Source organism: Lactuca serriola, chromosome 2 (assembly GCF_051521515.1).
Source record: "Lactuca serriola cultivar US96UC23 chromosome 2, Lser_US96UC23_V15, whole genome shotgun sequence".
In the NCBI taxonomy this organism is placed as follows: Eukaryota; Viridiplantae; Streptophyta; class Magnoliopsida; order Asterales; family Asteraceae; genus Lactuca; species Lactuca serriola.
Window position 1 is genome coordinate 103,818,321 of NC_136409.1, and position 144,179 is coordinate 103,962,499.

A 144,179-nucleotide genomic window follows, 5' to 3' on the forward strand; every position below is an offset into this window, starting at 1 on the left:
GTATACGTTGTGAAAGATAACTTTGATTAAAATCTTGTAAAACCTTTATAAAGTAGTTTAAAGTGAGTTTTAAATAAAGCAGTATAAATAAGAGTCTTGAAACAAACGAAAAACCTTTTTGAAAACCATTATAATGTCCTACTCGGTAAAACAGTATACAGTGTGGTAAAATCTTGTGCATGCGAGTTATCAATCACATGTGATTGATATGATAACTGGCATGTTTAACTTGTATTCCCCCCTATAAAACATGTGAAAACATTTAAAAGGTTCATTCAGGGGTATGAACTCACCTGGTGTAAGTAGGTCCGACGAAGGTGTCGTTTGGGCATTCGGTGTCACGTAAGGACTCAAACACACACAATGACCTATTTAATATATGATAACATATCTTCACATACAATTAGTATATTTAATACTAATTAAACAAGTATACGCGCTCAAAGGAGCGGAAAACACTTTGGTTAAGTGTTTGGGGTGTCCCGGGTAGTGTCTAAAGGTGTGTATGGCTTAGGAATGGAGTTTACTATCCGAGAGTAAACTCCCAAAGCTATGTTTGCGGCCCAGGGACTACTCACCATGAGTTTACGGCCGTAAACTCATGGTGAGGGGTTCTAGTGTGTTTTAAGGCTTCTAACTTGTTCATGGAATTATTCTAGGTCCAAAACTATATAGTATGAGTGAGTTTAAGGTCTTTAAGGGCATTAAAATGGAGTTTACGGCCCATGGACAACTCCTAAGGGAGTTTACGGCCGTAAACTCTTATTCTTTGAGTTCATTGAAGTTTCAAGCCCCTAATACCTTGCTAGTAATTTATAATGATAGTCTAAGGCCATTTGGGGGGTAAAAACTAACATTTTGGCTTGGTTTGGGGAGTTTACGGCCTTGACACATGTCTGGGTCGTAAACTCCTTTTAATCCTCCAAATCCTTATGTTTAAATGATCTAAACCCAAGAGGATAAGCCCCTAATTTATGTATGAAGTCCAAGGGTGGTTTGGGAGTGTTTTTGGGGCTTTTTGCAAGGTTTAGAGGTGTTTACGGCCTTGGCATATGCCTGGGCCGTAAACTCCATTTTACACCCTAAATCCTTGTGATTTAATGTTTAAACACTCCTAGGCTAATCCCTTCATTTATTTCCAAGCCTTTAGGGACATTTTGGGGTCATTTTGGCCTCATTTAAGGTGTTTACGGCCTAAGGAGGAGCTTAGGCCGTAAACTCCATTCTAACAGCTTCTAAGTCCGATTTTTGGGCTATAAATACAAATCATAATGTTTAGAATAAGCTAGGGTAAGCGGACTTACGATTTGGAAGCGTTTGGTTGCGGATTCGGAGCGAAAACGAGTCTAGAGAGAGAGTATAGAGAGAGAGAGGGTAAAAAGTCTCCAAATGGAGTTTACTCCCCTTTATATATGGGTGGGAGTTGGAGCTCAGTGGAATTCTACCCAATATTGCCGTTAAACGGGGCTTTTGGTCGCGCCCGATTTAATGGTCGTAATAATAAAAACTAACTTTTCCAATTAAATGGAAATATGTATTATGTGTTTTTATTTCCTTTTATCACGAATTAACGGCATATTAAATGTAAACAAATGGAATGTTTATTAAATTGACAAACTCTAATTAACGGAACTTTTATAAACTGGAATATTCCGTTAACAGTAACGGGGAAATGTAACGGAACAACTTGGGTTGTCACAGATTGAGTCTTGAAACAAAGTACGAACTCATATATAAAAGCCTAGATGCAAATTCATTCTGAAAAAATGTTATTGTTGGCATTAACGACATATTTAATTAGTTTCCATAAAAAGAGAATTATAATTATGGATATCATATAATATACATATAATTATGGAAATCATTTAATATCTATAATTATTTAATTAAATAATTATTTAATTTACTAAATTTCTATTGGTGTATTCTAGCACACAATAAATATAACCTAGCCCTATATATATATATATATATATATATATATATATATATATATATATATATATATATATATATATATATATATTCCACTCAAAGTCACTTATCAATGCATCATTTAATACTGTATTTTATATCTCAACTGTACTCACTAAAAGTATAATGCTTTGCTATACATCTTATTTACTTTGTCTATTTACTCAAATAGAAATAAAGTACTACATTTCTTATTTCTCCACTTAATGTCTCGTATGACATTAGATAGTTATAATTATAAATTAAAGCATTTACTCAACTCATATGATAATAATAAATAAAAATTCAGATATTATACTCTACTATGAACATACCCAATAATTATCACATATCTATGATAACAATTATTTAAATAAAGATAAGGTTACTCACTTTGTTAGTTACTGAAGACTAACTATTATTCTGGCCTCCGCTTTAACACTGCTTTCAAATAATCACTTGTCTAACCCTATTTAAACAGTATATCAAGTTCATTAGAACTTGTCTAATCTCATCACTATATCCACTATAATGACCAATTATCTGATAACTAACTAGAATCGGTAACCATTTGTCACCAAGCTAGTCATGTTTTTAAATACAATCACCTAACGGCTTAACCCCGCAAGCCGTTAACTCAATCGACAAATCTTGGAAAAATAGAGTATTTAACCTAAAATGACCATATTAACATTTAAGAAATCACAGGGTTCGTAATAGCATCATATCATGAAATACCGTAACACACACTCGAGTTTATCAACCCTTTATGAAATATCATAATAACGTACTTATGTAATAACAGGATAAAAGATACCTCATATAATCCCGTAACAAACCCTTGCATCCCTCGTACTCTCGTATATTGCTCTGATTATAAGCCTACAGGAACACCTCTCGATCTATTCCCCCGACCACATGTTCCAAAATTTCTAAAATGTCGGAAATGGCTCATATTTATATGATGGACGCGTCGCACCATGGTGATGAGGAGAATTCGGTCTTTGCCACGTGTTTATTGCCTAAGTACATGTCGTTCTATAATCGTTACATGTCCTCGTGACTTACTACCTTTCCATGTCGTGGTGAGGACTACACTATGCGACAAAGAGTCTCCATTGATCGTTTGAATTTGACTTTCGTTAAAATAGCAAAATACTTTCATCGCAATTTCGAACGAACATAACTTCCTCATATGAACCCCTTTTTGATAAACTTTATATCCACATAATCATCTCAGAGTGAACTATAACTTTCTTTTACTAACTATTATTCATTATCATTCGTTAACAACTATTATAAAAATAGGTGTCATAGTACACCTTTACCAACTGTTGATTCAGTTGTTCACGAGTTAATTGCTAAAGAAACTCGTACAAAGTCACATGTTAACAAATCTAATTCTGCTACTACTCTAGGTGTCTTTGATGTTCCTCAACGACCTTAGAACTCTAATCAAAATTGTCATAGAGTTGTATCTGATGAGCGTGACTTCTACAAAAAGAAAAACTTTTGGAAATATTTGGGCTCCTTGCTATTGAGCAAGGTAAATCAGTTGTAACAACAAATTAGACCATCTGCACAGTTTCAACCTCCACAACAAAATTGACCTTCTGGACAGTTTTCACCACACCATCTTTTATACCTTTTTGTCTAACATAGTTCATTATTGTCATTTCACCTTCAGTAGAGCCTGAAACTATTGTTATATCGCCATCAACTTTGGATCCTCGGGTTGCTGAAAAGTTCAGACAGTTCCTTGCCTCCAATCCTACTACCATGGTAGCATCCACATCTCACTTACATTTATCAACATCTAATACTTCATGTATTCCTTCATCATTATGGATATCAAATTCTAGTGCATCTCAACATATGTCACCACATTTTTCATCTTTTATTTCGTTATCTTCTGGTTCGCCTGTTTTTGTTATGCCTACTACTGTTACACCTATGTCAGTAGAAGATGTTGGGTTTTTTTTATTCCTTATATATCTTTGACTGATGTCTATTATATTTCCACGCTTTCATGCCTCAGTCAATCAGATGTGTAAGTATGGCTAGTGGGTCTTCTTCTTTGATTCACTATGTTGTGTACAAGATCAACAATCTCAAATGGTGATTGGGATTGGCCGTAGACTTGGGGGGCTTTATGTTTTAGAGCAACTACTAGTGCTTAATGTTGTAGCTTCTAGTGTTGATTTTTCATCTTTTTGTTTAAATAAATCATCCTCAGAATTTTATCTTTAGCATTCTTGTCTAGGTCATGTGTTTGCATCTCATTTATAGTTTTTATCTTTTACTAGTATGTTAGGTCTTTTTAACAGTCATGATATTTTTTATTGGTGTGTTTGTAAACTACGAAAATTTTATGCTCTTCTATTTAATAAAAGTGTCACCAATTTTTTTGCTCCTTTTGATCTTGTACATTTTGATGTGTGGGGTCCCTCATCGATTTCCTTTAAAGGAGGATCCTTTTACTATGTTTCCTTTATAAATGATTACATTCGTTATATGTGGGTTTATCTTATGAAGCGTATATCTAATTTTCTTCACAATATATAGCCAATTTAGAGTTCATGTTAAGACTCAACACTCTGCTTTCATAAAATGCATCCATTGTGATTGAGAGTGTAATATACTTTAAATGGTTTTACTCAATTACTTGAATATGATGGTACTATGCACGAATTATCACGTATAGATACCCTTAGCAATGTTGTATTATATAAAGAAAACATTGTCACCTTGTTGAAATTGCACCATTCTTGCTTTATCCACTTAGGTGCTTAGTATCTTTAGGGGAGAATTTGTTCTTACTGCTACATATGTCCTTAATTTCATTCCCACTGCACACAATTATGGGATGTCTCCCTATGAAAAAATGTATGGAAAACTTCTTGATTATTCTTTATATCATGTATTTATGTGTACATGTTTCTTACAACCTCACGTTGAGCGAACCAAGTGGTCTCCAAAATCTACTCTATGTTTGTTCATGGGATATGGTATTGGTAAAAAAGGATATTGATATTACGACCTGACAAGTCAAAATTTGTATATTTCTCGACATGTCACATTTTTGGAACACGTTCCTTTCCATAACATTACTATTCAGTCACACAACGTGACTTAGTCGGAAGTTCAGGCTATTGATCCAGTTAGCTTTAACAATGATGATGTTTCTTCTAATGCTTCTGCTACTTCAGATATCCTTCCAAATTCTTATCACACACCCGCTATTGTTTAGGATACCCTACTTGCTTAGGATCCCCATCATACTCAAGATCCCCCACCATCAAGACGTACTCGTACTCAAACGTCCACCAAGCTTCTAGAATTTATATACTTCTTTTACTCGACAACCTTTTCCTCCTTTATTGGGAATATACCTCGTCTCTATAAACCAACATCCTATAAAGAGGCCGTCTCTAACCCTCTTTGGCAAAACGCTATGGTTAAGGAACATACATTTGTTTATCAAATTCATACATTGGATTTGGTTCTGCTCCCACTTGCAAAACACATAACTAGTTGTAGTTGAGTATATAAGATCAAAACGAGGTATGATGCGTGTATTGAATGTCATAAAGGAAAAATTGTTGCAAAAGGACACTTGCAAGAATATGGTATGGATTATGAAGATACTTTTGATCTAGATGAAAAAAATGACAACTCTTTGCACTCTAATTGTTGTTTCTTCTATTCGATAGTGGAAGATCTATTAGATGAATGTCAAGAATGCAGTTTTGAATGGTGATCTTCATCAAGAGTTATACATGTCTGCTCCACAAGGTATTACTCACCGTCCAGGTGAAGTTTGTCGGCTTCGGAAAGCATTGTATGGTTTAAAACAAGCCCTCGTGCTTGGTTTGAGAAATTTTCTACAATAATTACTTCCCTTGGTTTTCAATCTCGTTGTCATGATGTTGCTTTGTTTCATAGATGTACAATTTCATGTCAGATCCTTCTTTCCTTCTATGTTGATGATATGATTATTACTAGCGATGATCATGATGGTATAGAGTCCTTGAATTGTGATTTGGCTAACCATTTTGATATGAAATACTTGAGATTACTATGTTATTTCTTGGTGATTGGAGTTGCACAATCTCCAAAAGGTTATCTTTTATCTCAGATGAAGTATATCTCGGATTTGTTTAAACACACACGACTTTCGGATAGCAAAACAACTAATACCTGTCTAAAGTGTAATGCAAGTATTCTCTAACTAACGATTTTCCTTTCTCATATCCGAGTCTTTATCATACCATTGTTGGGATTTTTGTCTATCTTACCATCATTAGACCAAATATTGTTCATGCAGTTCATGTGGTTAGCTACTTTTTCACTACTCCTTCCATGGTTCATTGGGGAGTTATTCTTCGTATTTTGAGATATCTTCTGGTACTCAGTTTCGCAGTGTGGTGTTTTTTTCCAATTCATATCTTGAGTTGCATGCCTATAGTGATGGTGAATGGGATAACAATGTTTATGATTATAAGTCTACTACTTGGTATTGTATGTTTCTTGGAGATTCATTGATTTCATGGAATTGTAAGAAACAAGATGTTGTGTCTCGATCTTCTACAAAAACTGAGTATCTAGCTATAGTGTTGCTACTTGCGGGATTGTGTGGCTGCGATGGTTTCTTGCAGACATGGGTATCCATATTTCTTAGCCAACCCTGAGAGTGAGGTAATGATTGTTAAAAATTATGTGTTTCATGAGCGTACAAAACATATTGAGAAAGATTTTCATTTCACTCATCACCACTTTCAGCTTGGGACTATTTTTCTTCCTTATGTTCCATCCATATTACAGATTGTTGATATATTTACAAAAGCCTTGACTGTTCATCGGTTTCTTTTTTTGTTTGACAAAATATCAATGCTTATTGTTGTCGTATTATGAGTTTGAGGGAGATGTTGTTAGCCTAATAAATCTATTAGGCATTTTTTTGGTTTGGCCCCTTTAGTTTTTTTAGCTAGGTTTAACCTAATTAAACTTTCCTATTTATATAGTATTTTCATTTCATTGTAATTTGACTACTTATTTCAATAAATAAACCCTAATAATATTTTGTTTATAGTTTACATTGATTTTGATTATTTACAATCAATTTATAATCATTTGTTTAATTAGTCAAAATTTAATATATTTTATAGAATCTTGTTTAAATTGAAACTTCTTGAATTCGAATAACAATGAAGAAGATGCCAAGGTAGAAAGTAGAAACACATGAAGTAGATGGTTAAAGATAAGCCTGAAAATGCTTTGTTAAATTCGTGGTTGTCAAAATCGCGATCCTGATACGATCGTACGATCCTACGATCCTAGGTATGAAAAACAATCTGGATCGTAAAAGGATCGTATTTGGGGTAGGATCGTAAGATCGTAGATAGGATCGTAGGATCGAGATCCGATCCGATCCTACCTTCCTTTGATTTTTTTATTTTTATTTATTTATTTATTTTTTTTGCAAATGAAATTTTTTTACCATTTTATGTCTTTTACCCTTTACCAATTTATCATTTATCATTTGTATTGTGACTTATGACTAATATTTTGAAGTTTTTATAACTTTTGAACAAAAAATTGATTGTTTGAAATATTTTTCATGATTAAAAATTATAAATTAAAATTCTATTTTATTTTGTGGGATCTTACAATCCCGATCTTACAAACCCAAAAACGATCCTATATAGGATCTCGATCTTGATAACCTTGGTTAAATTAGAAGTTTTAGGAACCAAAAGTGCAAGAAGACATTGTTTTAGGGTCACCCTGCAAAATATCATACATATGTACCGAATCAAAACTTTTCAAATAATACATGGAGAAAATTTTAAATTTGGACAATATTTATTTTATACCAAAGACAGCGGCTACTTTTGGGTATTAATAAAAATAGTTTTACGTACTACCGGTTAAACAATTGGCTTTTAGTTTTGAAATAGAGACACTTTCCATATTTCAACGCCTCGAATTTGTATATAAATTAACATATGCGATACCCATCATACCACACGATATACAGTTATAGTCTTATAGACCCTCAATTCCATCTGAAATCAACATAACATAGAGAAAGAGAGATGTATGATGACAGTGAGAGAAAGTGTCACCCTCTGTTACAAGGTGAGAGAGATGAATACTACAAAAACGGAAGCTTTTCTTCATCAGAAATGGCGACTCTGAGCAGCATATGTGACGTCATCGTGCAACCACTCCCGTTGAATTCTCTTGATGATCATGGCAACAAAGTGGAAGAAAGCATCCGTTCATTCGCGACTGCTTCTGGTTCTCTATACCCGATACCTAATAAGGTAACATCAACCTAACTCTTCAACATATCATCAAATTCGATTCCCTTTGTTTTTTTTTAATCAAATTGAAATTGATCAAAGTGATGGAATTGGAAACAGGTAGTTCATCTTTTGAAGACGAAGGCGTTTCTTGAAGCAATGATGGTGGTGAAATTGGTGTTAACACTTCTTTCCACAAGACTGGGTACCCTTTTACTTTCTGGAACTCTTTGTCTTTCTCATAAATGGCCATACGTACACAACTTCTCAGAAATTCCGCTAGACAAGAGGGAGAAGATTGTTCAGAAATGGTTTGAGCATAGGTTTCTAACGCCTATCAGACTCGGATTCGTGTTCATCAAGACACTCTGCCTTTTGGTCTTCTTCACTCAGGTGATCTCTTCTTCCTTTTTCTGTTTTGTTAATTGTTTTCTTGTTAATCCCAGATTTTAAAAGTAGATAATTCTTATCGTAATCTTGCAAAACAGATACATAGTACATACTTTTAATGCAAAACAATATGAGATAAGTATGACCCACATATTTGATGGGTCAAAATCAATAATTTGGAGTATGAAAAGACTGTCTAAGTTGTTTTTAATTAGATTAAGTTTTTTGCTATAAAATACGTACACAACTAGTACCTTGAACAATTATGATTTTATTTCAATACACGGCAAGAGAATTGTTAAAATTCCATACGATACTCCAAGGACCACTTTCGTTGTCATCTTCATCAATACCCTAAGCATTCGTAGAGGCCTTGTCAACATGTAAACGAAAATATAAAACATCATTTGATCAAGATTTATATAAAATGGTTATTCTTCAAACAAGAGTTGGCCTACACCAGCTACAGGTAAGAATAAATTGGGTACATAAATAATATCTATACTTAAAACACACCGTTTAAGTCTAATTATTGATATGTAACAAAAATTTAGTAAAGATTTAACATTTTCAAATAGTTTCTTCACTTCGAAAAGGAATTAGCATATGATTTTTCATCTAACATGATATATTCTTGAAATTTCTTAACAGGTTGGTAAGAAAGCAGATAATCCTGCATGGGAAGCCATCGGCTACCACGTAGACATTAACGAAGAACACCCAAAAAAGGAGCAAAACAAGCGCCCTTTGCAGAAAGGAATGGTGGAGATCATGAAAGAAACCGATCAAACCCTCGTGCATTCTCTCCTTCAAAAAGGCCTGGATGTGACCGAAGAACTTAAAGAGAACATTTGCAAAATAAAATGCGATGTTGTAATTATTGGCTCTGGTTGTGGTGGTGGCGTTGCAGCTGCCATACTTGCAAAATCCGGGAAGAAAGTCGTGGTTCTTGAAAAAGGAAACTACTTTACTCAAAAAGATTATTCAAAACTGGAAGGACCTTCTTTGGATCAACTCTATGAATCAGGAGGAATACTTCCTACACTCGATGGGAAAGTAATGATCCAAGCTGGATCAACAGTTGGAGGTGGTTCAGCCGTGAATTGGTCAGCTTGCATTAAGACACCACAATCCTTGCGAAAAGAATGGGCTGAAGAACACAACATTAAGTTATACGAGAGCCATGAGTACACTTCTGCAATGAACAAAGTGTGTGAAAGAATCGGTGTTACTGAAAAATGCACAAAAGAAGGGTTCCAGAATCAAGTTCTTCGTAAAGGGTGTCAGAATCTTGGCCTAAAAGTCGATTCTGTCCCACAAAACGCATCAGAGAATCATCACTGTGGGACTTGTTGTTATGGCTGTAGATCAGGAGACAAAAAGGGAACCGACTCGACTTGGTTGGTTGACGCAGTCGATCATGGAGCTGTGATCATAACCGGATGTAAAGCCAAGAAATTTATGCTAACAAGAAACCAAAACGGGAAGAAAAGAAGAAAGAAATGTTTAGGAGTAATTGCTCAAGTTTTAAACGATAAAATCTTGAAAAGATTACACATCGAGGCAAAGGTGACAATTTCTGCATGTGGGTCTCTTTTAACGCCGCCTCTAATGATATCAAGTGGTCTGAAAAACCCTAATATTGGCAAGAATCTTCATCTCCATCCTGTTGCAATGGCATGGGGATACTTTCCAGAAGGTGAAACCGATCTTACTGGAAAAAGCTACGAAGGGGGGATACTGACATCTGTTCATAAACCAGGGTCCGAAGAGACATACATCTTGGAAGTCCCAGCTTTAGGGCCCGGATGTTTCGCTGGTTTAACTCCATGGGTTTCAGGGCAAGACTTAAAGGAAAGGATGCTGAAATACTCTCGAACAGCTCATGTGTTTTCATTGGTGAAAGACCGTGGATCCGGTGAAGTGACGTCAGCAGGAAGAATAAGTTATAAATTTAGCAAATTCGACAATGAAAACATCAAGAAAGGTTTGAGACAAGCGTTAAGGGTGTTGATTGCAGCTGGGGCTGTTGAAGTGGGTACCCAAAGAAGCGATGGACAGAGATTGAAATGCAAAGGGACAAGTGAAGAGGAGATCGAGGAGTTCTTGGAGACAGTAGATGCTGTACCTGGTCCGATGTCAATGGTGAAAGATTGGAATATTTATTGTTCGGCTCATCAAATGGGGAGTTGCAGAATGGGGAAAAGTGAGAAGGAAGGTGCAGTGGATGAGAATGGGGAGAGCTGGGAAGCGGAGGGACTTTATGTTTGTGATGCGAGTATTCTACCGAGTGCTGTTGGTGTGAATCCCATGATCACAATCCAATCAACTGCTTATTGTCTTGCGGAAAGAATTGCAGATATCTTTAGATAAATGGATGCATGAAGTCGATTAATGGAAGTGATTAAAAAAAATGGTTATTTACCTCATTGTATAATGGGCATTAGCATTTTAGCTAATGTATTCATACAATGTTTAGTATTACCTAGGGTGAAATGACCATTATACAGTTTGGTGTATATGAAGTAATTGGTTCATGATCATAAAAACATGCTAGAAAATTACCCAAGGTCTTGATATAATGTATAAACCTATCTTGATGACATGTCCAGTTTTCCCTAATGTGAGCTCCACATGCCATTCATTAATGGTGGAAGTGAACAAGCGCTAACGTCATGGACTAGTGATGCAGCAAATGAAAACTACAAGGACCAGCCATGTCAGAAGTTAAATAGTAGGACCAAATGTGTGAATTTGAGCAAACCACAAGGATCTGAAATTTACTCTTAATTTTATAAAGCAGTTTTAGTATTTTAAAAGAAATTTTTTTTGAAATATAAATCTCCCTTGAAAGGTTTAAATTTAATTAAAAAAGACAAAACTGTACAAATGGTCCCTGTGGTTAACACAAAATTGACACTTTAGTCCAAAAAAGTTTGGACTAGCACCAGAAGTCCAAACTTTTCATTTTGTTGCGATTTTAGTCCATTTTGCTTTGAACTTTTTTATAATGACGATTTGGCCCTTGTTTTTTTTATTAATTTAAATATTTTTATGATTGAAAAAAAATAAAAAAACAAATTAAAAAGATCTCTCTCTCTCTCATCGTCTTCTTCATTCTATCTTTTTCCTCTAACTCAAACCACAAACACTGTTCACATACAGATACACACTGAAATTTAAAAAAAAAAAACACATAATTGTGGATCGATACATATAAATCAAACTCATACTCTCTAAAATTAAAAAAAAATAACAAACAATCGATCTGAAGTTTAAAAATTTAGAACCACAAACTTTGTTAACCCCTTTCTTCTCTTATATCATTTGCGTGTTTGCTTTCCCTCCTTCCATCTCGTGAATCGCAGTTAAACCTTTTCCTATCTAAGATCGATCATATCTCTTAAGGATCCTCGTATTTCCTTTAATTAAGGTGCATATGTGTAAATTATAGCTAGAATGTGTTGGTGGTTCCAATTCACGTAAAAAATCAGAAATCAAACAAGCACTCGTTCATGATGAAATCAAAGACATATCCATACCTAATTAAATCAATGGAGGAAATCGCCTAGCCTTGTTCTCCACCACGACACCACCAGAAAACCACAAATGGGAGCACTCGATTAAATTCCCCCCGGGAATCTACGACCATCGGAGTTCACCGAATCTAGGGTTTGTTCGTCACCAGAGCTAGGGTTTTCTAGAGTTCGTTTAGGCGGCGGCGGCTCGGCTATCTCCGACGAGGACATCCATCGGGGTTCATATCATCATAATGGAGACGCTGATGAAGTTGGTGGCCCGATCTCTGTTTGTGAAGGGGACCAATATCGGAGGAGAGGGATAGTCGATTTTGCAAGATCTGACCATCTCCGTAGATCCAATAGGCGATTTCTTCTAGAAGCAGTATGTGCAAATGATGGCTGAATGCAAAGGTTTCTTGAATAAATGGTGGCCAAAGGAGGAAGCAAATTGTGGGAGGAGGCGACTATTTGTTAGAGGCAAAGGGATGTTTTTTGAAACTGTACAGAGAGAGAGAGAGAGAGAGAGAGAGAGAGAGAGAGAGAGAGAGAGAGAGAGAGAGAGAGAGAGAGAGAGAGAGAGAGAGAGAGAGAGAGAGAGAGAGAGAGAGAGAGGAATTTTATTTTTGTATTATTTTTAATTGTTTTTAATAAATGTAATAAAAGAAAAATAAAAAATAAAATAATAATGGGCAAATTCGTCATTATAAAAAGTTTCAAAATTTTTGGACCAAACTTGCAAGAAAATGAAAAGTTTGGACCTCTGGTGCTAGTCCAAACCTTTTTGGACCAAAGTGGCAATTTTGAGCTAACCACAGGGACCATTTGTGCAGTTTAGTCATTAAAAAACTACGATCCTAGCTAAATTTAATCATTTAGCTAAAAAATGGTTACTAGTCAACGTTAACGAAGGTTTTGTCGCTATCGTGAACTTGTTTCCAACGATCGACAAGTCAATACAGAATAACGTAAGATTCTTGTTACAATATTTAAACAAAATCCTATCCTTAAATTCTAGGTTCATATGATGAACAAGATTTGAAGATCAGTTTCTTTTCTTTTTCCTAACGATCTTTTAGGATGAGTTATGAGATTTGATTCATCTTCTAATTTATAGATGGCGTTTGTACTTTTGATATAACAAATATAAAGGAGAACAAGTTGGTTAACATGGAGGTTCCTAATCATTAACGAGACTAGAACGTAAAACCACATAGTTCAATATTTTAATAAAACTGATAGAAACTAAAAAAATCAAAATACTAATTGTGGGTTTGGATCAGGTCAAAATGTAGCAAAACAATTCCTACAATTGTACTCAACGATGTCTTATATTTTGATATATTTTCACACTTATAGCAAAATTATTGAAATCGTCCCTATAGTTTGATTAAAATTGCATGTTTGGTCCCTAACTTTTATTTTGCACTCAGATCATCCGTATGGTTTGACTTTATTTCATTTTTAGTCCCTCTTGTTTGGTCAAAATTGCACATTTGGTCCCTAACTTTATGTATGCAAGGGACGAAAAACTCAACAAAATAAAACCATAGGGACGATTCGAGTGCAAAAGAAAAGTTAGGGACCAAACGTGCAATTTTGACCAAACCATAGGGACGATTTCAATAATTTACTCTATCATTATTAATACTTTATAATACTGAGAGTTTGAAACAATAAAAAAACTTATCGTGGAATCACGAAACAATCAAAAAAGTGAAAATTTTCACTCTTAAATATTAACAAACATTCAATAGCTTTGATGATCATGAAATAAGTATTAACAAACAATAATTAAAAAAATAGCAATGATCGAATGCAATTTAACCTATGGTCTACATTGAACTAAATTACTATCATATCAATACGGTGACTTTAATGCTCATAAAATTGAAAATATAACTTCCACATATTTTTAGTGCTCACAAAGTTAACAAAGTAAAATAACTTATCGGCGGTTGCAACAACCAATAGACAAAATTGGATCGACAACTGTGAAGGGTTGACACGTCATGTACTGTGAAACGGTCTTGATGAATTATTATTCAGGTCTCTTATTATTATTATTATTATTATTTTGTTTAACTTGTATTGGAGTATGAATAATATTAGATTATATATTAAAAACATTGAGATATTGAAACATAGCATCTGTGCTTTAAAAATCTAATTTATACATTTTTTGTCAAAAATATTAATTTGCTCATTTAAATTTTTTTAGATAGGTCACGAACTTTAATGTTATATAACTTATTATAAATAAAATACAAAAAAGGTGGGTCAAGTGACCCACCATGGTATCAGATAGTTTCATTACCTTTTATATATATATATATATATATATATATATATATATATATATATATATATATATATATATATAAGTGTCGTTAGAAAAACCTATGAACCCGTGATCACGTGACCACATGACCTTTAGGTTGATCAGAAGTACATTCCTATAAGGATTTTTTTATTAAATTTACACCTAATAACTACCTATGGTGACTATCCACGAATATTGTCGTCGCTACAAGTAGGGTATGCGGACGACATGTCGTCGCAGTAGCTTCTACAAACTTTGACCAAATTTGTTTGACCTGAATAATTATGCCAATGATATGTCGTCGCCACTGATTCGCTGGTAACGATGAATTTTTTTGTGGTCTTCAAAAAACCTATGCCAACAAAAAATCGTCGATATTGATTACCACAAATGTAATTTCCATATATTTTTATTCTATGGTGTAGAAAATAAAAACAACCTAGATTTTGGACAGCTATCACCACGACTTGTCATCGACTTCCCACATGACAACCCGTGTGAAATATCAATCCCGACGACTTGTTATAGGTACAAGTTTTTAATTATTATTTTATATATATATATATATATATATATATATATATATATATATATATATATATATATATATATATATATTAAGATTGTGAAAAATTTTAACAGTAAAGTGGAAGTAATTTGTCTCTTTTGGTCCCTGTAGTTTCATTTGTTATTGGCCTCTTTCTTTTAGAGGTATATTTTGCCATTTTTTATAATCTTGGTGGAGACGTGTTGATTCTTCTTAGATTCACCGCTTCCCGACCCAATCTTATGATTTATGATTAGTGCCTCTTCACTTGTTCTTATCTGGGGTTAATTTGTACACCGATCAACCGCCTCAGATGCTTCTCCATTCCTATCCCCTCTTCTCATGTTTCTCATTCGACTTTCGCTTTCTTCGATCACAATTGTAGTACACGATGCCAAGGAGCTTCTTCTCCACTTTCTGGCTTACCTGTTACGATCGAGACACCACCATCAAGTTTTACCATTAATTGAAAAAGATTCAATCATTTCCAATCATTCAGCAACCGACGACGACTTCATGATTTTCAGATTTTTGGCTTCAATTTTGAAGGTATGTGAAGTTCTACAGCCACGATTTTCATCTTTTTGAGATCGATTTTTGTCTGCAACTCCTCCACCATGTCGCCACCGTCGACGATGCAACATCGGAAGCTTCTCTCAACAAAAACATTGCTACCAAAAAAACCTAAAAGTCAGGAACGAGGATGTCTGCCACCAATCGAGCCATCTTCAGAACAACCGGTAACCACAATATCCATTAAATCCTAAATCGCTTCTCTTCCTACTTTGCTTCACTAAGGCCACTCTTCCATTTAAATATTAGTGGTTTATATAGGAGTTTAAAAAGTCAAACAATGAAGAAGCTGCAGTTCTATCTGCATCTCGACCTGCCTCTACAGTTGTTCATGCAGCTAATGCTACTGAAGTTTCCAGGTTTGTAATTTCTCATATCTAATTTTTTCAACTTTGCTGACTTATTTTGGGGGTGTCTGAAGTAATCTGTTAAAGCTTTTTGAGCCACGACCTCCTCTGGAGTATAGACCACCTCCTGAGAAGAGAAAATGTCCACGATACACAGGTATGTCATACATGTTATACTATTTAAATTCTAATTCATACATTGTAGGTTGAAAAATCTAATTGATTTGCTTCTATTTTCATTTGAAAAGGCATGGCCCAATTTGTTAGCCACTTTGCTGAACCCACTGATCCTGAATATGCTCCACCAGTAGTAAAGGGTGAAACACCTGTAAGATTCTTCATTTAGCAAACTGTACACATGTAAATCATCCATTGTATGTTACTTATCTTTTGTTTCATCCTTGATGTATGTGTGTGAATCAGGGCCAAAGGAGGGTTAGGATTCACTGGTTACGTACAAATTTTGAGTTTATAACCTTAACACTGTCATTGTGGTTGACATTTGTTCATTTCAATGACAGGTGATGTTTCTTATGGTTAATTGCAGGGAATGTTTGCTAACGTGGTTAAATAATAGATATTTTGCTGTATAATTTATTGTGAGTATTGTCGGTATAATTTATTCACATTTGAATGAAAAATGAGTATTTGATTTGTTGTGTGAAAAGATGTTATATATATGTGTGTATATATATATATATATATATATATATATATATTAGTTATGAAATGGTTAAATAAAAGATATTTTATTGTATTTTTATTGTATATAAAACAGGGATCTTTCATACAATTTCTGTAATGGATCCATTCCTGAAAGCCTTGGAGGTTTAACATCAGTTCGAATATTGTAAGATTCTTTTCTCTAACAATAAATACAAATATATAATTATATAAAACATATGAATTATTGTTTTAACAAATTTGGTTTAATTAGGAATCTGAATGGGAACTCCCTATCACGAAGAGTCCCAGCTGCAGTGGGAGGGAGGCTTTTACGCAGATCAAGTTTCAAGTAGATTTTTATTTTTTTAATCATAAATAACTTAAATAAAAAAGAAAGATACATAATTATTTATTTACTAATTGTGGGTAATATTAATATATTGTGCAGTTTTACTGATAATAAAGGTCTTTGTGGATTACAACATTTTCTCTCCCCTTTTGTCAGACAATAGAAGGATCGGGAAGAAGTGAATAAAATTGTCTGTAATTCAAAAGCGACAACGACATGGTAAGGGGGTGAAAATTCTTGAGTTGATGTTTTGATTGTAGAATCAGGAATGGAAGTTATCTTAACAAAGTTAACAGTTCTTATCCTCCTGCTGCTAAGTAAGTGCAATCCAAATACAGAAACTCCATTTGAATGAAATCACTAAAATACCCCTATTGATAACTTTTTTTACAGGGCACAAGTGGTGGGTTGGCCTCCAGTTACATCTTTTTACAAGAACATTTTGGCTACAAATTCAAATAACAATGATGAGGTGGATGGGAAGCCTGGACCCGGTGCTTTAGAGTCAACCTACAGACAAAATCATTAATTCTGTGGAATGAAGGGACGATGGGAATGGAGCTTCAAGCAGTGGAAGTAAGCATAAAAAATCTTATTTTTTCACATTCATTAATCTCGATTCTTGATTTTGTGATGTTTTTTAAAGACACCCGTATTGAGTAATTTGCCAAAAAAAAAAAGGATAAAAGATAAAGGTTGTCATTTAAAAAAGATTGGTTTTGTTTAATTTGTTAATAATTTTCAACTTTTGAAAGCTCGATTTCTAATCCTAATTTTCTTATTTTGTTTTTTCTTTTTTTTTGTTACATTGACCAACAAAAACAAGTGCATACATATTGTTTTGTAAATACCTATAATTCGATTCAGTTTTCATCTTCGTGAGAATCATATTCAATGACATTTTTCATACTAAATGGTGAAAAGAAGCTAAACTGTGAAGACTGATGTATGTATTTTTTTGTTTTTTTTTTTTATTTCTTATTACTAGATAAAAGAATAATAGCAAGTTTAACAAATGACACACTTGCTGAAATGAGAACTTAAATAAAAAAAACAAATGTAATCAAAAGCAAATAAAAAAATCCAAAAATAATTACAAGATTACCCCTTGGTTATTTCCATTTTCAATCCGGCCCTTTTTCCACATAAGCTGGCTCCTGCATCTTTGGCAAATCAATTTCTTTTCATTGATGGTGAGAATGCGTAAGTTACAGGTTGTTAATATCATTTTTGTTCATCATTGGTTTTCAAATGTTCGTATGATCTCATAAAAAGTTATTTAGTAATTGATTCCATAATTTATTGTCTTCAATTCTTTTTTCAGTTTCTTTTAATTATTTGATGCGTGTATGAAGGTTCTTAGGTTGATGTTAATGGACTGTAATAGAAATTACTTATTATTTCTTACATAGATTCAACCATTGTAGTATTGTTTTTTATAAAAAAAAAATTAGGTATTAAGACCCTGATGTTTTTTGGAAGGTGTTATATGTTGGATCAACATAACAGAACAAGCCATGAATTCAATCAAAATTGTTAATTTGAGAGTTTGTTCCAGTTACATTATTCGTATTGTTATTATTAGTGATACCAGTATAAGATGGTTGTTTATGGAATTCCAGGAGTTCCCTGGACAAAGGAAGAACATATGGCGTTTCTACTGGGGTAAAAGGAGCTTATGCAAGTTGATTGGTAAATTGGTCAAAAGATGATTTTTTTTCGCATCAATAGAATGTTCTTTCTACATTTGTTGTAGATTATATTGTACTTTCATTTAAAACTACTCGAATACAAAACTGTGTTTTCATTGTTTTTGAAAATCTATTCAAATATAGCATTGTGCTTCTTTTACTATCATGACTTACATTGCATTTCTGCTCATCGATAGATGGCGGTTTATACATTATAGCAATGTATTTTACTATGGATATCAATGCAAGCAACATATTTCATTTGACAAAACGAACACCTTCTGTCGCGTGCAACGCACGGGAGACCACTCTAGTTATTATTATTATTATTATTATTATTATTATTATTATTATTATTATTTTAATTTCTCCAGAAAAACAAACGAACACTATAAGGGATTGAGCTAAGAAAGCTAACTAAATCGGGTTCGAATGAGAGTCTGGCATCCTTAGGGATCTGGCACTACCTTCCAGGTTTGGTTGGCACACAAGATATTCCTTGAACGATAGGAATCTGGGAGAAGTCAATTCCTTTTTTCAATGCTTTGGGGATCGATCACCACAAGAAGGAGCTACACATGAAGAATGGCAAGACAGAGAAAGAAGGGGTTCTGCACGAATGCCCTGTTGAGGAAGAGAAGGGATTTGAGAAGAAGGCCTTCTTGTTAGCTTTCAATTTGCCTACTTACTTCTCAGCTTTTCTGCACATCGTTTATTTAAACCTTATATTTACGACAAGTCATCAGGATAGGGTTTTACCATCCAAGTCATACACGACCTCCATTGTAGCAGCGCAACTTTTCATTTTCTCTCTTGATTCTGTCCGATGATTTCGCTCTTTCAGTCATTCATATCACCGATGATATCGGGTAACACCTCCTCGTTTCCTATTCAATTTTCGATATTTCCTTTTTTTTTTTTTTTTTTTTTTTTTTTTTTCTTTTCTGATTTGACTAATTCCGATGACCACGATTCACATTTTCCACCACCAGCAACCACAAACTCCATCAGTGACCACCTCTTCCCCTATTTTCGTCGTTTTTCCGTCGTTGCAGGTACGAAAGTTCCACTGTTTGGGCGTTTTTTTCTGAGATGTTGCTTTTTTTGTTTTCCGGTGACAACAACCACCACTAGTGAGCTCTTCTTCCCTTCCATCCGTGTTACATGTAAGAAAGTTTCACTATTTAGGCATTTTTTTCCTGAAATGCCGAGTGATATGTTTTCCGGTGACAATAGCCACCAAGAGACCACAACCTTTATCGATGACCATGATCTTCATTTCCGTCATTGCAGGTAAATAATTTTCAACTTTTTTTTTTCTTTTTTTTTTTGATAATTTGAAGAATATTAAGTCATTAAGTGATTAATCATACATCAATCATATCATCATCATCATCATACTTATAAAGCTAGCATTTTTTCTTGAATCTCATGTATTTGAAACCCCCTTTTTTAACTTCCTTTCACCACATTCATTTGAAACTCCCATGACTTTTCAATTTCTTTATAATAATATTATAAATAAGTTAAATAATGTTCTATAAACAAGAAATGGTGTTTTATTACAATGTATTCATCCCTCATCGATGGTAAGAGTAAACAAGAGAATGTTTCCTCTTCTATAAATAGGAAAGGTTGTGAAATGTTTCAAAGGGACCAAACCGTAAGAACTTCCTCATGCCCACCTTTGCAGTATTTTGAAGGTATTATTTGGTGAGATTGTCTATATTGGCATGTATCCAGTTAACTTTTAGAATTCCAAAAATGGTTTTAAGCCGAATTTTTTCAAGTTTAAACCGTGTTTTAGTTAGAAAAAAAATTATGTAGTTTGGTATATTGAGTTGAACCGGAGCTGGATCTATTTGGACCGATAAATGAATCATTTTCCTTTCACATCAAATATTTGAAACTCGCATGATTTTCCAAATTTTTTCTAATAATATTATAAATAAGTTACATAATTTTATATAAATATAAAAAAACATCTACCTAATCCTAAAATTAAAACTGTTTGAAAAATCACTTTGATTCAAAAGCACGAAATATATACAAACCGGGTTTCACTAGAAAAAAAAATATGCAGTTTGGTATATTTAGTTGAATCGGTCCGAGTGTAATTTATTTGGACCATAAAAGAAGCATTTTCCTTTCACTACATACATTTGAAACTCCCATGATTTTTCAAATTGATTCCTATGATATTTTTAAAAAGTTAAATAGTGTTATATAAATATAAAAAAAACATCTACATAAACATAAAATTATAATTGTTTGAAAATTCAATTTGATCAAAAGCACGAAATATATACACAAATTATATTTTATTAATGAATTCTTTTTATAACGAACTTTTGAATCTTGAAAATACATATAAACAAACTTTCTATATTAAGTGCCTAGCTGAATTTATGATTTTAGAATTGAACAAAAAGTCATTCAATAAAAACTTACTTTTTTGGAGAGCAACTTATGAGATTATAGAAAAATGAAACTATTGAACAATAAAGAAAGGGTAAACAAGAGAAATGATGTTTTATTAACTAAGTTGAATAATGTTTTATTAACAAGAAAACATGTTTTATTACAATGTCTTCATCCCACATTGATGGTGAGAGTAAACAAGAGAACGTTTCCTCTTCTATAAATAGGAAAGGTTGTGAAATGTTTAAAGGGACCAAATCATGAGAACTTCCTTATGCCTACCTTTTTAGGATGTTGAGGGTATTCTTTGGTGAAATTGTCTTTATTGGAAACTGTCCATTTAAGTTTTAGAATCCCGAAAATGGTTTTGAACAAGATTTTTTTAGGTTCAAACAGAGTTTTAGTTAAAAAACCGTTATGTAGTTTTGTATATTGAGTTGAATCAGTCTAAGTTTGATCAATTTGGACCGATAAAGGAAACATTTTCCTTTCAACACATACATTTGAAACTTCCATGATTTTTCAAATTGTTTCTAATAATATTATAAATAAGTTACCTAAACATAAAATTATAATTCTTTGACAAATAAATTTGATTCAAAAACACAAAATATATACAAACCAGGTTTCAATAGAAAAAACGTTATTTAGTTTGGTATATTAAGTTGAATCGGTCCGAGTTTGATCAATTCGGACCAATAAATGAAGCATTTCCCTTTCACCACATACATTTGAAACTCCCATGATTATTCAAATTGTTTATAATAATATTATAAATAAGTTAAATAATGTTCTATAAACAAGAAAGGGTGTTTTATTACAATGTTTTCATCCCTCATCGATGGTAAGAGTAAACAAGAGAATGTTTCCTCTTCTATAAATAGGAAAGGTTGTGAAATGTTTCAAAGGGACCAAACCGTAAGAACTTCCTCATGCCCACCTTTGTAGTATTTTGAAGGTATTATTTGGTGAGATTGTCTATATTGGCAAGTATCCAGTTAACTTTTAGAATTCCAAAAATGGTTTTGAGCCGAATTTTTTCAGGTTTAAACCGTGTTTTAGTTAGAAAAAAAATTATGTAGTTGAGTATATTGAGTTGAACCGGAGCTGGATCTATTTGGACCGATAAATGAATCATTTTCCTTTCACATCAAACATTTGAAACTCGCATGATTTTCCAAATTTTTTCTAATAATATTATAAATAAGTTACATAATTTTATATAAATATAAAAAAACATCTACCTAATCCTAAAATTAGAACTGTTTGAAAAATCACTTTGATTCAAAAGCACGAAATATATACAAACCAGGTTTCACTAGAAAAAAAAATATGCAGTTTGGTATATTTAGTTGAATCGGTCCGAGTGTAATTTATTTGGATCATAAAAGAAGCATTTTCCTTTCACTACATACATTTGAAACTCCCATGATTTTTCAAATTGATTCCTATGATATTTTTAAAAAGTTACATAGTGTTATATAAATATAAAAAAAACATCTACATAAACATAAAATTATAATTGTTTGAAAATTCAATTTGATCAAAAGCACGAAATATATACACAAATTATATTTTATAAATGAATTGTTTTTATAACGAACTTTTGAATCTTGAAAATACATATAAACAAACTTTCTATATTAAGTACCTAGCTGAATTTATGATTTTAGAATTGAACAAAAAGTTATTCAATAAAAACTTACTTTTTTGGATAGCAACTTACGAGTTATAGAAAAATGGAACTATTAAACAATAAAGAAAGGGTAAACAAGAGAAATGATGTTTTATTAACTAAGTTGAATAATGTTTTATTAACAAGAAAGCGTGTTTTATTATAATGTCTTCATCCCACATCGATGGTGAGAGTAAACAAGAGAACGTTTCATCTTCTATAAATAGGAAAGGTTGTGAAATGTTTTAAAGGGACCAAACTATGAGAACTTCCTTATGCTTACATTTCTAGGATGTTGAGGGTATTCTTTGGTGAGATTGTCTTTATGCAACTGTCCATTTAAGTTTTAGAATCCTGAAAATGGTTTTAAACAAGATTTTTTTTTAGGTTTAAACAGAGTTTCAGTTGAAAAACTGTTATGTAGTTTGGTATATTGAGTTGAATCGGTCTAAGTTTGATCAATTTGGACCGATAAAGGAAGCAGTTTTCTTTCAGCACATACATTTGAAACTCCCATGATTTTTCAAATTGTTTCTAATAATATTATAAATAAGTTACCTAAACATAAAATTATAATTGTTTGAAAAATAAATTTGATTCAAAAACACAAAATATATACAAACCGGGTTTTAATAGAAAAAACGTTATTTAGTTTGGTATATTAAGTTGAATCGGTTCGAGTTTGATCAATTTCGACCAATAAATGAAACATTTTCCTTTCACCACATACATTTGAAACTCCCATGATTATTCAAATTCTTTATAATAATATTATAAGTTACATAATGTTTTATAAATATAAAAAAATCTACCTAAACATAAAATTATAATTGTTTGAAAAATCACTTTGATTCAAAAGCACGAAATATATACTCGATTATATTTTATAAATGAATTCATTTTATAATGACATTTTGAATCATTAAAATATATATAAACAAACTTTCTATATTAAGTACCTAACTGATTTTATGATTTTAGGATTTAACAAAAAGTTATTCAATAAAAACTTAATTTTTTATAGCAACTTACGAGATTACTGAAAAATGGAACTATTGAACAATAATTTTTTGGATAACGTTTTATTTTTAGTATTTAATATTTTATTTAACAAAATGAAATTCTTGGCAAATAAAGAAATGAGCTCAATTAAAATGTTTTCATCCCACATTTATCGTGAGAGTAAACAAGAGAATGTATTCTCCTCTATAAATAGGAAATGTTGTGAAATATTTTAAAGGGACTAAGCCATGAGATCTTCCTTGCATCTAACTTTGTAGGACGTTGAGTGTATTCTTTGGTGAGATTGTTTTTGTCGACAAGTGACCAATTAAATTTCAGAATTTCGAAAATGATTTTTGACCGTATCTTTTAGATTTGGATCGAGTTTAATAAGGATCCGAGTGTCTTCTGGCTGAGTTAGGCAAACTCGTTTCCATTAGAGGCCGATTTTAAGTAACATGTCGAGTATTTGGTTGTGTTAGCCAAGTTTTACAACCCTGTATGCAATACAATTTAAAGTTTTAAACTTATAAAAAACGTCACTATTATCATATGTTCTACATAATTATGGTAATATTTATGATACAAAACATTTTTTTACTATTTAAGATAAAAAGTTATCTCTATCATCATATGTTGTACATAATGATAAAATTTAAGATAGATAAAAAGATGTCTCTATTATCATATTTTCTACATAATGATAATATTTAATATAAACGTTTTAATTAAATATGAAATTATTATTTAATAGATAACAATAACGATTTATTTATTTTTAAAAATTAATTTTTTCTATTTTAATCATATAACTTTGTATATGCAAAACAACTTCAAGTTCCAACTTTTTCTCTTATAATATAGTTCAACATAATGCCAATACTAAAAATTATTTTTTATATTTTTTATGAAATTATTATTTAATTGTTAATAACAATGATTTAGTTATTTTTAATATAAAATACTTTTTTAATATCCCACGTAACGCGCGGACATTCGCCTAGTTAAGTTATAATGTTTTCAATTGTGTATGTATGTTAGTGTAGTTATCATATGTATACGAAGATAAATATGGAAGTAAGTAGTTATCATTTGTTTGTGTTAATTGTATACTTATGTTAGTCATTAAGCGATAAATTTTTAAATTGATATATGTTTTTAGTGATTAAGTGATAAAGTGCTTAAACTGTTTGTATTTATATGTATTATATGCATGATTTTTTTTTCCTGGTTTTAGAATTGGTTTTATAAAGTGTATAATATGTATGATTTTGGTATTAAGATGTTTAGAATGTATAATATGTATAATTTTGTTATTTTTTAGGTTTACTAGTTTAAGTACATATAATATGTTTGTTAGTTGGATGTACAAAATCTGTATGTATGATTATCTTAGTTGTTTAGGTTTTTTAGTTTGGATGTATAAAATATGTAATTGTCTTAGCTATTAACAGTACGATGCTATAATAGAAAAAATAAACAAAATAATATTCAAACAACAATGCTATAGTTGAAAATTAACAAAAATAAGACGATATACATACTTTAAATATGAAAAAGATGTGAAAATAATATGATTTAATAAAAAAAAAGTAATACAAGTACATTTCTATTAACATAACTACAAAGGTTATTAATAGCAACATAATTTTATTAGTTTGTTTATTAAAACATTCTATTTTTTCCTTCTTTATATTTATAATGGAAAACAAACTAATAAAAGTACGTTGCTATTAAAAGTATGATGCTATAATAGAAAAAAAATACTATTTGATGTATATTGTTATAATTGAAAAAAACCAAAAATAACATGCTATAATTACTATAGATAAGAAAAAGAAGTGACATATGAGATAAGGTATATATTTAATTATATATTTGGGAGCTAAGGGGAAATGTTGCCGAATTTTTATCAAACAAGCAATCATGCAATAGACATTGACATATGAGATAAGGTATTAAAAATGGGTTTAAAAGTCTATCCTTGTGAATACTTTATACATTCCGTCCGATTTTTACTTCTCAGGTATATATTTATTTATATATGGTGAATATTGTATCAATTCCATCTGATTTTTACTCCTTGTAGAGTGAACTTTAAACTCTAACTTGTGCACCTATAGCCAATATACAATCTAAGTTTCAATAACTATGTATACAATGTTAAATTTAATAATGAAACAATAATGACAATCGATAAGAGTTGGATTGGTGAGAACGAAACGTCTCCAAAATTCTTGGAAGCTCTGAAAAACTTTATAGAGATTGCTGGGAAACATGTCGACTCTGAAGGAAATGTGTGTTGCCCGTGCATATAGTGTGTAGATATGTATTGATAGTTGTTGAGTACGATTTATGCCCACATATACAATTGTGGGTTTCTACAATCGTATACTATATGACATCATCATGGTGAAAAACATCCTGATTCGGATTTAGGCTACAATTTGACTCCAAGAATAAACACCCCAACAACTAATGAGATGTTTGATGTAATTGATGATGCTATGGTGAAAAAATTACAAATAAAGAAAATACTGATGAGGAGGGATGAGGCATAGACCCAAAATTTGATGCTTTGTTTGAGGAGCTCAATACCGAGTTATACCTTGATTGTGAGATATCTTCCTTAAACTTTATAGAAAAGTTGTTGCATATTAAAGTGATCAATAAATGGATAGATAGTTTGTTTTTCCAGCTTGTAGAGTTACTAAGAGTTGTTTTCTCGAAAATCAAGATTCTAACCTTACACTATGAAGCTATGCAGTAGTTAAGAAAGATAGGATTAGGATATCAATCAATCTATGCTTGAAAATATAATTGTGCTTTGTTTGGGAAGGATAATGATTCCATGCAGAATTGCCCGATTTGTAATGAGAGTAGATGGATGGACACAACCGCAAAGGGGAAGAGAGTACCAAAAAAAGTGTCGCAGTACTTTCCTTTGACTCAAAGGCTTCAATGAACGTATAGTTCCAAATTTACAGCTAAAGATACCTAGTTGGCATAATATTGGACAGTCAATGGATGGTATGATGCATCATCCGGTTAATTGGAAGTCATGTCAATAATTTTATAAGAGATATCCAAAGTTAGGTAAAGAACCTAGAAATACTCGTCTAGGTTTAGTTGTTGATGGATTGAATCTGTTCGGAAACTTTAATATAATTTATAGTATTTGGCCAGTTGTAGGCCGAAGGAGTCCAAACGAGAGATACATCAATTAACACGCTATTCAATATGCATGCGATGTTGTTATGAATTATCAATGAATTCCCACATGTGTCAGTTTGTCTGGATGGAGTGGTCCAGGTTATTTAGCATGCCCTACTTGTAACGAAGCCACATCTTCCATTTATGTGACCAACAAGATGTCTTGTGTTGGTCACATACGATTCTTGAATATGAACTGTAGCTAGAGGGAGAGTCTACTGTTTGGTGGTCAACTTGAGACAACACCGCGTCCTAGACGATTCAGTAATGCACTATTTTAAAGCAAGTAGCTTGTCTCTTTAATTGTATTCCAGGGAAACATCCTAATCACGAGGGTGAACAAAGAAAGAACGAAGATGAAATAAAAAAGAGAGAGTTGACTTGGATGAAACAAAGTATCTTCTTTGAACTTAAGTATTGGCCTCTCCTCGACTTAAAACACAATTTAGATGTTATGCATGTTTTGAAAAATGTGAATTAGACTATGTTGAATACTACACTGATGAACGATAAAAGCAAACACAGAGAAAAGCAAGGATTGACTTGAAAAATATGGACATTGGACTAGATCAATGGCCAAAAGAGATAGTCAAGAAGAAGAAGAATGACAACAACAACAACAAAAACAACAAACAAGAAGGAAGAAAACAAGAAGGAAGAAATACCCTCACATGCTTCTTACTGATTAAAACCAATTAATCGATAATGTTTCTATTAATCATTAAAGGAGTGAGACTACCTGATGGTTTTGGATCAAATTTAAGAAGGTTAATGATACTGAATCAAATTTGGTTGGGTTGAAGTGTCACGATCATCAGTGAATTTAAATCAGAATCGTTATGTCGAAAAATGGCTAATATACTGAGAAAAACTTGAAAATTATGTCAGAAATAAAGCCAGGCCATAAGGTTCAATAGTAGAGGGTTATGTTGTAGATGGAGATTTGACATTTTGCTCTATGTATCTTGAGGGTATGCAAACCAAATTCAAACTTGTTGATAGAAACGATGATCCTGGTGTTCCAAAAAGGCAATTTTCTATGTTCTCATCACAATGTCGAACAACGTCAGATAAGAAAATTGCCGAACTTTGTAAAGAGGCCAAAAAAATATTACATTGTTTTGTACTAAACAACTATGATAATGATGAGATAAGATGTTACAAATAGTAAGTTTCTGATCTATTAACTACATTTTCGATAGTCCTATAATACATTTTAACTCATTTAATTGTTTTGCCCCACATCTAGTGAATTTAAATGAGAATCACTTGAAAGTGATTTCAAAATGGAATTTCCTTCATGGTTCCAAAGGAAAGGAAGATATGTTATATACTTATAAAGTAAGACTAATGTAAAAGTAATTCATTACTTAAACATACAATCCTATATTTCCTTACAAATTTACCATCTCCAAAAAGATATGCATTCAGACTGTAATGACCAATTAAAAGGGTTGACATATGCTCCGTTGAATGCATATTCTTACACTGTGTGCATAGTAAATGGTGTTCGATTTGTCGCGAGTAGCTGTGATCTCTAACACACTACTCAAAATAGTGGTGTTGTTACATTTGGAGAAGACTGTACATTCTATGGTCAATTAGAGGAGATCATAGAGTTGCATTATTTATAAGGTAACTCAATTGTAGTCTTTCATGGTAAATGGATTAATGTGTCATTACGTCACAACATTTAAAGAGTATAAATGACATGGTTGTTATCGATACCAGTCGTGAATGGTATATCGGTAAAACATCATATGATAATCAACAATACATCTTAGCCACACAAGCTAAGCAATTGTTTTATATATAAGATCCTACTCAAAACAATAACTGGAGTGTTATTGAAGAGATTCATCATCGAAAACTTTGGGATCATCCATGTATTAGTGTTGTTAATGAGATAGATGTCGCGAATGATACTTGATTAACTGATTTTACCTTGGTTATCGACTTAGGCACCTTGTTTATGAAGACGATTTTAGGTGAATTTGGGGAATCAAGTGTGGTTGCTAGGAGGAATGTTGCTCCTTCTATAAATGATGACAATTTCATAAACGATAACAATGCAGGTGGTGATACGTACTCTTCAGATGAAGAAATAAATAACATAAACTTTGACATCAATGATGATGTTGTACATGTATATTGTTCTAGTGATGATTCTGATTGATAGTATGTTATAGTTATTATATATCCTTATTGATGGACAATAGTGCCCATGGCGATAAAAAGCCCGATAATATTACTATAAATGGTAGTGTCCTTTTAGGTTACACGTAAGAACAAAATTAAGCAGAACTGAAAAGATATTTATTTAAGGGACTTCTTTTGTTAAATAATTAATAGTAAATAAAAGAATATGGAATATTACAAAGTGATTTGAATACCATAGATAATGATTATTATATTTGGTGATTATCTATAGAGTTTCAACTTACCTCCGCATAAATAGAAGGCTCCAAAACCGGTTTTGATATTTGAGAAAAATGCCTTTCTACTACCAAAGTTCGGAACCCTTGAGAAAACCCTAGAAAAACCGAAGTCTTGATATCACGTTGTGACACCTCATATGCCACGACGTGGTGATGATCAGATTCATCGTTTTGAATCGGTTTTGTGTTGGTTCTCGGTGGTACTTTCAAATATGCTTGTTTTTTACTTCTTGGGTGCGATTAGAAGAGGGGAACTCTATGTTGGGTTCTCTAGTCCTTTCAATTGGCTCGTGAATAAAAGAAACTTATGAAGAAAGAAAATGTAGGTTTTTGATCTATTGAGTTCTAATAAGTTGCATAAATTAGTTGAGTTTAGATCCATAGGTTTCGAGTTTTAGATCAAATTGTTTGTTGTTTCTGTTGTTATTTTGTTTGATCTAGTAAGGCTCGAAGTCCATCACTGATTGCTTATAATATTTGTTTAATTTTCAAATGTTGCTTATTTATAAGTAGCTTTATTATATATTTTGAATGTTTATACTATTTGTTAAACAAATCGCAGAAGACGCGATGGGACATGGAGGAGACGGTGGGGATAAACCTCCACACAAGGGCGCACACGGTTTACCATCGGGTTACCAATCTTGTAGGTTACATGAAATTCTTAAGTATTGGGAATATTTTTGAAGTTTTAAATTTCTAAATTTCCGATTTTATGTTTGAATGTAGCAAAAGAGAAAAATGTGTACGTACATGGCAAATGAATAAACTTAAATTTGTACAATTAGTATGAACAGAATAGTAGGAATCCTTTGGTCGTGGGCCTTGATACATCTGGGTGGACGTATCGATTCGTGGGGGACAACAAACAATTGTTTTTTTAGATTGATCTAAAACCTAGTGGGATAAGAGGTAGGTTGCATTATCATTCTTGGCGTCGTGTTCCTACTGAGTACAAATATAGTTTATATCATGAGCTAGAAGTAAGTATACAATATATTTTATATATATATATATATATATTGAATTTTACACTTATTAAATATTTCTTTTACTAATCAAATATGTTTTTTTTCAAAGCTATTTTAATCTTCATATGTATCGAGGTACAAATTTGTGGGAACCCGTTCAAGCGGGGATCCAAGTCGATATGCAAAGAGCATATCGAAATTGCAATCATGAAGTGAAAAAACATTTTGACGTCGGTGGATACGCGGATGTGGAAAGGGTCAAGAAGACATCCACCGACTGATTAGTCCCCCGATGCATGGAATAAGATGATTGATTTGTTGATATTTACCTTGAAATAATATACACACATTAGACAAAAATAAAGTTACTAGCGCGAACTTCCGCACACAAGTGCTCATGGATCTAGATCATATGCTCAACGACGCCATTTAGAGGTAATGAAAATATTAGTATTATTATTCTTATATATATATATATATATATATATATATATATATATATATATATATATATATATATATTGTTTTTGACTTATTATAGGAAAAAACTAGGACTGAAGCCGAAACATATTGAGAGTTGGACAAATGCTTCAGGTTGGCGTATGGAAAGGGTCAAGAAGACATCCACCGACTGATTAGTCCCCCGATGCATGGAATAAGATGATTGATTTGTTGATATTTACCTTGAAATAATATACACACATTAGACAAAAATAAAGTTACTAGCGCGAACTTCCGCACACAAGTGCTCATGGATCTAGATCATATGCTCAACGACGCCATTTAGAGGTAATGAAAATATTAGTATTATTATTCTTATTAACACTTATATATATATATATATATATATATATATATATATATATATATATATATATATATTGTTTTTGACTTATTATAGGAAAAAACTAGGACTGAAGCCGAAACATATTGAGAGTTGGACAAATGCTTCAGGTTGGCGTACAAGTCGAGCACAAGAAGATTGGGTACGTGATAAACGAAATCAATACATTTTTTAAATATGTTATTACTATTATTAATTATAATTTTTTTTGGGTAATTATTATTATTATTATTATTATTATTATTATTATTATTATTATTATTATTATGTTTAAATTTAGTTGTTTGTTTAATTGCAGTGGCGACGCTAGAACGTAAAAGTACGTGGTTCACTATTTAAATGCAACCGATAGAAAAGTAAAAAAAAAATCAAACAATACGAGTTGCAGGTTTTGATCGGCCCGAATCTTATAAGCCAAAAAAGATTTAAAATTTTTACAATTGTATCCGACGAGGTGTTATATCTTAATATATTTTTACAATTGTATCATTACTAATGGCAGAGGGGCGAGTCGACTGCCGGCGATGGCACCGTCACACCTGAGAGTGATGTCGATTCGCAACTGAGATGGCGTATGGGCTGTTGAGTGGTGACTGATGTTGATCGCTCGATAATTCTCAGACTTGGAGAGGAAATGTTGTTTTGCTTTCATACGATTATTGTTTTTTTTTTCTTTTTTTAACTTAAGTTGTATTAGGCTATTTATATTGGATTGGGATGTTAAAATATAAAATATGGGCTAGAAAAATACATGTATTTTAATTGTCTAAAATATTAAGGTAGTTCATTTAAAATTATTTAAGGTGGGTCAATACTTTTTATTGTATATACATTGTTATAAAATTAAAAAATAGATGGGTCAAGTGACCCACCAAAGTTCAACATAACCTCGTCACTATTTAATTGTAGTGTGCTTATTACTTTCCTTATTTTAGTAGAAAATTCAAGACGAATATGAGAAAATGCAAAGTGAGGTCGGGGAAGGCGGTGAAGTAGATAAGGAACAATGTCTTCCATGTGCCCTTGGGACGACACGAGTGCATGCTCACGGAGTGAGTAGGAGACCAACCACCAACTTCCGTCTAATTCCAAATGAACGGAATTCCACTTCTACATCTCTCCTCAATCTCAATCCCAATTTGATGCACAACAAATGTAAGAATACTTGCAACAATAGCATCTATTGTATTGTCTATCTTAATTTGCTTAAAGCCTTACTTGCATCATTGGCGGCATGAATTCCTAACTTCAAACCACCACCATTTCCAAGATTTCTATTCAATTCAAACACATAAGGAAGCACCTTACAGGGAAATACCTCTCAAGATGATGCGAATGCAAAAGGTAATTTGAGTGAAAAAGGTGATTTTAATGGAAAAGGCGATGTTAATGAAAAGGTCGATGGATGTGAGAAGGGTGAGTGCGAAAGTGGAATCGAACGCAAAAAGGGTTCACGTTGCGACTGGGTGTGACGGGATGCGATCGATCGCAATCCATCGCAACCTAGAGTTTTTGGATGCGAACAAGGATGCGAACCATTTCGGAGTGCGATTAACAACGATGCGTTGTGACTGTTGCAAATTGTCAGAACGCCTTGGAACTCCTGGTGACCAGTTGTGATCCTCAGTCAATGCGAACAACGTCGGAGTGAGGTTAGATGCAAACGTTGGAAAAGTGGTTGTGATTCTCAGAATTCTAAGGGCTTTTTGGGAGGAACTTGCATGGCTATTGATGTCGGCTAGAGCGAGAAGATTCTAGAGACGTGTTACTTACTTTTAGCCTTTATTTAATAGTTTCTTTTTTATTTATTACTTTCCTTTTATCTATTAGTTTCCTTTTATTTTGTAATCGTTGCTACACTATAAATAACCCTTTTTGTTGAACATTTGAGAATAGTTGAATGAATTGAATTTTGAAAAACTTTGTTTTGTTGAGTTACGCACTCGCCCCTTTGTCAATTCTAGGACGCGTATTCTAGGTTGATTCAAATTTAAATCAGTAGGTGTTGATTTGTTTTCATCGATACTCAATCTATAGGTCAAGGTTGTTTATCGCATCTATGTTTTTTTGTTTCTTGTCGAGCAAGTTACCATTGTTCTTGTTTTCTTATCGTTAATCTTATTTTCTGTTGCGTTCATAAAACCCAAAAAGAAACCTCCCCGTATTCGCATCACAAGAAAATGTCGAGCCCGAGAGGACGGGGGAAGAAGAAGAATATGATAATGATGGTTGATATTTTGTATTATTTTTTTGTGTTATTTTGAACTATGTTAGCTATTTATTGTATCTAATTTGACTTGTAATATTAAACTTGAATTTGATGTTTTGAATTTGAGCAATGGTAACTAGCTATTGTATCTCATTTGATATATACTGCAAAATGTTTGGATTTGTTAAAAATGCACGATTGGTAAATTTACACAATCTATAAAACTAAAAAAAAAAACATCAGGTGGCTATCCCGACGACTTGTCGTCTTTATAGCTATTCGATTGACAATCGGACCCATGGCGATGGCATGCCGTTGCTATATGTGGTCTCTATATCGTCAACATGTTGTTGCTATAGGTGGTACCTATCCCGACGACATGTCCTCGCCACATGTAATTAATAAAACTTTTTTTTTTTTAGAAATCATTCCCACATAATTGGTGACATGTCGTCGGTACAGGGGAACCTATCCCAATGACACCTATGTCGACGACTTTTTTGATCTATCCCGACAGGTTGGTGCCAACGACTCTATGCCAAAGACTCTATGCCGGCGACTTTTTGGTAGGTATACTCCATCTCAACGACTTGTCATCGGTACACGTTCAGAAAATGTCATGGCCACATGGTGTTAATGTTGTAGTGTTACTCCCATTTTACCCTGGCACCCCGATGGGATAACTGATTTTCGTGTATGGCTGAGGGCCTAACGACCCAAAGCGCGTTCAAAACACTTATCTTTTCGAAATTGTCATTCACATTTTAATTTGTTCACCCTGTTTTAGCTCAGGTTCCAAGGAATACATTAACAATTTCCACCTTGAGTTTATTTATCTTAACCATCAAGGATTTCCAAAAGTCATCCCTATGTTACTTTGCCCCGAAGGAACTTACCACCGGCCAACATTTACCATGTTCAAGTCAATAGTGAGTGTTTGCTGTTACAATATTTATACAAAAACCCATCTACAAATTTGAGGGTTATAACCAACATTTGAAGATCAGTTTCTTTTCTTTTTCTTTCTATCTCTTAAGACGAGTTTTGATTTTTTATTCATTTTTTAATTACTATATGCCATTTAAAGTTCTGCTTTGTTGAATGTCAAGAAGATGATAAATAGACAAAAAGTGTCTTACAAAAACTTAAAAACCTATAAGCCCTTCATAATCAGGTTGATCAGTAGTACATCCCCAAAATGGCAATGTTTGTGTTGGTTTCCACCAATCACAGTTCGGTAATTTCATGCTCGTGTTTCACCAACCATGCACTTCACCAACAATGGAAGATCTTTTTATTCAGTAGCGAAGTAACATACACAAGCTACTACATCAACTTCACAAACCATTTAGTTGACAGTATACTCTATAATACAGTTGACAGTATACTCTATAATACACTTCCATTATTAATTAACTTCAAATCTTACATACATCTTTTCATCCGAAAGTGTCTGCAATTCTTTCAGCAAGGCAATAAGCAGTCGACTGAATTGTGATCATGGGATTGACACCAACAGCACTCGGTAGAATACTCCCATCACAAACATAAAGTCCCTCCGCTTCCCAGCTCTCCCCATTCTCATCCACTGCACCTTCCTTCTCACTTTTCCCCATTCTGCAACTCCCCATTTGATGAGCCGAACAATAAATATTCCAATCTTTCACCATTGACATCGGACCCCCAACAGCATCTACTGTCTCCAAGAACTCCTCTATCTCCTTTTCACTTGTCCCTTTGCATTTCAATCTCTGTCCATCGCTTCTTTGAGTACCCACTTCAACAGCTCCTGCTGCAATCAACACCCTTAACGCCTGTCTCAACCCTTTCTTGATGCTTGCATTGTCAAATTTGCTAAATTTATAACCTATCCTTCCTGCTGATGTCACTTTTCCAGATCCTCGGTCTCTCACCAATGAAAATACATGAGCTGTTCGTGAGAATTTCAGCATTCTTTCTTTTAAGTCTTTCCCAGAAATCCATGGACATAAAGCAGCAAAAGATCCAGGCCCTAGTGCTGGGACTTCCAAGATGTACGTCTCATCTGACCCTGGATTATGAACAGATGTCAATATTCCCCCCTCCTGGTTTTTTCCTGTAAGATCCGAGTCATCGCTTTCTGGAAAGTATCCCCATGCCATTGCAACGGGATGCATATGAAGATTCCGGCCAATGTTAGGGTTTTTGAGACCGCTGGATATCATTAAAGGTGGTGTTAAAAGAGACCCACATGCAGAAACTGTGACTTTTGCTTCGATGTGTAATCTTTTAGAGATTTCTTGGTTTAAAACTTGAGCAATTACTCCTACACACTTCTTTCTTCTTTTCTTTCCTTTGTTACTTGTTAAGATAAATTTCTTTGCATTACATCCGGTTATGATCACAGCCCCATGATCAACTGCATCAACCAACCATGTGGAATCGGTTCCCTTTTTATCCCCTGATCTGCAACCATAACAACAAGAACCACAATAATGATTCTTTGATGTGTTTTGTGGGACATCTTCAACTTTTAGACCAAGATTCTGACACCCTTTACGAAGAACTTGATTCTGGAACCCTTCTCTTGTGCATTTTTTAGTAACACCGATTCTTTCACACACTTTGTTCATTGCAGACATATACTCGTGGCTTTCGTATAACTTCATGTTTTCTTCTTCAGCCCATTCTTGAAGCACGGGTTGTGGTGTTCTAATGCAAGCTGACCAGTTGACTGCTGAGCCACCACCTACTGTGGCTCCTGCTTGAATCATTATTTTACCATCAAGGGTAGGAAGTATTCCTCCTGATTCATAGAGTTGATCCAGAGAAGGTCCTTCGAGTTTTGAATAATCTTTTTGAGTAAAGTAGTTTCCTTTTTCAAGAACCACAACTTTCTTGCCGGATTTTGCGAGAATGGCAGCTGCAACACCACCACCACAACCAGAGCCGACTATTACAACATCGCATTTGATTTTGCAAATGTTTTCTTTGAATTCTTCGGTTACATCCAGGCCTTTTTGAAGAAGAGAATGTACAAGAGTTTGATCGTTTTCTTTCATGATTTCCACCATTCCTTTCTGTAAAGGGCGCTCGTTGTGGTCCTCTTTGGGATGTTCTTCGGTGATGTCTATGTGGTAGCCGATGGCTTTCCATGCAGGATTATCTGCTTTCTCACCCACCTATTGGGAACATTCCAAAATTTCCATCAGTTGAAAATTTGTATATTAACTCTTGCTTAGAGTGAAGAGACTTCTTAAATATGTTTAGTCCTAAATAAGTTTTATTTTGTTATCCAGTGATTTCAATATTAGATGGATTAAAATCTTGATTCAGTGGCACAGGATTGGTTCCGGTATTCTGGTATGGTATACTTGTAGAAATAGTGAAGGGTTTAAGAATCACCATGCCGTAGAGTTGGGAGTATCTATTCCGGTATATATGCATGGATTGGGTTTATTGTGGGCATTGGGTTGTTATTCCAGCCAGAGAACACGTTAGAGATAAGAAAAATAAAGAATAATGGAAAAATCACTTTGAACAACACTATATTAGTCTCCATAATCTTGAAAGATTACTTGGCTTAATTGTTTCGTGTAAGTCGAAAAAAAAAGAGAAATAAAAAATTTATCTATGGTCCTTATATAATACTAATAACAACAACAATAATAATAATAATAATAATAATAATAATAATAATAATAATAATTAACTTGATGGGCAAGGAAAGAACGCAAAAGATAAATATGACACTAATTTCAAAGATTTCTTTAGAATCAAAGTGACTAATTAAATTACCTTATTTTCGAAGTTTATGTAGTGTTGCCTAAGATGCATCTTACTATTAAGATCTTTCTTCATGCAAAATGATTCGAGTTTTGACCAAACTACAACCACGTGATTCTTTTATCTTGTACTTATTTGAGAATGTTATTATGGGGGTGTAATAAGATTCACGCCATGGGTCTTGCATCTTCACGTGCTAAGGTAAAAATCGGGTGCAACAATTAATCGAAAAGTGAAAGGTCGTATTTTACAGTAGCCATGGAATAATCTATTGTTTTTCATGGATTAATAAAAAAACAATTAAAGTGGATGATATTTGGTTTTAATATAATCAATAAAGAGATTGGAATAAGACCATAAAAAAATGATTAATATGTATGAAAAGTTCTTTAAGAAAAGATTGATAAATGCGAAGACATTAATTAAGGCTAAAGTAATTGATTATGTAGGCTATTTTTTGATCTAGACTTTGGGCTTGGTTTTTGGTTTATAATAATCTTAGAGAGAAGTGGACTAAGAGGCTGATTTTCCTAATTGAAATGATCGTTTCATTCACGATTGAATAATATCTTTCTGTAGGCTTATATATATGATTATTCTTGGAAAAAAATAATAAAACATTGGATGGGCCGAGAATTTTTCTATGATTAAAGTGATGTCTGGTGACGTAAGGTTGGGAAACTAATCGACTAAAATAAAAAATTTATCAAAATTTAATAAGGAACTAGAACGTATGCTAGTTTTCTTTATCTGGTATAGATGGGGAAGAACATTAAGAGAGTTTACAAGGATTTTCTCACCATAATTCTTCAAAGGAATATATTAATGGATATTAAGGGATGGAAAAAGCCCATATGTGTGTCTAGCTAGCTTCGCCGATGATGTGAGACATGAAAAATTCCCGGCCCATGCACTATAATTTTTTCAAGGATTAAAGTGTTATCTATCTGAAAAATTCCCGACCCATACAACACATTGCTCTCTAAGTAACTTATAGAAGCATTGTTGGAATCAGATAGATAACACGTTGCTTAGAGAGCCAGGTGTCGCAACTAGGGTCTCTCCTATAATCCTATTTTTAGAATGTGTGACACATGACGAGCTATCTTTAGGGCTGTCGACTTTATAATCCACATTTTTTGGAAACCTCTTAGGGTCACTACAACTATAAATACATCTCCATTGAGTCGTATTCCACACCTAAAAATCAAGAATCTCCTTTGGTTTCTATGATTTCTCTGACCCTCTGCATTCTTCAAGTTTCCGAGTATTTTTGTTGCGTTAATGATGACCATGGTATGTTGGGAAGAGTTTTTGTTAGGGAGAGTGAAAGTTTGCTTCTTCTCCAAAGTCCTCTTGGTCATCAATACAACCCGTACTTAATAGAACCTATCTTATTCTTTGAACAATCGAAATTTCATATTTCTATTGGATCATCCCTATCTCCGGACCGTGTGGGTAGATGTTGTATGGTAGGACCGGTAGTAATACAATGTGTGGGACAGAGTAAGGGCCATTCTCTGCCTTTAGGAATCGTCGATTCTACCATTGAGCAACTTAAAAACATTTAAGGACACTATTTCAGTGTCAATATTTAACGATCTTCATGTTGTGTTTTATGTCGTTTATTTTAATTCTATGACAATCTTTTTCTACCTTTCTTATATTCATACATGATCACAACGGAACAATTTGATTTCTATAATAAACTTATAAGTAGTTAATAATAATTGGATTTATTATTTTTGATAACTTCACATATAATTGGATATATGTCCTCTTCCCTATTTACTTTCTTTATGTTTATTTATTTTCCAAGTTTTAGAATATTTACTTTGCATTTATCGACATTAAAACCTTTAACGACATGAGTATTTTTTTTTACAGCTTTTAGCAGTCAAGGTTTAACAATCTTTAGGTTGGTTTTATGTTTTTTTTGTCTTGTTTTTTTATGGGGAGATTTATTTAGAGTAACCAAAATCGTTTCTCCTAACCGCACAATAAAAAAGTGTGTGGAGTTATTAAAACGTCATATAGTTTAAAGCAAGCTCTTAAGAGTGGCATGCAGGATTTGACACCGATGTAACTACTTTTGGTTTCTTAGCAATCGTGTTGAGAAGTGTATATATTCCAAATACAGAACCATATACATAATTATTATTTATCTATATGTTAATCACTGAAACTCACCTAGAAGAAGTAATTGAGATGGACAAATACCTATCCTTGAACTATAAGATAAAAGATCTAGGAGAAATATATACAATTCTTGGTATCAACGTGAAAGTGATATGTAGTGAGACTTCTCTGAGTGGATTTCATTATATAAAGAAAATTACAATGAAATTTCAAAAATTAAATACTAAGAAAGTCAGCGTTCCTTTTGATTCAAGTGTCTGAAACTTGCTCTTTTTAGTTTCTCAACTAGAATATGCTAGTGCAATTGACCACATGATATATTTCATGCATTGTAGTTAACTGAAACTAAATTCACTACAAGCAAACATAGACAATATATTGTCAATCCAAGAATAGATCACTGGAAGGCAATAATATGCATACTAGGGTAGCCGAAAAGGACACACACTCTTGAGTTGATATACATGACATCTAGAAGAATACTAGAATGGTATTATGATTCTAGTTGGATAGATCACACTAATAATTGGAAATCCTTGAGTGGTTGGAATGATACTCTAGATGGACGAGCTTTTTAGCGGGCATGTAAGAAAAAATGTATAGCTCACTCAACGATAGAGACCAAGCTTATTGCCTTAGTAGAAACATGAAATTAAAAACAATAGATTAGACATCTACTTTTGGATATCCAACTCTAGGGTATTCTAAGGCATCTATTTCCACATATAGCGAAAGCCACGTTGTCTAAAGTATGCAATGTTATGCATAAAAAAAGTCAAGATATGTTGGTCTTTGAGACAATTATGTGACACCTAACTGAATACGGTGTTATCTAAAGTTGTTTATGTCATGAAAAGTAGCCAATTGGAAGATCTACTTACCAAACCTTTCTCAAAGTATTTAGTTAGAACCACCATGAGATTCATTGGTCTAAAATAATAATATAATCATTAGTAATAGAAACGCAACTTGAAATTTGTATGTCAAATTCTCATGTTTAATGGTTAATAATGAAGTTGGTAACAATAGAATGTACTATCAGTAATGATTTATCTATGCGAGGTATGATAGTATGTCATTGTTGAGAACAAGATTGAGTTGAAATTCTTAATAAATTTTAGTGACATATAACAAATAGGATGTTATAAAAATATGCTTGTATGATTTAGAGATGGTGTCACCACACTCGGTGCGAATGCAAAGATGAGAGGTGATGTTTGTGGATGAAACAGAATCTATCTCTTTTTATATGTCTACATTAAACAAGGGTTAAATCTTCATGACATCTATGTAACCTTATTTATATGAGTGAATGGAAACTTTCCAACTTGATGAGGATGCGGTGGAGGGGGGGGGGGGGGGGTTGAAAGTTATGAAGGAACTAACAAGTGTGCTACTTTCTTTTTCTCCCATATAAGCAGGGAAGACATTAAGAATGTTTATAAGAATTTTCTCATCTTAAGTATTTACATCATCTAGTAACGGGATGGGCGAAGCGAATAGTGCTGAGGAGGCAAGACGCAAGGTATGCAAACTATGGTGATTTGGACGCACTTTGCACTTTGACCGCGACATCAATCAGTTTGACTAACAAGCTTTTAATTTCAGCAGGGTTTGGGTCAGATCAAGTTGGACCAACCCAGTCAGCGTGTTAATCGCATATTTATTTTATAGATAGACTCATAGATGCTTCGAGATTCATCCAGAAAACGTATTTCTAGGAGAGAAACGGGTCACACCTAGGGTTTTTTCCCTAGCAAACAATTTGTGATACATGACCAACCATGAGAGGAGGTTCTCAGCATTACACTTTGCCTTTTTTGGCATCCTCTTCGGGTTTATGGGATTATAAATATAGCTCTCCTACAGTTGTAGTCCATACCCCAAAAATCAATCATCTACTTTGCTCTCACTTCTCTCTCAATGCCACTATAGTCTTTAAGGTTCATAGTATTTGTTATATGTTTATTGGTTCTTCTATAGATGTTGGAGAGAACCATCATTTTCATTAAATCCTAGGATTTTATGCTAAAACTTATAGCCATTGAAGAACATAAAAACCTTGAAGGACATCAGTCATCTCGTGTCGTGTTCATCAGTCAGGATTCAACTATCTTCAACTTGATTTATGTTTTATGTCTTGTATGGTAATTCGTCCGACAACAATCGGATAATCTACTTTTACCATTTCTTTTATTCATATATCATCACGAAAGATCAACATGGTTTTCTAGACGAAATTTGGTAATTAAGTAGTTATAATTGGATTTATTATTTGCAAAGAATTCACATACAATTCTCAATATTATTTCTTGGCTTGTTTGAATTTATTATTTCTAATAATTTGATATCAGTACACAATACTAATCGTTGAGTTGTTAGTTTGTCAGGTGTTAAATACAACAAAATCATCAACGGAAGAAAACTGAAAAGAAAAAACTTTTTATGGTAGATTGCATGGAACGTTTAACACGTTCTCATACCACTTTGACCCTCATTTGGGTTACATGCAAGAGTTACCATACCTGCTATAGGATGACTACTTTGATATTTAATTATCAAGAAAGCATAAGCAACTGCACGACATTATTGAATCTACTTGGTGGTCTATTTACCCTAAGGGAGGAGGGAGTCATTCCCTCCCAACCCACTGAACCCACTCATATCCGTTTTTGTCTCTCTTTTTTCTTCATCTTTTTCAACCCACAATACACATAAATCTTGTATTTCTCAACCCACTCAATAAAAAAATACAAAACAACTAAGGTACAAGTCTTAAAACACATGGTACAAGAGAAAATAAGAGAGTGACAGTAGAAAGAAAGGATGACATGGGTTAGTGAAACCAATTAAACAACACGCTGAAAAAAGAGTGGTACCGACGGTAACTCTATTGTTAATTAAGATTTTACCTTGATTGTTTTGTATTTTTTTTAATTGAATGGGTTGAAAAAGATAGGGTTTCCGTGTGTTGTGGGTTAAGAAAGATGAATAAAAATGAAAGAGAAAAACTGATGTGGTTGTGGTTGAGTGGGTTCGGAGGAATGACACCCTCCTCCCTAATAGGCCCATGCATCGGTTATAAAACGAGATTGGGTGAAGATTCTGAAGGAGTCGATAAACTTGTCTTTGATTTGAGCAGTGTTTGCATTTACTTCCCTTATATGCAACTTTTCTTATTTTCTGTTACATGTTCTTTCTTTTATTATTAACTCTGTAAATATATATCATTTAATATGTATTAGATGATATTAAGGAGTCCTTACTAGTTGGGAAACTATTCTTATTCTTAGTAGTTTTAGTATTGTGTTCTGATTATTATAAAAAGACATTTAAATGTTAACTTTAATCATTCAACTAAATCATCTTTCTCACCTTTCTCTTTTGAGATTTATCAGTGATTTAACCTTCTCAATAGTGCCATTTCATAGAATTTTTTCCTTCCACTCTATATTGTGTTGTTCGATTGTATTTGTTCAATGTTGATCTTTTTATACATTACCATTCGGCTGTATGCCAAATTTACCTCTAATGTAATGCTTGAAGGTGGGACAGTGTAGGCCAACTCGTGGTTATTAGAAAATTAATCCTTCTGCCGAAATCTAGGTCTAATGGTGAAGGATATTTGCGTTTACTTGTTGAAAAGGTCTCTTTGATTGCTTAGATCATTTAACATGATTATGACAGTGGTAGTTGGAGTATTCAATAGAAAGTTGGCATGTTTCATGTGTACTATAAAAATAACTTAGACAATGTCTTCATCGTCAAATTATTGGTTTTGGCCAATCAAATATGTGGGTCATACTTGTCTCATGCACATTGTTTTACACTTTTACTTAAAATTTATACTAGGCATCTATTTTCTAAGATTATGATCAGAACTTTCTGTTTTTTTTTTTTAAGTCGGGAATAATAGGCAAACAAAGACAAAAATGGAAGAAGAGATCACCTGAGAAAAGAATACCAGAAGGCAGAGAGTCTTGAGGAACACAAACCCGAGTCTGATAGGAGTTAGAAATCTATTATTAAACCACTTCTGCAGAACCTTCTCCCTCTTATGTAAGGGAATTTCTGAAAATTTCTTTACGTATGGCCATTTATGAGATAAACAAAGAGATCCAGAAAGTAAAAAGGTACCCAGTCTGGTGGAAAGAAGTGCTACGACCAATCTCACCACCATTACTGCTTCAAGAAACCCCCTCTTCATCAAATGATGAGCTACCTGTTTCCAATTCCATCACTTTGGTAATTAACAACTAACAATACTAGAATTCGAATCGAAAATATTGAACATTTAGATTGATGTTACCTTCGTTGGTACTGAGTATTGAGAGCCAGAAGCAGTTGAGAATGAACGGATTGATTCTTCTACCTTGTTGCCATTATCATCAAGAGAATTCAAAGGGAGTGGTTGCAGGATGACGTCACATAAGCTGCTCAGAGTCTCCATTTCTGATGAAGAAAAGCTTTTTGTTTGGTACTCTTCGGTTCTCCCACCTCGTAACAGAGGGTGACACTCACCCTCACTCTCGTCACACATCTCTCTGTGTTTGTAAATTATACTATGTTGATTTCAAGTGGAATTGAGGTTGTATATGTTTTGGTATCATATACTATGGTAATATTTATATATTAAAGGTTTTGTTAGGTTCCTCGACGTTGAAATATGGAAAGATGGGCCAGGGTCTCTTGCTGTGTGTATAGTGAAGCGAAAAGCACAATTGTTTAACCGGTAGTAACTTTAATACTAACTTTGTTAATACCATGTAGTCACATGCAAACTTTAAGAATGGTAGATTCCAACAAAAAAAATGTAAAACACTTAGCTCTAGTTGTAACCAAATGATATTAATTACCAAATCAATATTGAAGTCGCTGACTAGAATTATAGTAGTTAAAGAAATGATTTAAGTTAATTCCCGAAGGAATACTTGGTTGATGAAAGCACACCAATTAGAATCAGATGGTTAAAATGTCAACTTTTTTATAAAAGAAATTAAATCAAAACCGAGTTCTAAAAAAGTATTTTGATTCGTTTATTTTGTATAAAAAAATAAGTTGATAAGTTATTCGGCAAACTTTTATTTTGTATGTAATAATAAAACAATCTTATAGAAAACTTATTAAATACGTTAGTAACTAAGCAAGAAGTGACTTATAAAAAATCATTATTTAAATTAATAAGTGCTTATGAAATTGTTTTATCCAAACACTAAAATCGTTATTATTGGTATGAAACCTAAATAAATCAATAAGCACTTCAAATAAGCAATCTCAAACACCCAATTATTTTTTCTACCCATTTCACCTACTAGGGGTGAGCATGGTGCGGCTCGGTGCGGTTTTTTGCCAAAACCAAACCGAAAACCGCAACTTCGTTTTTTTGAAATTTAGAAACCACACCGTTCGGTTTTTTATTGCGGTTTTTTTTTTTTTTTTTTTTTTTTTTTTTTTTTTGCGGTATTTTGTTAGCTTTTATTTTCGGTTTTCATTTTAATCAAACTCAAGTAACTCAGCGAGTTAATTTGGTTCAGATGAGAAGTGCTAATCATTAATCGGAGATTAACCGATACCACCACCTCTTGGTTTGAAATCAAATTACATAACCACTCATCCAACATATTTCTAATGCTTCAATATAATACAAATTTAATATAATATTTATTTCACAAGTACATAAAATAATATCAATTAATGTATTCATAAAAGTGATATTATATCACTAATACTCTTCATATTTGAATGTTAAAAAAAATGTCATAAACATTATTTGCTATTGTAAATACTACTAAATGTATGCTTAAAAATATACATTCATCCTTCGATAGATAAGATAGATATTTACATTTATAGAAATTTTAATTGTCATAAGTTCTTGGTTTTTATAAATATCAACACTTAATGTGTGTGTGTGTGTGTGTATATATATATATATATATATATATATATATATATATATATATACGGTGCAGTTCGGTTTTTTGCGGTTTTTGGGAGACTAGAAACCGCACCGCACCGAGTATTTTTGGTTTTTGCAAAACTAAAAACCGCACCATCGGTTTTCATTTCGGTTTCGGTTTTTCGGTTTTGGTTTATGCGGTTTTTTTTTTTTGTTTTTTTTGGTTTACGGTTCGGTTTTTGCTCACCCCTACCACCTACCACTCTACGATGATGACAAATAGAATAAAAATTTATTAACTTTATTAAATTTGACAAGTGTCACAATCCAAAGTGTAGAAAGAACTTAAGAGAAAAAAAATAGGATGATATTCGATTTCTCTTTTCATAATAGATTTAATCAAGGGCAGAGTCACCCTAGGACCAGGGTAGGCCTAGGCCCACCCTCACATTTTCAATTTTTTTTGCTTTTCGAAATAAATATAATACTTATTGATATATGTTATTTTTTCTCTGTGACTTGGTATTCTCTGATTTTTCATTAATTAGTGGTTATGTTATATATATATATATATATATATATATATATATATATATATATATATATATATATATATGAGTATGATCAATTGAGAACACCAAAAAGGTTTAGAACGCAAGAACACATCTGATCCATATAAATATTCAAATCAAAGGTTATTATCAAACGAGTAATTTATGTTAATTCTAAAACTATTTGTAGTAAAGTGTAACTTTTAAAATGGCATACGGGTATAACAGTAAATGAAATTTAGGTCAATCCTATAATTTCTCATTGCCACTCTTATTTCCAATTACGTATCCCTCTTCATCTCTCTCTCTCTCTCTCTCTCTCTCTCTCTCTCTCCCTAGGGTTGAATCAGTTCACCGCCTCCATCATTTGCACCTTCGATTTTCGTATATATTAGGAGTCTTAAATCTTAATTCAAAAGAAAAATAACAGTTCACCTGTTCACCAAGCAAACATAATACGATCGTGTACAAACAGATCGCCGAGATAACCAAGTCAACCATGTCTTCTTCGTTTGATGATTCAGTCGCCGATCCAGTTCACCTTTCCGATTATGGTTTCGTAGTTGAAGACTCTCCAGTTTTGGTTACCGAGGAGGAGCAGGTATTTAATTATCCGTCCCCGACGCCAATTTTAGTTTATGGTGGAGGATTATCGCCCGATCAGCCCGAAATTTCATCGTTTAACGAAAATGGAACGCCCTTCGAAGGTGAGTATATGGCATTAGATGGATCGATTCTGCCCCCACTGTCGGAGATGCAGCCTGAGGAGGGTTTTGCACTCAAAGAATGGAGGAGGTTAGGGCTTTATCATTTTTATTAATTATTTATGTTTTTCTTTAATTACACAAGCTTATGGATTAATTTCATCGGTTAATTTTCTCATTCTATTGTCATTTTATGCTTTGATCGGTTATACGCTTTTGAGTTTTAGGCAGGAGAATCAATTAGCTTTTGTAGTATTATTCAGAGAATCAGTTGACATTTAACTCTGATTATATCTGTTACCTATTTTGACTATAATTGATATCAAGTTCATTGAATGATTAGTCTCGATCTGACTCATTGACAACCCTAATCTAACGGTAATCTGATATGTTGTATGAATTTTGAATCGGAACCCTAACATGTTTCTCATGACAGAGAAAATGCATTGCGTTTAGAAGAGAAGGAGAAGATAGAGAAAGAGTTGCTAAACCAAATCATTGATGAAGCAGATGATTAGAACTATGTTTTTAGATAAAAAATCAGTTGTAATCTTATATGAGTTCAATGTTAAATGTCTCATTTGTAGTTAAAATCAATGAATAGAAGTATATTATAAATGCATGATTTCATACCTTAATGATTTATGTTTTGAACAGGTGTAATTTAGAGCTTGATGTTTCTAATAAGGATAATCGTAAACAATGGAAATTGATAGCATGATATAGGGCATCCCTCTTCGTTTCTATATGTATGATAGCAACAAGAAAATATAAAGAAAAAAAACAATGTTGTAGTAATTCATCTATGATTCACATTATATTCTTATATGAATATAACTACTGAAAATATAGAAATTTAGACGTTTTTTGTATTCTTGTAAATGTATTCATGTATGATTAGAGTTGTATTCATTTATGATTGTTATAAAACGCATATTTATTTGCAACGAAATGGTGAATTCTTAAATATTTTTTGATATCAATTCATAAACAAAAAAAAAAAGACAAATCGATGACATTTTTAGTTATGAATATGACACTATTTGATAAAATTAAATTACAAAATTAGTTAACTGTTATATATTTTTAATCGATTGTATACTCAATAAATTCGTTTGATATTTATTCCTTTATGGACAATAATCACGTAAAACAATATAAAATCATTTTAAATTGATAACTTTTTTCTCTTTCATTAATGATGTAAAGAAAATGGAAAAAAAATTATTTTCTTGGTAACAGTCAATTAGAATCCCAAAAATTTAGGAAAATATCATTTAATTAAAAGACAAGTTTACCTATATGCCCTTATCTATTGATTGGTTCAGAAGTGTTCTCGCGTTCTCAACCTTTTATGTGTTCTCATTTGATCCTTTCCCTCTCTCTCTCTCTCTCTCTCTCTATATATATATATATATATATATATATATATATATATATATATATATATATATATATATATATACCCATTAAATCCAAGGGAGAAGCCAAAAATTCTTTTTAGGGTGGTCCTCATAAATTTTAATATATATATATATCATAAATTTTAATATATATATATATATATATATATATATATATATATATATATATATATATATATATATATATATTAAAATTTATGAGGACCACCCTAAATTTTTTTTTGGCTTCTCCCTTGGATTTAATGGGTTGGTTGTTAAGCTCGATGAGCCACAGGGATAGAAATTGTTACAAAACTATGTGTTAGGGATCAAAATTGCAACAAAACTACACATTAGGTAGCATCCATGCAGCAAAACTAAAGCTTTTACCCATTCCACCCAGACATGTTCCGTCAAAGCCTTATGATAAACAGTAAAATATATACAATTTGAGTAAAAAAGAGTTTACGTCATTTTTGTCATTTAATTTTTGGTTTTTTACTTATTTAGTCACTTAACTCTTTTTAAGTTTTAAAATGTTTGGTTTAGTTACTTAACTTTTGGATTTGTGCTCATTTAGTCACCTAACTTGTAAAATTGTGTTCATTTAGTCATTAAATTTTAACATAAAGCTATAAATAAGCATAATTTTACAGTTATGTGACTAAATAAACATAATTTTAAAAGTTTGGTAACTAAATGAGCATAAAGTCAAAAGTTCGCTGACCTTTAAAAACTTAAAATGAGTTACGTGGCCAAATGAACACAAACTCAAAAGTTAAGTGACTAAAAATGATATAAACTCAAGAAAAACTTAATAAGTAGTCTTTAAGCATATAGTTGCCATTTGCATTGTATAGGAAGTTCATGAAAAAAACATAAATTAACATCAAAATGATACCTAAAGTAATTAAATTTTTTACTAAGTAAAGAACAAAGCAAAAGAATGTTGATAAGATTTTGTAAATTGATGGGATCACCAAGAATCAAGATCCTAAATGCCAAAATTAGGGCGAACGGAAGTCCTTTGCCCATATGTACTGCTTGTCAACTTTACTATAATTGACTTGGCTGGTTTCTCAAATATACTAGCGTTTCAACCACATGGATGTTGTAAGTTTGTTTAATTTAAAGCCAGAATGCTGAAAAAAAAAGGACAGATAACATTTGCTTTGTATTCGAGCTAAAGTACAACATATACATGTGATGGTAAATTCATTAAAGGTATTCAGAAAGTGGGCAAGTATATATATACACTAATTTATAATCCGTGATAACCACGGTTATAAAATTAATTAAATTTTCGTATTAAAAAATAAAAATTATTAATCAATTATTTTAAATAAATTATTACTTAAGAGATATTTTTTTAGTTATATAAAATTATAATCGTTGATTTAAATAATACGTGGAGTTATATCATTTTATAATTTATATTAATTTAATTTTATTTTTTAATCTAATGTTATTAATTTAATATAATTAAAGGAAGAAGTTTTAAAATTTGAAATTTAAAATAAAGAATCAATTATTAATTTAATAAAATTAGAGTGGGAAATTTAAATTTTGAAATTTAAAATTAATAATTAATAGGTTGATAAATAGCATGATAAATGATATATAACATTAATCAGGGATTCTAATTGTATCACACTTGTCAATATGAGATTAAACCTATTCTTTTATTAGAATAGGGATATTCAACCATATCCCATCACCTCCTAATGTCTACAAGACATGTATTAAATGCATTTTAATTGCAGGACCAGTGATAATAAAGATGACATTTCACCAACCAAAACAATTACCGTTTTCCTTCTAGTTTCTCAACCATCTTGCCATCGGTAAATGCTCATATTTGTGGCTTTCATTTAGCATATAGAACTTAAGCATGTCAAAATTGTCCCCAGTAGAGCTATGGACAATGGCCCCTAAGTAAATATGGTCCCATGCCAATTCATATTTCAATTACTCAGAAATTGCTTCTTTTCTTCTTTCGTTTTAACTAACAAACTTAGCATGTCCTATAATTTCTCAAATCGTCGGCATTTCATGGGTGTCTATTGGCATGCATGCAGCATTTGATATTGTTGTAACTTTGCTATATTAAAAGCGAGCATGGTAATAGAAAAGAACTTGCATGTGCTTGCATTAAAACGAAAGGACACCATGCTATATACTGTTAATTAAATATATGCAAGTATTGTATGTTGCGAACTTGCGATATATATAGTAAAATATTGGTGTTCACAAAGTGGCCAAGTGTATACATACTTGTCGTATCCCAATATTCCACCACCTCGTAAATTAAAATGAATTCATTTTCATTTCATGTCAAGTCTTGATCACATTTCACCAACTACAGGCATCAAGTATTTTCTTTTTAATTTCTCAGTATTGGCATTGGCTTTGGAGAATGACCCTTAAGCGAACATGACCCATTCATATTTTCAATTATTACTAAGAAATTGCCACATTTCTACTTTCGTAAGGTAATAATGGCAGGACTAGGCTTATTGATGAAGGTATCGGATGCAAGTGTAAAGTCTTCATTTGTGTGGTAATGAACTGTTGATAGCTACAATCGTGGTTGATACATGGCCACAAAACATCACCTTGCATCAAGCCATATGAAACAAACCAGAAACACCAGTACCCCATCATTTAAATTATGCATCTCTTAAGTACCAAAAAGTTTCTGTTTGTTCATTGCACAGGGAATTAAGAAATGTAGGATTTGGTAGGAAGTTAATTGTTTCTTTACCAGCTCAGAGCGAGCCACTGCACCATGGAAAGAGGGAATTTCCTTGTGAATAAGCAGACTACCCATTAATCTACTAGCAGCAAACGTAAAGATGATTGGTTTGATGAGTATTTTGTAGTTTTGGGAATTGGAATATATTTTTGCCTTTTGATGTAAAAATTAATGAAAAAAATGGTGTTGAATTGGACATAAAATACTATTTATTGTGTAGGTCCCTTAAAACACACACACTAAAAGCTCACCTAATGTAGATAGTGTATTACGCGCTTGAACCACTTTCATTGATCTCACAATTTACATTAATTAAGAAACAAATAAACAAATTAGCTACTAAATAGGACATTAACAAAAGAATAGGTAAGCATCGAAAACCACGTTCAGCTCCTACTTTTCTGGTCAAGCAAGACTTTTATGTTGATCTGAATCTACCCATGACCCGTGATCCACGACCCGCTCACCCACCGCCCGTTGACCCGTTAAACAAACTGATTAAAGCGACAATCACCCTTTAATCGGTTGTTCACACCATTCACTCACAACAACACTCAATTACAATCAAAATAGCCCGCACTACGAACCATCTTGACCTTTCCCGGACACCTCCACCTTGGTCACATTTGTTCTATGTTTCTTTATGCCATCTAGAAATCGTCATGTTTTGTCCAATTCTTGTTCTTTCTTGAGGACAAGAAAGGTCTAAGCGAGAGGATATTTGTTAGGTGCATTTTGTGCACCTTTTGCACACCTTCTAGTCCCTTTGTGCATCCATTAGCGTAGTTGTCTTTCATTTTTCTTGCATTTCATCAAAGTCATGTTAATCTCTAGAACAACCTTATCTGCATGCTTGTATGGTCTTTTCAGGTAAACCAGAGGTTGAAACGCGCTTCGGTAGGTGTCGGGAAGCATGGGTGAAGATTTCGGGAAGATTGGATGCAAAACGGAAAAGTTGAAAAATCAAGATTGGACCTGGAAGTAGGAGCGACGGGTGTGTTGGATTTGCACTGAAAAATGCACATGGGTCGTGTTTGACCAAGAAGAAGCTGTTGACCATGCTGAACACGACCCGTGTCAGTTTAGCCTATTTTGACACGGGCCGTGTTGACCATGCTGAACACGGCCCGTGTCAGTTTAGCCTATTTCGACAGGTTCCGTGTTCGGCCTAAAAACTGCCTTTTGACAGTTTTTCCTATCTTTCATATTACGGGATTAGGGTCATTTTTACACACACATCATATCAGAGTACTACTGGTGAGGGGATTTCGAAGGCTTTTGCAAGGATTTGATCATTTATCATTTGGAAACATTATTTCTCTTATTTGTAAGTTCTAATTGCACATTATTTTCATCTTTAAACTTGTGATCTTGTTCTAGTCATGTGTTGCTAGAACCCTAGTTTCGCCAACTTCATGTTTTGACTTCTTGGTTGTGATTTCAATCATATGACCTGATGTTTGTTTTTAATTTCTATCTAGTGAATTTGATTATGCTTTAATCAAATGTTTGATTCTAATTGTGATTCTTATTGACCTTTTGAATTAAGGTCAGGTCATTTAAATTATCTAATTGCAAAATGCGTAATTGTTTTGTGAATTGGACTAAGTAACAAGCACTCAATTGATTTCCATTTAATGAATTTAGTGTAAATCTTATTCACACACTCTTACACTCCCAAGCTTGTGAGGAGTATTGGGTGTTGTTGGGAACATTCACATAAAGTTTAATCTAGTCTTTGGATCGAATTCTAAGAGCATGTTTAGATTAGGTTAGTAAGGTTAGGTAATCAAAGATCTTGTTTTGGTTAATTAATGTGGTGAATGAGAAGTGTTAGAGCTTGTTAACACTTTCAAGTACCAACTTAGATAAAATAGAACAAATATCCTGTCATCTTTGAATCGCATTGCTAAGTTGTCATACATAGAGTTGGAGTCCTTACAAATTCTGAAATTAATTTACTCCTTTGGTCGATTACTTGTGTCTTAAATTTGTTTGTTTAATCATTGCATTCAAAATCCCCCCTCTTTACTGTTAGTGATCAAAGTGTTGGGTTTAGAGCATTCTAACACTCCTATGGTGTACATGCAACCCTATAAACCTTGGATCTATGTTTTCTCTATTATTCATTTTGATCATTTAATTAATTCTAAATTAAGTCTTGATCAATACTAATTAAATAATATGATTCCATATTAATATATTAGAACTTATAAGATATTAATATTAATCATAAATATACTATTCTCAAAGATTATCCATATAAATTGTGTTGGTTAAGTGGAACCCAAATGGACCATGCCGGGTCGAGTCAAGTACATACCAAATATAGTTATGGACTTAGACATTAATCCAACAGTCTTCCACTTGGATAAGTCTAAAACTATTATTGAGTATGACTTCAAAAACCAACTGGCAATCATAGCTCTTAAAGTCGCTGTCGAACTCTGATCTTTGTCAATGACTGTCCATTAGATAATGGATCATATATTCCTCCATTCTAGATATCATATGGATTATAATCATTCTCTCTGTCCATTTGTTGTTTCCCGATTTCCGATTCATGACGACTGACTGATTGAACAAACCAAATCAGTATTGGCTTGGCCAAGCACTCACATGTATCATCATTAAATCATCGAGGGGCCCACAGATACCACTTTTATCCCGATGGTAAACAGAATGGATAAATTCGAATCATATGGATTGTTCTACTACTTGTTGAATCATACACAAATGCATGTTTTATAACATCGAGTTACCGAATGCGGTTTCGTGCAATCAATTTACAACCAACTCATAGTAACAAATCATATCTCTAGGTTTGAAGAATATAAGATATTATCATCTCATGATCACTCGTGATAAAACCCATGAAGAGATTTAAATGAGCGCGGGTTGAATCCAATACTCAGAACTTATGAGCACTCATGAGTGTTGTAGCACAACTTTGTCCACCAACTTGGACCTCTACAAGCCAACCCATGACAGTCTTGATTCATATCTACTTCCAACATATGACTGACTGTGGATGGTTTGAATAACTTAGTCATTTTGAAAGAATAACCTAGTTATTATGGAAGTCAAAACATGCAAAATGAAGCATAAGAATAAATGAATCTAATATGGCATCAAAACCTATGAATATAAATAAAACACTTTCTATTTATCACCATACTGATTACTCATTATTCATTGTTTCGGTTTTATCAACTTTTGTTCTTGAATTAAAAACACTAGGTATCCCATGCTCCAAGCATGTACACTATGTTTTCTAAACAATAGCTTTTCCATACACCAAGTATGAATTCTATGTTTTTCTATGATCTTTTTCTTTTTGAAATAGATCAATTAAACATAATTTCAATGATTCTCTTTTCACACTCCACTACAAGAAAAAGAGCCTTTTACGACGCGCAAACCACGATACTCATTGATTTATGTTACACAAAAGAGAGTGACAGTAACAATGTGTCATCTGTTCAAAAAATTTAAGGATTTAGGTCACGCATTATTGTGTGCCGTTAAATTAGTGTCTCATGTAAAAAAAATAAAAAACACGGAGGGCACTTTATGTAAAATATGCGTCCTCTATGAATGTCGTTTTATATTTTTTAAGAAACGCGCGTCTCTCTTCTGAGAGGGAAAATGAAATCCCCAAAAATATTAAACGCCGCTTTCTTCTCCTACGTTTGTTCCAATGATCTGTTCTCTAATATCTCCATTCCTTCGTCTCCACCCCTCACCCACCTCCACTACCTCCAACCCACACCAACTCTTCAGGCCTGCACGACGACGACGTATCGGCCTTATCGACTAACACTTCATCCATCATCACCATTTGCAGCTCTCTCACACTGTCCTCACTGTTAAACCTTACAAAATCCTTATATAACTTTCCGATAACAATCAAATTCCGGCGCTCTGTGACTATCGCCGCGAGCAAAAACCTTATTTCGAGTCCCTGTGTGTATATTTTGGTATAGAACTCGAAGGAGGAAGTACGAGTGGCTCTGGACCAAAAACCTAATTTTGGAAGCAAAAACCTAATTTCGAGTCAATGGCCTCTCGATCTCTGGCTCATTATCGCGGTTAGTTTCGTTCCTAAGTATTACCTAATAGATTTAATTGCCGCTTAAAATTTTATTGTCTTGAACGATTACAACTTTTCTTGAGATATATCGTGTTTATTTCGATTTTGTGTAATATACTGAATCCCAATCTCGATGATTCAAGAGTATTTGATATTTCGAGTAAGGGCTATGCGATTATGGACCTTGTGGAAAACCTGCTCTCTCTTTTTTTGTGATTTAGGTCAAACTTTTGTTAAATTTAGGTTTATTTATTTATTTAGGGGAGCCGGTGAGTACATTTCATTTGATAAATCACATGTCCACCAGATCTCTATGGTTCAGTGGGCTATGAGGCTTCCCACTAGACATTGCTTTGAAATCACAAACTCAGATTCCCAAAATTATGACCAAAATGACGGAATACCAGAAAATGGAGCAATTGTTTGTGTGGGTGATGATGAATTTCAATCTGATCCATCTTCTTCCCCAGATCATGATTCGATTCTTTTACCAAAAGAATTAGAGGGTCTTCATGAAAAATACTCAGCCACTTGTAGATTGTTTTAGTATTGAGAGCTTCTATCAGCAACATCAAACTTCAAACCCGGTTTGTGTTCTATTTGTTATCTTGAAATAATATTTATGTGGATTATCATTGCTGATTTACTTTTCTTGAACCTTTTCAGAGAACATGATAGGAAAAGGAGGGAATAGTAAGGTATCCCACCAGACCAACAGAGATTAATTTTTGCTGGAAAGCAATTAGAAGATGGCAGAACTCTTGCTGATTACAACATCCAGAAGGAATCCACGCTTCATTTGGTTCTTAGACTCAGGGGAGGAACTATGATCAAGGTCAAGACTCTGACTGGAAAAGAAATTGAAATTGATATTGAACCAACTGATTCCATTGATCGGATCAAGGAAAGAGTTGAAGAGAAGGAAGGAATTCCTCCAGTTCAACAGAGGTTTGCCACTTTCTTTCATTATCTTCGAATTGTATTGAAGGCAATATGTGTATACATAACTTGTTTTGCTGAAGTAACGAATTAATCATAAAGACATGATATGATGATTTACACCCTTTAACAAGAATCATTTGCTTATTTTTTATACTTTTATACAAATGGCTGATTTAAAATAAGTTGTAACAGATTGGTTGCTGTTTTTATCTTTGTAGTAAATATAAAAAAATCAATAAAAGTAGATTGCTATTTCTTATGATTAGCACTTAATAATATGACATGAAATCTTTTGTAGGCTGATCTATGCTGGGAAACAGCTTGCAGATGATAAGACTGCAAAAGACTACAATATTGAGGGGGGTTCTGTTCTTCATCTTGTTCTTGCACTAAGAGGTGGTGGTAAGTGATAAGTGGTAAGTGGTAAGTGGTAACAATCAAGAAAGACTACATGTTTACCAAAGTTTAGTAATGAAACTATGTATATGGCTGCATACCTTAGTCTCATTTGGCTTTTTTATATTTTTATTTTATGAGCATTTATTTGCACTTGATGTCATTTGAAAACAAATTGAGCTTTTATCCTATATCTTTGCTATATTTTGTTAAATTGTGAAGTTTATTGGTGAGTATATAACTAATGTTGCAAATAATTTTTAATCACATAACTTTTAATATTTTCTAATAATATTTTTTTTGTGATAATAGGATGATTGCTCATGCTACAGAGTTACTGACACCTGGCAATATTCAAGTAGAAATTCTTTTAAAAGAAGAAAGACATAATGTTCAATTACTTTTGTACTGTAAACAGAATATTGAGATATGTCGTTTATATAATCTTGATAGTGTAAGTCCAAATGATATGAAGGTAATTTTATTAAATCAATGTTTTCTATAAATGTTTTATTGAATAATTGATTATAACAGAATGAGATATTACATATTAATTAACAGATTGCTATAATGCATCACTGGAAGCATGGTAGAAAAGGTTCCAGAATCTTCTGGCTACAACAAGCTCATGATGAAGTTCGCCTTAATAGAAATGCTCAGAAGTTGTTTGACTTTGTTGGAAAGTTAATCTCTGATGAATATATCTTTTACAAGGGTAACAATTAAGTGTCATAATATATATTTTCTCATTAAGCTCTCAATGGGATTCTAACGGTTTTTATATCAATTGTTTGTAGGAGGAAAAAACATGGTAGATTTAAATTTTGGTCCCAGCTCTTGGAGACTCTTCCTCTTCCAAATGTGAGCAAACAATTATCATTCAGTCTTTTACATATAAATGATAATTATAATTTATAAATTAAAAACTTGATTATTTAATGTTTTTTTTTTGTTTTTTAGATCAAATGGATATGCCCTACTTCACCTTCTCAACCATTAACCTTATTCGGCGGCTTTCCCACAACTGCATGTATGATTTAAATTTTGACAACACTATTTTTTTTTTATTATCATAATGTGAAATTGTATCCCTAAGGGTAAATATGTAAAATGTAATTATGTATGATGGATTTTAGGGTTTGATGTAAGTGACCTATCTGAAGATGCACATCAAGATGTAGAATCAATGGATGCTTCTGCAGCACATGTATTGAGTCTCTTATCTACTAAGCCTCCTAATAGTAAGTTTCAAAATTAATTTACTTTTATCTACTTTGGATAAATTCAAGAAATGTTTGACTTCTTTTTGTAGTCAAACTTGGTGTAGGAGGGTTTAGTATGGGAGCAGCAACTGCTCTATATTCTGCAACATGTTTTTCACATGGAAAATTTGGAAATGGAAACTCATACTCTACTCATTTGGATGCAATTGTTGGCCTTAGTGGTTGGCTTCCATGTGCAAAGTTTGACTCTCTTCACCATTTTACCTTTTTATCCCTCTTACTTAAACCACATTGCTATTTTTAATAACAATTTATCTTTAAAAAATATCTCTAGGGATCTGAGTAACAAGGTGGAAGGGGAGGAAGCTGCAAATCGTGCTTCATCCTTGCCTATTTTACTTTGTCATGGCAAAGGTAAATATTTTAAAAACTTGATTATTTAGTGTTTCTGTGCGTCTCCCCTGTCATTTAAGGGACTCACTGCTTCATGAAATAGAACTCGACATTCTTAAGGTTTTAGAAAATAAAGAGATCGAGAAAATGATTCTCTCAGATATTTTCTGCAGATGTGCTTTTTTGTCAAATTTCCTGTATGGTTCGTATGTTACAAGGTATTTTTATTCTCTAATCTTGGTGATTTTTATTTAAAATATAAAAGGAAATTTTACCAAATCATTTTGTTGCATTAGGTTGAAAGAAGAAAAATTTCTTTCTTCTCCAAAGTTGGTCAGTACATGTTAGAAATGCTGATTCATGCTGTTTCAGTGATTGAAAAACGTTCCAGTGATATTTTTATTTAAAATATAAAAGGAAATTTTACCAAATCATTTACTTTATATTCTTTATTATTGCTTGCAGTGAATGTGTTGGAATTGGAATTGGCTAGCATATTTGGCGGATTGTTGGCGATTAGTCATAATGTAAGTAATAAGTTGCATATTAGTGTATATGTATGTATTTTGCTTTGATGTTGTTTGTTTACAATTACAACTTTGGGACCTGAGAAACGAAGGCAGATGATCTTCTTCTTCAGAAGAGGATCGATACCAACAACTTTTGGGGCGAAGAGAGGATTTCCCGCTTCACATGTTGGTTTCTCTGTTATCGTACCTGGTGTTTGGGTTCCTTCCACCGGTTGTATCTGGGTTTTCATTCCGTGAGAGCAACGACAAAATCAGGGCCACCTCCTAAACATGTTGAAAATCAGGGCTACCTCCTAAACATGTTGAGAGGTATTAATGACCCCCTCAATTTATAATCAAATCAAGTTTCTTTTGAATCATAGTGTGACTTGAGTTGTGTTTTAATTTATGTTTATCATTTAGGTTTGTATTTGCGGTTCAAGTTTTGGTGATTCTCACTAATGTTTCAGGAATTTGCCAAACATTGATGGTATAGAACCATTTAATCATGAATTTTCTCTTGTGTAGTAAGATTTATATGAACATTAAAGTTACATGTTTTGTGCCAAATTTTGAAGTTGAATAGCATTCCTGAAAGATATTGTTATAAAGAAGAGGGAAAAATGCTTCAATCAAGTAAATGTATTCCTGAACAGTTAATATTTGTCATTGAACTGTAGGTAGACTCGTTTGCTTACCTACCTCCTAACTCAAAGCATCACTTTGAGAGTTATGAATCTTCTACACTTGTTGTATTTGAAAAAAGGTATGTTATTCCTTCTCTTTATTTCATCCTGCATCTGTGTGTGTTATCAATTAACCACAAGGGCTAAAAAGTAATTTAACTTTTGTGTAGGTATGCTTACCTAGAAGATCATATTCCCGAGCCAATTGTTGGCTCCACCAATTAGCAGCCACTTCTTGATACTCCTGGAGACGTATGTACTTTTTTAACAATCAACCTAGTAGAATAAGAGTCCACTTTTTTACTATTAATTTTTTTACTGTTTCCATATTAGGTATTCCATATTAATTTTTTTAACAATCAACCTAGAATAAGACATCACTGCCCTTTTGAGTCTCAAGAAAATGCAAAACCCTGCAGTGACACTGTTACCTTTTGGTTTACCAATCCAATCTACATGTCACATTCCTTAGTAACTGATTCACTAGGATCCATCAAAGGCTCTATCTTTCTGCTGAAGAGAACCGTCCCCTTTGATTACTGATAAATTGATGGTCATTCATATTTTCTTTATCTATCCCCTCAAAATGAAATGTATCTCAATTATTGCAGTTTCAAACTGAGAAGAAGCATTCAGATTGTCTGGATGTCTTAAGCGAGACACATAACAGAGCCTCAGATCAAAAGATCCAGATTGGTGCTGATCCGGGTGATGGTTACACAAAGCACATTTTTAGAGGCTAGATGCAAGTAGTCTCTCTCTTTCTCTATCTCCTTTTTTTTTTAAATAAATTTGGTTCTCATTGTTGGCTTCCGAATAGCTTTTTATTAATCCTTGTAGCTAATTAAACATTAAATTAATTATGCAGGTTTTGAAGTTTTTGATGGAAAAGAATAGTGTTAATGCTCTTCATAGAAAAGTATGTTGGTATTTTAGGAAATTTGGCTAATAATTTAGTTAATTATATAAAAAATATTGAAATCTTACATTTGTCTACTATTGGAATGATTATTTGTAGTATTACATTTGTCTACTATTCGAATGATTATTTGTATAACATTAACTTTTGTGTAATGCATTGTATTATTTGTATATGGTATTTTATTTTCCATTATGTGACATAAAATGCAAATTTAATATGAAAATAAGTAAATCCATAAATAATTTTTTTTTAAATTTAAAATTACGATACGCAAAAATGTGTGTCATCTTCATTTATGACATGGCCTTTCTTGACAGGGGCTTTCTTGATACGCATTGCGTGTCATTAACACGCACGTCGTAAGGTTACGACACGCAAATGCGTGTCATCTTCCTTTATGACAGGGCCTTCCTTGATACGCATTGCGTGTCGTAACCGCGCGTCGTAAATGCGCGTCGTAAATGCGCGTCGTAAATGCGCGTCGTCTATAGACGACGCGCAAAAGCGCGTCGTCTCTCTTTATGACAGGGCCTTCCTTGACACGCATTTGCGCATCGTCTGAGCGTTTTACGACGCGCAATGAGCGTCGTAAAAGGCCTTTTTTCTTGTAGTGCTCCCAATTCCTTGTCTAAATGTAAGAATTCCAAATTCCTATCATTTATCGAAATCTGTTTAGATTTTAAACTTATATGCACTGTTCCTCTTGTAATGATTATGTACAAAGCCACAAAGGCTTGGCAACAATCATTACAGAGTATCCCAATGGAGAGCAATTCCATGGAAACGATGCCTCAGATTCAAAGCGCATTGCTTTGAACATGCTTCTTGCATTAAGTTTCTTCAACCTTACACAGATTGCTTCCACCTATGAAGACAACTCTATATTCCCATTTTGACTATCACTTCTAAACAAGAGATGCCTCTTTTCAGAATATGTCAATATGGTCCTTCCAAAATTAACAGTATACTTCCAACTGTCCTTGAGCAACCAATCTTTGGTAAACCTTAGATTGTCCTTGACAATTGCTTAATCACATTAGTCATATCCAATTCTAGACATTTTCCTCCTTAATGCCCCAAGGCATTTGGAAAATTCAGAAAGGATAAATATATTAGCACATGTAATCGATCTTTTACCCAAAGTAAATGGGACACGATTCATGATGTTTCACATAAAGACATGGTTCTAGACCAGTCTTTTGGCATAATAATTTTTTTTTGCCATATTCTCAAAATTTGAATATGAAAAGGGATGCCATAATCATAATCGAATTTTGAGAACGCAATATATAGAATTTTCTTAAGTTGAACCGATCCAACATGAAATTCATATATATATATATATATATATATATATATATATATATATATATTCTTGACTAAAGGTGATTAAAACCTCAATATAAGCTCTTTAGAATTATTATAAACTCAATCTAAGCTTTTTAGAATTGAAATGAAGTATAGTTTCCTCTCCCTTAATTGTAGCAAAACAACTTTTTCAACCCCTGCAACCTCATGAATTAAAACTTTTGTTTTCTATAATTAACATTGCTAACTTGCAATACTTACCATAATTATCATGCTCCCACTAACATGATGATTATTAACATAACACTTATGCTCCCACTAGCTTTGACATGTACCTAGAAATCAACTGGACTCCTAGAAATCAATACTTTATTGAATTTCTTACCAAAGTTCAGATTTATGATACTAGATTGCCTTGATAAGACTTTATCAAAATCATACACCTCTCTTAGATAGCTCACAGGCGTGTCTAAACAATTATGAAGAGGGATGTCATAATCATAATGTTTAGACCTTTTGTCATTCCCACAATTGCTATCTACTCAAAATCTACTTAGTGAAAGAGTTTCCTTACCATCATTTTCATGAATCGAAGAGAAATCTTATGACACTTAGATTTTATGGTGTAAGTGTTCCTATCCATGTGAATTTGTCAAAACCATAATCACAAGACTAGGTTAGTGACAAATCCTAAATCATATGGATTGAACTTGTGCAATCTTAACTTCTTGCCACCTGGCAGCCCAAGGGCATGCCATTGCTTCCAAGTAGCTATGCAAACAATTAAGAACATGTAGAACTCAAATGTATAGCCAACTTAACTGGAATTGGCACATAAATGTCAACACGATAGGTTATAAACCTTTAGTTGTGTGCTAGTGATGAAACACAGGTTTTTATTCTTGATTACTTCTTGAAACCCTTTCAGGATCTTTTAGACTCCCACTGTCTCCTTGACCTATAAGACTTTCTTGCCAAATATTCAAGAGATAGTGTGGATTCTAATCAAGACAGACACTTAACACAATTAGCCTTAGTTGGTCTTTGTTTTATCCAAAACATCACAACTTACTAATTTCAAATGTACAAGAGTAGAAAACTTTTACTCTTACATTTGACAAGTATTCTAAACCTTCTTTAAGACATTTTACTCAAGTTACAATCTTAGAGTATAACTCTATGAATTTTTTTTGGAACGAAGTATGAATCATCTTCTTGATTTAATCACATCAACAATTCATAACTCCTCTTCTTAACTATCATAATGCACTTAGAGGATGAATTGTGATAAGGTCTCAAAATCGTTAAGATGATCTTAAAACATGATACTAAAGTACTCTCCCATCTTTTCAGATTTGAGAAACTTTTATCCTTCTGCCTAATTTGATTCTTCTTATGCGTTTTCTCAAACATTGAAAAATTTCCAATGTTTCAGAATTATATTTAAGCTTGTAAGTATAATCATATTTACTAAACCTTAGTAAATCATGACGAATAGTCTTATCCATCTTTCGTGGTGGACTTTGACAAGTGCACAAGAAAGTGTACTTGATCCCATAGTCCTTCTCTTGAGTCACATATACATGTGAACACGGAACTAGTCTTAATTTTCCGAAGTTGAAAATTCTCATACATCACACTCAACACCTTGTATGATTCCAAGTTTCGGTCCAATTGAAACTTGGGTGATGAGAGTATTTCCTTACTTGGTAAATTTAAACACTACCACAAATGAAAGAATCAAGTTCATTTTTCCAATATTGCTAGAAACATACAGTCATCAAGTTTTCATAAATGCCATTGTAAGGACATATAAAATAAAGTAAAACAAATTTTTATTTATTTTAAAGTGCGGAAAAAAACTTTTTCCTTACAATGTAACTTGAAATGAAAACTATGCTATTACATGTTTCCCAACAATCTATCATAACTCCTAAGAAATAGCTCAAGAATCCGATCTTCAATCAAGCAATAGAAATCCATCTTCACAGTTAGATTCAACATACTCTTTCTTTATGTTTCTTCACTTTTCTTTGATTCTTAAAACATCAACATGTGACCCAGTCACATCATGTATCAAGAATCTCAGAATACAAACTTAACAGAGTTAGATAGTGGTCTTTACCTGAAGTAGAGTCAAACTTACTGACTTTAACATCCTTAGGTAAAAATTTGGCAGCTTCGCAATCAGTGCCCCTTCCTTTGGCAATTTAACATATGGACCCTTTAGGTAATGGTACATGGGACAATATTAGACTTAGTCTTTCTCTTTACCATTTGGTCAACCGAGTTAACTATGGCCAATCCCTTTCAATTGGGAAGAGAAAGCTTTTAGTGGGTATCCAATGTCACCATTGTCAATGTCCATAAAGTTTTGGGAAGTCGATCTTCTAATCAAATTAGCTTTACTAGCATTACAAATCATTGCTGATTCAGCAGAACCAAGCAAATAGATAAGATCATTAAGGGTCTTGTCATAGTCTGTTTCATAGGAGTCCCAAAGGAAGTCACTATGTGACTTAGAAAGTGATCGAACCACTAACTTTCTCAAGACTTTGACACCCAACTCTCCCGGCTTGTCAATATGTGACTTCATCTCCAAGATGCGACCATACATAGACCTTGCTTGCCAATAGGGCTTGAGTGACCTTCAACTTGTGGGTTAGGGAGAATAATTCGAGGAGGTGGAGGAAGTGAAGTTCCAAGAGATTTGGGAAGATCATAGATGTCTGAACTAGACATCTTTCGAGAGATATTCAAGATAGTTGATTTAAATTCCTTAATAGAACACCCAATATGAAATATTAAGGCTGGGACCCAACAAACTATTTTATAACTTGGAAGAGGGATGCCTTAATCTAAGGGCTAAACTTGGAATTAAAGTATTCATAAGAGAAAACTTTTCAAATTCCAAAACTTGAGGGCAAGTTTTGTAACTTTCAAAACTTTTCTATTCCATAACTTATGTGTTTAAAGTAGTTTTAATTAAAAAACTCTTCAAGTTCCATAACTCGAGGACAAGTTATGGAAGACTTTAAACTAATTAATAAAGTGACTCTTCATAATTCATAACTTATGGAAGATTTATGAGTTTAACTAACGTTACACATATTTTATTTAATGAAGAGACTCTTGAACCTCCATAACTTGAGGACAAGTTCTGGAGTCATAAAACCATTTAATGAGAACAAGACTCTTCATTTTTGTAACCTATGACAATTTTTTATGAGTTTTAAGAAGCTTAAATATAACTTTTCATATAACTTGAGGACAAGTTACACAAACACATTTTAGAATCAACTTTTATATTAAAATGGATTGAAAACAACTATTCAATTAAATTTTCTATTAATCTAAGCAACTCATATAAACAAAGATAATTCACATCAAACTTTTCCATGTAATTAGCAATACCCTTAAACTAATACAAAACATGAATCTATTGACAATTATCTTTGAAACTGGATTAGCATGAACATTACGACATCAAAAATAACTTTATAAGTTCAAAAACAACTTAGGGTAATGTTCCCAGTCCATTTCTAGCCAAAACAGTCGAATATATGTTGTGTGGGGGTCTAACTCGTCGAGTGCATGAACCAACTCGGCGAGTTGGATCATTTTGAACATTTTTTAGGCATTGACTCATCGAGTCCCCAGATGGACTCGCCGAGTCCGTTGTCCAGATAGCAAAAAACTTCGATTTTTCAGCAGTTTTTGCAAGTGAACAAAAAAACAAGCCTAGGCTCTGATACCATTATTGGGTTTAGAGAATTCTAACACTCCTACGGTGTACATGCAACCCTATAAACCTTGGATCTATGTTTTCTCTATTATACATGCAAATATTAACTATTCCAAGGTTTCATCCTAACTAGCATATTATGAAGCACCTATACTACAAAGTTCTAGTTAGATGACATACCTTTTCATGTAGCTTGATGTCTTCAAGCTTTAAGAGCTTAGCCCCAATAGTGTGAAAGCCTCAAGTGGAATCACAAATCACCAAAACACCTTGGAAAACCTTTAGAGAATATGGATACTTTGGTTCTCTCTAGTGAAATCGGCTAGCCCTCTTAGTGTACCCACACTAGTGACTATTTCACCAACCAAGGACATCTTTATCTGTGGAGATTAGGGTTAAACCTAAGACCTTTCATTTCATATGATATATGGGTTAAACACTCCATGGACTAACCATGAAAGCTTAGCCCAACCTAAATGAACTTGGCCCATTCCATATATATATATATATATATATATATATATATATATATATATATATATATATATATAAGAGTCCATATTTAATTAGTTCATTTTGATCACTTAATTAATTCTAAATTAAGTCTTGATCAATACTAATTAAATAATATGATTCCATATTAATATATTAGAACTTATAAGATATTAATATTAATCATAAATATACTATTCTCAAAAGATTATCCATATAAATTGTGTTGGTGAAGTGCAACCCAAATGGACCATGCCGGGTCGGGTCAAGTATATACCAAATATAGTTATGGACTTAGACATTAATCCAACACAAAGTACCTTGTGCAAAGAGGTATAGACTAATTGTCTCGTGTCTCTATGGATCGACCCTGCTTGCCTTGTACTATGTCTTAGTGCAACATAGTAGTGTTCTTTTGGAGTATATCTTACCCCTTCATTTGTTGGGTTTGACACCCTTAACAAATTGGTGTCGTTGTCAGGGGCACGGTGTTACTAATTGTTTATGCCAAGATTTTTGTGACTAGGTCCATCTCTATAAAAAAAAGAAAAAAAAAAGCAAAAAGTGTCACTCATAAGTGAATACTCCTTACATTGAAGACCAACTTTCTGAGCTATCTTAGTTAGTTATGATGATTGGAAATGACCAGAGTGCACAACCCACACCTATTCCTTGTGATTTTTGCGCTCAAAATGGACATCATACCGATATGTGTCCATATTTACAAGGAGAATGCGAAGAAGTGCAAGAAACGGGAAGCTACTACTGGCAAAACAAATGGAGTTATGATCAATGGTGGGACAACAACCAAGTTTGGGGAAAAAACCAATACCAAGCTTGGGGATATGACTAATACCAACCAACTCCACAGTTCCAACAACCATATACTCCACTTCCTTAACAAACTGAAATGTTGAGCATGTCCTTGGAAGAAATTGTGAAAAGCATTGCCACTACTACCCAAATCTTTCAGGAAACAACCAAAGCTAGCCTCAAAAGCTTAGAGCAACAAATTACACAACTTACTTAATATGTGAGTATATTGGAAACTCAAGGCAAACTATCCTCGCAGACTGAAGTGGACCCAAGGCATTCTGTTTCTGCCATCACCTTGAATGATGGGAAAAACTTTGATGGCCCAAGACTGTAATTAGAAGATGGGGAAGAGGAGGATGAAGTAGAAATGGAGAAGGTTGTCAAGGAAGAATTAGAAATTAAGAATGTTGACATGGAAGTTGTAGAGGAGGTGTTGGAGGTTGACAAAAAAGAGGCTGGGCCACCCACCACCATTGAGAAACTCTTTTCACCGGTAGACCAACCACAAGAGCCGAAAACAATAATTTTGTTGGACCCTTCAAATGATATGTACCCCAAGAAGGAAGACACCCAACTGGTCATCAAATCGACCACCTTATTAAAGAAGGAAGATTTGACCACCTTATTGGAAAAGTACAAGAAAGGGGTCGTCTGGACGATTGTTGTCATTAGGGGTATAAGTCTAACATAGTTCCCACGCAAAAAGAAAATCAAGTACAAGATAAGTGTTCCATTGAAGGAGGTGGCAAAAAGTTTACTAAGTCGGAGAGCCCCACATATATAGATTGATGCATACTCAGGGGTCATGTCGACCCAACGACTTTTAAAAAAGGGCGGCTAACTGGGAGGCAACCTGGGGGTATTTTTGTCCTTTCTCTTAAAACTTTTTAGTCTTTGGTAAATATCAAAATTTTAATGTCCCAAATGGTTTTAAACCTGATTTTGCCTAGAAAATGACTCTCAGGCTCCAAAAATATTACACGGATAGCTTGCGAAAGATGAAGAAAAGGTTCTCACCACAACTTCTAGGCTCCAACAACGATTTGGTAAATTCTTTTCATATCTTTAGTCGTTCATATTTTGCTTAAAAATCCAATTGGTGTGCATTTGTGACTATTTTGGACCCATTCCCAACCTGGCTACTATCCTCCTCCTGATCAGTAGGTTGTTCCGCTCTCTCCAAGCATCCGGGACGATGCTTATCATTAAGCTTGGGGAGGGGTAGAGTTATACATTAGGTTCATCCATGCATTTTCATGTTCATATTCTTGCATTAAAAAAAAGATTTTGACCTTCTTATTTTCATATTTTTCTTGCATCCTCCATTTTAAAAATCTATAAAACCCAAAAATATTTTTCTCTCTGTTCTAGTTTTAAAGTTTTTACATCCCATTTTCATGCATTGTAAAATAAATAAATAAATAAACAAATAAATTAAAAATTAAAAATAAATTTTATACGAGATGGAGACAGTCTTTACATTTGATAGCTCCGCGAAGTAGGAAAGCAAAAAATCAAAATGAAAAAATCTGAAGTGACCGGATAGTTACCGGAAGCGTAGAATCAGCTGTCATAACTAGGGGACCCAAACACCGTAATTCGAGACCCCCATCCTTAGATAATAAAAAAATTGCATACGAAACATTTTGTAGGCGGTAATAACCGCGTTAGGATGATTTGCTTTTGAATGTTTAAAAAGAATCTTTATCGATAACTCTGGCCCTACATAACACAAACCTTTTTGTTGACACGCGTTACCGCCACGGTAAAAGAGAACTTAAGTATCAGATCCACACAGTCAAGAAAGAATAACGGGTAAAACTGTCATATCCAGCACTCAATCGAAAAAAAATTTAGAAATTCAAAAGTTTATTGAAGAACTTAACCTCAAAACAAAGATATAAATCCAAGTTCAATCAAATCAAAAGCCATCTCAAAGTTCAATCTAGCAAATGAAGAACTGTGTGATATGATACTTGTGGCTCCCAAAAAAGTGAAAGCATAGGAGTTGGGCCCCTTCGGGTGGGCTCACTACTGCAGTGAAAGTTGATTTGTCATGACACGTTCTTAAGGATGCGTCGATTCTTATTCTTTATCATCTAGTCTTAAGGACATGAGATCCTGGACTGTGTTATTTTCGCCCATAAAGCTTATTAAGGTATAAAGTTTAAATAAAACTATGGTGGGATTATTGGGTTACACCATTTTGTGGTCTTCCTCACTTTGGGAGTCTGTGATACATGAAAGGTAGCATGATGGTCGCCTAGGTATTAGTGGAGCCCCATCGATGTAAAGTCTGATCGTATATATATAAAATAAATAAATTTATTTGTTTTTTTGAATTTTTCTTCGGTTCATTTTTCTAAAGCTTCTTTTGTACATATATTTCTTTTTGATGGTTTTCATTGCATGCATCCGTTCTTAGATTTTAGGATCTTTTTGTCCCCATTTGTTCTATGTTTCTTTTTGCCATCTAGAAATCGTCCTGTTTTGTCCGATTCTTGTTTTTTCTTGAGGACAAGAAAGGTCTAAATTTGAGGAGATATGTTAGGTTCATTTTGTGCACCTTTTTGCACACCTTGTATTCCCTTTTGTACATCCATTAGCATAGTTGTTTTTCATTTTTCTTGAATTTCATCAAAGTCATGTTAGTCTGTAGAATAACCTTATTTGCATGCTTTTATGGTCTTTTAAGGTGCACCGGAAGTTGAAACGCGCTTCGGGAGGTGCCGGGAAGCATGGGTGAATATTTCGAGATGATTGGATGCAAAAAGGAAAAGTTGGAAAAATCAAGATTGGACCTGGAAGCAGGAGTGAACACGGGGCGTGTTGGATTTGCACTAAAAAATGAACACGGGTCATGTTTGACCAAGAAGAAGCTGTTGATCATTCTGAACACGACCTGTGCCAGTTTAGCCTATTTTGACACGGGCCGCCACTACAAGAAAAATGTGATTTTTCTACTGAAGGAATCCGTTGCGAAAAGTTGAAATTCCGTTGCAAAAGATGATTTGCTATTGAATTTGCAATGGCCCATTTCTGTCCCTAAAAAATGCCTTAGCGAGGGTTTGCAACGGAAACGATACTTCCGTCACAAATGTGACAACGGAATGAAATACGTGGTAGATGGTATTACGTCGTGTATTCCGTAGTAGATTCCGTCACACAATCCGTGGTAGTTATTCCATCACAAATTTCGTGGTGGTGATTCCCTAGCAACTTCAGTGGTGGTGAATCCCTAGTAAATTTCGTGGTGGTCATTCCCTAGTAAATTCCGTGGTGGTGATTCCCTAGCAAATTTCATGGTGGTGAATCCCTAGTAAATTCTATGGTGGTCATTCCCTAGTAAATTTTGTGGTGGTCATTCCGTAGCAAATTCCGTGGTGGTGATTCCGTAGCAAATTCTGTCGTGTTGAATCCCCAGCAAATTCCGTTCGATGACTTACTAGCAAATTCCATGGTCATGAATCCCTAGAAATTTCCGTGGTATATTATATACCAGATTCCATATGGACCGATGGATAATTGATTTATAAATTATATCCAAATTATTTTGTAGTAATATATGAAAAACAAAAGTAACAAAAAAATCAAAACCATTATATCATAAAATAATACAATAATTGTTTATTACATGGAAAAAGGAAAGTTGCTAATCTAAAGTAAGTACTCACAATAAACATATATCAAGCTACTATTGTTGTTGTTTTGTGAAGACATTAATAAGATCCAATGTCGTTTGAAGTTGTTTTTCAAGATGTCCGACCCATGCGTTGTTTTCTTTTGTTCGGCGTTCATCATTTCTTTAAGCTCTTTGTTTTTTTTATTTAGCAACTAGCTCCCTCATTTCTTCTATTCCATCATTTTTTTCTGGAATGTAAGATGCATCCGTTTTACCGATCCTATTGGGAACCGCCTTTGCAAAAGAGCCTAATCCATAAAGTCTTCATTTTTTTACATGACTGCTAACAGCAACATAAAATAGCTTGTCCTACTAAAATTCAACACCTTCAGCTTCCAACTCTTCCAGTTTTTCTGTATACGCCGCCTACAAAAAGAAAATATAAGTTAAAAGATATCAAATTTATGAATGATATTATGGACTAGCTACAATATAAAAGTTTAACACTGAAATGAATATTACATGAATTTGTCTAATTTTTTCATTTGTGAAAGCGACTTGATCATGATTCTTCGTGTGTGTATACAGGAACAATTCACTATGGGGTGGATCACGCCCTAATTTCCTCTTCTGCATAAATACCATATAAATGTCAAATATACAGATAAAAATATATAAACATTGATACGATGTACCGTTTAAAAAATTACTAAATCAGAAGCTATCTTCAAATGACTTGCGGATCCAGTGTTATGTGTAGGTTTTGCTATTCCATCAGCCACACCGTTATGCCTATTTTTCTTGTTCTACTCAAATTTTAGCTTGTATTCTTCTGTATTCCATTTTAATTGCCAGGAGTTCCAGACTTCCTGTGGAATATGAGCTGGTTTAAAGCCATGTTTGTTTGTTTTTGGGCTCCACATGTTGAAGAGATATTGACCACAACTTTCTGCCGCTTTCCTTGTCCAAGCTTGCCTCACTAGCGAGTGTATTGTTTCATCCCAACAACATTTTTTCTACACATTAACAATATAAACATAAGTTTAAGTGTAAATTTTTACCAAAAAACAATTGATCACCTATAGTTAATTACCTGAAACTCCACCCAATATAATTCGTGCATTTCTTTGCTTACTTTTCCCCAAGCGTACCCTTCTGTTGGTGATTTGTTGTCATTAATATTATTTAAGTGTAATGGGATTACTTTGTTCACCAAAGGTGATCTTGATAAATATTAAACAAGTAAGGAAGGTGTGGAGTACACACTTGTTTAAGTTTGATCAAGTTTTCAAAGTACATTGTCATTTAGGGGCGAAGCCCCTAAACGAACGGGGGTCCGGGTGTAGCGCCCCTGGGAGCGGGGTCCAAGGGGCAGAGCCCCTGGCTGGGGTCGAGCTGACCATTGTTTGACCCTTATCCAAACTTCCGTTTTGTGTCAGTTTTTATAGTTTATGACAGTTAGAAACTGTCATATGACAGTTTTCAGACAAGGATCATAAATTCGGTTTTGGTCTCATTTTTCTGGTACAGACGAAACTATCATCAAAGCATTCTAAATTCTTGCCTCTCTGAGTCTTATCCGATTAAAGAATATTGGGAGTACCACCCAAATGCTTTAATCGGAAAGTGTTTTACACAATTCTCAGAATTCCAAGCCTTACTATACCCCAATTTCTAACAAAGATTAAAGCAATTCTGTGATCATGACAAGTGGTGATTCTGTGAAGGAAATGACTAGTAAGTTTGAAAAACTGAACAAGTTTGAAGGGCAAGATTTTTGTAGATGGCAGAAGAAGATGAAGTTTCTCCTTACCACTCTGAAAGTGGTGTATGTTATGAGTACACCCATGCCAGTCTTACCAGAATCTGTTGAAGATGAACCTTTGGAGGCAACAAGAAGAAGATCAAAGTGGGAAAATGATGATTACATATGTCGTGGTCATATTCTCAATGGTATGTCTGACTCTCTTTTTGATATCTATCAAAATTTCGAATCTGCAAAAGAACTATGGGATTCTCTTGAATCCAAGTATATGGCTGAAGATGCTTCTAGCAAGAAGTTTCTTGTCAGTAACTTTATGGGTTACAAGATGATTGACTCCAGGCCTGTTATGGAACAATACCATGAAATGTTAAGGATCTTGGGACAGTTTGCTCAACACAATCTGAAAATGGATGAAGCCATTGATGTGGCTGTGATCATTGACAAACTGCCCCCTTCTTGGAAGGATTTTAAACACAATCTGAAACATAACAAAGAGGAATTGACTTTGACTCAACTTGGAAGCCATTTACGGATTGAAGAGTCCTTAAGGACTCAAGAACTTGATAGCAATCCCAAAGGCAAGAACCAAGTTGGTTCCTCTTCTGTGAACATGGTGGATGGAGAAGGATCAAAGAATCAAAAGAAGTCTAATGGAAAAAGGAAGTTTAAAGGAAAGGATGACAAGTCTTCCAACAAGAAGGCTAAAGTGGTGTGTTGGAATTGTAACAAACCGGGTCACTTCAAGAAAGATTGCTGTTTGCGTAAAGTGAACAAGGATGGTGCAGGACCAAGTGGATCCAAGGATCCAGAAAAGTAACAAGGTCAGAATTCTGTTTTCATGCAGAATTTTAATTATATTCAGAATTATATTTCTGTGATTTCTGAAGCATTTTATGTGCATGATGATAATGTTGCATGGTGGGTTGATTCGGGAGCAACAAGTCATGTTTGCAAAGATCTATATTGGTTCAAGGACTTTCAACCAATTGATGATGGATCTGTTGTGAAAATGGGAAATGTTGCAACTGAACCAATCAAGGGCATAGGATCTGTTTTACTTACTTTTACTTCTGGGAAATATTTATGTTTGAACAATGTTTTATATGTTCCAGGGATTCGTAAGAATCCTGTGTCTAAAATTGTATTAAATAATTGTGGTTACAAACAAGTGTTAGAAAGTGACAAGTATATCTTGTCAAGACATGCTTCTTTTATGGGATTTGGCTATATATGTAATGGAATGATTAGGCTTAATATTAATTATCCTTCTATTGATAATTCTATTTGCATGGTTTCTAGTAGTAATAGCAGTAATTTTCATAAATCTGAATTGTGGCATGCTAGACTAGGACACATTCATTACAAGAGATTAAAAGACATGTCTAAAATGAGTTTAATTCCTGCTTTTGATATGCAAAATAATGAAAAATGTAAAACATGCGTACTAACTAAAATCACTAGACAACCTTTCAAAGATGTTGTTAGGGAAAGCAAGGTGTTGGATCTTATACATAGTGATTTATGTGATTTCCATGCAACACCTTCCCTTGGAAACAAGAAGTATGTTGTTACTTTTATTGATGATGCATCTAGATATTGTTATATCTATTTGCTACATTCTAAGGATGAATCACTTGATAAATTCAAAATTTATAATCAACAAGTTGAGCTTTCATAAAAATGAATTAATAAAAGTATTGCGTACTGATAGAGGTGGTGAGTATTATGATCCACTTTATTTTGAATCAACTGGAATAATACATCAAACCACAGCTCCATATACACCACAACAAAATGGTGTAGCTGAAAGGAAGAATAGGACTTTGAAAGAAATGGTTAATTCCATGTTGTCGTATTCTGGTTTAAGTGAAGGGTTTTGGGGTGAGGCAATGCTAATTGCATGTTACATCTTGAATAGAACTCCAAATAAAAGGAGTAAGCATACTCTTTATGAACTTTGGTGTAAAAAGGTACCAAATTTGAGTTATCTCAAGGTTTGGGGTTGTAGAGCAGTTGTAAGGCTCACTGAACCCAAAAGGAAAACATTGGGTGAGAGAGGTATAGATTGTATCTTTATTGGATATGCTGAGCATTCCAAAGCATATAGATTCTATGTTTTAGAATCTAATGACTCTGTGTCTATAAACACAGTGACAGAGTCAAGAGATGCTATTTTTGATGAAGAAAGATTTACATCTATACCTAGACCAAGGGACATGATTCATCAATCTTCCAGCAAGAGTGCTACTCAAGCTGAAGATGTTTCTGGTGGTGCAAGTTCTGTACCCGAACCTAGGAAAAGCACCAGAACTAGAAAAGGTAAGTCTTTTGGATATGATTTTCAACTATATTTAGTTGAAGGAACAAGGAATGAGACTATTTCTCAACATCAATATTGTTTTAATATTGAAGAGGATCCAAAAACTTTCAGTTAAGCTATGGCTTCTAGGGATGTACATTTCTGGAAAGAGGCAATTCATGATGAGATTGATTCTATCATGCATAACAATACTTGGGTATTGACTGATTTACCTCCTGGTTGCAAGGCATTAGGATGTAAATGGATCCTCAAAAGAAAAATGAAGGTGGATGGCACAATAGATAAGTATAAAGCCAGATTGGTTATCCAAGGCTTTAGACAAAAGGAAGGCATTGATTTCTTTGATACTTATGCTCCTGTTGCTAGAATTTCTACTATTAGATTATTATTAGCTCTTGCAGCTATACATAATCTTGTGATTCACCAAATGGATGTGAAAACTTCATTCTTGAATAGTGACTTGGATGAGGAAATATACATGAAACAACCTGAAGGGTTTGTGATGCCTGGAAATGAACATAAAGTGTGCAACTTGAAGAAATTATTATATGGTTTGAAACAAGCACCAAAACAATGGCATCAAAAGTTTGATGATGTTGTCTTGTCTAATGGTTTTGCATTAAACCAAGCTGACAAGTGTGTATATAGCAAATTTGATACTTCTGGTAAAGGAGTCATGATTTGCTTATATGTAGATGATATGTTGATTTTTGGTATTGATTTAGAAGAAGTTGATAAAACCAAGAAATTCTTATCATCTAGTTTTGATATGAAAGTCATGGGGGAGGCTGAAGTAATTCTTGGTATAAGAATTAGAAAAGGAAACAATGGGATTTCAATTTCTCAATCTCATTATATTGAGAAGATATTGAAAAAGTTTAACTTTGAGAATTGTTCTCCTGTTAACACTCCTATAGATCCTAGTCTTAAGCTTCTACCTAATAAAGGATCTCCAGTGTCTCAACTAGAATACTCAAGGGCTATTGGTTGTCTAATGTATGCCATGATTAGTACTAGGCCTGATATAGCATATGCTGTGGGAAGGCTTAGCAGATATACTAGTAATCCTAGTTCACATCATTGGCAAGTCGTGAGTAGAGTATTCAAGTACTTAAAAGGGACCATGAATTATGGTTTAACTTATAGTGGATATCCTTCTGTTTTAGAAGGTTATTCAGATGCCAGGTGGATTAACAACTTAGAGGATCACTCCTCTACTAGTGGTTGGGTGTTTCTTCTTGGAGGAGGTGTCATTTCTTGGGCATCTAAGAAACAAACTTGTATTACTAACTCAACCATGGAGTCTGAATTTGTTGCTTTGTCTGCTGCTGGTAAAGAAGCTGAGTGGCTAAGGAATTTGATTTATGAAATTCCATTATGGCCTAAACCGATATCTACCATTTCAATCAGATGTGATAGTGCTGCAACATTGGCTAAGGCTTATAGTCAAGTATACAATGGAAAGTCTAGACATTTAGGTGTTAGACATAGCATGATTCGTGAGCTCATCATGACTGGTGTGATATCTGTGGAGTTTGTAAGAACTCAGTTGAATTTAGCCGATCATCTAACCAAAGGGTTAGCAAGAGATCTTGTGCACAAGGCGGCTGTAGGGATGGGTTTAAAGTCCATTTAAAATCTTTTATATTGAGATACCCAATTCCCATCTAATGTGATCTTAGATGTTGAATTCAATGTGGAAAGCTTGATATTTGAAGATTGGAACACATTATTATCATCATCCCAAGGTATGTGTTCAGTACTGCAAGTAAAGGAGGTTGAATTTATATTCATAATAGTTCTTTTGAAAAATTGCATTTGCAGGTGCAAGAATAAAAGGACTACCTATATAAGCATTAAGTTTAGCTGCTTCAAGAAGTTAGGACTTGGCTTTGATATGCTTATTGAAGGATGGGACACAAGCTAGTAAAATATAGTGTCAAGTTAGAACTTATGAGAATGTAAACTGTTGTGTGTATTATCTTCATGTATTCACTATGGATAGAAAGGGTTCAATCCTTAACGACACCCTGATATTCGAATATTTGGATTGTGTAATATACTAAGGTGAAATTCAATCGTCACGATATTTCATTTATGCATCAGTTTGTTGGTGTTATGTTTCATTTTAAATTAATCAAGATTGCACTTAAATGGGGGAGGTTTGTTGGTGATTTGTTGTCATTAATATTATTTAAGTGTAATGGGATTACTTTGTTGACCAAAGGTGTTCTTGATAAATATTAAACAAGTAAGGAAGGTGTGGAGTACACTCTTTATTTAAAGGACTGACTAATAAAGCGTGCATAAGGGCCTGGTGGCATTAGCCTACAAGTAATCATGTGATATGTTAAGTTATGAATTGATATGTACGTGTAAACCAAAATTTTATACATAGAAAAATTTGTAATTAAGATTTTATTGGTAACTTATGTTTTTTTTTCCAAACATGAACAGTTAAACGTCCATTTGGTCCACAATCTTCAGAGGAATTGTTTTCACCTTCTACACTTTCCACTACAGATCCATTCATGGTTGGTTGTGTTGATGATGGGGTAGATTTTGGGATAGGTGTTGTTGATGGGGTATATTCTAGGGTAGGTGTTGGGATGGATGTATATGTTAAGGATGTGGTAGTTCCTTTACTTAATGAGGGTGTGGTAGTTACTATAGTTATGGAGGATGGTAGTGTAGATGCAGGTTTTGAGGTTGTGGTAATAGATATAGGTGTTGATGATGTGGTAGTGGGTGTCGGTGTTGAGGATGGTTTAGATGATGTAGGTGCTGAAGTTTTGGTTATTGATGTAAGTGTTGAGGATTGTATTGTTCCAGTTTCTGAAGTTTTAGATGTATTTTCTAAGGACGGTGTGGATGTTGTAAGTGATGCCAAGGAAGTGGTAGGAATGGTTGATGTTAATGATTTTGGTACTTGGGTTTTGTTGGTAGATGTTATAGGTGCTTTGGATGTGGTTGTTGGTATTGGGAAGTCAATTTCTTCATCTTGTAATTGTCTGTTTATGAATTTTGCAGCTGAAATCATGTTGCGTGTCATAACCTATGGTGAAATGAATTTAGTTGGCTTCACACCGGATGCTCCTTTAGCTTTCGAGTTTGACATATTTCTTGCTTAAAAATTAACAAAAAACTGTAGTCAATACCAACGTATTAAAGATGATAAACCACTGATGAGAAGAGACAAACAAACAATAAAAATAAGTTATATATGAAGGCATTACTACGCATGCAAACTATTGAATACAATCAAAACCAATTTACTTGTAATTTAAGATGATAATTTACAAGAAGATGATCAGAGAACAAGAAACGATCATCACAATAACAGTAAATTAAATAAAAATAAATTTTAGATGAGTGACAACCTATATCGCCAAAGTCAGTGTACAAACGTATAATGAACAAAGATTTCGATCAATTAGCCGCCCGAGATGATGATTATAGAAAATGTAAACCCTATTTCTAATCAGTTAACTTTCCCTAATATGCAGTGTAATCATGTGTGGGTTGGAGGGAAAGTAATTGCTAAATATTTTGAAGCTCCGCTAATGAAAATTTTGAACTGTGCTAATTACCGCTAAATATTTAGTAATTCAAAATTATTAAAGTAGTTCAAGATTGATAGATAGGGTATATACATCTAGCTTACGTCAAGAAAGAATATAGACTAATGATGTGTTCATAGTATAATTTTAATTTAAATTTATAAACGAGGATTAAACATTAATAAACTGTACATCTTTATGCTTTTATGTTTAAACCAAAATTTATATATAAAAGACGTATGGGTCATGTCAATATATATGGTAGTTGCTTATGGTGTGATGGTATCACCTATGGATGACATATGGGGTCATTGGTTAACATGGTAGTCGCTTATGGTGTCCATGGTATCACCCATGGATGACATATGCGTCATTGGTCAACATGGTAGTTGCTTATGGTGTCCATGGTATCACCCATGGATGGAATATGGGTCATTGGTCAACATGGTAGTTGCTTATGGTGTCCATGGATGACATATGGGTCATTGGTCAACATGGTAGTTGCTTCTGGTGTGATGGTATCACCCATGGATGACATACGGGTCATTATTCAACATGGTAGTTGCTTATGGTGTCCATGGTATCACCCATGGATGACATATGGGTCATTGGTCAACATGGTAGTTTCTTATGGTGTCTATAGATGACATACAGGTCATTGGTCAACATAGTAGTTGCTTATGGTGTCCATGGTAGCACCCATGGATGACATATGGGTCATTGGTCAACATGGTAGTTGCTTATGGTGTCCATGGATGACATATGGTTAATTAGTCAACATGATAGTTGCTTATGGTGTCCATGGATGACATATGGATCATTGGTCAACATGTTAGCTGCTTATGGTGTCCATGGATGACATATGGTTCATTGGTCAACATATATCATTTATGCCGGTTGTGTATTAAAATAGAAATTGATTTTTCTTTTATCTATGACTTTTGACAAAACTAACCTTACTAATTAAATATGAGTCATTGTATGTATTAGGACAATACGATCATTTTATAATGGAACATCTTCTAGGCACTATAATGTTTTCCGACGAAACACGTTGTTTCAGTTCTTCATTCTTATTTCAGTTACTTGCAAACAACCCCAATTTCAAAATTTTGACAATCAAAAACCCGAAAGTCATTTTCGCAGAATCGTTATCTTAGTGAAGGTTTATTATTATGGAAGCCAGTACTTCTTTGAAGATTCAATCAATAAATCAAAGGAAATCGCTAACAGACATGCCATTGGAAGTGGCGGAGAAAATAATTGTCGACTTGAGAAAAATTTCAGATGTCGAGGCTTTCAGGATGAAGAGTATATAATTCTTGTCTTCAATCATTCTATTTCACAAGTGTATTTGAGTTGTCTTTACATTTTGGAGTGAATGTTGTGTTTCTTTTGCAGTTGCAGATTCTTTAACGAGGCAGGAAAAACTGATGAAGTATATAAACATATGGAGGTAGATGGATTACGATTTCGTGGTTGTTTTGACCTGAAACATACAATTGTCAACAAATGCATAGAGATGAGAAACCCAAACATTCTGTTCAGGAATGGATTGGTACGTTGTTATATATATGTTATGTTTTATCCTATGGTGCACATACAATCCTAAATACCTTGGATCTATGTCTTCTCTATTACATATATGCAAATATGAAGTTTCCAAAATATTACCCTATACTAGCATACAAATATCATATACTTGGGTAATAAAATAGATAGAATACATACCTTTTTTATGTAACTTGTCTTCATGAAGCTTCAGTGCCTAGTGCCCCAAGTGCGACACCTCAAATGGTTCTCACAACACCATGAACACTTGGAATAACCTTGAGAATAAGGATACTTTGGTTTTCTCACTAGTGCCCCAAGTGTGGAGATTAGGGTTTGAAAAGGTCCGGATCTGGATCTTTTACTAGTAATCAAACAATCATAAATCGAGAATAACAATAAGATGAATAAGAATTGAGCTTGCACATGTTTATATCAAATAACTGTATGGTACAACTCAAACACTAGCCGTAAACTGACTGGCATCCAACCATACAAATGACCAACTCCTAGCCCTTATATACTCATCTAGACAGCAAACGGAGTTTGCAGCCGTAAACGTGTTTACGGTCGTGAACACGTTCACTACGAACTCAATCATGGCCCACAGGCCTAAAACCCATAGCGTCCAATCTCTACCTCATCAATCATGACCGGATAACCGGAGAACCACAAGCATCATTCACTACGAACCATGGTACTCATCCGATGACATCTCTTCTCAATATGCTCTGGTGTATGGTACCCGAACCATAGCATCTGTCATCCATCTCCTCCGATGTATGGTACTCGAACCATAACATCACTCCTCCATCCGCTCCGACGTATGGTACTCGGACCATAACATCACTCCTCAATCCGCTCCGATGCATGGTACTTGATCCATAACATAACTCCTTAATCCGCTCCGATGTATGGTACTCGAACCATAACATCACTCCTCAATCCGCTCCGATGTATGGTACTCGAACCATAACATAACTCCTCAATCCGTTCCGATGTATGGTACTCGAACCATAACATCACTCCTCAATCCGCTTCGATGTATTGTACTCGAACCATAACATAAATCCTCAATCCGCTCCTTAGAACCTTCGGAATACTCCCTGTATCAGGTATGGGTCCTCTGCTTTCAGTAGTACGTGCCCATACTACCTGCCACATCTACCCATACTTTCCACACAGACTATCCCGAAGCTCCTAAGTAACTGTTTGACCTTCTCGTTCACCAATCCCATCGCGCGTGCTCGCTCCCCAGCGAAATTCTCTACTCTGCCAGCGTACAGTTATCTGGCTAAGGTTACTCCCTAGGCTCTTCCTAGATTCCCACACTTCTCTGCCATCAGCTGCTGAAGAGCTCCTAATGATACCAGCCATCTACCTCCTAAATATCATCATATTCACTTAGTAGCTGACTGCTATCATTGAGAGCTCCAGAAAGCACGAAGCAAGCAGCATTCGGGCATTGAAGCGTCCCCTTCAGCACAAAAAACCTCCTTAGGTTCTTATCCACTCGCTTTCCTCATACGTGATGGATATCACTGAACTCTAACAACTCCACCCCACGTGGGCATCTGGCTACCCTCTCGGCAAGCTCCTCATATGCTCATATAGATACCTCTTCCATATTACTCCCCTACTCGAATCCCCTAAAAAAATTTGCTGCTGGACACTCTCACTCAGCACATACTCGAAAGCACATCACATATAACAACAACCCTAGGCTAAGGCATCACAAATCAGGCCACTCTAGTCCTAAAATATGATTTGCCTAGCCTGTCTCTAGCATGCATAATATCTCATAAAATGTATCACAAATATCTCATAACACAAAATAAGGGTGTTTTGGGAAATCACCGTTCGGGCTCTGGCTGATTGTACACACTGCTCTTTTTGCTTTCTCTTTGGAACTCTTATTCGTTTATAAAAACACATTTCTTTTTGAAAGAAATTGTCTTAAATCCTCAGTTTGAGTCCAGATTTACCCGAAGGTGCATCCGAATCCCTCAAACCAAGGCTCTGATACCAACTTGTAACACCATAAATTTCAAAACAATTTTTCATTTAAAAATAATCATTTAATTCTTAAAACCACTTTTCTTAAAATCTCATTCATAATCGAATTACAAAACATAACTCCATTTTCACTTGCATAATAAACCAGGATCCTCAAAACATGACTCTTTCTCTGGTGTGTACAATCGAGCCGGTGGCGTCCCGTGATCCTAAGAGAAACCTGAAACACATAGCACAAAACACTGTAAGCACGAAGCTTAGTGAGTTCCCCAAAATACCACACATAACACATATTATCCACTCGAGGCTATAACTATGTGGGTCCGGGGACCATACTCTGTGAACCTTCCGGTTCTAACTCTGCAAACATGCACATCATAAATCACATAGAAATAATGCAGTACAACACATAACATACATAGCATACAAATACTCTGTCACATAACTCTGGTTACCTATTCAAGGTAAAGTATAGTGAAAAGACTCACCCGGTAATTAGAAAGCAATTATCTGCACATGCGAACCTCAGACTCGCCACCGCCTATCACATAAGGCAAATATCTCTAATTAATACTCGAAGTCCCAACTCTAATTAACCGGCGATTACTCTTTCCCTCTCTAGTCAGGTAATGGGTAAAAGACCATTTTACCCCTCCCTGACCTCTATTACCTCTGTTGACCAAAACTCCCAAAGTCAACATAAGACAACACAAGTCAACGGTCAACACCGACCAGACTCGGCGAGTCCATGCGGGTTCTCTAAATCCATTTTAAACCTCTTAGACACGACGAGTTCCCTCTCCACTCTTCGAGTTACTCGGCAACGAATCGTGGGGCAACCCCGACTCGACTCGTCGAGTCTACCTATGGACTCGGCGAGTTGCTCCCATGACAACCCTCATCTGACCTTCTACGGTCAGATCTACTTCACCAAACCATAGATCTAACTCCCTCATAGCCAATAACCACGAAAAGGTCGAACCCTGGGCACTTATGCAAGGATCTACAAGCTCATTTGGGTGAAACCCTTCATTACATAACAACCCTAGCTCAAAACTCCAAATAGAATGCATAAAGCAGGATGGAAGGGACTCTTTGGACCTCTTTGGGTCCAGATCTATGGCTTCACACTCAATGGGACACTATACTCCACAAATCAAGCCATAAAAGAAGCTACAAAACCCTAAAACACCAATCTTACCCAAAACAGAAAAGGGAGAACGAATTGATACCTCTATGGTGAAGATGCAAGCTCAGAAGCTCTGAATCGACACCCCCCCTTGACCTCCCTTTGCTGGAAATGACTACTCCATTGCACAACCACCTCAAGAATGCTCCAAAATGGCTCTTCTTCACTCTCTCAGCTCTCTGGTTCGATAAGAGTCTCTCAAAGGTATAGGTGGCCGCCACTGAAGGCCATAAGGGCCTTTAAATAGGTCCCAAACCCGGACAATTAGGGTTTTCCTTGATAGCGCCGACTTGGCGAGTCCAAATACCCGAATCGTCGAGTCCCTTCATTAAACTGGTCCCCAAAACGCGATCCTACTCGACGATAGCGTGAGCCAGACAACGTTCTCGTAGTCGGTACATCATTAACATAAAGTCTCTGTGGGCCACCAGTGGATCATCCAATACGATGGCAAGGTTATGCATTTCAGCAACTTTAAGATACACCATTTATCTGCATTAAACGAGTCAAGTAAGAAAACAAAGAATTTAAAAATAAAAGTCTCAAAGTTTTCTTAATTTTTCAAATTAATATTTACTAAATAAAAACACTAATAATAAATCAGCAAGAGTTTACGGTCAAACAAGGTCAAAGACAGTTTACGGTCAAACTTGGTCAACCGACCGTAAACTGGGTTTACGGCCGTAAAGCCAAACCCAGTTTACGGTCGTAAGGCCAAAAGCTGTTTACGGTCGTAAGGTCACAAGAGGAGTTTACGGTCCATGAATTTACGGTCCAAGAATATACCGAAACCTTAAACTCTGATAAACTGTAAACTCAAATTAATCCTTCGATTTGTAGTCGATTCGAACAACAAAATACAATTTCAGGGTCGGATTTGACTTACCTTCAACGTGTACTAACTGATTTCAAGAAAAATAACATGTGATTTTCAAGGATTTGAGAGAGGGGGGAGGGCAGTTTACGGCTCTGAAGAGAGGAGGCGGTAAAAGAGTTTACAGGAGTCAACTCTTCCTTATATACCACTTGACTTTTCGACTTCCCTTACACAATTAGATTATCAATCCAATTCCCAAATAGAATTTCAACAATAAAACTTTTTGAGGATTATTTAAAGTAAATGTAAAAAATAAAAATTATCCTAATTTCAAAAATTTAAGAAAAATTTGACACTTAAGAATAATAAAAAAAATAAAGAAAAATAAAGATAACCTCAAAAATAAAATAAAAGAAATTTTAAACAAAATAATACGCGTAAGTAAACTTTTGACTTCATCTTGTGATACTGGGATCAAAGTTGTTAGACAATCTTTATCCACTTGTCGGTACCTTTCATATTCACATCTTTGTCTGGTCGATCGTCGGTATTGTGATCCACTTAAAAACGAAAAATTGTGACAATTTTAGGACATACTGATAATTGTAAAACAAAGTGATCCTAAGATCCTAGATATAATATCTGATCCTAATTCCTTAGATACTATACCTTAGGGACCATTCATCTGACGATGACCAGGGATATTGTTGTCCACCTCAATTGAGCAGCGAGATCTATAGACAATCTTTGAGTGTTCAATTTTAATTGTACTAGAACATGTTTCTCGCTTCCTGATATGCCCCAGCCATCATGAACTTCCAGAGCACTCCTTACACCGGGTGAGCAGACAATCATTCAGAGAGAGAACAGATTCAGATTGCTATTACTTATTGTTTCAGAGGGGTTGAGAAGTAGAAGGTTGCATATGCTGTGTACCAGGTCAGATTTGAAGTCGCGGAAAGGAGACAGCATATGGCTAACAGATAAGAGGAATTTCATATATATAACATGCAGAGAATTAGAGTCGCATATGTTGTGTACCAGGTTGGATTGGAAGTCACACAAAGGAGACAACATATGACTAACAAAAAGAAAGAAAGAAAACGATTTTCTACAGACCTAATTTATCGGAATTTACCAGTCACCCCATCCAACTGGAATTAAGGATAGAATCCGCACATCGAGGAAAAATTAAACCATGGTTCCAAGTACGGGTTCATTTAATGTGACGAGTGGATTCCCATATATATCTCCCTGCTCAACATATCCAAGCGTCGTATTGTCAGGATAAACGTATCTAACTCGGTCAAGATTTGTCAAGTCTATAAATTTCCTAAGTTCAACTCTGCCTAGTCATGTCCATTTAGAATCTTTTGTGCCTACCGACGTATCAAACCAGAGCATAGACCCTTCAACTTTGGGTACGTTACGCAGACTTAGATTGCCTGTTATCACTAGATAATATCACTTCCCATAACATCTCCCTCAAGCACATTTCATAACGAACATGTTTTTTGATTTTCTGATTTTCTAATGTTTTTGGATTTTTTTAAAAATTTTCTAATTTTTTGTTTTGTCTTTATTTCTCCCCCTAAATTTGTTCATAGGAGAGAAACGAAAGTAAATGCGCAAATTCAAACTATCCTAAAAAAATTAGTCTTTAAAGCAAATCAGCTTAAGAAAAACTCAGGAGTATAGAGAAGAAAACTCAAACCGTAAGTCACCGATTGAATTTGCATCCAAAAGGTCTGAGAATAGCACACGTAATCTCAAAACAGATCCGAAAATTCTTCATGTCATTAAGCACTAACCCCGTTTGTGATCTCTTCCTTTCTTCCTTTCTTCCTTTCTTCCTTTCTTCCTTTCTTCCTTTCTTCCTTTCCCGCAAAAGGACACATTCTCCCAAACAATGTTATGAGTGTTGTACAGTTGAGAGATGCCTCCTATCATGTGCCTGGAACAGCCACTAGCAACAAACCGAAGTCTGATGATATGCCTCCATAGCTGCTCCGACACAGAGTAGGATTAGTTGGTCTTTGGAACCTAGTCCATTTCGAAACTGGGTCGACCTTTTTCATCCTTGCGCGGTACTCTCTCCCATGACATATCCTGTTTATCACACACAGAAGATGAAGAAATATTAGAGTCATTAGTTGATTTGGGAGAGTGAGCCTTTGGAACCCATTTGTAGTTGGGTTTAACCCATTTCTTTTTCGATCTGATGGGTGGCTCAGTACTTGCATTTGATCTTGATGTCGGTCGTTGAGATGACTTTGATTTTGGCTTCACGGGAGCATCTCTTGGATTTGGCTTCTTGGCCGACATTCCCTTCTTGCCCTTGGGATTTTGATTCTTATCCTTTGAGGTTTGATTCTTGGCCTTGGGAGTTGAATTCTTGGCCTTGGGAGTTGCATTCTTGGCTTGCTTGGCATTCCAGTCGTCAATGTCTGATCGTGATCTCGAGGGGTATCTTTTGGAGTATCTCTCTCTAGGCGCGTTCTGCCAGCCTTGTGCGTAGTAAGGAACGTATGCGCAATTTGGACAATTTCGGGCAATGTGACTAGGTGTTCCATAGTGAAAAAAAGTCTTTTTCTTCACTGGGAAATTGTTCTTCCTGCCCCTGGTGGCGTATCCTTGACTTGTCTCTTGTTGTTCCCACATGCACACTTGCAACAAGAACTCTATTGCAATGGAATTGGTGTCCTATATTTCTCAACGACAGGTTGATCAGAAGCAGTTGAGTTCGAAGCAACAGATTCAAAGTTCAAGGAGATGTTGGTTTGTTCAATGGTGTTCTCCTTGTTCTCATCCTCTGCTAGTTTACCTGCACATAAAGTAGAAGCATTAGTATTTTCAACTTGAATGCCTCCTGACACAAATCCAGCTGGTTTGCCATATCGAAGATGTCCCTCCCTGTCAATTTCTTCCTGTGTCATAGGGATGGATGTGTAGTTATGATTGAAAGGTAGAGGAGCACTATCATACCCTAGACCCTAGTTTTGATTATCTTTGAATTTTAATTGGGTTTCAAATAAGGACTCGACTGTTTGACTTGACGCAGTATAATTTTTGAAACTAACATCTGCTTTTCCACACTTAATTTTCAAGGCATCAAGTTCTTTAGTTATAGCAGGAGGTTGTCTCTTAATATAGTTATAGTTCTCACAATTGTTGCTATACTCTTCCTGAAGTTTCCTAAATTCTTTGGTTTTTGCTTCTAATTCAGCCTTTAGGGGTTTCTGTCCTTTCCTGAGTTGATATCCTTCATATCTCAGGTCCTCAACTTCCCTTTTTAATAAATCAATTTGTTCCCGAAGAAATTTAATTGTATCTTCACTAGATAGCGTACATGAAACTTCACATGATTGAGAACATGAAACTTCATTGACCGGGAGGTTTGTGGAACTCATTGTTTTTCCACACTTCAAAGCATCAATTTCTTCAATTATATCAGCTAGACTAAGACGATTGAGATCTTTTGTCTTCTTGATGATAGACAGGTTCATATCCCACGATTTCGGAAGTGAATTCAATAGCTTTTTGTTTATCTCAGATTTGGAAAAGAAGATCCCAGCTATATTCATCTCAGTAGTGAGTGTGGTAAATCGCTGCAACTAAGCTCCCAGGGTTTCTCCAGGGATATAATCGAACATGTTGAAATTTTGTCTTAACGTCTCCTGACGACTCTCTTTCATGTTTTCAATTTCCTCGTCAACTTCAAAAACTATTAAAAACACAACTAGAAGTCAAAGTTAAATTTAAAAATGCCCTTTGACTATAAACCTCAAAAGTCAACCTTAAAAGTCAAATTTAAAAAATCAAACTCAAAAGTCAAACTTAAAAGTCAAACTTAAAAGTCAAACTTAAAAGTCAAACTTAAAAGTCAAACCGAAAATCTAAATTGGAAATTTTAAAAGTCAAAGGTCAAACTTTACAAGTCAAAATCAAAATTTTAAGTAAAAAGTCAAAAATAAAAATTTAAAATTTAAAAACTAAAATTTTGGTTGAAAATGGAGCTTAAAAATAAAAGAAATTGATTTTTTGGGCAAAAAGTGTAAAATTTGCGAAACTGGTGCGACATGGAGAGGTTAAGTTTAATATTTCGGAAGGAAATCACAAGGGATCTGATGGTGGAGTTGGCAATACGCGCTGACTGATGAATCAAAGGTCGTGGGTTCGATCCCTGCCTCCCTCTATCTTCGCGTCCCTTTTTTATTTGAAGCTGCTGCGAAGCTGACTTCCCTAGCCGCGATCCGAGCTGAGCCAAAATCTGAGCCGAGGCCGCAAACTCCGTCGACACGTTTCCGGCTGTAAACTCCGGCGACCCGTTTCCGGCCGTAAAATCCGGCGACCTATTTTTGGCCGTAAACTCCGGCGACCCGTTTCCGCCGGAGTTTATGGCCGTAAAATCCAGACCGTAAACTCGTTTCTATCCGTAAACTCTGGACCGTAAACCCTTCACAGACCGTAAACTCTTCAGAAATCGCTGTTCTTGACGAAAAACAACGTTTTTTCACCCTTTTTGCTCCAAAACTCGATCAAAAACTCGTTTTTACGAAAAACACGAAGAACAAACCCCCCTAATTTTTCGAGATCTACCCAAAAACGCAAGAATCTTTCCAAAATAAGATCAAATTGAATCCAGATCTGACAAAGATGAGTGATACAAACCAAGCTCTGACACCAATTGTAGGTTCGGATCTGGATATTTTACTAGTAATCAAACAATCACAAATCGAGAATAACAATAAGATGAATAAGAATTGAGCTTGCACACGTTTATATAAAATAACCGTCTGGTACAACTCAAACACTAGCCATACACTGACTGGCATCCAACCATACCAATGACCAACTCCTAGCCCTTATATACTCGTCTAGACAGCAAATGAAGTTTGCGGCCGTAAACGTGTTTACGGTCGTGAACATGATAAAACAGTAAATGACTCTAAATAACTCAAAAGTACTGTTACAGACTCATAACCAAACAAATCACATAGAACGCCTAGCCCAAACCATTTATCAGACCCTTCAGGGTTAAACCCTATTACCCATGACCTTTCATTTCATATGATCCATGGGTTAAACACTCCATGGACTATCCATGAAAGCTTAGCCCAACCTAAATGAACTTGGCCCATCACACACACACACACCCACACACACACACACACATATATATATATATATATATATATATATATATATATATATATATATATATATATATATATATATATCTAAGAGTCCATATTTAATTAGTCAATTTTTGATCAGTTAATTAATTATAAATTAATTCTTGATCAATACTAATTAAATAATATGATTGTATATTAATATATTAATACTTATAATATATTAATATAAATCACTAGTATCCTTTTTCCTCATCTTGTCAATCCAAATGTCCCGATGCCATGCAACCCAAATGAACCATGCCGGGTCGGGTCAAGTCTTACTAATTATAGTTATGGACTTAGACATTAATCCAACAGTATCCCACTTGGATAAGTCTTAAACTATTATTGCGTATGACTTCAAACCCCGACTAGCAATCGTAGCTCTCAAAAGCTTCTGTCAAAATCTGACCTTTTCGATGATCTCTAACCTTTGTCAACGACTTGTCCATTAGATAAGGGATCATATATTCCTCCATTTTATATATCATATGGACTGAGACATGTAATATAATCATTCTCTCTGTCCATTTGTTGTTTCCCGATTTCTGATTTATGATGACTAACTGATTGAACAAATGAAATCAGTCCTGGCTTGGCCAAGCACTCACATGTGTCACCACGAAATCATCGAGGGGCCCACATATATCGCTTTTATCCCGAAGGTAAAAGGAATGGATAAACTTCGACTCATATGGCTTGTTCTACTACTTGTTGAATCATACACAAAGGCACGTTTTATAATATTGAGTTACCAAAGCGGTTTCGTGCAATCAATGTACAACCAACTCATAGTAATAAGTAATAACTCGTATCTCTAGGTTTGAAGAATATGATATTATCGTCTCATGATCACTCGTGATAAAATCCATGAAGTGATTCTAATGAGTGTGGGTTGAATCCAATACTCAGAAGTTATGAGCACTCATGAGTGTTGTAGCACAACTTTATCCACCAACTTGGAACTCTACAAGCCAACCCATGACAATCTTGATTCATATCTACTTCCAACATATGACCGATTGTGGATGGTTTGAGTAACTTAGTCATTCCAGAAGAATAACCTGGTTATTATGGAAGTCAAAACATGCAAAGTGAAACACAAGAATAAATGAATCAAATATGGTATCAAACCCTTTGAATATAAATAGACCACTTTTATTTATCACCATACTGATTACTCATTATTCATTGTTTCGGTTTTATCAACTTTATACTTGAATTAAAAACACTAGTTGTCCCATGCTCCAAGCATGTACACTATGTTTTTCTAGACAATAGCTTTGCCATACACCAACTATGCACTCTATGTTTGTCTATGATCCTTACTTTGTGAGATAAACCAATTGACCAAACTTTCAATGATTCTAATTTGAAAATCCTAAATTGAAATCGTGTTAGGCTTTAAACTTAAATGCACTACCCTCTTGCAATGAATGTGTACAAAGTCACAAAGACTTGTCAACAACCATTACAGGGTATTCCAATGAAGACCTACTTCATTGACACAAAGCCTTATGTTCAAAGTATGCCTTGCTTTGAACATGATTCTTGCACTATGTTTTTTCTAATCTTACACAGATTGCTTCTATCTATGGAGACAACTCTATATTCCCATTTTGACTACCACTTCTGAACAAGAGTTGCCTCTTTTCAGACTATGTCAATATGGCCCTTCCAAAATTCACACTATTGTTAGTCCCAAAAACTATAGATCCAAATCAGTAATCAGTGAAGTAATAACAATCAAAATAAAGTGTAGAAGAAGTAGAAGAGAAATAACATCAAGCATGCACACATCTATAGCTCATAAATGTCAAGTACACCTTGAAAGTACACACAGATATATCAATGTTCATTTGTCACTCACTTCTGACACACTGACACAAACTAAAACTATTTATACCACCTGTGGCAGCACACAAGAGTGCAGCCGCACACGCATGTACGGCCGCACGCATAGTGTGCGGCCGCACACACAGTAACGGCAGCACACACCCACAACCAAGACATAATTACTACAACACTCCCTAACATCCTACCAAGACCTATAAAAAATAATGGCTAGCCCAAACCATAAAATCATAGACCATCAATCTCCCCCCTTGGTTTGTGGCTAGCATGAACTCAGGTCATCATTCTTCAGGAGCTTTGGACAGCTTCATGTCAGCTTTTCCCATTGATCCCATCCATAGCTTTCCATTTGTGATAGAGGCGACCATTCTAGTGAATTCCTTCGCAGCAACCTCCATGACATCTTTTCTGCAAATAATTTGGTGACAAGCTAGGGTTCGAATGTCTCTCTCACTAAATCTCAAAAGATCCTTTCCGCAGACGAGTCTTAGAACAGTGTCCCTATTTTTGAACTTGATAGTTGCAGTTGCTGTTTCGTCAAAGCCCAAAATTCCATATCATCAAGATATCCCTCCTGAAAATGTTGTGGAATGGAAATCTCTTTGACTTGATTGGTAGCAAGCCACAACATGATCTTCATTGGTCGGTTAGTCTCAGGATCAAGAATATCTTTATCCTTTACAATCATGGCTTTTGCCGTCTTCATTGATGGGAAGTTATCCTTAACCTGTCCGATCAGGAACTGATGGAAATTCGTAGTGCTTTGATTATTAGAGGGATTATGGAATGGGGCTCTTGAGAGTTCATAGAGATCGACCTTTGTCCAGGAGTGAAAATCATGGATGTTTTTGTAGTGTTCTGAGTGACCAGAATTCCTCTTATCCACCCATAGCTTAGACTCAGGATCATAACCCCACATTCTAATCCTAGAGCGATCTCCATACTCATCACCAAATTTTCTTTTTTTAAGATCCGTCACTGTCAATTCAGGATCCTTTGACTTCTGATCTTCGTTTGAATCCTTCTTGAAGAGTAACCCTTCACTTTTGTTAGCAGTAACAGTCCTCTTTCCCTATTTGATTGTGATGCGGGCTCTGCTGCCTTCAGGTTCCTTTTCAAATTTGTCGACAATTGTAGTTGTCCTAGGAGGAGGTGGATCAACTGGAAGGTCGCCTAAATTAGATTGTGTGGGGGCCATAGGAGGATCCTCAATTCCGTGCGGCTGCTGAAATAACGCTTTAACTTTATCCCCGAAAGCATCATATATAACGTTCTTCAAATTGAAGTGGAAGCCAATCACAGAGCCAAGATTCGTCTGCAGATCCTTAATCTGTTTTGACTTCTCTTCATCCTTTTATCTAAGCACTTCTATGTGAGAAGTGAGTTGATCCATTTGAATGTTCTCTTCAATCCGTTCTTGCCTGAGAACACCAATCTCTTCTTGAAGTTTTGACACAACAGACTTGTCATCACCTGAATACTCTTCTCTGAAGATATACCTTTGCCACGAGAGGAAGAGGTTGGACTGTGTTGAGCAAGGTGCTTGGCCAATCTGATAGAGGCCTCATCAAGCGATGGTCTTGTTGGGGAATATGCCGGAATACTAGATGGTCCGCCTGTCTCATGCACGGTACTTGGACTTTCATGGGATTGGAGGGGTGGTGTTGCAACAGCTGTGGTGATAACAGTGGCTAAAACAGGTGGTGACTGGTTTTGAGGGAATACTCCCTGCCTCAAATTCTGATCCATTCCTTGTACAGGAGGCAGAGAGGTCTGTGCCTGTGTCGAGATAAATGTAGGAGTAGCAGAGTCTAGGGGAGGAATCCTTCAATCTGTACCCTGTTGACTTGAATTTTCTTCCATTTGGGTAGACGAAGGAGGCATAGGATTGAGAGTCTTCTTTGCAATCCTAGTCTTGGTTGCAGTTTATGCAACTTCATCGACCTTTTCGAAAAACCTGTTAGAGAGGTCCAGATCTGTGTCAAGTTCATTTTCCTGTTCAAAATCAAAGTTGTGGGGAATGGCAACTTTGTCAAGGCCTAAGAAGTCCATATCGTTTAGAAATTCGTCATTTCCTTCATGTTTTTCTCTATCTCCATCAGAATCACTCTCATCTTCCACAATCTGTATCATATCATGTTCTGATGCAACTCTGGCCACATTAGATTTTAAACCTCCTTCAATTTCAAGTTCAGAAGTAGAGATGACCACATCGTCAGTCTTTGTAGGACAAGAAGATTCATTGGGTTCTGATTGATCATTCTCCTCAGCAAAGATACCAAATCTGATTAAAGGAAATTTTCCTTCAAATTTGAGCTTCCCTGATGTCTTTTGCTTCATTAAACCAAAAGCACTTGGGCCAACTAACTTGATATCCAGAGTCTCTCCTTTCCTTTCAATCTCAGGATGCATGACGTTAAGGATCAGTTGGATAAACCTTGATTACATTAGAAACTTGTCCCTTTTGTTTCTTTCGACATTCAAAATCATCTCATGCAAGATAAATTTTGGAAAGTTAAAGTTTACTCCAGAGGCCAAAGCAGTGATGGCACCAGTATTTGCCAGAGATATCTCGTTAGCACCAGATCTGCTTCCTGAAATACAGCTCACAAAAACATGAGCCAGATATTTCCAACAAGGTGACAACTGCTTCTTGTGGGTTGGCAGAAAGTTTCCTTCATAGCCCATTTGTCCAAGAATTTCCTTAATCTGATTATCACTAATCTCTCTTAGATATTCATGCTTATCATCGATTTGAAGGGCTTTTCGAATGATGTCTTCCGTGACTATAACTTTCTTTCCTTGTATATATGCCTGAAGATATTCCTCATCGTTATTGTTCTTCTTTACAGAAGCTCTCCCCCAAAATTCTTTAATCAGACATTGATAAATTGCTGGACTGAATGTGAGAGCAGAGACCAAGCAACATCTTCTCAGACCATCAACAATAAATTTGAGATCGAGATGGGCCATAGGAGATCTTCTAGTAAGATGGCCAAGTTGTACACTTTTGTGAACTCAGAGTCTCCCAGGCTTTTCTAAAAATAAAATCAAATAAAAATACATTAGAAAATTAAGAAGTTTCCCATATAAAAATTAAATCAACATTAGATAGACAACCATGTACCTAGATTCAGCCACACACACATGGTGTGCGGCCGCACACGGTGTACTGTTGCATACTAATTTCAAATAGCACACGAGTCCAACTGCACACGGATGGTGCGGTCGTACACAGGTCAACTCCACACGTGGCAACCACACACAGAGCAACCGCACACGGTCAGCCACACACAGCCCGCCGCACACGCATATATGATATCGATTTCAATGTCATTTTTGATCAAGAACATTATTATGGCAGTCGATTTTATGATACAAACGAGTATTAACCTTAAGTTTTAACGAAAATGAGGGGAGATCTTGAAGATAAGAAAGAGAGAGAATTAGAGGAGTGTGTGGTCGAGTAATGGTAAAAAGTGAATTATGACCGCACATTCTTCCTTTTATATGGTCTAAAAATGTTGCCCCGGCCCTTCATCTTTCATCTTTTGCCAATAAAAGCCCAAAACTCAATATATTTCGAAACAAATCATTTTGAGGATTAATTTCAAAATAAAAATAAAAAAGAATAGAATTTTCAAAATATTATTAACCTTAAAAATTTAAAGACTACAAATAAAATAAAAAAAACGTTTTCTAAAAATAAAAATAAAAAATATTAAAATTTTAATTTTAATAGATTTTAATCCTCTATCTTGAAATTGATTAATCTTTCGAGATATGGGATCAAAGTTGTTAGACAATCGTTTTCAATTTATCAGCACCTCCCCTTTCATGAATAGATATGGTCGATCGCTGGTATTGTGGTCCACTTAAGCACGAAAAATTGTGACAAATTTTGGACATGCTATAAGTGACAGGACAGACTGATAATAAGTTACTAGATAAAAATTCCTAAGGACCATTTATCTGACGACTGTCCACCTAAATTGAGCAGCGAGATCTACTGACAATCTACAATTGTTCAACTTTAGATGTACTAGAACATGTTTCCCGGTTCCTGATATACCCCAATAATCAAGAACTTCCGAGATACTCCTTACTTTAGGTGAGCAGACTATTATTCATAGAGACAGAAGAAATTTATAATTTTTATTGTTAATCAGATATTTAGAGGGATTTAGAAGTAGAAGGTTGCATTTGTTGTGTACCAGGTCGAATTATGAATCACGCAAAGGAGATAACATATGGCTAACAGACAGGAAGAATAACATATATAAAATCCATATAGACAGAGTTGCATATGTTGCAGTCCAGGTCGGATCTTTTCCAGTCAGGCAGAGGAGGCAACATATGACTAACAGTAAGAGAGAGAGAGAGAAAATAACTTTCTACAGACCTACTTTATCGAATTCCCCAGTCGCTCCGTCAATATCAGAATTAAGGACAGAATCTGTACATCGAGGAAAAGTAAAACCACAGTTCTAGATACGGGTTCTTTAGTGTGACTGGTGAATTCTCATGTATATCTCCCTGCTCAACCTATCCAAGTGTCGTATTGTCAGGCTAAACGGATCTATCTAGGTCAAGATTTATCAAGTCTCTAGATTCCTTAAGTTCATCTGCACCTAGTCAAGTCCGTTAAACTCTTCGTGCCTACCAGCGCATCGAACACAGAGCCTAAACAATTCAACTTTGGTACTTTACACAGATCCAGATTGCCCGTTATCACTTGTGGACATCACTTTCCAAATGATCACTTCACAGAACTATTTTTGATTTTTTTTGATGTTTCTGATGTTTTTGGATTTTATAGATTTTTTTAATTTTTGTTTGATTTTTGTTTATTTCTCCCCCTAAATTTGTGCATGGGTGAAAATGAAATTAAAATGCGCATATTTAAACTAACCTAACAAATATTAATCCTCAAAGAGAATAATTTTCAGAAAATTAACCAGCACATCGAATCGAGCTTTGTTAAATGGCTTGGTGAACAGATCCGCTACATTATTATCAGAGCGGACCTGTTCTAGCCGAATGAGCGAGCGCTTAAAACATTCTCTAATGAAATGAATTTTGATGTCGATGTGCTTGGTTTTGGAATGTTGGACCGGATTTTTGGCAATTTGGATCGCAGCTTAATTATCACAAAATATAGAGGTTTCTTGAAAATTCAAACCGTAGTCTAACAGCTGATGTTGGATCCATATCACTTGAGAACAACAGGCAGACACAGCGACATACTCCGCTTCTGCTGTTGAGGTTGAGACGGTATGTTGCTTCTTGCACTGCCATGAGACCAGCTATCTCCCAGAAATTGGAATCCTCCAGAAGTCGATTTTCTATCAAGCTTACACCCGCCATAGTTGCTGTCTGCAAAAGCATAAAGATCAAATTTTGGATTTTTCGGATACCAAAGACCCAGTTTTGGGCAACCTTTGAGGTACCGAAAAATCCGTTTAACAGCATTTAAATGAGAAAGTTTAGGATTAGCCAGGTAGCGAGTGCATTGACAGACCGCAAACATTACGTTTGGGCGACTATCAGTTAGATACATGAGTGATCCGATCATTGATTGATAGTACATTTGATCTACGGATTCACCTTCAAGATCAGGAGTCAGTAAAGGTCTCTCCGCCATGGGTGAAAGAGCAGGTTTCGCATCTGGGAACCCGAACTTCTCCAGCTCATCATCCACATACTTTGCTTGGTGAATAAGGATTCCAGTTGAAGATTGTTGGACTTGAAGCCCCAAAAACATGGTCATTTCCCCAAGCGAACTCATCTAGAACCGCTTCTTCATCACGGCTTCGAACTCTTTGCAAAGCTATTGGCTTGTCGACCCGAAAATTATGTCGTCCACATAGATTTGAACAAGAATTTGATCCGGACCGACATGTTTGATAAATAAGGTTTGATCAATGGTGCCTCGGGAATAGCCGTGTTTAAGCAAATGTTGTGTTAGGGTAGCGTACCAAGCTCTAGGAGCTTGATGCAGCCCATACAAAGCTTTGTCTAATTTGTAGACATGGTTGGGAAGTTTTGAGTTAACGAAACCAGGTGGTTGGTCAACATTAATCTCCTCCTTGACCTTGCCATACAAGAAATCCATCTTGACGTCCATTTGGTATACTGTAAAGTTCATATAGGAAGCATATGCGAGGAAGATACGAATAGCCTCCAATCGCGCCACCGGTGCATAAACCTCCGTATAATCAAGACCCTCAATTTGCCGAAACCCGCGAACCACTAATCTCGCCTTGTTACGCACAATGACACCTGAGTGGCTGAGTCGTCTTGCTTGTTCCGAAAGACCATCTGGTGTCAAGAGATTTCTTTCCTTTTGGCAGCTCCACCAACTTCCAAACCCTAAGCATCTCGAATTGATTAAGTTCTTCATGCATGACGTCAACCCAGCTGGGCTCATTCAGAGCCATTTCGACATTTTTGGGCTCTATCTGAGAAATAAAGCAAGAGTAGAGACATGTATTAACGTCTCCACTCTGACTTCGTGTTTGAACACCGTCGCCCAGCTGGCCAATGACATTTTCTATTGGATGGTCACGCTGAATTCGTGTAGGGGTCTCGTAGCTGATGTCATTGATAGAGACTGGAAGATTATGGATGTTAACCGCTTCGTCATTTGTTGTATGATCCACGGTAGATGAACTAGGTTTGTTTGTCGGATCTGCTACAAACTCTTTAGCGTTTCTTTCCGGAAAGAGAAGTTCCATCAGATTTGAAGTTACATCGGAAGTCTCTTGGTTCATGAACTCTTTTTCCACTAGAGTTAGAGGAGTAGCAACAGCATCAGGAGATGTTTGTTGAGGAGAGGACTTAGAAGAATCAGTGTGAACAGAGGGCACCATTGGAGGATCAGAAGAAACCAGTGGTGGTCGGTAGACAACTTCCTCCTCTTCATCTTCAGTAATGATCTTCGAACTATACGTAGACCCTGCTTGATTCTCTGACGACAAATTGAAGGATTTGAAAAGAGATGTGTAATCAAATAGCCAGTCTGGACCCACTCTAGCGTCTTTCTCATTTTCCTCAAGCCAACGAACGTTGAAAGACTCCACAATCTGTTTTGTCTTCCAAGTAGAGAATGGTGCAAGGAAATAACAATCATCGGCTCTTGCATTGAATTTCGGGTTGGATTCCAAGTGGAGAAGGGTGCAAGGGTAGCCAAACACTCGGAAATGGCTAACAGATGGCTTATGTACGTATAGAATTTCGTACGGTGTCTTCATTTTGTCTTTGTTGATCAGCACACGATTCTGAACGTAGCATGCCATGTTAATCGCCTCCGCCCGAAAGAACACAAGAAGTTTGGAGTCACAAAGCATCGTCCTTGTGGCGTCTTTAAGAGTTCGATTCCTGCGTTCGAAAACACCGTTTTGTTGTGGTGTGCGAACAGAACTGAATCGACGCACAATCCCTTTCTCAGTGCAAAAATGGTCAAGAATAGCATTCTTGAACTCTGTTCCGTTATCAGTACGCAACGCTTTCACTCGGTTGTTCATCTGATTCTCGATCATTACAATGAACCTTTTGATGAGGTCAACGATCCCAGCTTTGTTGGACAGATAGAAAACCCGGGTGAAGCGAGAGGAGTCGTCTATTACAACGAGGCAGTATGAATTGCGATTGATGCTGAGAACGTTAACCGGACCAAATAAATCCATATGTAACAACTCGAGCACATGAAAAATGGAGTTGATCTGCTTTGGAAGGTGTGGTTTCCGATGATGTTTTCCTTGAGCACAAGAAACACATTTTTCATATGTAATGATATCTCTGACAGGTAAACCTCGGACTAGTTCGTTCTTTGCAAGCCGATTCAGGTTCTTTGCATTAGCATGACCGATACGACGATGCCACAACATTGCATTTTGTTCTGAAACTTTGGAGAATAGGAAAGTGACTTTCACGGGGATATTACTGTTCATGTCTATGATGTAGGCATTCCCATCCTGTTTAGATTTTACAAGAATTCACTCTTCCAAAATGACAACACCCGGCTTTAAGATCAGACATTCTTTATCTGTGAAATGAGTTGAATATCCCTTGTTGCAGATCTGGGACACGCTCAACGGGCTGTGTTTCAATTCAGGGGCATAGTTAACATTCTCAAAATTCAGCACTCCATTTGAAACTGTTCCCTTTTGAGTTATCTTTCGTCCTTCGCCTCCTGCAAAAGAGATATATCCCCCATTAAATGTCTAAATGTCGTGCAATTGGGATATATCTCCGGTCATGTGTCAGGAGCAGCTATTGTCAACATACCAGGGTCTGACGACATTCCTCCGCAACTTTCCTTGCACGATGAGCGAATTATTTAGATTTGGGGACCCAGGTCATCACAGGCCTAGGTTTACCCTTCACTTTCACATATTTTTCATTTGATTTTTCATTTTCATGAGATTTCGAGGTAAATGGTTACTGATCTTAATTCAGTTTAGGTATCCACTGAAAGTTAGGTTTTGAAAATTTTAGTAGTTTGCTTCGAGCCGCTGGATTTTCTACTCGAAGAGTTTGAATATCCGTTCCTACTTTTTGACAAAATCGACTTGGGCTTAGCCTGAGTTGATTTTGGCAAACTATTGTTGAATTTATGAAAAACCTGTTTATTCTTTTGAAAATTGGTCATTTTCTTGTTTGTTTTTGTGTTTAAGTCACCATTTCGAGAACGAGTTCTGGGGAATGTTCTAGTTAAAGATCGTCCCTGAAATTCATTTTCTCCTCTTCTTGATGTGTGAGATACAAACATTCGATTCAAATAGTTTCTTGCAATATGTCCAGCAGTGCCACAGTTAAAACAGGTTTGTTTCTTATCAATGATTTTGGCACTGCTATTGATAGATTTCTTTCGTTTATTGTTGTTTCCAACACTTTTCACATTTGCAAGAAAGATCACAAGATTTTGAAGCAGATGTGGAGGGTGTAGAAACATTTGAATCAAACATAGAAACATTAGCAAGCATATTATTATTAGTTGCAGTCTTATCAAAGTAAACAATACCACCAGACACAAAGTTGTCTAATTTCGAGTTTAATGTGGACTCATTACATAAACTAACACCAAAATTTGACACATCATTATCACTAGACTCAAGAACATCAATTTTTTCATCTCTTTGCTCCCCCTAAGCTATGGACTTATCTGCACTCAAATTGGAAACGTTAGTACCCAAAACCTTATCATTTGACTGTATTGCTTGCTCAGAAGCTGACTTTCCATATACCATGTAAGATTCTCTGTCAATTTCTTCTTGAGACAAGGGAATAGCAGTGTAGTTTTGATTGAAGGGAGGGGGGACACTCTCAAATCCTAATCCTACTTTTATTTGATTTCCGTGAGTGATATCTCTCCAGTGCATTTGCCCCTCAATCATTTTTGCAATTGTTTCACATGACCCATCATATTTTTTAAAATTAAATTTAGCATTTTCATAATGTGTTTTCAATGAGTCAAGTTCAGTGGACACAACTTCAAATTTTCGTTTGAGATGATCATAGTTCTCACATTTGTTGTTGTAGTCTTCTTGCAATTTCCTAAAATCCTTTATTTTATTTTCTAATTGAGTTTTTAAGGGCTTTTGGTTTCTTCTAAGTGTGTATCCCTCATATTTCAAGTCCTCGTTCTCTCTCTTGATTAATTTTATTGATTCTCGCAAATATTTAATAGTTTTAGCGCAAGATGGAGAAAAACCAGATTCACTTACCTCGGGCTTGGATGGCTCAGAAGTAGTTTTCACCATGAAGGCAAACTAGAGATTCATCATTTCTTCTTCGGGATCTGCCTCCGTCTCTTTCTCCTTGCAATCCTCGATCTGGGCCAGAAAGGTATTTTCAGGTCTTGAGATATTCAGGGCTTGAATTTGATCTTCCCAATCAAAGAATTGGGCCACCTTTGCCAAATTTGCAGATTGATCGGTTGATGACGATCCTTTGTTGTTGTTGTTGTGGACGTAGGTAACTGGCACCACGGTTCGATCAGAATTTTCCCTTTTATCAGGCTTTGGACATTCCCTAGCAAAATGCCCTGGCTCATGGCAGTTGTAGCAGCGAAGTTTGCCTTTGTTAAACCCAACCTTTTTGTCAAAATTCACACTCCAGTTGTTGTTACCAGTTTTCTTGGAGAACTGCTTTGCCCTGAACACAGCCATTGCCATTTTGCCAGGTTATATCCATCTCTTCTATATCTTCAGGATGAATTTGATCAGGAACGGCAAACGAAAGTTGTTGGGAGAGTTCTCCAGCCATGAAAGCATTATATTAGTTTACCAAACCTGTAGCAAGAGCCATATTTTCTTCCTTTTTTTTAATGTTTGACATCTAAGAGCTGAAAACATGAGACTGAGAAGGTACAACTTTAGATGATCCAGCATTGAGATTAACTTGCTGAGGCATGATCTGAGGTTGAGAGACTTGAACTTGTTGAATGGAAAGAGGAACATAGGATGTAGGTTCAATCGATTGATGAGTCATGAAGGCTTAAACTTGTGGAACATGTGTAGTTGGGGTAACTTGAGGAGCTTGTGCAACTGTGAAGCTTGACAAAGCATTGTTGTCTGAGGTTTGGATCCCTAGATTTGTAGTGGAATAAGAATTAACATGATTAATCTCTCTCTGCTTGTCATCAAGATCACAAGCCTTGATGATGGTCATTGTTTCTACCAAACTCAGCCTGTTTAAGTCATTTGTTTTCTTAATCACCGAGACATTCATGTCCCAGGATTTTGGAAGAGTTTAAATTTTTTTTATTGATTTATGATCTTGTTACTGAAACACCTGCATAACTCATTTCTGTAGTGATAGTAATGAACCTTTGGAGCTGATTCTCAAGAGTTTCACCCAGGACATAGTTGAACATGTTGAACTTTTGTCGAAGCATGTCTTGACAACTTTGCTTCATATCCTCACTACCCTCATAGACTTCAACTTGGGCTTCCCAAAGTACCTTCGCAGATGTATACTCACGAAAACCCTGAGCAATTTCTGGAGATAATGCCATTGTAAGCATAGCAAGGGCTTTCTCCTGTTCTTCAACCCTTTCAAAATCCTCATCCGTATAATTTTCAATTCGTTTGTCGACAATGACATCATCCACTACTGTAGTGATTCGAATTGGTCCTCTAAGTATACTGCGCCAAATCTTGAAGTCTTTCATTTTAATATACTTTTCAATTCGGTATTTCCATTCTGGAAAGCCTTCAACATTCAAAAGTCGAGGAATCCGAGAAGTTTTTCCCATGATAGATTCAAGCTCTTGATGTACTGTCATGCTTTGAGATTCCATGTTTAAAACTTTGAACAAATTAAATGATTGAAACCGCACACACAATCTTCACAATCATACACTCATTAACAAACACAACCATACACAAAGCAGCAAACTCAACCGTACACGCAGCAGCAAACACAACCGTACACACAGCAGCAAACTTAACCGTACACGCAACACCAAACTCAACCATACACGAAGCAGCAAACTCAACCGTACACGCAACAACAAACTCAACCGCACACACAACAGCAAAGTCAACCATACATGCAACCGTACTCCTTCAAAGTTCCAACCGCACACCTTCAAAAACTGTAGCCGCACACTCAAAAAACACAACCGCACAGTCAAAAGAACTGGATATTTTGGACAAATTTTAATTCCAAACTAGTAAACACAATGATTTAGTAGCTGTTCTTCAATTCTAAAGTATGAATGTATCTCAAAAACCACAATTTTCTTCAACCGCACAGTCAAAAATACTTCAATTGATACCGAAATGGCTTTGATACCAATTGTTAGTCCTAAAAACTATAGATCCAAATCAGTAATTAGTAAAGTAATAACAATCAAAATAGAGTGTAGAAGAAGTAGAAGAGAAATAACATCAAGCATGCACACATCTATAGCCCATAAATGTCAAGTACACCTTGAAAGTACACACATATAAATCACTGTTCATTCGTCACGCACTTCTGACACACTGAAAAAAACTAAAACTATTTATACCACCTGTGGTAGCACACAATAGTGCAGCTGCACACACGTGTACGACCGCACACACAGTAACGACAACTCACACCCACAACCAAGCTATAATTACTACAACACTCCCCAACATCATACCAAGACCTATACAAAAGAATGCCTTGCCCAAACCATAAAATCATAGACAATCAACTATACTTCCAACTGTCCTTGAGCAACCAATCTTTGGTAAACATTAGATTGTCCTCGACAATTGCTTAATCACTTTAGTCATATCCAATTGTTGACATTTTCCCCTTAATGCCCCATGGCATTTGGAAAAATTCAGAAAGGATAAATATTATAGCACATATAATTGATCTTGTACCCAAAGTAAATGGGACACGATTCATGATGTAAAAATTTTATTTGCCATGTTCTCACAATTCAATCCATGAAGAGGGATGCTGTAATCATAATCGAATTTTGAGAACGCCACATATATAGAATTTCCTTATGTTGAACCATTCCAACATAACATTCACTACAAGAAAAACAGCCTTTTACGATGTGCAATTAATGATACACACTGATAGAGGACGCGCATTTGTGCGTGCCCTAAAAATTAATGTTAGTTTTCAAAAATTTGAAGGATAAAAGACACGCATTTTGGGCGCGCCCTAAAATTAGTGTCCAACAAAAAAAACGGAGGGCACCTATCATAAAAGGCGTGTTGTGTAAATATGTTGTTTTATATTTTTTAGAAAGGCGTGTTCTGCGTTGTTTTAATAATATATGGTGGGAAATGAAATTCCAAAAAATGAAACAGCCGCCGGATTCATCTCCGTCATCTCCTTATTCTCCTTCTAAAATCCTCTAACAAAAAACCCTAATAATCCTTGTTCGTCTGATTCATCTCCTTCTTCTCCTTCTAAAATCCTCAAACAAAAATCCCTAATAATCCTTTTGAAGCAACCCTCTTCCTCTACCTCTACATTCTCTCTCTCTCTCTCTCTCTCTCTCTCTCTCTCTCTCTCTCTCTCCTCTTTCTTTGGAAAACCCTAATCACCCTTTTGGTTTTCTGATCTAGTTTCATCAGCTCTTGCCTTCGCTCCTATCGGACCACCATAGTCCCCCACCGGATCACTAAAACAATAGCCACCAATGCACCACTTCACCCTTCTGCTTCGTTATCCCCCTCCCTTAATGTCTGCGATCGACAATGGAGATGATGGCCACTACTACTACTCCATTACTCACATGTCGATATTTCATATCTGTAAACCCAATATAGAGATTTTTGGGTCCGATTTTTGGGGATTACAATATCACTCATCTCTCCTCTCCGCCACCGTCGCCGACCCACGCGCCTTCTGATTTTGTCTAAAAATTTTTAAAGAGAAATGCATTGAGGTCAACTTTAAGGTTTTTTATGTGACAACCAATCCACATACTGATGTGTGTTCTATGTCCATTTCATCCAGGTATACATCGATCTCCATTGATATCTCCTCCAGGTGCTCTTGTATTTTGATTTCGATTTCATTTGGTCTTTCTTTTCTTTTGCATTTGAATTATTTTGATTTTCTGTTGTCTCGGTCTTCCCTCTTTTCTTTTGATCATCTCCTCTTTGAGATTCCTACCACTCTGCTACCACATCGGAGGAGAGGGCGAGCGCGAGATGGAAAGTGATAGTTGCAGAGACCCTAATGGCATTCCGAACCCGAAAGAAGAAGAAAACCCAAAAAATTCGAATGCCAAGCCAAAAGTAGTAGTGATAATGGGAGCAACAGGTTCTGGAAAATCTCGTCTCGCCATTGACCTAACTTCACAATTCCCTATCGAAATCATTAACGCCGATTCCATGCAAGTTTGAACACAAGCACACAAGTACGAACATATATGTATTGGTATTACCTAATTTGTTCTTGTCTCGTCAACTTTTTTATTAGGTGTACGAAGGATTGGATGTTCTCACTAATAAAGTTCCACTTGACGATCAGAAAGGTCCGATTGATTTCTCGCAAGAAAACAAATTGATTATGCATCCATATCATTTCACAAGTCAATGTCTTCGTTCTTTCTTCCTCAATGTATCATCACTAATCATCTGTCATTCTCTGTCTATGTAGGAGTACCACACCATCTCTTGGGTACAATCAACCCTATCGTCGAGTTCACTGCAAAGGATTTTAGGTATTCCTTGTTCTCCATACTAAGTAAATTCATAAGTAATGTTTTAAAGGAATAAAGCTTTAGATCCTTATGAAGATACTAAGTAAATTCATACATTGCTTGGGATTTCTCCATACTGCAAAGGAAAATAAGCACGATAATCATGAATTTATTTGGATGTTTCAAAATAGTCCTTGGATTTTTTGTAAATTAAGCAACAGTCCCTCTACTTTCATGTACTTTCACTCTTTTCATAATGGGCTCAAACTTTTTTGGAAGTTGTGGAATGACCTATGGATTTTGCATAAAAGTGTCAATTTCTCTTAAGATTAGCAGATGATTATTGACCTTTTGTGTAAATTCTCAAATAGCTCAAATTCTTTAAAACTAAGAAATATTTAAGAAACAGAAGGAAAAAGGTCAAATATTGGGAAAAAATGTCTATTTCTATGGATACGATATGACAATTTAGAAAGTATATCTATCTTGTTACAGGACATTGGGTTTTGTGTGGAGCACACAAGTTCTACTGGACAGAAAACAGTAAGTTCATGTCTTATAATTTTTTATTTTTCTCATTATGTAATGTTTAAATAAATAATGTTTAAAACTTTTTGGAGAAAAGAAACACTTTATATATAATATATAACTTACTGGATTAAGTCATACTTTCTTTGTTTGTTTTCATATAGCTTATCTTGCCCTACAGGTGATACGAGTCTAACCAAGTAAGCAACATCTTCCTGCAAGTTTTATAATTTCCATTTAAACCAAAAGTTAATTCAGAGGGTAAAAATGTCTTTTTGCAGGGTAATTTCTACACAGTCATGGTTGGCAACTACACACTTGTATGGGACAATTCGTATTCAACCTTTTTCAAGATGGTTGGTTGTTTTATTCTTCTGAAAATGACTTCATGGAACATTTTTTTCTCTTGAATGCTCAAAAGACATGAATACCCTTATCATTGTTATCAACTATAATGTAGTTAATTTTGTTGGATGTGTAAAAACAGGATCTTCGCTACAAAGTGGATTGTATTCCACCTATTGTAGAACCAGTGCCCTCAATTGAATTGGAAGATGGAGAGGGGATAATCTGATGTGTCAACTTTCTAACTATGTTATTAAAGATTTATCCTTGTAAAAATTGTTGTTTCATTGCACTAAGTAAATTCATAAGGGATTCCTTGGGTACAAAAAATCCAAGGACTGTTTTAAAACATTACTTAGTATCTTCATAAGGATCTAAAGCTTACAGAAATTTCAATCTCTAAATTTAGTGTAACCTGTAGTTTTATTCCTTGTTCTCCTTGCTGTTTTCAGGCACTTGTGAGTCGATTTATTTTAGATAATTCACCTGTGGATACTAATGAACTCAGCCTAGATGAAACATATGGTAAACAACATTTTTCTACTTCAAAGTCTTATGCACTCTTTTAACAAGTAGACATGACATTTCTGAACAAACCCTTTTTATGAACAGGAGATAAACAACAACCTAATGAACTTATGCAAGAGAGAATTTTAGTTATACTTATGATAATCGAAGTAAAATACTTTTAAGGTTTATTAAGGGTTTTTTTTGGGTTATTCATGTTTATCCATTGTTTCTGCAACATGTCACTAGAGTCAAGCGTTTGAGCAAGCTGGTAGAGATCCAGGGGTAACTTTTCACAAGTAAGGGGATGCATTAGATGATTCAACAAAAAGATGGTAAGTAAGTTCAATACTTGGTTGTTAAATGTTAACATAATAAAGCAAAATCAAACATGGTTCTGTAACTTCTGTTCATATTAACTTTTTTTTAACTATGATTACAACATGGATGCACTATGTGGTCTTGATGGTGAACTTCTAGAGAAGTTAAGAAATTTAGAGCCTCGCCTTATTGAGCACATTAGTAATGAGCCTCTTCTTATTCAGAAGCCTTATGCTACAGTTATTTTACAAGAGCAATGGCCATTTATGTAATTTTATTAGTGCCTAAATATTCTATCAAAATGCAGATTGTACAATTGACAGCATCCGGATATTTGAGGAAGCTTTGGCATTGTTTAAGCTACTTGCACCATAAGATTCAAACCTTCCAGCCTCAAAGTAGCAGTCAATTCATATCAGGTAATATTTATGGACCTGAGAAGTTTTTTGGATATGATTGGTAAAGTTTACTTATCAAGAGCTTCATCTGGTATGTCAGATGACTTGGAAAATTCTTCACCTTCTCATGCACTGAAGAGGTTATATCAGATGTTGTTGGATACACCCATGAAAGCAATCGATCCAAAAGATTAAACAAGGTAACAATTTAACATTATTTAGAGTGAAGAGTATTAAAAATTTTGATTTTTTTTTTTAATTTTCATGGGAGAGTCAACATGCCCCTTGACTCAAGTGCTAGAGAGATGGCATCAATATTAGAGAGATGGGATCTCTAGGAATCTTCAAAATGAAATGGTATGTTACTCTTTGATAATGACATCAATATGCTTATACCCTCATTGTATGGAAAATGTGTTTTTTTAAATATTTTTGTGTTTTTTTATATCACTTGGTATGATCAAGCAGTTTAACATCAATACACAAGACAACACTTGGTAAGTACAAGTTTTTATGTCATTGTTTCTCATAATTTGTGTTGTTTTTATGATGGTTGACAATTATGGTTATATTTTCACACAGATCATGCTTGATGATGATGTGATGGTGGTTCCTGATTTGGTGAAAGTTGATTCATTTATCTTAATCCCATTACATGTTCCATTAGGTAGAGAAATTATTTGTATACACTATTTTTTGTATAATGAGATTATTGAATGTCAGTTTAAATGTTAATACATTTATCGTATCAAAACGAATTGTTTTCTTATTATTTGTATATGATTGTATTTTTTGTATATGTTATTTTATTTTCTATTATGAGACATGAAATTCAAATTTAATTTGAAAATTAGTAAATCTATAAATAATTTAAAAAAAAGTAAAAATAAAAATTACGATATGCATAAATGTGTGTCATCTTCATTTATGACATGGCCTTTCTTGACAACGGCTTTAATGATACGCATTGTGTGTCATAAATGCGCGTCATCTCTCGTTATGACAGGGCCTTTCTTGATGCGTATTTGCGCGTCGTCTGAGCATTTTACGACGCGCAATGAGCGTCGTAAAAGGCGTTTTTACTACTAGTGATTCATATATATCCTTAACTAAAGTAGATTATAATCTCAATCTAAGCTAGTAGAATTGGAATGAAGTATAAAATCCTCTCCCTTAATTATAGCAAAACAACTTTTCAAACTCGTATTGAAACTTTTGTTTTTCTATAATAAACACTGCTAACTTGCAACACTTAATATAATAATCATGCTCCCACTAACACGATGATTATTAGCATAAAACCAATGCTCCCACTAGCTTTGACATGTACTCAGAAATTAGCTAGACTTCTAGAAATCAATACTTTACTGAATTTCTTACCAAGGTTCAGATTTCTGATACGATATGCTTTGATAAAACTTTATCAAAACCATACAACTTTCCTTAGATAGCTCACATGGGTGTCTAAACAATTTTAGAACTATGAAAAGGTATGCCGTAATCATAGTCTCAATTGTTTAGACCTTTGCCATTTCTCACAAGTCTATGTTAGTGTGCCAGTTAACCACACGTGCTCCACTAACGACTTTGAGAATGAAAATATTACACTTGCTATCTTCCTAAAATCTACTTAGTGAAAGCGTTTCCTCACCATTATTTTCGTGAATCGGAGAGAAACCTTATGACACTTAGATTTTATGGTGTATGTATTCCTATCCATGTGAATTTGTCATAACCTTAATCACAACAGTATGTCAACACAATAGGTTACAAACCTCAAGTACTGTGCTAGTGTTAAACTACAGGTTTTTTTTCTTGATTAGATCTTCAAATACTTTTCATGATCTTTAAGACTCCCACTGTTCTCTTGACATATAAGACTATCTTGTCATATATTCTAGAGATAATTTAGATTCTTTATCAAGACAAACACTTCACACGATTGGTCTTAGTTGGTCATTGTTTTATCCAAAACATTACATGTCACACCCCAAAACCGCGAACGGCGGAAACGTTCAGGGGTGGAGGACGTCATGTACAGTATCACAACAGTGTAATAAAATAAACAAGCAACAACATCATCCATTGCATTATAAGTAAAGTTTTAATACATGCGTGTTCTTTCATTGTAGTAAGACACCAAAAATATACAATCAAAATAAAAGACGAGACTTGTCTGCTCCGTCTTCTCAAAACCTGGCCTTCGTACCTGTCTACTGATGACCTGAGAATACAAGTTATTTTGAAAGCGAGTATCAGCTTTAAAGCTGGTGAATTCATAAGTATATAAGTGTTGTTTCCTTGTTTGTGAAAATTTGTTATGAAGGCCATGTAAACCTTTAAATGAGAATGTTGAGGTAAGTATGAAATCCCTAGAAAAACCCTTATTTTCTATAAGTATGAAATGTAGTCTTCTACCAAGACCCGAATGTTCTGTACGTATGAAGGGTAGTCTTCTACCAAGACCCGGATGTTTTGTTTGTAAAATGATAGTTTTCCTTTAATTGTTTAGTACTAAAGTACTTAGTCTAACTCATCGTTTATGTGAAAGTATCACAAAATAAAGTAAATAGGAAAATATACTACTGTAAGTGTTGTCATTGGGTACTAGGACCAACACAGCCTAGGTAACTGTTATCCCGAGGTACTAGGGTTAACACTACCTATATAACCTAATGAACATCCAAAGATTGTCCAATTGTCCTCTGTAGCAGCAGTAGGTGGGAGGAAGGGTTAGTCCCTGTAAAGGTACTCCTAGTATAAGTAATAACCATAGGCATGTTTAGATGTTCATTACCCACTGTTGCTAATAGATGGGTTCCTGAATGGTTAGTCCCGTCCATATATCCCGAGGTACTGGGGATAGAGCCCTATTCTAGATATCCCGAGGTACTGGGGATATGCAGGATAATTTACACAGAAGGTACTAATAAATTATCCTCGCAATTTGTGATACAAATATTCAAATAAGTATACACAGGTAAAGGTATCAACGTAAAGGTACTCATGTAATGTGTTCATGTATCAAGTAAACATATGTAAAGGTACTCATGTATCAGGTAAGGTACTAGTAAAGACTCATGAATGAACTGACTCTTGTGTGATTCCTTGTAATATGAATAATGTTTTGTTATCTTCAAATTATCCCTATGATAATTTACTGTAATCTAACTAGTTGATCATGTAAGTTTACACACTCTTACTACTCAAGGGTGTGGGAAACTAAATGAAAGATGCAAACTATAACATCAATACATATATAAGAATATAAGTGTATATGCATAGTTTAGTTCAAGAATGAAAAATGGTTTTTGTAAGACATTTTATGGGTTTTGAACAATAATTAACAATGAATTGATGTCATTTTAATAAACATTTCAAAGATAAAACATTTGGTAACAATGCGCTTTTAAGATGTAAAACCATCTCATGCATCACATTTTGTAGCATGTGAAATCTGTTAAATGACAAACACAGTTATAAAATACATATCAATGATTTAATAACATGTTTGTTTCTACTTGTATCCCCCCCCATTAAAGCATTTAAAATCATTTAAAACATTGATTAGGGGTATGAACTCACTTGGAAGTTTGAAGATAGCGAGATGGAAAACCGGGCAGAGTTTCGTCTCGGGAAACGGATTTTTCTCAGGATTCTCGGGAATCTCGGGAGTAAAATCGACCCTCGGAACTTGAGCAAAATGACCAGGGCTTCGGGTATGAACGGGCACGGAAAACAAGGCAAAACGCAAGAAAATAGAGAGAGAATGAGCAAAATTTCCGGAAAGCCTCGCATCCCTTTTATAGGGGCTGAGAGGCCTCGCGTACGCGGGGCGTACGCTTGTACGCAGGGCATACGAGACGTCACTGCTTACCGTATCCTCGGAAGAAACATCGGAGCGATGTGGACAGTTCGGAGCCCTTGATTCGAGTACGCGGGGCGTACGAGGGTACGCAGGGCGTACTCCGGTCCTATCTGCTGACTCCCTTTCGGATATTATCAAGAGTTTTTATTTATTTTTATATTTATTTTAAATAAACTTCTAAAATTCATATCTCCTTCATACGAACTCCGTTTTCGACGTTCTTTATATCCACGCGTAGTTGAGACTAAGATCTACAACTTTTGTTTAGATTCCGTTGGCAAATTATGAAATTATTTTTATTATTTATTTATTTAAATGACGTGATTAAGGAATTTCTTTAAAAATTCATAACTTCTTTATCTGACGTCGGTTTTTGCCAGACTTTTTACCGCTGAAATACCATTGACGAGACCTTCGATTCTTGTTTAGGTCATTCCGGCCAAAAGTCGCTCGATCTCTGATTCGAGTTTTTAGTTGTCTGTTGCTAAGCCGAATTTGGAAAAATCATAACTTCAATATACGAAGTCGGATTTGGGCGTTCTTTTTACGTACAATCATGGTTTGATGACATTTAAACATAGAAGAAATTTAAATAGGAACTTTTTGGACTTTTTATTATCGAAGTTAATTTTATTAACTCAAAAGTGGTTACAATACTTGACTTTTTAGGTCATTACAAAGAGTTGAAATATCGGGTTGTCACATCATCCCCCCGTTAGAGGGAATTTCGTCCCGAAATTTAAAGTAAGAAAACACTTGTGGATTAGGGAAATAGATGTGGGTACTTGCGTTTCATCTGATCTTCGCGTTCCCAGGTGAATTCAGGTCCTCGCTTTGCATTCCAGCGGACCTTCACGATAGGGATGCGACTTTGCTTGGTTTTCTTGACCTCTCGATCCATGATTTCTACTGGTTCCTCCACGAAGTTGAGGCTCTCATTGATCTCGATCTCGTCGAGTGGAATAACAAGAGTCTCGTCGGATAGACACCTTTTCAAGTTTGACACGTGGAAGGTAGGATGTATGTTACTGAGTTCTTGTGGTAGATTGAGTTTGTAAGCTACAGGACCGATTCTCGCAAGAATCTCGAAAGGCCCTATGTATCTTGGATTTAGCTTCCCATGCTTTCCAAAGCGTATCAAGCCCTTCCAGGGTGAGACCTTCAGTAGGACTCGGTCGCCTACCTGGAACTCTAATGGTTTCCTACGCTTGTCAGCGTAGCTTTTCTGTCAGTCTCTAGAGGCTTTCAATCGTTCACGAATTTGAACGATCTTCTCTGTCGTTTCCCGAATGATCTCCGGACCTGTGAGAGTGCTTTCGAGAGCTCGTCCCTTAGCTAACTGGGTATCACCCACCTCAACCCAGCACAGAGGGGATCTGCACTTTCGGCCATAGAGGGCCTCGAATGGAGCTGCCTTTATGCTCGTGTGATAACTGTTGTTGTAGGAAAACTCGACAAGAGGTAAATGGGTATCCCAAGCTTTTCCAAAGTCAATCACACATGCACGCAACATATCTTCTAAGGTTTGGATAGTTCTCTCACTTTTCCTGTCGGTCTGTGGATGGTAGGCTGTACTCATGTCCAGCCTAGTTCCTAGGGAATTTTGTAATGACTGCCAGAACCTCGAAGTGAATCTACTATCTCGGTCTGAGATGATAGATAAAGGAACACCGTGCAGCCTTACAATCTCCCTAATGTAAGTTCTGGTAAGTTTCTCCATCTTGTCTGTTTCTTTGATTGGTAGGAAGTGTGTAGACTTGGTCAGTCTATCGACGATGACCCATATGGAATCAAGTCCACCCGTTGTCTTGGGCAACTTGGTTATGAAGTCCATAGTGATCCGCTCCCACTTCCATTCTGGTATCTCCGGTTGTTGTAGAAGACCAAAGGGTTTCTGGTATTCAACCTTGACCTTTGCGCAAGTAAGGCATTTACTCACGAAGGTAGCAATATCTGCCTTCATGTTAGGCCACAAGTATAACCTTTTAAGATCTAGATACATCTTATCTGAACTCGGGTGGACGGAATAACGAGTGTTGTGAGCTTCTGTCATGACCAAGTCTTTGAAGCCACCGTGTTTCGGTGTCCAGATCCGATCCATGAGGTATAAGGCTCCGTCACCCTTGGCTTCTAGGTTCTTATCCATCCCTCTAAGGGATTCACCAGCCACGTTTTCAGGTTTCAAAGCGTCGAGCTGAGCCTCCTTTATTTGCGTGGACAAGTGTGAATGGATAGTTAGAGTCAAAGATTTGACTCTACGACCGGTATATTCTTTCCGACTTAGGGCGTCGGCTACTACATTGGCTTTACCCGGTTGATAACGAATTTCGCACTCGTAATCACTAAGTAGTTCGACCCACCGTTGTTGTCTCATGTTGAGCTCCTTCTGGTCGAAAATGTGTTGCAGACTCTTATGGTCTGTAAAGATCGTGCTTTTTGTACCGTACAGGTAATGTCGCCAGATCTTCAGAGCGAACACAATCGCTCCTAGTTCAAGATCGTGGGTTGTGTAGTTAACCTCATGTGTCTTTAGCTGTCTCGAGGCATAGGCGATGACTTTACCTCGCTGCATCAGAACACATCCGAGTCCTTGATTGGATGCATCGCAATAGACAATGAAGTCTTCTATTCCTTCGGGAAGGGATAGTATCGGGGCAGTGCACAAGGCTCGTTTGAGCGTTTGGAATGCTCTTTCCTGTTTCTCTTCCCAGTCAAAGGCCATGGCTTTCTGGGTAAGGGTTGTAAGGGGTTTCGCTATGCTGGAGAAGTTCTGAATGAACCTGCGATAGTAGCCAGCTAGACCTAGAAATTGAAGAATTCCAGTAGGTGTCTTTGGTGCTGACCAGTTCTCAATGGCTTTGATCTTGGAGGGGTCCACGTGTATACCTTCTTCACTAACCACATGGCCCAAAAATTCGACTCGCCGAATCAAAAATTCGCACTTTGAGAACTTCGCGTAGAGCTTCTCCGATCGCAATGTCTCTAAGATTTTACGAAGATGTAGACTATGTTCCTCCTTATTTCGAGAGTAGATGAGTATGTCATCAATGAAGACGATGACAAATTGATCCAAGTAAGGACGACACACCCTATTCATCAGATCCATGAATACTGCGGGTGCGTTAGTTAATCCGAATGGCATCACTACGAACTCGTAGTGCCCATAACGAGTTCGGAAGGCTGTCTTGGGAACATCCTCCTCTAATACTCGTAGTTGGTGATATCCGGATCGCAGATCTATCTTCGAGAAGTAGTTGGCTCCTTGAAGTTGATCAAACAAATCATCAATGCGGGGCAAAGGATATCGATTTTTAATGGTAAGTTTGTTGAGTTCTCTATAGTCGATGCACATGCGAAACGATCCATCTTTCTTCTTGACGAACAAGACCGGTGCTCCCCATGGTGAGAAGCTTGGTCGAATGAATCCCTTCTTGAGAAGTTCGTTAAGTTGACTAGACAGTTCCTGCATTTCAGCCGGTGCCAGACGATACGGGGATTTGGCTACGGGGGTAGCCCCTGGCACTAAGTCGATTCTGAACTCGACTTGGTGTTGTGGTGGTAAACCGGGAAGTTCTTCTGGGAATATGTCGGGAAAGTCGCGTACTTCTGGGATTTTCTGGATGTCTTTCAGTTCTTAACTGGTATCGACGACATGTGCGAGAAATGCATGGTACTCCTTCCGCAAGCACTTCTGGGCTTGAATGCACGAAATGATACGAAGGCTCGTACTAGGTTTGTCTCCGTAGATAATTAAAGTTTTGTTGTTAGGAAGGTTAAGACGAACCGCTTTTTCGAAGCACATAATGTCGGCACGAAGAAGACTCAACCAATCCATACCGATGATAACGTCAAAACATTTAATTGTGACTGGCATGAGATCTATCTTGAAAGTATGGCCATCTAAGGTTAAAGCACAACCTACGTATATGCAGTTTGTACTCTCTGTTTTCCCGTTAGCCATTTCTACCGTGAATGGATTATCTAATGCACATGGTTTTTGATTAAGCAGGTGTGCAAATTTGTGACTCACAAAACTTTTCTCGGCTCCACTATCAAAAAGTATGCAAGCATATGAGTTATCGAGGAGGAACGTACCAGTAACTATCGTAGGATCAACTACTGCTTCCTCGTGGCCTAGGGCCATAACTCTTCCTACCCTTCCAGCCATTCCTGCCTTCAGGCAGTTCCTCTTGTAGTGACCCACCTCGCCACAACCGTCGCAAGTTTGGCCCATACCGGCATTTGGGACCTGGGCGGCTTGAGCTGTTGGAGCCTTGTAGTAACGAGCGGTGTGCCCCTTCCTGTTGCAGTTAGAGCACTGCATCTCCTTGCAAGGTCTGTGGTGGTGGAAGTTGCACTTGGTGCACTTCGGGAGAGACCCAGCATAAGCTTTTGCTAGTAAGGGGTTCGCAGGGACAACGGGTGTCACTGTGGTAGCATTGATTGCCACAAGTTGTTGTGTCACACCCCCGAACCAGACGGCGGAAACGTCCGAGGGCTGTCGTGACTTAATTGAATACCATAACATTGAATATATATGAAACATAACATCATTCATGACAATGCATTAATATAGTACAACTGATAAAGTTTACACTGAGTACATTGTTTTAGCATTACATTCCCAAAAATAAATTGTTCGGTTCATAGATAAACAAACTGCAAGCCATCACTGAGTACATTTTCCTTCGGTTTACTTGTTACCTGAGAATACAAGTATTTTGAAAAACGTCAACATATGAAATGTTGGTGAGTTCATAAGCGGTATTTGAAAAGCAACGTTTTGTATTGTTTTGAAAAACTACCAGAAAATCCGATATTTTCTGAAAAGAGTTTATGAAAAAGTTTGTGAACATCCATAAGTATGCTTGTTTATTTCTATGGTTGTAAAAATTGTTCATTGAACTTGTGTACATTTCGAAAACCGTATGTATTGAAAAACCCTAGGAAAACCCGATGTTTTCCTAACACTTTGAATTCCATGTATTTGTAGAACCATCGCGGCGTGCGAAGTCATTGATTCCAGGCGATATCGGATTATTGCGCATGGTGAATTGCTATAAACACGCGTTACACAAACGACCAGTTTACAACTATACTAACGATCCCGTAGGCATCGTCCGTACTATTCACGTAATCCAACCGCCCTGACTTCTTGTAGTCCCACATCCGAAGAGAAAGATGGCACGAAGACCTCGATAACTTCGTTGGTCGATTGGGGATAAAAAGAGTGTGAAGGGCCCTTGACCCGATTCGCATTAGCATAACTGACTTTACTAGCAGTACCAAAGGACCCTTGGGGACCAATACTATAATAGCCATTGAAAGTCCTTTTACGTTGTGTTGGATCATATAAGACCCAACAACTCGTAAGGTTGAAGTCTTCGGGCCTAAAGATCAAGTCATTGGGCTAGCTAGGCCCAACAAACAAGATTTTACACTTTTGGGCCCAAAGGTGGTGCGTCGACGTCTGTGCACTCTCACGTGTGTAATGATTTCCCAAATTTTCCGTGTATGAGTCGAGTTATCGTCATGTTAATAGTTTCGGGTTTGTTATTGATTCGAGACCGAATCAATTCGTTTGATAACGATTTTTTGTGTTGTTGTGTAATATAATTCGTCGGTAGTCGTAGTGCCAGTGTTTGATCACAACGGATGTATTGAATTAACATTTCAACTTTTCTGTTACAGCCCCTCTTCTTGTTGTAAATTTACTTTTTCAACCCTTTAAATAAATAAATTTCCGGTTTGGTCCTTAAACCATTTTTCTTGACATTTTAACACCAAAACTTATTGAAATTGATATTTTTCAGCATATTTTTAGTTGAAAACGGTTTTAGTCCATGAAAATACAGTTTTCTCGGTTGTAACCCCCCCCTCTTTTCGCAATTTTTACACTTTTGGCCCAAATTGGAAAAATTTTGCAACTTTGGTCCTTTTTAGTTATGAAAAGCATTTTTAACCCTTGAAAAGGATTTATAACACTAATAGTCCACTGTTTTACCGAAAAACACAGTTTCAGCCCTCCAAAATAGAAAATTTCGCATATTGGGGCCTATTGGGCCGAAAATGTCATTTTTAGCCCATTAAGCTTGAAATTTGTATTTTTAACCCTCCAATTGAGTATATTTCCAGAAAATATTTTATTAAAACTGTTTTGACTCCTCTCATCCATCAGAATTCGTAATATGACAATTTGGGCCCTTTAACTTTATATTTTTAACATATTGTGTCCAAAAATTGAGTTTTTAGCCCAAAGAAGATGTTATCAAGTCACTTAGCCATTTTTCTTGGAATACTTTGTATGTAATCATATAAGTTATGGTAATATCATTTAACATAAAATATATCTCGATTTTTAGGAGTTAATGGCTAGATCCAACATCATAATCACACAAAAACACACATATAAGCATAGAAATCATACAAGGCATACAAAACACATATAGATCTACACTTTCACTTGTATTCCCCCCCCCCACAAAACTTATAAAACAGAAAATAGGGAGTATGAAGCTCACCTTGTTTGAAGGTTTCGGTTTTTGATGAAGATGTGAAGAGGTTTTTGGTCCTAGCAAGCTTCTTGAGGAGCTTCACAACTTAGATGGCTCTAAGATGTATGATTCACGAAATGGAAAGGTTTAAGAGGAGATTTTGAAGAAATCAAGAAGCTAAACCATGGATATAAGTAAAAACTTACCTAGGATGATGATTTTTGGTGGAGAATCCTCTTGAAAGCACACACCAACTCGAGATTTTTGATGGAAGAGGGAAGAGGTATTTGAGAGTGTTTAAGAGAGTTTTTGAATGAAAAATGAAGGTGGTGAGAGGGTTGGCCGAGAATATGGAGAGAAGGGAGAGAGAGATCATAGCCTTGTTATTTGTGAGCTAATAGTTTGTCTTGAAACATGAGATGCTACCTTAGATACATGGTGGTTAAACATGAGTTGTCACATGCATGTGTAGTCTTCATTTATCCCTTCTTTTCTTTTTTTTAAAATGGGCTAATTTGGGCTAAGGAGAAAAGAAAGGAATCATCTTGGGCCCATACTTGAATTTATAAAGCCCAAAAATAAATTTTCGGCCCATTGGGGCAAATGAAATCTTTTATGGCCCAACAAGGCTCATTAGAGGTAAGATGGATTATTTTAGGCCCACATGGCCCAAAATACTAAAGTTTTATGAATGTGGTCTATTTAGAGCCCACTTAGGGTTTCTAGGCCCAAAATAGTCAACTTGAAGGTTTGTTGGTCCTTTAGGCCCAATAAGAGAATCCTAGGCCGTAGTGGACTTGAAAGGGGATATCTAGGGTTTCCAACCCTTATTTGAGCATATGAGATACATTTAAATGAGAATGGAGTATAGTATTCTCATAGATTGCATGCTTTTACAATGGATGATGTTTATATGAGAATAGAATTTCCTAGCTAAAAATACTAGTTGTGACATGTTGTCTCTTGGAGGATCCTTGCGAAGCCCCCTTTTTCCTCTTAGAACACACTTTCTGGTTGTTGCTAGGGCTGGACTCTTGGGGTACGGGTGTAGGGATTGTTGTGTTCTGAGGTTTCCGGTGATCGATAAGAGATTGTGCCAGTTCCTTGGCACTATCAAAGGTAATAGGCCTGGAAGCGATCACACTTGACTGGATCTGGGGCGACAGTCCCCAGATATATCTCTCGATCTTTTTGCTCTGGAGAGCAACCATATCCGGGCATAAGTTTGCCAAATCACAGAACCTATTTGTGTAGGTAGTGATGTTGGATCCAACCATTTGTAGACCCCAGAATTCTTGCTCGAGTTTTTGTATTTCACCTCGAGGACAGTATTCTTTCATCAGCATGTCTTTCAACTTTTCCCAGCCGATGGAATACGCCACCACCAAAGTTAGATAGTTAACATGGCTGTTCCACCATGTTAGTGCTCGGTCAGAGAAGGTACAAGCTGCGAACTTGACCTTGTTGCCTTCTTGGCATCCACATATCTCGAAGACAGATTCCATCTTCTCAATCCATTGTCTCAACACCATAACACCCCCAGTTCCATTGAAGCTGCGGGGTTTGGCGTTAGTGAAGTCCTTATAGGTGCACTCCCGAGGGTGTCCATGGCTTTCAATCATGGTTCGAGGGAGGTGCACCTGTTCCCGATCCACAAGGGACAGGAGCGTTGATTGCTAACATAGCAGCTGCAACTGCTGCTGTGAAAGCTGCCTGGAACATGTTGGCATCGAAAGGATTAGGTGCTTGAACAGGTACAGGCGGTGGTGGAGGTGGTGTTATCGGTGTTTCATTGATTGGATTACGCCTTGTACTTCTGCGTGGCGGCATCTTTAACTATACGTTTAAAAGATGACGACATGGATAAGAATAAATGATTAATGAATGTGTCTCATGGACTAATCCCCATAGTCCAACAACAGAAGGAATAATTAAAATAGAAGACTGACTAAGGTACTGATAGTAAGGCCAGTTACCCATATGATGTTTTTTTATGGTTGTGTTGGTAAGTTTTTAGACTTGTTGCCATATCGCAACCATTCTTGGGCATATTCTAATGACTCCTCGGACCAGCATAGTTGATCAGGCTAAGCAATTCCTAAGACTGACCATATATCCCCAGGCTTACTTGTGATATTCAACAATCGTAATACTTTTGTTCTTGTCGTTGTGACACTGATTTTAGTATGAATGCAGGCACGTATATTTTGTTAAATATTTTATTATTTAAAAGTATAACTCTTAGACAGAGTGTTTTGATCCCATGTATATATAGTTAGTATATCTTTTATGGGTTGATATACTTAATTCACTATAAACAATGCTCTGATACCAATCTGTCACACCCCAAAACCGCGAACGGCGGAAACGTTCAGGGGTGGAGGACGTCATGTACAGTATCACAACAGTGTAATAAAATAAACAAGCAACAACATCATCCATTGCATTATAAGTAAAGTTTTAATACATGTGTGTTCTTTCATTGTAGTAAGACACCAAAAATATACAATCAAAATAAAATACGAGACTTGTCTGCTCCGTCTTCTCAAAACCTGGCCTTCGTACCTGTCTACTGATGACCTGAGAATACAAGTTATTTTGAAAGCGAGTATCAGCTTTAAAGCTAGTTAATTCATAAGTATATAAGTGTTGTTTCCTTGTTTGTGAAAATCTGTTATGAAGGCCATGTAAACCTTTAAATGAGAATGTTGAGGTAAGTATGAAATCCCTAGAAAAACCCTTATTTTCTATAAGTATGAAATGTAGTCTTCTACCAAGACCCGAATGTTCTGTACGTATGAAGGGTAGTCTTCTACCAAGACCCGAATGTTTTGTTTGTAAAATGATAGTTTTCCTTTAATTGTTTAGTACTAAAGTACTTAGTCTAACTCATCGATTATGTGAAAGTATCACAAAATAAAGTAAACAGGAAAATATACTATTGTAAGTGTTGTCACTGGGTACTAGGACCAACACAACCTAGGTAACTGTTATCCCGAGGTACTAGGGTTAACACTACCTATATAACCTAATGAACATCCAAAGATTGTCCAATTGTCCTCTGTAGCAGCAGTAGGTGGGAGGAAGGGTTAGTCCCTGTAAAGGTACTCCTAGTATAAGTAATAACCGTAGGCATCTTTAGATGTTCATTACCCACTGTTGCTAATAGATGGGTTCCCGAATGGTTAGTCCCTTCCATATATCCCGAGGTACTGGGGATAGAGCCCTATTCTAGATATCCCGAGGTACTGGGGATATGCAGGATAATTTACACAGAAGGTACTAATAAATTATCCTCGCAATTTGTGATACAAATATTCAAATAAGTATACACAGGTAAAGGTATCAACGTAAAGGTACTCATGTAATGTGTTCATGTATCAGGAAAACATATGTAAAGGTACTCATGTATCAGGTAAGGTACTAGTAAAGACTCATGAATGAACTGACTCTTGTGTGATTCCTTGTAATAGGAATAATGTTTTGTTATCTTCAAATTATCCCTATGATAATTTATTGTAATCTAACTAGTTGATCATGTAAGTTTACACACTCTTACTACTCAAGGGTGTGGGAAACTAAATGAAAGATACAAACTATAACATCAATATATATATAAGAATATATAAGTGTATATGCATAGTTTAGTTCAAGAATGAAAAATGGTTTTTGTAAGACATTTTATGGGTTTTGAACAATAATTAACAATGACTTGATGTCATTTTAATAAACATTTCAAAGATAAAACATTTGGTAACAATGCGCTTTTAAGATGTAAAACCATCTCATGCATCACATTTTGTAGCATGTGAAATCTGTTAAATGACAAACACAGTTATAAAATACATATCAATGATTTAATAACATGTTTGTTTCTACTTGTATTCCCCTCCCATTAAAGCATTTAAAATCATTTAAAATATTGATTAGGGGTATGAACTCACTTGGAAGTTTGAAGATAGCGAGATGGAAAACCGGGCAGAGTTTCGTCTCGGGAAACGGATTTTTCTCGGGATTCTCGGGAATCTCGGGAGTAAAATCGACCCTCGGAACTTGAGCAAAATGACCAGGGCTTCGGGTATGAACGGGCACGGAAAACGAGGCAAAACGCAAGAAAATAGAGAGAGAATGAGCAAAATTTCCGGAAAGCCTCGCATCCCTTTTATAGGGGCTGAGAGGCCTCGCGTACGCGAGGCGTACGCTTGTACGCAGGGCATACGAGACGTCACTGCTTACCGTATCCTCGGAAGAAACATCGGAGCGATGTGGACAGTTCGGAGCCCTTGATTCGAGCGTACGAGGGCACGCAGGGCGTACTCCGGTCCTATCTGCTGACTCCCTTTCGGATATTATCAAGAGTTTTTATTTATTTTTATATTTATTTTAAATAAACTTCTAAAATTCATATCTCCTTCATACGAACTCCGTTTTTGACGTTCTTTATATCCACGCGTAGTTGAGACTAAGATCTACAACTTTCGTTTAGATTCCGTTGGCAAATTATGAAATTATTTTTATTATTTATTTATTTAAATGACGTGATTAAGGAATTTCTTTAAAAATTCATAACTTCTTTATCTGACGTCGGTTTTTGCCAGACTTTTTACCGCTGAAATACCATTGACGAGACCTTCGATTCTCGTTTAGGTCATTCCGGCCAAAAGTCGCTCGATCTCCGATTCGAGTTTTCAGTTGTCTGTTGCTAAGCCGAATTTGGAAAAATCATAACTTCAATATACGAAGTCGGATTTGGGCGTTCTTTTTACGTACGATCATGGTTTGATGACATTTAAACATAGAAGAAATTTAAATAGGAACTTTTTGGACTTTTTATTATCGAAGTTAATTTTATGAACTCAAAAGTGGTTACAATACTTGACTTTTTAGGTCATTACAAAGAGTTGAAATATCGGGTTGTCATTGTAAGGATACTTAAAATAAATAAAATCAAAATTTTCCTTTTATTTTAAAAACTTTGCGGAAAAACTTATCCTTACAATCCATATGAAAACCTTGTTATTATATATTCCTAAGCAATTTGTCATAATTCCTAAGTAACAGCTTCAAAATTTTGATGCGATCGAAGTCCATCTTCGCGATCAGAAGCAGCAGATACTTCCTTTAAGCTTTCTCGCTTTTCTTTGATTCTTATAACATCACCATGTCACTCAGTCACATTATGTAATAAGAATCTCCAAATAGGAGCTTAACAGAGTTAGACAATGGACTTTACCTGAAGTAGAGTCAAACTTATTGACTTTAACATCGTTAGGTAAATTTGGAAGCTTCGCAAACAGTGCCCCTTCCTTTGGAAATTTTAACAAATGGACCCTTTGGCAATGGTACATAGGACTATCACAGACTTAGCTTTTCTCTTTACCATTTGGTAAACCGAGTTGACTATGGCCGATCCCTTTCCATTGGGAAAAGAATGCTTTTTCTGGATTTCCAGTGCCATCATTGTCAATGTCCATAAAGTTTTGGGAAGTCGATCTTCTAATGAAACATTCGTGTGATCACAGTCACAAACACCGTCCCCTGTTTGAGGGACAAGAACTCCTGGGCCAGCCGTTCCCTCTCCACCGGGGGAACGTACTTGTCTCGAAACATAGTGTTGAACCTCTCCCAAGTTACTGCGATAAGCTCTACAGTAGTAAAGTCAGCTGTCACAAACTTCCACAAGTCCTTCGCTCCCAATAGAAGTTGGTTCAGTGCGAACCGCACCCTCAGATGCTCCAGATAAGAACATGTGTAGAAGCATCCCTCAATGTCAGAGATCCATATCATTGCGGCTATCGGATCCTGAGTCCCATCAATCTCTGGTGGCTTCGTGTTGCTGAACTCCCGGTACAGCAACGAGTCACCCCCTTGTGGCCTAGCAGCAGCGACGACTGCTGTGGCCGCATCAACATCAACATCGGTAAGATCAGCGTATCGCTCGTCAAATGTCTCAATCAGCATGGTCTTGATAGACCTAAACATATCTGGTATCTCAGCTCGAATGGTTGCAACCACCTCATCATGAATCATCCTGCGAATCTCATCATCGCTAACACCGCTGCTCTCTAGGATGTGGCACATACCCACCATGGTGTCTCTGAAACACAACATAAAAGAAATCAGAGACTCGCTCAAATATTCTCGCACTCAGTCACTCAATCCTACATGTTCCTTAGTACCCTAAGGATTCTTACTTGGACTGCTTAAGTGTCCGGTGTTTCCAGTTGTACAGGCCTTATACTACCTTCCACACTACATCGGTATTCACCCCAAGTCCTCCTCCTAGGATTCCAGATCACAAGTATTCTACATCTTGTTGAACGCAGGCTACCCTCCAGTAGACCTCTCATAAGCTCCTCTCTACTACCTACTCACACTCGAAATAATTCACAGCAGCAGTAACTTCTAGGTTAACGCATCACAGGTCAGGCCACTCTAGTCCTAAATATGAATACCTATCCTACTCTAGCATGCATAACACATCTCATAACTCATAACGTAAGGGTGTTTTGGGAAATCACCGTTCGGGCGCTGGTTGATTGTACACACTGCTCTTTTCCACTTCCTCTTGAAATCTTTTACTCGTTTTGGAAAAATCGTTTCTTTTTGAAAACTTTTCTCCAATCCTCAATTTGAGTCCAGATATGCCTGAAGGTGTATCTGAATCCCTCAAACCAAGGCTCTAATACCAACTTGTAACGACATGATTTTTCAAAGCAAAATTTTCAATTTTAAAACTCATAAAACATATGTCTCATCATAAATTCTCAAAAAGAACCAACAAGTTTTCAAAACAATTATTCAAATCCAGGATCCTCTAACATGTTCCATCTTGACTCTATGTGTGTGTGTGTGTACAGTCATACTGGCGCCTTCCCGTTATCTCCCGAGGTACCTGAAATACATAGCACATAACACGGTAAGCACGAATGCTTAGTGAGTTCCCCAAATACCACATACAACAAATTAACCACTCGAGGCTATACTCCGTAGCACCCTCTGGCCCATGTGTCTCAGCGGGACCCTCTAATCCCGTAGCTCGTTGGACCCTCTAGTCCGGTCTAGCTCGTTGGATCCTCCGATCGGGTCTGATTGAGAACCCTCTGGCCTCATAGTTCGTTGGACCCTCCGATCTGGTCTAAGCAACAATAATATAGCATACAATACATATCACACAATCATACATAACTCATCAAGCACATAAGACCCTCTGGCCACACATAACTACCACACTAGGTAATATATAGTGAGAAGACTCACCTCGAACTATCTCGGAATAATCTCGGACTCAAATCTCCAGTCTAGCTCCTGCTTAATACACACAAACGAAATTCTCATTTAATAACAACACTCATTATGCTAGACAACCCTCCCTATGTTCTCATAGAAGGGTAAAAGACCATTTTACCTCTTCATGAGTCCAAAAGTCCACTTGTTGACCAAATCCTAAAAGTCAACAAAAGTCAACGCTTGTGAGTACGCTGTGCATACCAGATCCTTATGTTGGGCGTACTCGACCGCTACGCAGTTATCAGGCTGCTTGACCCCTATGCCCCGCATACTACGATTTACGCTCGATGTATGTCCCAGTTCTACTTTTATCTCACTTATGGTCTTAATCAGTTAAGACCTTAGCTCAAAATACAGATCCGGACCCCCACCATCTCTTAATCCATAAAGTCGAAGATTTTTGCCTTTGCATGGCTGGATTGGAATAAAACACTCAAAACCTTCATCCTTTTTCATCCTTAAGCTCATATCCCATGCATGGCTAGTTCTTAATGACCAAGTTGGATTTTTATGACCTTATAACACAAAATACACTAGTAAGGGAGAAATCTTGGTTGTTAGGGCTCATCAACTCACAAAGCCATCAACTTTTGTGACAAAAACCCTGAAACACCCCATATATGTACACACAACAGAAAAGCAAGAAAGTTTGAAGCTTTATACATCCAAGTGAAGCTTCCCATATTGCTAAAATCAGATCCAAGTGCTTGGGCTCTTACTCCGTCTTCTCCAAATCTTCCTTTCCACTCCTAAAGCTCAAGAACAAACCAACAAGCTCTCAAAGGCACTCTCTAGCTACAAGAACGAGGATTAGGGGTTTGGATGGACAAGTCTCTGGAAATGGTGGCCAACAATGAGGCCATAACGTTCTTTAAATAGGGGGCTCATTTAGAATTAGGGTTTCATTATGGGCCTAGTACGCCCTACATACACCTTGGACGCCCCGTGTACTAGGCAACCTTCGCGTCATGAATATGCTCATGAGTACGCGTGGCGTACTCTCTATTACACCCAGGAAAGGAAGACCATGAAAGGAAAGAAAAGCCCTAAGTCAAAGGAGTAACTCGTCGAGTCCAAGGAGGAACTCGACGAGTCGGAGCGTGACTCGTGTCGCAGATTAAGTGACCGACTCGGCGAGTCTGGTATGGGTTGGGAAACCCTAATTTACAGACTTGGTACCCTATTTAAGGGTCATTTCAGGCTTCCACCCTAGCCTTCATCATTCCCTTTACCTACTCTCGAAACCCTAAGCCTCCATTGTAGTGCTCTCAAGCTTTCTTTGCCATTTTTGGGTGCTTTGAAGCTAGAATGAAGAAAGGAACCTTTGGTGATTCAAGAATTGGCCATAGATTTTGAGTTGGTGGGATATTCTAGACCATTTGAAGGTATGAAGCTCATACCTTGGTTGTTATTCATTTAGATCCCCTTTCCTAGTTGTATTTTATCATTTTTATGGCCATTTCCAAGGCCAATTCGTGTATTGTGCCTTGGTGAGTAAAGAGAACTTCATATCTAGGTTTGTCTTGGCCTAGAAACCCATAAAGTATCTGTCTTTGGTGTATTGGTGAAGCATATTTGTCTCAAACCCTAGCCCTAGAGTGTTTCAAGCCTATAACTCCTTGGTTGTAAAGTTTGCAACTTTACGTGAAGGGCGGGCCTTAGAAGTGTGGATCTACAGTTTGGAGCCCCTACATGGCTCGAAAAGTCACTGTATGGATTAAGAACTAAAGCGACTCGACGAGTCACATGGGTGGACTCGGCAAGTTGTATGAAGATGGGCAGGAACTCGACGAGTTGGAAGAACAATTCGGCGAGTCTGTTGAAGATTGCCTTGGACTCGACGAGTCTGTTCTTGGACTCGGCGAGTCTGGTCGCAGAACCTGAATCTTCTCTGGTTAAGACGCAGATCAGTGAGTTGAGGGGTGACTCATTGGGTTTGGTTAGGATGGGACTCGGAGATCGTTGAACTCGACAAGTATTGGGGTGACTCGGCGAGTTGAGCGGTATTTTGAAGGATTATGTGTTTAAGAACTCGGCGAGTTTACGAGTTGACTCAGCGAGTAGAGTCAACTGGAAGGTTGACTTTGACCAGGACTTTGACTTTGACCAGAGTTGACTTAATTTGACTTCTAGAGTTCAACTCAGGCTAAGTGTTATTATTGGCAATGGTAGCTCAGGGAGATAGAGGATCAGCATTTCATAGAGTCGTCGGATAGTAGCCAGAGGGTTATCGGCCGAGTTTAGCAGTTCAGGTGAGTTTCCTTCCAGTAGGAACGGGTCTACGGCCACAATGCCGACCCTTCTAGCTAGCAGTAGATCCGGACTTCCGTCCGATGCAGTAGTCTAGTGTGCTTGATGTCTTTTTGTTCAAGCATGTTTTGTGTTATGTGTTCCGGACTTCAGTCCGATGCATTAGGCAGTATATGTGTTTATGCTAGTAGTTATGATTATGCTATGCCATGTTCAGCCAGTTAGTCCGGACTTCGGTCCGATGCAGTTAGCCGGACTTTGGTCCGATGCAGGGGGCAAGGCCCCATTTAGTCCGGACTTCGGTCCGATGCAGTTAGCCGGACTTCGGTCCGATGCAGGGGGCAAGGCCCCGGTTAGTCCGGACTTTGGTCCGATGCAGTGGGCAAGGCCCAGTATGTGCTTTATATGTTATTATATGGTATGTGGTAGTTGGGGGAGCTCACTAAGTCTTGTGCTTACAGTTTCAGTTTTAGTTTCAGGTACTTCCGCAAGCAAGGGGAAGATCTCGGATTGATGGCATGGCACACACCACAGTTGCAGTTTATTCTTGGGAGCTTTATTTAGATATTCTGATAGGATATTAACTTCAGTTGCGAGTTGATACATTTACTATGGCATTTTGAGACATACAATTCATGGTTTTATTATCTAATAGTTGATGTTGCAATTTTTAGTAATATTAAAACAAAAAATTTTAGTCATGATTCTTGGGTCGTCACACAAACTACTCGACGGCTAAAGTTGACAACTTAAGGAAAGAAGAAGGCCCAAGGAAATATACCTGATTCCGGGATGTTACAACTAGTATTTTCCAAACTTCGATAATCACGTAAAATCTCTTTCCTTCCAATCATGTGATGCGAGCAACCACTATCGATATACCATTTTTCATCATATTGATCGTCACATAAAACCTACAATCAATAGAAAAATTTAGGTACCCAAGGTAGTTTGGGTCCTTTGTGATTAGCTTGAAACACATTGTGAAATGTAGATCCTATAAGCCAATTACAAACTTTAGATTTAACACTATCAATTAAGTCCACTTCATTTGGTAAAGGCTCAGACATATAATATTTGGACAGTTTAGGATTTTCACTGACGTTCACCTTTGCCTTTTCAGTTGGTGGCTCTGTTGTCTTTTCCTTTGAAACAGGGCGTCATGCCTTAACTTAAGATGTCGAGTCTTTTGATGATGAACTGACATTCGACATTTCGTTCAAACACTTTTCATAAGCATTTTTGATTTGTTCTTGAGAGTATTTTCATGTTTGATGAGACTTTCCTCTGCCTTCAAGCTAATGATCAATATTTTTCACATTTTATCTACCCTTGGTATATGAAATTTTAAAAGCTTGTTTTGCTGGGGGATTTAGACAATTTGGCTGTTGTGGTGTGAATTTGGCATTTTGTTTTGAATGAATTTGATCAAACCTTTGTGTTTCAACCTTTGACTCAAAACGCTGTTGATACCTCTTTAATGAAAATGAATTGGTTTTCGATGGAAATGATTTTGAAGAACCATTATTGAAAAACCTTGTTTGATTATTAGAATGAGCTTTAATATAATTATACTTCTTCAAAGATGATGAATTTGTCGAATTTGAAAATTTGTTTTTATGAGCTGTGTAACTTTGAGGTTGTGATAAAAACTTGGTTGCGTGATTTTTTTTTTTTGAAAAGTCAGTATGTGATGTTGATTGAGATAATTGCTTTTTTAACAGAGCGGGATTTTTCTTTATAACTATACTTGATGAAGACATTATCTTAACCTTTTCAGACAATTCCTTTTCAGTGCTTTTCTTTTGCAAATCATTTTGTTTCTTTCGAGACTCAGCAATTTGCCAAAAGATTTTCTTTCTTGCTTGTCTCTTTGAAATTCCATTTTCTTTCGAAAAATTGTCAATTAGATCCTTAAATTCTTTTGAATTTATTTTCACGTTTTGTAATTCGACTTCCAATTGTGTGTCATCCTCTTTCGAAAATTTTGATTTTTCAACCCATTTTCGTTGATGTCATTGTCTTTGAAAAATGTATGAACTCTTTGTTAGATTATTTTCGACAACGCTTTGATTTGAGAAAAATCCTTCTTTCGAAATTTGATTATTATCTTCATCTATCAATTTGTTAAATTCTGGTTTGATGTTTTCAACATTTCTAGTCGTAACAAATACTTGATTTGGAAAAATGACATCATCTGTGCATTTGAAATTTTGATACACAACCGTATTTGTTTCGAGATAATAAGCACCTTTTTCTTTCAACACTTTGTCGAATTTTTCTATTTCACCATACACCTGATCAACAACAACTCTTGGTATTTCATTTTCTTTCGAAACTTGTTTTGTTGTGGTTGTGTTTTTCGAAATTTCATCATCATCCTCCTCAACATCACTACTGTCAGTTTGACTATCTTTAACCGTACATGATCAAAATCATAAACTTTCGAAGTGGAGGCTTGATTAGTGTCTGTCTTAGCTAACGAATTATTATATTTTTTTTTCCTTTACTCAAAGATGTGACATTAATGACAAATAACTGAGAACAATCGACATCTTCAATCTCACTGATTTCGCTAAAATTTTCATAATTATCTTCAATATCAGCAAAATTAGATTGATTGTCATATTTTGAATTCTTAGTTCTTTTCAAAATTTTAAATTGTTCGTTTTTGGTTAAGGTGTCATTCATAATGTCAACTAATTCATTAGCATCCAAACATTCATCAATTTTCACAATTCCATATGTAAATTTATTATCTGGAACTTGATCAAAATCTAAAATATTCATCTCCCATTTATATGAAGTTTCATTTACTTTTTCTCTTTCAAAAGCTAAAAATGGTAGAAGATTCCTGTGTTGTTCTTTACTTATTTCACATGAATGATGTAATTCAGTTAATTTTCCATAGAGTCTCCTAGCAGAATTACAATATATGTTTATTAGTTTCAATAAAATCTTATTGTCAGTGCTAAGATTATCTCTATCTACCATAATATTTGTAATCTGCAACTCTAAGCAATCTATCTTAGTCTTCTTTGTTTCCAAGATTCTTTGAGTTTCTGGTAACTGAGTATTAGCTCTCTTAGCTTCATTGCCAACATAAATAACAACATTATTCACATAAGTAACAGAAGCATCAAACTCAGTTAATACAAAATCATATGCAGATGAAGGAATGTTAAAAGATTGAAGTAGAGAACGTACCTTTGCAGTTTATTGGTTCATTATCTCCTGACTTCGAAACAAAACATATGCATGTTACTTTCTCTTCTTCGACATCCTCGTATCTTGCATACATGGCTCCATGGTTCGGATTTCTCATCTCTTCGTCATCAGACCCCGATGACCATATCTGATACTTTCCCTCATCTTCATCTTCTCCTCTAGCCACAAGTTAAAGATTTTTCAACTTTTTCTTGATTTCCTCCAACTTCTCAGAGTAATAAGCCTCATCCTCCACTTTATTCTTCTTTTCTTCTTTCTTGCTCAGCATACAGTCAATAGCCATGTGGTTTGCTCCATGAGAATAATGACAATCTATCACTGAATCACCCTTCAATTTCTTTTCTTGCTTCTTATCCTCAGCTTTAACCTCTTTCTTCTTAAACCTCTTCTCGTCACTCACTTTCCTAGAATAACTTCCCTTTGTTTCTCCAGAATTCATCTTTGCATTAAATGGATTCGTGTAAAACTTTTTCACCTTGTTGTTAAACTAAAAAGCAATAGCTTCATCGTCTGAGTTGACAATAAGGCCTTCTTCCTCAAAACCTTCGTTATCAACAACTTCCTTCTCAATTTCTCTACCACTGGCCTTTGATACTAGAGCTAAAGGGCCACCCAGACTGATCCTTGACTCTTTTTCCATTTCATTCACTTTTGTTTCATGAGTTTTCACTTGGTTATAGACATCATTCAAGGTAGAAAAATCGAAGCCATGCTGTCTCTTAATCATCAAACTAACACTCTTCCATTCTTTGCGAAGACCCATAAACAAAAGTAATGTTGTACTCCATGTTATTCCTTTTGATTCCATACCTTGAGCATTTGTAGATAAGCTCGTTCAGGCGATCATAATACATTTCAATCGTTTGTCCATCTCTCTGCTTGAATTCTCTTAATTCAATCAGAAACTGTTTGACAGAGCTTATTTTAGTCTTCTCACTCCCCTGGTACTTTTCCTTTAACGTATTCCAGATCTCTTTTGAAGTTTTGCAAGTGCGAAGATGATTATACACCATAGGAGGAAGAGCACCATGAAGCTCTCTCATGCATTTCTTCTCATAATTCTTCAACCTATCATTTTGTTCAGTTATACTCGGAGTTGATGAAGAAGTACCTATGCTTTCAACAGAAGAAGATGGAATTACATCACTAGTTATGCATTTCCATAGCTCTTCATCTATACCATTCAAGTAATCCTCCATCCGATCAACCCACTAATTGTAATACTCTGGAATCAGCATCGAAATCTTCGTAGACGACCCATGGAGATGATAATACGACGTCGTCGTTTTCATGTTAAAATTTTCCATGAATGTACGGACGAATTCTCATAGAAATTTCAAAATTTTGAGAATTTACGGATCAATTGAACAGAAAGAACAAGAAGAACACTCGATTAAACAAACTATTTGCAGAATCGAATCACAACTGAAGATCAAGGATGATTTTCAGTATCAATGATGCGGAATTTTTAGAGTCAAAGATGCGACTCAAAAAGCGATTGATACAGAATGAAAATCAGATCATTGCAGTATGATTCATGCTCTGATACCAATTGAAGTAGTGATTTAATCGAGTATGAATGTAATCAGAGTAATCAAATTAGTATGAACACGAAGAGTAAATAAGATCTTGTTTATAGCTTAATTATACTTTCGAATACAGAGAGAATTTTAGACAGAATGACTTGGAAAAGTTCTATCGACCTCTGAGTACAACTCCTATTTATAGAAGAATAAGAAAGTATATACTAAGGGCTGAACATCAAGACTTCGAAACTATTATTCCTTAGTAAATAGATAAAATGACTTTTGAAACTGACTCAAATAACTTCGAGACATTACAACATATTTGACGCTAACACTTTCATATTATGAAAATTAATGCTATGTACATTCTTTTGGTTTAATATACGAATATATAGTAATTTACTTGATAAGTAATTACTTGATGTTGTTACTTGATTAGTAAATATGTTGTGTTGTTAATAAGGGACTAAAAGAGTAATAGTTTGGAATGATGTTTGAAGGATGTTTGAATGATGTGTTTTGGACATTCAATATTAGTGTTTATATTGTATTGTGATTATAGCTGTACGTAGCAAATTTTTGTTCTTTCTTAGTATTAAATACATATAAAATACAATTGTAAAGGCATAAACATACATGTATTTTATTTTGGATTTGGTAATTTGGTTTAATATCAACTAGTGGAGAACCCATGCTTTGCATGGGGTAAAATTGTAAAGGCATAAACATAGGGACTAAAAGTGGCAACAAAGAAAAAGCGTTGTGGCTAAAATCAAAGTAAAAAAAGTTAGTATAAACATAGTGACTAAAAGTAGCAACAAAAGATAACTATTGTGTCTAAAATCTAACGTAAAAAAGTTTACTGTTAAAATCTTGTTCCACTTTTAATATATACAGTAATATATGAATATATACTAGTAATTTGGTGAAATGTTAATATAAATGTATTACATTATGGATTATGATATATACATACATATATATATATACATACATATATATATACATACATATATATATATATATATATATATATATATATATATATATATAGATATATATATATATGTAATTTTTGTCTTTTTCATTTCAACAATCAAAAGTCCACTGTTACCTAGCTATAAATGGTTACAATATTTGAATAATGTGTTTTGAAACAAATACCCATAGTATTCACATATTTGGAATGATTTCAGGGGCAATTTGGTCTTTTTTCACTCGAAATTGTTAAGGTGCCATCATACCTCTGACGTCACGTCAGCATTCCAGTTCTTCAACCATTCAGAACATCTCAACTTTTCCGGACGATAAATCTGCATACAAACACTAAAATTCCCAAATCGTCAAAGGATAATCGTTCTCAAACACGATTTTCTTCTATAATAGAGACTCATGTACTCCTCTCGACCAGATCAGTAGAGAGTAAGTTTTTTTCCATACCCCATTACATTGTCTTTCATAGTTATGCTTAATTTTTTTTAAAAAATAAAATCAACTACTCCAATGTGTATTTTGTAAGTAGAATGTCAAATACTAGAAGTCGCCGTTCATTAGATGATCTCCCACTAGAGATTTTGAGTAGGATATTTGTAGTATTAGGGGCAGAATCTGCGAAAGACATCGTCTCTGCAAGACTTTGGTAATTCTCGATAAACATCAACTAATGAATGTATATTTGATGAAATACAACTTTATTTATTTGTTATTTACTGTGTATTTAAATTTTTGAAGTTCAAAGAAGATGTATGAAGCGGGGGATGATTGTGACATCCCCTAATTTCTCGGCCAGAAAAGACCGATTTAATTTATGCTTTTTAAAATCAAATCAGAGAAATCTTTATAAAAGATGTTGCGGAATTGGTCCCCAAAACAAAAATATGATAAGAAATTTTCAAAACCTTTCTTTAAGAAATATATCATTTCCTTTTATATCAAAACCTCGGGATGTCATGTTCCGATACAGATCAAAAGCATAAACAAGACATTACAAGCCTTACAACAGTTATTTATAACTACTGGCCTATAATCCAAAATCACTCATCATCATCATCTAACTATGCTTGGGGTCCTCTACCTGTAATATAAATAGCTGAGTGGGTCATGCTTGGAAGGCTGGTGAGCATATAGGGTTTTCAACCCACAATACATAATTTAATATGCTTAAACATCAATCAATCAACCGAATTACTCCAACCCCATTATCTTATTTATTTGTTAAGGATTTACCCTAAGAATCAACTATCACTCCTTCCTACGGATTCATCCTAAGGAATAGACACAAAGTCACCTCGTGACCAGGGTTTATACAACGGGTACTAAGTCCATAGTTGCCAAGGTTTATTCAACATGTGCTAAGTCCATAGCTCACATTTATCGACATTATTATTTACAGGTGTTCCCCCCCTACAATACATGTCAATGGGTTTTTAGAGTACGTCAAATGAACATATAGTTCATTACACCTACAGGTTGCAGGCCTTCTAGTATTCCACAGACTGTCTAGAATAGTCCATGGTTGTCCTCCATAGTCTGCTGAATGACGGGGGCCCACGTTTGGGTAAGGGCTTTTCTCATATTGCACCACTCACGCCACATGTTTGGGTAAGGGCTTCACCCCTCACTATCAACTCAAGATCTCTATCACTGATCATCTCATCTATCCAACTCACCTTTTATCACACCCACTATCTCATCTACCCATGTTTTACCCAACATTTTTCGTAGATAAAAATTGTAAAGTCCAAAATATGATCTACCAATGATCAAAGACAAATAGCAACCACACAATACGAAATAATAAGCAAAGAAAGAACAAACCAAGCTTGCATACTCTTTATAGCCTTAAAACATTAGATACAACTTGGTGGAACTGGAAAATACGAAAGGCATCAACAACCTAAAACATCTGACACAACACCCTATTTATAGTCCTTATGACCGTGAGCAGTTTACGGCCGTAAACTCAAGTACAACCGCAAACTATTACAAAATTGTTTTTCATACACAACCCCTATCACTAGCTACTATACCTAGACCAAACCATTTTACAGGGCCTTTCAATCTCCCCCTTGGTTTGGACTAGCTCGAGGCCATCCCTTTGTTAACAATCATAACGTCCATTTGTCCCATGGCTCCATTCCACATACGCTTGCTTAAGATCTCAGCCACCATCGTCGTGTACACTTTAGCAGCTTCTTCATATATATCTTCAACAACCTTAATCTGAAAGTTGCTGAGATAGTGAATATCCCATTTCCTGAACTGTAACAAGTCTCTGCGATCATAGAGCCTAATGCACCCATTCTTAAGCTTAATGACGGCACCAGAAGTAGTTTCATCAAAAACCCAGCACTCCAATGAACTAAGAGACCCATTTGAATAGCCTTGAAGCACCGGAAACTGCTTGACTTGTTTCGTTGCAGGCCACATTACTACCTGTAATGGCTTGTCGGTGGATTGTTCCAAAACATCTTTATGTTCAAATACAACAGATTTTGCTGTTGGCATAGACGGAAACCCCTTTTTCACTTGATCTTCAAGGAAATGCTTGAATTGAGTAACTTGTGGATCATTCATTAAATTGATGAAGGGAACTCGAGACAGCTCTATCAAATCAATCCCCGTGAATGAGCTAAAGTCATGACTATTCTTGTATAACTCAGAATTACCGCTCTTGCGAATGACTATCCACATCTTAAGAGGGTCATGGAATCCCCAAGAAGCAACTCCCGATCTGTCTCTAAACGTATCTCGAAACCAAACCACTTCAAGATCAGTAACTGTGATTAACGGTTCACCCCGAGAAGCATTCAGATTAGTATTCCTCTTGAACAGCAGCTAACCTTTCTTCACTTCTTCTTCTTGACCACGACGAATGATTTCTGCAATATGAGGAGCCAGAGGAGGTTCGTCAACACTACAATCAGTAGTACTAGAAGACTGACCTACTAGTAGGTCAACCGGGAAAGCTTGTACATGAAGATTAATCTTTTGTTCTTCAACAGATGTTTGATATTTGTCTCCAAGGTCTACTTCAAGTTTCTTCTTCAATTCAAAGTAGCTTGAAGTTAGCAGATTGAAATGATCTTGCAAGTCGGAAATCTTCTTAGACTTCATCTTTTTATCCTTCATGAGCTCGGCCACTTGTACTCCAAGATTAGATTTATCTGATTGCAACTTAGAAACTTGAATACTAAGATTGACATTCTTAGCACGAAGTTCCGCTACCTGAATATCTAGCTCAATATTCTTCTGGCTTAGAACTGAAATCTCCTTTTGCAAACCAGAAAGAGTGAGATTGTCATCCCTAACACCACATTCTTTAATAGAAACACATTTTCCTCGAGGGTCTGGCGATAGAAGTTGTTCTTCAACCAAGTGCAACGCCAACCTTTCAGAAGCAACATCCCGATTATACCTTGGAACTGGGAAACCAGGCGGTGTAAAGGGACCACCCACAATAAATGCTGAACTCGGACCTGTTGAAAACATCTTGGTGGTTGTGAGTCTAGTGGTAGTAGTAGTGACAGGAGGGGTAGGAAGACCGCTAATCAAGTTTGCAATTAGCTCAGATTGCCTCACGTCTAGTCTTTGTCTCCTAGACTGAGATTGGTCAGAATCTGGGGTAAACACACTCATAAATAGTTCAGATGTAGGAGAAGTGGATATCGGAAGGGAACATCCTATAACCATCTCCATGGGAACTGAAGCAGACACCATTTGTTCTAATGTTGGAGTTTGAGTTGCCAACGTTTCACTTGACTTCCTGGTCTCGGTTGTTGGCAAAACAACGTCATCGACATTGTTGAAAATCGTGTCAAGGTTTTCATGCGACATAACATTTTCACTGCTAGCTAGGGAAGCCACAATGTAATCACGATCAAATCCTATTAAATCAAGATCACTAAATGAATCATTTCTTTCTTCACCGACATGCATTTCCGGATCATCTTGATCTTGGCTCAACTCTTTTTCATGTTCTGCAGCGAATTGAGCGTCAGGAGTTGGTGAATTATCCCTTTTAGTTCCTTCATCCTCTGATACATCAATAACTATGTTGTTTAGAGTCGATTTTTCTACAGATGCCTGCTCTGATGAGGTTTGTTCAGACGAATCGTATGACTCTGTCGGTTCATCCAACTCGGTAAACTTTCCAAACTTCTCTAGGGGATACATTCCTTGAAAAATAACATTGCCTTTACGATTTTGTTTGATGAGTCCCACCGTGTGGGGACCCAAGGACTTCATATCAAGAGTCTCGCCCTCCTTCCTTACATCAGGAAACTGAATGTTGATGAATGCTTGGATAAAACGAGGATACAGCAGAAAAGTATCTCAGGTAGAGGCTCTGATGTTAATAACAAATTCATCCAAGATGAACTTCGAGAAGTTGAATCTTATGCCAGCAGCAAGGGATACCAATGCACCAGTTGTGCGCTGTGAAATCTCATCGGCTCCAGACCTTCTGCTAGAAATGTGGCTAACAAAAACATGCGCTAAGAACCTCTAGTATGGATGCAGCAACTTCTTCAGTGTTGGCGGAAAAGTTCCCTCGTAGCTCATTCTGCGTAGAATCCGTTGAGCGTCTTCAATTCCGATTTCAGTTGGGGAATTGGGTTGATCGTCAATAAGCAGCGCCTCGCGAATGAAACCTTCATCAATCACAATCTCCTGTCCCTAAACTTTGGCTTTCATAGTAAAATTGCCATCATCATCATCCATGTTCAACTGAGCGGTCGCCCAAAACATGCGCTAAGAACCTCCAGTATGGATGCAGCAACTTCTTCAGTGTCGGCGGAAAAGTTCCCTCGTAGCTCATTCTGCGTAGAATCCGTTGAGCGTCTTCAATTCCGATTTCAGTTGGGGAATTGGGTTGATCGTCAATAAGCAGTGCCTAGCGAATGAAACCTTCATCAATCACAATCTCCCGTCCCTGAACTTTGGCTTTCATAGTAAAATTGCCATCATCATCATCCATGTTCGACTGAGCGGTCGCCCAAAACTCCCGAATCAAATTTTGATACACCACCGGATTAACTGTGATCGCGGATGCTAAACAACATTCCCGCAACCGATGAATCATCGAACGCATATCAGAGTGAATTGCTGGAGGGTCTGCAAGCACGATTGCAAGGTTGTGCATGTCTGCAAATTTCAAATTCGTCATTTTCTGCACTCAAACACGAACTGTGAGAAACCTCAAAATAAAATTTTATTTTGAACAAAAAATATTCTAGTTAAAAATATGATCAAAACAAAATATCTATTAAAAAAAATTGAGTTGGAAAAACAAGTTACGGACAAAGTTATAAAAAAATCACGAATTTTTTTTATTTTAAAAGAAAACAGTAAACTAAGTTCTTGGGCCGTAAACTCGGAGTTTACGACCTAAGAACCCTTTTGTAAACTCATCACATTGCAATTCCTTATTTATTTAATTCAATTTCGAGGCAGTAAACGGATTGTTCCAGGGCCGTAAACACCGAGTTTTCGGCCGAAAAACATTTAGTCCAAAAAACCACGTAAAACAAACCTACACGACGAATTGATGTAAAACATTTAGATATATGCAAATGTAGGGATTAGTAGCATCAAAATAAATTCAAAACAAGTCCAAACAATAGCCAAACGGAGTTTACGGCCGGAGCTTACGGTCGTAAGTTCCGTCGAACACCTTTTTGCGATTTCCGATAAAATGGCTCGGTGAAAATTGAAACAAAATACATATTCGTGATCTAGAAGTGATTACCTTTGTGATGATGTAAACGGTTTTCCGAAAATCAAAGAATTTTTTTTGAGCCTTTAGAGAGGGTTTAAGAGGTTTTTGCGGCTGGAATCTCGTGAATGAGGAGATTCCGGCAGTGAACTCCTTTTTGCGCTTTTTCACCCTCACTTACCCTCTTACCTGATAACTACCCAGTATTTTTCAACTTCCAACAATACAAAATTTCTTTTAAAAAATTTGAGGATTATTTTTAAAATAACTTCGAAAAAAAAAAATAAAAATAAAAATAAAAGCTAACAAAACAAAATTTAATTGCTAGAAAAATAAAACGAAATAAAAATAAAACTAAAATAGTAAAAATAATAAAATTAAAATTAAAAATTAAAAATAACATTTTAAAAAAAATTAAAAAATAAAATTGAGAAAAAATACAACAAAACTTAACCACTATAACTTTTGTGATGCTTTGATCAAAGTTGTTGGACGGTCTTATTCCACTTGTCGGTACCCTTATCTTCACATATTCGTCTGACCGATTGGCAGTATTGTGGTCCACTTAAACACGAAAGATTTGTGACAGATTTGGATATTTTACCAATGACATGATTCAGGCATATATCTAATTGTAAATTTCTGTAATTATGATAACTCCTAAATCTTAAATAAATTCACGTTATGACCATTCAACTGACTACAACCAGGGATATTGTTGTCCACCCAAATCGAGCAGCGAGATCTACAGACAATCTGTATGAGTTTAATTTTAGGTGTACTAGAATGTGTTTCCCGCTTCCTGATATGCCCCAGCCATCAAGAACTTCTAGAGTACTCCTTACACCGGGTGAGCAGACACCCATTCAAAGAGAGAAGAGATTCAGAATTCTATTGCTAACTACTTAAGAGGGGTTGAGAACAAGAAGGTTGCATATGCTATGTACCAGGTTGGATTAGAAGTCGCGCAAAGGAGACAACATATGGCTAACATATAAGAAGTATCTCACACATATATGTATAGTCTGCAGAGAAATAGAGTTGCATATGTTGTGTACCAGGTCGGATTAGAAGTCGAGCAAAGGAGACAACATATGGCTAACAGACGGAAAGAAAGAAAACGATATTCTACAGACCTAATTTATCGGAATTTACCAGTCGCCCCATCCAACCGAAATTCAGGACAGAATCCGCACATCGAGGAAAAGTTAAGCCACGGTTCCAAGTATGGGTTCAATTAATGTGACTGGTACGATTCTCATGTATATCTCCCTGCTCAACCTATCCGAGCGTTGTGACATCAGGTTAAACGGATCTAACTAGGTCAAAGATTGTCAAGTCCTTAAATTCATTAGGTTCAACTCTCCATGTCAAGTCCATTTAAAATCTTTCGTGCCTACCAGCACATCGAGTACAGAGCGTAGATGATTCAACTTAGGTACGTTACGCTGATTCAGGTTGTCCTTTATCACTTGTTAATTTCATTTCCCATCACAATACCTACAATCGAAGAAATGACACCATTTTTGGATTTTTATTTTCTATTTTTTTTGTTGTTTTCGAATAATTATATTTCTCCCCCTAAATTTGTGCATGGTTGAGAATACGCAATAAAAATTAAAGAAAATTAAAAAATGCGCAAATTTAAACTAACCTAAAACAAGAAATCAAAATGAAAATAAATAAAAGGTAAAAATAGAATAAGATAAAATAAAAAAAAATTAAAAAAAAATAACAGACTTAATCTAAAAAAGAACTTAATCCTCAAAACGTATCATTTTCAGAAATCCCACAAGCACATCGAAGCGAGCTTTGTTAAAAGGCTTTGTGAACAAATCTGCCACGTTATTATCAGTGTGGACCTGTTCTAGCAGGATTAAAGATCGTTCATAACAGTCTCTGATAAAGTGAGTTTTAATGTCGATGTGCTTGGTTTTAGAGTGTTGGACTGGTTTTTAGAAATTTGAATTGTCGCTTCATTATCACAATAGATAGGGGTTTCAAAGTAATTCAAACCGTAGTCCAACAGCTGATGTTGGATCCAGATAACTTGAGAGTAGCAAGCTGATGCAGCAACATATTCCACCTCTGATGTTGAAGTCGATACAGTGTGCTGCTTCTTGCATTGCCATGAGACTAATCTGTCACCTAGGTACTGACATCCTCCTAAGGTTGATTTCTTGTCAAGCTCGCAGCCTCCATAGTTACTGTCAGTAAAAGCATAAAGATTAAATTCAGAATTCTTCGGATACCAAAGACCCAATTTAGGGCTTCCTTTGATATACCGAAAAATTCTTTTGACATCAATAAGATGAGAAAGTTTAGGATTAGCCTGATACCCTACACATTGACAAACTGCAAACATGATGTCAGGTAGACTTGCAGTAAGGTACATCAGCGATCCGATCATCGATCGATATAGAGTTTGATCTACGGACTCGCCTTCAGGATCTGGAGTCAAAAGAGGTCGTTCAGCCATCGGTGTTGACGCAGGTTTAGCATCATGAAACGCGAACTTCTTAAGAATATCCTCCACATACTTGGCTTGATGTAGCAGGATTCCGGTTGAATTCTGTTTAACCTGAAGTCCCAAAAACATTGTCATTTCTCCCAAAGAACTCATTTCGAATCGTTTCTTCATTACACCTTCGAACGCCTTGCAAAGTTGTTGACTGGTTGATCCAAAGATGATGTCGTCGACGTATATATGTAAGAGAATTTGATCCTTGTCGACGTGCTTTATGAACAAGGTTTAATCGATAGTGCCGTGAGAGTAACCATGTTCAAGCAAATGCTTTGTTAGAGTTGCATACCATGCTCTAGGAGCCTGATGCAGCCCATATAACGCCTTGTCCAGCTTGTAGACATGATTAGGATACTTTGAGTCAACAACTCATGTGGGTTGATCAACATAGATTGCTTCCTTCAGCTTGCCATACAAGAAGGCAGTCTTGACATCCATTTGAAAGATGGTAAAGTTCATATAAGAAGCATATGTTGGGAAGATACGAATAGCCTCCAGGCGAGCCACTGGAGCATAAACTTCAGTGTAGTCAAGACTTTTGACTTTTCGAAACCCACGAACTACCAATCGAGCTTTGTTTCGCACAATAACCCCTGAATCATCCTGTTTGTTGCGATAGACCCATCGTGTGTCAAGAGACTTCTTGCCCTTTGGTAACTCAACTAACTTCCAAACACCGAGTTTGTCAAATTGGTGCAATTCTTCATGCATTGCATCCACCCAGCTAGGTTCGTTTAGAGCCATTTCTACATTCTTGGGCTCAATTTGAGAAATAAAGCAAGAGTACAGACATGTATTCACGTCTCCACTCTGACTTCTAGTTTTAACACCATCATCTAGCTGGCCAATGATGTTTTCGATCGGATGATCCCGTTGAACCCTAGAAGGTATTTCTTGGCTGATGTCATTGAGAGAAACAGGTAGAGTGTGAATGTTGAGACCTCCTTCATTTGCTGGTTGAGTAGCACCAGATGGTTCTACGACATACTCATCTGCAATAAAATCTGGAAAGAGTAATTCCATAAAGGTTGAAGAGACAGCGGAAGCATCATTTGGAACGAACTCTATCTCTGTAGATATGTGAGGTGTCGTTTCAGCATTAGAAGAAGTAGTATGGACTGATTGAGGACTATTATGTTCCAAGAACGCCCCCCCCCCCCCCCCTTGAGGAGTAGCAGAGGACTTTCCCGAAGATGTTGCAGAAGACTCCCACTCAATTGCAGCAGAAGGCTCCCCCTCAGTTGCAGCAGAAGGCTCCCCCTCAGTTGCAGCAGAAGGCTCTCCCTCAGATGCAGCAGAAGACTCCCCCTCAAGTGAAGCTTTAGATTTTCCTTTCGATGAAGTAGAGGATTTGGACACAGGCTTGTACACAACTTCTTCATCTTCATCTTCAGAGATACTCTTCCAGTGCGAATCAGTTCTAGACATATCACTTGAATACACGTTTAAGGATTTGAAAAGTGATGTGTAATCAAACAACCAATCCGGACCCACTCTAGCATCTATCTCATTCTCTTCCAACCAACGCACGTCATAAGATTCCACAATCTGTTTGGTTTTCTTATTGTAGACTCTATAGGCAGTGCGAGCAGCATACCCTACAAAGTAGCAGTCATCGGCCTTGGCATTAAATTTCAGGTTGGCATCTAAGTGAAGGAGAGTGCAAGGACAGCCAAATACACGGAAATGACTGACTGATGGCATGTGTCCATAGTAGATTTCATACGGAGTTTTCATCTGAGCTTTGTTGATAAGTACTCGATTCTGAGCATAACAAGCAGTGTTTATCGCCTCAGCCCAGAAGAAAACTAGTTGCTTTGAATCACACAACATTGTTCTTGCGGCGTCTTTTAGCGTTCTGTTCCGCCTTTCAGCAACACCATTTTGCTGAGGTGTATGAGCCAAATTAAATTGACGCAAAATACCCTTTTCCGCGCAGAAATAATCGAGAACGGAATTCTTAAACTCTGTTCCGTTATCGGTACGAAGCGCCTTCACCCGATTGTTGGTTTGGTTCTCAACTAATACTATGAACTTCTTGATCTATTCAGAGACGCCAGCTTTGTTGGATAGAAAGAAGACCCATGTAAATCGAGAGAAGTCATCAATCACAACCAGACAGTAAGAGCTTTTGTTTATGCTTAAAACGTTTACTGGACCAAACAAATCCATGTGAAGTAATTGAAGAACCTGGCTAATTGAATTGACCTGTTTTGGCAAGTGCGGCTTTCTATGATGCTTTCCTTGAGCACACGACACACATTTCTCGAACGTAATGAAGTCCTTGACGGGCAGCCCACGGACCATCTCATTCTTCGCAAGACAATTTAGGTTCTTGGCGTTAGCATGACCTAATCTTCGGTGCCACAGCATGGCAGTTTGCTCGGAGATCTTGGAGAAAAGACACGTAAGTTCTGGTAGATTGCTAGTCATGTCAATGATATAGGCATTCCCATCCCGTTTTTATTTTATGAGAATCCATTCTTCTGGGATGATAAAGCCTGGCTTTAGAATCATGCATTCCTTGTCAGTGAAATGCGTAGAATAGCCCTTGTCACAGATCTGAGAAACGCTTAACAGACTATGTTTCAACTCGGGAGCGAAATTGACGTTTTTGAAACTTAAAACTCCATTTGAGACGGTTCCTCTTTGAGTGATTTTACCACCATCTCCACCCGCAAAAGAGATATATCCCCCATTAAATGATTGAATGTTGTGTAGTTGGGCGATATCTCCCGTCATATGCTGGGAACAGCCGCTGTCGACGAACCAGGGTCTGACGACATTTCCCGGCAACAGTCCCTGCAAGATGTGCGGGTTTAATTAGATTTGGGCACCCACGTCATGATCTTCATGGGTGATCCTGATGCCTTTTCAGATTTATCATATTTAAAATTTTCTGAGGACACAAATGATGTATTGGGAGCAAGTTTGGGCAACCATTTATAATTAGGTTTTCTAAGTGTCCCAGTTGATTTAGTCATTGAGTGTTTGACAGTCTGCTCAAAATATGTGTGACTTCTACCAGAGTTGGTTGAAGACCCACTGCTGCTTCGTGACGAGCTCGACCTTGGCTTGGCTTTGCTCGTTTTCGGCAGACTGCCTAGGACAGGGTGATTAAAAACCTTTTTATGTATTTGAAAAACAACCCTTTTTCTATTTTGTTCAGCTGCCCAATCATCATTTCGAGAACGACTTCTAGAGAAGTTTCTATTTAAAGACCTTCCTCTGAACTCGTTCTCCCCTCTTGGAAGACTATAACTCACAAACATACGATTTAGACAATTTCTAGCAATATGACCACTAGTGCCACAATTAAAACAAATCTGCTTGTTATTTTTAGAACTTGTACTGCATTGATTAGATTTGTTTTCCCTATCTGCACCCTTGCTTTTCTCACAAGAACAAGCAACATTATAAGGTTGAGAGGCAAGTGAGGGTGCGTTAGATGGGGAGGGTTGTGAAACTAGTGGTGTTTCAACATCTTTATCACAAACATTAAAATTTTCAACCACAAAGTTCAAACCAGACTTTTTCAAAACATTCAAACTAGTGTTAGAAGTCATAAAAACACAATCACAAAAAACATTGTCTTCAGAAATATCAGAAAACGAATTGTCTTTATTAAAAACTAAAGCTTCAGGTTTAGACTCGATTTTATTATCAGAAACACATCCTTCAACTTCGTGCTTTGACTGATTCAAGGATTGATCTGCAGGAGAAGTAGAAATGTTAGTACTTTCAACATTAATAAATCCCCCCGAAAGAAAACCGGAGGGCTTGCCATAAACCATAAATGATTCATTGGCAATCTCTTCTTTGGACAAAGGCTTGGACACATATGAATGATTGAAAGGAGGGGGTACATGGTTATACCCTAAACCTTTCGATTGATTCCTTTTAAACTGCATGCTTTAGTCTATCATGTTTGCAACCACCTCACTTGAGAAATCATATCTTCTAACATCAAGTTTGGCGGCTTC

At 35.8% G+C, this 144,179-nt stretch overlaps 6 protein-coding genes and 1 long non-coding RNA gene across 8 annotated transcripts; 6 read left to right on the top strand and 1 right to left on the bottom strand.

The window, feature by feature from the left end:
• The first annotated feature begins 7,933 nt into the window (after positions 1 to 7,933).
• On the top strand, positions 7,934 to 11,273 carry LOC145086587 (long-chain-alcohol oxidase FAO1-like). The gene is made up of 3 exons (XM_079024401.1): positions 7,934 to 8,282; positions 8,382 to 8,654; positions 9,303 to 11,273. The coding sequence occupies exons 1-3, from the start codon at positions 8,052 to 8,054 to the stop codon at positions 11,022 to 11,024; spliced, it is 2,226 nt and encodes a 741-aa protein (XP_078880527.1). The 5' UTR covers positions 7,934 to 8,051; the 3' UTR covers positions 11,025 to 11,273.
• Positions 11,274 to 15,235: 3,962 nt separating this feature from the next.
• LOC145086589 (uncharacterized) lies at positions 15,236 to 18,825 on the top strand. 2 transcript variants are annotated; one of them, XM_079024403.1, is made up of 10 exons: positions 15,236 to 15,779; positions 15,874 to 15,971; positions 16,034 to 16,116; positions 16,208 to 16,287; positions 16,383 to 16,480; positions 16,738 to 16,809; positions 16,897 to 16,974; positions 17,074 to 17,291; positions 17,368 to 17,550; positions 18,597 to 18,825. In XM_079024403.1, the coding sequence occupies exons 1-8, from the start codon at positions 15,657 to 15,659 to the stop codon at positions 17,135 to 17,137; spliced, it is 696 nt and encodes a 231-aa protein (XP_078880529.1). In that variant the 5' UTR covers positions 15,236 to 15,656; the 3' UTR covers positions 17,138 to 17,291; positions 17,368 to 17,550; positions 18,597 to 18,825. The 2 variants fall into 2 exon arrangements, with proteins under 2 accessions (XP_078880529.1, XP_078880530.1); XM_079024404.1 differs by having other exon boundaries at positions 15,237 to 15,779; positions 17,074 to 17,193.
• A 15,884-nt stretch (positions 18,826 to 34,709) lies between these two features.
• Positions 34,710 to 43,950, bottom strand: LOC145086588 (long-chain-alcohol oxidase FAO1-like). The gene is made up of 3 exons (XM_079024402.1): positions 43,652 to 43,950; positions 43,292 to 43,564; positions 34,710 to 36,599 (listed from the first exon to the last, which is right to left on the bottom strand). The coding sequence occupies exons 1-3, from the start codon at positions 43,880 to 43,882 to the stop codon at positions 34,878 to 34,880; spliced, it is 2,226 nt and encodes a 741-aa protein (XP_078880528.1). The 5' UTR covers positions 43,883 to 43,950; the 3' UTR covers positions 34,710 to 34,877.
• A 2,341-nt stretch (positions 43,951 to 46,291) lies between these two features.
• LOC145089435 (clathrin light chain 1-like) lies at positions 46,292 to 47,014 on the top strand. Its single transcript, XM_079027874.1, has 2 exons — positions 46,292 to 46,587; positions 46,933 to 47,014. Exons 1-2 carry the CDS (start codon positions 46,292 to 46,294, stop codon positions 47,012 to 47,014), a joined length of 378 nt encoding a protein of 125 aa, XP_078884000.1.
• Positions 47,015 to 55,420: 8,406 nt separating this feature from the next.
• LOC145086590 (ubiquitin-NEDD8-like protein RUB2) lies at positions 55,421 to 56,299 on the top strand. Its single transcript, XM_079024405.1, has 2 exons — positions 55,421 to 55,695; positions 55,988 to 56,299. Exons 1-2 carry the CDS (start codon positions 55,574 to 55,576, stop codon positions 56,097 to 56,099), a joined length of 234 nt encoding a protein of 77 aa, XP_078880531.1. The 5' UTR covers positions 55,421 to 55,573; the 3' UTR covers positions 56,100 to 56,299.
• On the top strand, positions 56,161 to 58,276 carry LOC145089436 (uncharacterized). The gene is made up of 11 exons (XM_079027875.1): positions 56,161 to 56,170; positions 56,308 to 56,314; positions 56,398 to 56,560; positions 56,647 to 56,721; positions 56,787 to 56,800; positions 56,883 to 56,946; positions 57,046 to 57,115; positions 57,222 to 57,326; positions 57,398 to 57,548; positions 57,643 to 57,722; positions 58,167 to 58,276. Exons 1-11 carry the CDS (start codon positions 56,161 to 56,163, stop codon positions 58,274 to 58,276), a joined length of 849 nt encoding a protein of 282 aa, XP_078884001.1.
• A 3-nt stretch (positions 58,277 to 58,279) lies between these two features.
• Positions 58,280 to 59,639, top strand: LOC145090386 (uncharacterized). Its single transcript, XR_013701533.1, has 5 exons — positions 58,280 to 58,540; positions 58,634 to 58,700; positions 58,891 to 58,976; positions 59,067 to 59,148; positions 59,508 to 59,639. It is a non-coding gene; the product is annotated as an uncharacterized LOC145090386 (long non-coding RNA).
• Positions 59,640 to 144,179: the final 84,540 nt, after the last annotated feature.

What these genes read in the sequence shown, in the direction of transcription:
- LOC145089435 (XM_079027874.1), top strand. Translation starts at nt 46,292, where the DNA reads ATGTCTTCTTCGTTTGATGATTCAGTCGCCGATCCAGTTCACCTTTCC. An exon ending in GCACTCAAAGAATGGAGGAG is followed by an intron (nt 46,588 to 46,932) that starts GTTAGGGCTTTA and finishes TTCTCATGACAG; the next exon opens with AGAAAATGCATTGCGTTTAG.
- LOC145086590 (XM_079024405.1), top strand. Translation starts at nt 55,574, where the DNA reads ATGATCAAGGTCAAGACTCTGACTGGAAAAGAAATTGAAATTGATATT. An exon ending in ATTCCTCCAGTTCAACAGAG is followed by an intron (nt 55,696 to 55,987) that starts GTTTGCCACTTT and finishes AATCTTTTGTAG; the next exon opens with GCTGATCTATGCTGGGAAAC.
- LOC145086589 (XM_079024403.1), top strand. Translation starts at nt 15,657, where the DNA reads ATGTCGCCACCGTCGACGATGCAACATCGGAAGCTTCTCTCAACAAAA. An exon ending in TTAACATCAGTTCGAATATT is followed by an intron (nt 16,810 to 16,896) that starts GTAAGATTCTTT and finishes TGGTTTAATTAG; the next exon opens with GAATCTGAATGGGAACTCCC. An exon ending in TTACGCAGATCAAGTTTCAA is followed by an intron (nt 16,975 to 17,073) that starts GTAGATTTTTAT and finishes TATATTGTGCAG; the next exon opens with TTTTACTGATAATAAAGGTC.
- LOC145089436 (XM_079027875.1), top strand. An exon ending in AGACTCTTCCTCTTCCAAAT is followed by an intron (nt 56,947 to 57,045) that starts GTGAGCAAACAA and finishes TTTGTTTTTTAG; the next exon opens with ATCAAATGGATATGCCCTAC. An exon ending in ATCTACTAAGCCTCCTAATA is followed by an intron (nt 57,327 to 57,397) that starts GTAAGTTTCAAA and finishes TTCTTTTTGTAG; the next exon opens with TCAAACTTGGTGTAGGAGGG.
- LOC145086587 (XM_079024401.1), top strand. Translation starts at nt 8,052, where the DNA reads ATGTATGATGACAGTGAGAGAAAGTGTCACCCTCTGTTACAAGGTGAG. An exon ending in TATACCCGATACCTAATAAG is followed by an intron (nt 8,283 to 8,381) that starts GTAACATCAACC and finishes AATTGGAAACAG; the next exon opens with GTAGTTCATCTTTTGAAGAC. An exon ending in TTTTGGTCTTCTTCACTCAG is followed by an intron (nt 8,655 to 9,302) that starts GTGATCTCTTCT and finishes ATTTCTTAACAG; the next exon opens with GTTGGTAAGAAAGCAGATAA.
- LOC145086588 (XM_079024402.1), bottom strand. Translation starts at nt 43,882, where the DNA reads ATGTGTGACGAGAGTGAGGGTGAGTGTCACCCTCTGTTACGAGGTGGG. An exon ending in AATACTCAGTACCAACGAAG is followed by an intron (nt 43,565 to 43,651) that starts GTAACATCAATC and finishes AATTGGAAACAG; the next exon opens with GTAGCTCATCATTTGATGAA. An exon ending in TTCTGGTATTCTTTTCTCAG is followed by an intron (nt 36,600 to 43,291) that starts GTGATCTCTTCT and finishes TGTTCCCAATAG; the next exon opens with GTGGGTGAGAAAGCAGATAA.